The 137,407-nt window shown below is 52.3% G+C and overlaps 7 protein-coding genes and 1 long non-coding RNA gene across 11 annotated transcripts in view; 4 read left to right on the top strand and 4 right to left on the bottom strand.

The window, feature by feature from the left end:
* LOC111152771 (RHO family interacting cell polarization regulator 1) overlaps window positions 1–2,748 on the bottom strand; it is a 9,267-nt gene extending 6,519 nt beyond the window's left edge. The window contains exons 1-8 of one of the 3 annotated variants that reach the window (XM_022511399.1): window positions 2,730–2,748; window positions 1,780–1,906; window positions 1,511–1,663; window positions 1,265–1,343; window positions 555–578; window positions 414–467; window positions 117–269; window positions 1–14 (exon numbers count right to left, since the gene is read on the bottom strand). The exon at window positions 1–14 is cut by the window's left edge and continues 50 nt beyond it. In XM_022511399.1, the coding sequence (XP_022367107.1) occupies window positions 1–14; window positions 117–269; window positions 414–467; window positions 555–578; window positions 1,265–1,343; window positions 1,511–1,663; window positions 1,780–1,906; window positions 2,730–2,748 (623 nt within the window). Of the gene's footprint in view, window positions 15–116; window positions 270–413; window positions 468–554; window positions 579–1,264; window positions 1,344–1,510; window positions 1,676–1,779; window positions 2,245–2,729 lie in introns of those variants that run through there. The other 2 variants (XM_022511398.1, XM_022511397.1) reach the window with 2 other exon arrangements.
* A 19,590-nt stretch (window positions 2,749–22,338) lies between these two features.
* LOC111152868 lies at window positions 22,339–32,408 on the bottom strand. Of its 2 annotated transcripts, XR_002640964.1 has the most exons (4): window positions 31,773–31,880; window positions 25,814–25,888; window positions 23,092–23,210; window positions 22,339–22,887 (listed from the first exon to the last, which is right to left on the bottom strand). It is a non-coding gene; the product is annotated as an uncharacterized LOC111152868 (long non-coding RNA). The 2 variants fall into 2 exon arrangements; XR_002640965.1 differs by lacking the exons at window positions 25,814–25,888; window positions 31,773–31,880 and adding an exon at window positions 32,339–32,408.
* A 5,441-nt stretch (window positions 32,409–37,849) lies between these two features.
* Window positions 37,850–38,628, top strand: LOC111152867 (agouti related neuropeptide). The gene is made up of 3 exons (XM_022511562.1): window positions 37,850–37,979; window positions 38,146–38,231; window positions 38,446–38,628. The coding sequence occupies exons 1-3, from the start codon at window positions 37,850–37,852 to the stop codon at window positions 38,626–38,628; spliced, it is 399 nt and encodes a 132-aa protein (XP_022367270.1).
* Window positions 38,629–39,383: 755 nt separating this feature from the next.
* On the top strand, window positions 39,384–78,405 carry LOC111152837 (ATPase H+ transporting V0 subunit d1). Its single transcript, XM_022511510.1, has 8 exons — window positions 39,384–39,631; window positions 63,702–63,873; window positions 72,279–72,457; window positions 73,776–73,855; window positions 77,173–77,250; window positions 77,390–77,566; window positions 77,666–77,743; window positions 77,845–78,405. The coding sequence occupies exons 1-8, from the start codon at window positions 39,502–39,504 to the stop codon at window positions 78,004–78,006; spliced, it is 1,056 nt and encodes a 351-aa protein (XP_022367218.1). The 5' UTR covers window positions 39,384–39,501; the 3' UTR covers window positions 78,007–78,405.
* Window positions 78,406–78,888: 483 nt separating this feature from the next.
* On the bottom strand, window positions 78,889–84,420 carry LOC111152836 (hydroxysteroid 11-beta dehydrogenase 2). The gene is made up of 5 exons (XM_022511509.1): window positions 84,156–84,420; window positions 80,567–80,779; window positions 80,260–80,445; window positions 80,015–80,152; window positions 78,889–79,831 (listed from the first exon to the last, which is right to left on the bottom strand). Exons 1-5 carry the CDS (start codon window positions 84,418–84,420, stop codon window positions 79,410–79,412), a joined length of 1,224 nt encoding a protein of 407 aa, XP_022367217.1. The 3' UTR covers window positions 78,889–79,409.
* A 17,954-nt stretch (window positions 84,421–102,374) lies between these two features.
* Window positions 102,375–114,105, top strand: LOC111152936 (zinc finger DHHC-type containing 1). Its single transcript, XM_022511680.1, has 11 exons — window positions 102,375–102,383; window positions 103,756–103,998; window positions 107,010–107,185; window positions 108,747–108,848; window positions 109,206–109,330; window positions 109,429–109,587; window positions 109,897–110,009; window positions 112,897–112,979; window positions 113,224–113,317; window positions 113,457–113,535; window positions 113,628–114,105. The coding sequence occupies exons 1-11, from the start codon at window positions 102,375–102,377 to the stop codon at window positions 113,909–113,911; spliced, it is 1,467 nt and encodes a 488-aa protein (XP_022367388.1). The 3' UTR covers window positions 113,912–114,105.
* Window positions 114,106–114,950: 845 nt separating this feature from the next.
* Window positions 114,951–118,724, top strand: LOC111152926 (tubulin polymerization promoting protein family member 3). Its single transcript, XM_022511671.1, has 4 exons — window positions 114,951–115,211; window positions 117,632–117,825; window positions 117,941–118,094; window positions 118,196–118,724. The coding sequence occupies exons 2-4, from the start codon at window positions 117,638–117,640 to the stop codon at window positions 118,382–118,384; spliced, it is 531 nt and encodes a 176-aa protein (XP_022367379.1). The 5' UTR covers window positions 114,951–115,211; window positions 117,632–117,637; the 3' UTR covers window positions 118,385–118,724.
* Window positions 118,725–123,498: 4,774 nt separating this feature from the next.
* The window catches only part of LOC111152891 (leucine rich repeat containing 36), a 45,680-nt gene continuing 31,771 nt past the window's right edge, over window positions 123,499–137,407 (bottom strand). The window contains exons 7-14 of the mRNA XM_022511613.1: window positions 136,604–136,649; window positions 132,088–132,528; window positions 131,221–131,510; window positions 128,920–129,085; window positions 127,816–127,961; window positions 126,905–127,028; window positions 126,092–126,206; window positions 123,499–123,873 (exon numbers count right to left, since the gene is read on the bottom strand). Coding sequence (XP_022367321.1) covers window positions 123,648–123,873; window positions 126,092–126,206; window positions 126,905–127,028; window positions 127,816–127,961; window positions 128,920–129,085; window positions 131,221–131,510; window positions 132,088–132,528; window positions 136,604–136,649 — 1,554 coding nt within the window. The 3' untranslated portion in view covers window positions 123,499–123,647. The remainder of the gene's footprint in view (window positions 123,874–126,091; window positions 126,207–126,904; window positions 127,029–127,815; window positions 127,962–128,919; window positions 129,086–131,220; window positions 131,511–132,087; window positions 132,529–136,603; window positions 136,650–137,407) is intronic.

Below are 137,407 nucleotides of genomic sequence, written 5' to 3'. Positions count from 1 at the left end.
AGCAGACACATGCTCTGAGAGGGGTGGGCAGGGACAAGACCAGGGTCAAGAACCAGTTTCCTCTCACCAGCTCTGCTATACCCTGTGCCTCTGCCTTAAGGACACCTATCTCTCACCTCTGTGTACTCGCGATGCCCTCGAGTGGCTTCGGCCAGGCTGTCTCGGGCCTCGCGGCTCCCCGGGGACCCAGTGCTGTAGGCACGGACCATGTTGTAGGCACCATCCCGGAGACGCCGCTGGACACAGTATGCCTCATAGAGTTCATCAATCTGGGCAGATGAGTGGGGTGGTACTGGAGGACTTGAGACTCATTACGAGGCTTGCTCAGCCAGGGCCTAGCCCTCCCCCTGCCCATCCCCGTGATATCAGTCTCCAGCCCCACTTGTGCGCACATGGGTGTGCTGCCCGTATACCTTGCTGGCGTGGAACTCCAACCGTCGCAGGAAGCGTTCGATGGACTTGACTTGCTGAGGGAGAGGTACGTCAGGAGGGGCCAGGGCCCTTTACCCTCCCCATGAGCTAACCTCTTCCAACACCATTCTCTACACACTCACCTTGTCCAAGTCATACAGGAAGCCCTGCAGGGGAGGATGAGAGGAAGCACTTAGGCAGCACGGGAAGCATTCTAGCAGGGGCACCTACCCACCCAGAGCCAGCTAACTCCCCTCCTGCACAGCCTTTCCCCGCTCTTACCACAGTCCACAGCTGCTCCACTCAAAGCATGGACTGACTCACCTTCCCACATGCCTGGCCTTTGGTGGATGTTAGTGACATAGGGTCTGGTCCTCAAGACCCCTCCTGTATCCCTCCCCTGACCTCTTCCCCTGGGGTCCCTCCCCTGGCCCACTCCCTTTCCTGCACCCACTAGGAAGAGGTTCCCTCTACCAGGGAACTCTCATTCTTCAAGACCCAGCAGAGGTGTTCTCCTCTAGGAAGCTCCGAGTTGTTCCTGGGGAAGAACCAGGACTATCAGTACTGCAGTGTAGTTTCCCGCTGTCCGTGTCTGTGGCAGTCCGACCCACCCCACCGAAAGCTCCCATGGCAGATACTGGGTCCTGGGCAGAAACTGTACACAGCCTGGGTAAGGCGGGGCTAGAAACCTGCCCAGCCCCAGCCTTTCCTGGTATCCTGTTTTCTAGTCACAGTTGGGCTAGGTCACCCTAGCAAACAGCCCTGATGTCACCCGCGGCTGGTGCTACCCAGTCCCCCATACCACAGAGGCAAAGAGCAGTAGTCCAGGCATCCTTGTGAACCCTTTACTCACCAGGCGGGAATTCCTCTTGGACTCCCTAATCTGTCCCTGGAGTTTCTCCTGCTCCTGCTGGTGCACTTCCAAATAGGCCCTGGGGAAAGGGGCGACTACAAGAATTAGCTTACCTTTGCAGACCCAGCAGCCCAGGGTACGGGCAGTGGGAAGAAGATATAAGGCTCGGGAGGGTTCCTACTAGCAGTAAGGGGATGAGGGCTTCGGGAGGGGTCCTGGGATAAGGCAATGGGAGGAGTTCCTTACGTTAGGCCCCGCTTGAGCGCAGTGTACACCAGGTCCAGCCGCTCAGGCTGCGGGACCTTAGGGGCAGGGTGCGCCACGGCAAACATCCTGGATACTCGGGAGAGCGCTGGGGGCTTCCGTGGAGGCCCGGGGGGACTGAAGGCCGGGAAGCTCCTGAAGAAGAGGCTACACTCAGAAAGGTCCAAGAACGAGCCCCAAACCCTCACTGCATACCCAGCTCCAACCCCGTCACACTCTCTTGACCCCATCAGCTTCCCTCGGCTGCGTACCTGGGCCCCCGCTCGTGGCTGCCGAGGACGCCTGCGAAGGACTGGCTCCTATTGACCCGGGCGCTGAGCAGGCGGCGCTGCGGCCGCACCGACAGGGACATCATGGAATGAGTCCGCGCGGGGCTCCCTGGGGGGTGGCGAGGGCGGGTGTCCAGCGCCATTCAGACTTTTGAAGCCCCCTCCGGAGGCCCGGCCTCTGTATCTTAGTCCTGCCGGACACCGCCTGACGCCCGAAGTCCGACAACCCCGCCGGCCCCGTCACTAATGACAGGGCGGCCGGGCGACTCGGCCTCGGACTCAGCGTGGCCTCGGCTCGGCCCCCACTTCCTGCAGAGGTGCAGGCTCCGCCTGTCGCGGGGCAGGAAGGGGGGTCGCGCGGGGACCCTCCCCCGGCTGGGAAGGGGCAGGAAAGGGGCGGGGCGCGTGAAGAATGTGCGGAAGCGCCTGTTTACCCGGGGGGCGGGGCGGGCTCCCCAGCCCTGCCCCTGAACTCACCCCCCACTGCCCGCAACAGTGACCAGGAGCTCCCGCGCCCCCACCCCGCGAGCCCGTGGGAGGTCACCGGGTGGGGTGCACAGCGGAGCTGCCCGACAGGCCCGGCAGGCATGGGGTTGGCTCTAGCAACCCGCCCGCCTCGCGAAAACTGCTCCCCTCCAGCCCCCACCCGCTCGCCGGCGCCGAGACGCCAGAGCCCTCTCAGCGCACAGCGGCCGGGGGATTCCCAGAGTGGGGGGCAGTGCCAAGAAATGCCCTGCCTCCGCCACCTTCCTGTGACTCCGACCTAGAAACTGAGTCACAGATGGACGCCTTCGCCCGCACCCTTAGCGGGAAGGGATCCTCCGCAGACCCCCACCCTGCTCCAACGAAACACGTGCCCCTGGACCCCAGAGTCCGGCCCACACCCCCTGTGGCCAGCCCCAGAGCCTTCGCAGCCCCAGGCTGGGTCCTACCTCTCTTCTTGGCACTCATGGTAGGTCCAGGACAGCTCCCCACCCCCTGCGCTTGCCCTCCCACCCCTGTGTCCCCACAGGCCCCCGGCCACTAGGTGCTGGCCGAGCTGGGCTCCGCGCTCGCTCCCAGCGACTCCGGCTCGGGATTCAGCTCCTCCCGGCGCCGCCCCCCGCCCCCCGCCCAGTTCCTGCCGCCTGACTCAGCCCGCCGGGATGGGGCGGGACCGGCTGGACCAGGGGGGGCACTGGGCCCTGGGACTGGCGGGCCTCTGGGAGGGGTGCCTGGGGGTTCCCTTGGGGGAGGAGACTGAAGTGGGTCCTCTCGCCGGGGGTGGGGGGGTAGGAGTTCGGATAAAGGGAGTTGAGCAGGGAGTTGCGCGAGGTGGCGAACAAGGGGGATAAACGGGATGAAGACCCTGAGCTGGACTGGATGTAGTGAGACTAAGGGGCTCCCACAGCGGCTGCAGAGGCGTCCTGAGAGAGGACTAAGCACAGAGAGGGCTGCGAGTTGGGATTCTGAGTGTGTAAAGACTGGAAAGCCGTGCTGAGGTAGTGGAAGAAAGGACTGTGGGTGTGGAGTGGAGGGTCTATGCCAATGGAGGGCAGAGTCAGGGACTGAGCATGAGGGGTCTGGGAGGCGGAGAAGAGAGAGGGGCTAAAAGTGAGAGGTTAAAAGTATGGGCCTGGACCAAGCTTATATTATGTGTTGCTGCCCCAAGAAGGAAGCAGAGATGGAAGTGGGTACAGAGTGACACAGCCCCCATCCACCGAGGGGGTGATCAATCTAGGGACACTTCCCGGCACCCCCAGGCCCTAGGGAAGAGGATCAGGTCCCACTTCCCAGCCAGGGCCTCCTCTCAAATAGAAGATGCATTCTAGAATGAAGCCCCCTCCTTCCAGCCAACAGTTCACATAGCTGAATTTCCATGGTGTTGGCCCTTTCCCGCCCCCAGTATCTTTTCCTTGAGTTTTCTTCATCCACCTCCAGCCTAAATAGAGGCTACCATGCCCAGGGACTAGTGGGCATTGGAAGGGCTGGATGTTCCCCCATCCTGTAAATACTCCTACTTCTTGATGCTCCGTTCTGCTTACTTTCTCCCTGAGAGGCTGGGGTGGGCCCAGGGCTCAGCATTTCCAACAAGCCCACCACTCCCCTTATAGACTCAGATGCAAGGTGCCCAAGGACTCCAGTTTGAGAAGTGCTATCCTCCTCTCTCTCCTTGAAGACCAGGTGCTGTGTGCCCTATACTAGCAACTGCGTATTCCTGTGGATTGCCTGCCCAACACTGGCCCTTCTGCTCCCTTCAGCCACCTTCCATGGGAACACGCCTGGCTCTGGAATGCCCCTTTCCTAAATCGCAGCCACAGTGACTCGAACCTTGAGTTTCTCTCCATCACCTCCACCTTCCCCGTCTTCTGCCTAAGACCTCTTGAGCCCTCTGCTCATTTCTTCAACTATTCACTGAGTGACAACTCTGTGCCAAGCATGTGTCACCGGAGATACAGCCCAGAATTGCAGAGACACCATCCTGCACAGACCTCACCATTGGCCTCTGCTTCCCTTCTCTCTGCCAGCTCCCTCCTACCTTCTCTTCCCTGCACACCCTTCTCCCCAGCCTAGAGCCACAGCCCCCACTCCATCGCTCGCCTGCTAATATACCAGCACTCTGTGCTTCTCTCCTACCTGACAGAAGCCAACGCTGGGCGACCCACCTCCCTGCCTTCTCTGTGCCCCCACATGGGGCGGGAGCTAGCTGGTAGGGGGCCTCACACAGCGGCTGGGCTGGAACCACAGGGCCATTCTCTCAACCTCGGCCAGGCTCTCGTTTCCCACCTGGGAAATTCTCATGTGTGGCCCTACTCATCTTTCTTCCTTCTCATAGACGAGTATTTCGGACTTTCTCCACAAGCCTCCAATAAGCTCGAGTCACTCCCACATCAAAAATGAAAACAACCCTGGCAACTACCCAGATTCCCATCCACAGATAATGGAACCCCATACAGCAAAAAGAATAGACAACGTATAACCACACATAACACTGTGGGTGAATCCTACATAAAGAAGCAAGACCGCAACAGAGGACGTGTGTAGGGTTCCCTTGATATGAAGTTCAAAAACAGACAGAACTCATCTATGGTAACATTAGTCCGAATACTAGTTACCCTTTGGGAGTCGTAGCCAGAAGGGGACACAAGGGGGCTTCCAGGGTGCTGGCAGTGTTCTCTATTTTCTAACCTGGGTTCTATGTGCTGATCCTATGTGGGTGTGTTCCCTTGTAAAACATGGACACTTAGGACACTTAGGACATGCCTCCCCCTCTTTAGCTGTATTTTAATATAAAGTTGACTGTAATAACTCCACAATGAAATGACCCCTCTGTGGACCCCACGTCTCTTTCCAGCGACCCCACCCATCGCTCCATTTCACCTTTTCAGAGTCCAATTTCTTGAAGAGATGTTTACCTCAATTTCCTTTCTGCCACCAGCCAGTTCTCTTCCCACCCCCGTCCACCTTCCACACCCACCACTCCCTGACTGGTCAGTGACCTCCCTGTTGCTGAATCCAGTGTCCAAGGCTTAGTCCTTATCATGCTTGATCTCAGTAAAGCTTTCCACTCTGGAGCTCTCTTCCTCTCCTTTGAACCCTTCCTTCCCTTGAATTTCAAGAGGCAACAACATGCTTCTGGTTTTCCACCCACCCCCACCCCCCGGCTCTGCATCTTATTTTCCCACAGGAGATCCGTCTTTCTCATCATCCCGGAAGGGCCTCGTCCTCCTCACTCTTGGGCTGTGTACATCTCCCACACCTCAATGCCATCTAAATGTTGCCAGCTTCCTTATCTCTTCCTTGCCCCAACGGCTCTTCCGAGCACCAGGCCTCTATATCCAACTGCCTGCTTGTAGCCTCCCCGGAAGCTGAGTGACAATGCAGAGTGGGCTGTGGGCATGCGCTGAGTTTAAGTCCCCTTCTCAAACCTGACTGTCAACCTCCCTGTGACAGCCCCACCACCTCTTAACCCAGTTGTTCAACACAGAAACTAGGAGTCATCTGGGACGACTCTGTCTCCGCTATCCCCACATCCACTCAGCCGCCCACTTCTGCCATCTCTGGAATCTGCCCCCTCATCTCTACCCCCATGGTTAGAATTCGGGTCCAAGCTGTCACCAGCTCTCACCTAGAACCCTACTGCAACTTCCTAACGGGTTCCCTGTCTCCACAGTAATCCACAATGACTCATTCTTTTTTTTTTTTTTTTTCCTTAAGGGTATCCAGCTTTATTTTACGTGGTTGCCTACATTTTTTTTTAATACGCTCTGTGCCCAATGTGGGGCTTGAACTCAAGACCCCAAGATCAAGAGCTGCATGCTCTACTGAGCTAAAGGCACCCCCTGCATTATTTATTCAATAACAACATTGCTCTTCTTACAATTCCAGTCATCTGACAACGCCAAAAACCGTGCTTTGTCAAGTGCTTCCTATAGGCCAGGCCCTGCACTTAATTAACAAACATCATCTTATTTAATTCTAGTAACAGTCCTAACAGCGGTAATTCCTTTTAGTCCCATCTTGCAGATGAGAAACCTAACTGGCTGTGTGACCTTGAGCATGACATTTCTTAACCTTTTTGGGCTTCAGATACACCTCTGTTAAATGAGCATAACGACAATGACTGCCTCCCGGGGCTGCTGGGAGTCTGAAATGAGCTACTTCTCTCTCTAGGGAGTGTTTGGGGAAGAGAAAATTGAACGTGGGGTCGGGAAGTTGGGGTGGACACACTGCCACATTTTAAGCACGTGACAAATATTAACTACTGTTATTAATAATTGTTAATCTGGGGGCGCCTGGGTGGCTCAGTGGGTTAAGCCTCTGCCTTCAGCTCAGGTCATGATCCCAGGGTCCTGGGATCGAGCCCCGCATCGGGCTCTCTGCTCTGCAGGGAGCCTGCCTCCACCTCTCTCTCTCTGCCTGCCTCTCTGCCTACTTGTGATCTCTGTCTGTCAAATAAATAAATAAAATCTTAAAAAAAAAAAAAAAGAATGGAGAATCCTTTAAAAAAAAAAAAATTGTTAATCTGCCCAAGATTACACAGCTGGTAAGTGGTAGGGCCAGGATTCAAATCCAGCCAGTCGGACCCCAGGCCTCTAAGTCTTTAACATCCCTCTCTCTGACTCTTGTGAAACATCCATGGGTGACCCCCTACCCCAGGGATAAAGTCTAGATTCTCTGACATGACCCCCACCACCCTTCAGGCTCTGTGCCTCCCTTCATATACCTTCAACCTGTCCTCCACTCAGTCTCCTGTTCCTCTCACAGTCTCTGTTCCAGCTACCGTGGCCCTCCCAATACCGCAAGGCTCTTCAGCCTTTGAGCAGTGGCTGCCTTTGCTCCTGTACCCTCCTCCCATACTCTCCGCCTGAACAACTCCCTCTTTTTTTTCAAGTCTTACCCTATGACTTCTTCCTCCAGGAAGCCTGCCCTGGGTTGGTTCCCCCTTTCAGGCGCCTCATAGCTTCCTTCCTCTGATTCCTGAGACCACATACTTTAGTTGTCAGTTCTCCTTTAGCATCTATCTTCCAACCAGACTGTGAACTCTGGGGGCAGGTGCCTGCTTGTGGGGTTCACCGCTATGCCCTCCGGGCCGCACACCAGGGAGATGAGGGAGGGGGCTCAGTGAGCTACGCTGCCCGGACACAGGAGGAGAAGATCCTGGGCTGCTTAAGGGGCAGATTTCAAGTTCGTGCCCACCCCAACTCCCCTATCCTGCATAAGTTTTCCTCGTCCCTTCCCCGCTTTCTGATTCTATCAGCAAGTAGCGTCCTGCTCCCTGGGGTATAGGGCAGGGTGGGGACGCCTGGGATTCTGGAACTGGGTAGGCAGGCTAGAATCAGGGTAGGCTAACTGTCCCAACACTTTTCTTTCTCTGACCGGGACTCTGCTGCCTCCAACTCCCTACCTAGTCCCTGACAGGGACCAAGACTTGTAACTGTTGGTCTGCACTCTCACCAAAGGATCATCCGAATAGCCACCTGAGTGACCATTTCAGTAGGTGGAAAGGCAGGAGAGAGAAAGAGCCGAACCCCTTTGTGCTGAGGGAGAGGGCCCACCTTAACTGACAGGGGCTGAATGATGGGAGCCAGGGGACTCTCTGGACTCATGCTACTCCTGAAGTCTTCTCTGGACAGGGGAAAGATCCCAGGTCTTAAAGATTATGGGCCTTGTAGCACAGCCAGCTCCAGGCAGAAGGGAATGGAACCCCCGGCCCCAGATTCCTCCACTCCCAATACCCTCTATGCCAAAGTGGTGCATTTGTGTGGGATGTGGGACGGGAGGTCTCACCACCTGCACTGCACGGCTCAGCGGTGTGCCCGGCCAGGCCAGCAGCCTCGCCAGGACTCCCCTGTTCAGCCCCGCCCAGGCACGGGGCTGCCCCCGACTGAGGTAAACAGACGCTAAAAATAACCGGGGCAAGGGGCGGCTGCAAGGAGAATGGGGTCCCTAACCGAACCTGTTCCTGTGTCCATGGCAACTGACCCCCAACCTCGGCTGCTGACGTCATGCCACAGCTGCCTGAGCGGGAGGGGAGGGGGGGCACGCAACGCCTGGGACCCCCCACCCCGGAACCAGGCGGAGGCGGCCCTGTGGCTTCACTTCCTGCCGGCCCCCTCCCTGGTCAGCTGGTCACATTCCCCGGCTGGCGGCGCCCTGGGAGCCTGGTGGCCTCCCCTGGGCCGGGCCTGGCAGAGTCCGGAGTCCCCAGCCACAGTGGAGGGCCAGGGCTGACTGAGCCTTGCCCTCCTCACCTGCCTTTCCACTCAGGGTGGACCCAGCCTGGCTCCCTCCATGCTCCCCTCACCCCCACCCACATCAGGCCTCTATCTCTAGCTGCCTGCCCCACAGAACTCAGGAGGGGGAGGGGGAGGGTGGGTGGAAGTGGAAGCTAAGCCAGGCCTGATTGTCTCGCTGGAGTATTTTGTACCTCACTCTTCTTCAGTCCTCATTCCCCACACCCCCTCCATGCCGCAAAGGTGGTAGTGCAATGGCAAAAATTCAGACCTGGCTCTAGTTCCCACTTCTCCCTAAGCCAGATATGTGACCTTGAGAATATTACTTAACCTCTCTGGGCCTGCTTCTGCATCTGTCAGATTGCTATAATCCTCCTTGTTAGCCTGTTCTCGGGTGAATGCTGCAGGCCCAGGGTGAGGTCCCACAGATGGTGGCCGGGACACATTCACTGTTATATCTGTTATATGAGACTGCACACAGTAGGTACTCCACCAGCTAGTCTGGACCCGAATTAGGATCAGTCCAGGAGAACTGGCTGGGAAGGGTCAGTTCTGGAGACTGGACTCAGACTTCAACAGGGAGAGGCGGACAGAGGGTGCCCAGGGCAGACTGAGCCAGATCCCTAGCCGTGGTGAGCAGCTCCTTCCCCAAAACAGTTCTGCAGGGTGCCCAAGCCTGGCTGCTTGCAGAGACCCCTCATCTGCCTCTCATTCCCATTCCCCGGGATAGGGTCTGTTACCCCGCCAGGCCAGGGAGGTCATCACCAGATTCAGCCACCTGGGTGAAAAGCCCGGCCACAGGCCAGGATCGGCCACCTCGGGCCGAGCTCCAAAGCCGCTTAGGCCGGCCGGTAGGACCAGGAAGATTAGCTCATCTCCCTTATCGCCCCCTCCCCACTCCCAGCTCAGCCTCCCCTCCGCGACGAGGGCAGCGGGGGCTCCCGGAGAGCGCCCCTGCCAGCGCCCAGGATGGCGCCTTGGGCCCGCCGTCAGGCCCGGCCCACCCCAGATTCCGGGGCAAGGGCCGCCTGGGCCTTGCCTTGGGAGGGAAGAAAGCCCAGAGGCGGCGGCTTCCGCGCCCGGGGGGAGGGGAGGAAACACACCGCGCGGCTCTGGTCCCGGGGATGGGTCGATGTGGGACAGGGCCGCAGCGGGGGCAGCAGGGGATGGGGAAGCACCGGGAGCGCCGCACCCATCCTCGGCACGGCCGGCGGGGCCGGGAAACGGCGGTGACACTCACATGGCTGCGCTGGGTTGCGCGGACTTCGCGCTCTCCGTGCGGTCGTCCCTGCCTGGCCTGGTCGCGCCGCAGCTGCCGCTGTCGCCGCTGCCGGTGGCGTCCGCCCCTCCTGCCGCCCGCCGCCCGCCGCCCGCCGCCCAGCCACCCCGCTCCTCCCCGGCCCGCCGGGTCCCACCCACTGCGCTCCCGCGGCTCTCGCACCCGAGGAGGCGGCCACGGCTCGCTCCGCCCTCTCGGGTAACGGGGCAGGCCAGTGGCCCGCGGGGTCCGCCAGCCTGCGGGGAGGCGGGGCCCTGGAGGACGCTAGGGCGGTGGGAGTTCTCGGCGGTCGGTGGTCCGGATCCGCGGGAACTGGGCCGCTACTAGCAAAGCCAGTCCCATTCCTTCCCACACAGAGCCCAAAACAGTGTGCGCCGGGGAACCCCGCTTGCCTGACCCCTTCTCAGAATCTGTGGTCTCTAGAGCTCTTTCAGGCCCTCCTATCTGTGACCACCTGAAACAGGTTTGGAGCGGCCACTGCTGGGTTGGGTTGGTTGGAGGAAAGGATCGGGGCAGTTTCTGGGAGGGGAACAAGGGGGCCTGAAGCTTAAGCATTCGACACCTGGCCGTGCATTCACCACTCATTGGTTACTGGCTTCTGGGGAGCCTCAAGCCTTGCTCACAAAGCATGGCAGCGTCTGAGTCCCTGGGCTTGGGTATGTTGGCCAAGGGGACCAGAGCCCAGTCCTTCCCAATAAGGGGACCGGAATACTGCCTCTCCCCTTGAGTGAGTCAAGGTGGAGCTAAGAGCTCTGGGCCTTACCCTTCAGGTTTCACTCCGTAGTCCTTCACCTTTAGAGGTAGCACAGACCTACCAGGAGCAGGCTGAAGGACCTTCAGAGGTTTTTGGATATCTGCACCCCCAGGTTGGTCTTCACAGTCCGGAAGTTGTGATGGGTGGCAGAGGCCCTCAGGGGCACTGACATCCTCTCCATTGCCAACTCTTCCAAGAGACACACCTCACCCTCTCCAGTTCTCAGGGCTCCCAGCCCCTCCTCTTTGCCTTCCTTTGCAGCACACCTCTCTCTTTAGACTCTGAACCTGGGGATTGCTTTCAGGGACAGGGTTCTCTTTATTTCCCCACCCTACGGCATCACCCAGTCCCAAGGCTTCCATCCATCCACTGCTCAGCATCCCAAGCAGTCCTCCATGCTCGGAGCCCTCTCCTGTTCGAGCCTTTCGATGACCCACCAGATCTCATGACAGGCCCCTGAAGGACTCTTCTTCCTTTTTGCCTCATCTCCGCAAAGCACCCACCTCCACTCAGGTTCCCACCTGAGCCAGAGGCCTGGCCTCTCTGGAGCTCTCAAAACTGGCACAAGTTGGTCCCTGTCCACCTCTAAAGTTACCTCCTCTGCAAGGCATCCTGCGACCACCACCTCCGAAGACAGCCTCTCCTTGTTACTCTCTCCCCCCATGTCCTGCGGACTTCTGTCATGTCACTTATCAGCACCAGGGAGCATGTATTCCCATGTGCACTCATGTGCCTAAAGCTTCACTCTGGGTCTCTAAGTTCTCTGGGGGCAGGGAGCATGGAAGTCCTTGTCACCACCATCCCTGGCTCGTAGTAGGAGTTGGAGAAATATATGTTAGATGGTTGTGCACCTGGGTGGCTCAGGCGGTTATGTGTCCAAACTCTAGATCTCAGCTCAGGTCTTGATCTCAGGGTCGTGAGTTCAAGCCCTGCATTGGGCTCCACACTGGATGTGGAGCCTACTTAAAAAATAAAAAACATATATATATATATATAATTTTTTTTTTTCAGATGAGCCAGTGAATGAATGAAGTGAATGAATGAGAAAATACATGAACGGGGCATCTGGGTGGCTCAGTCGGTTGAGCGTCTGCCTTTTGCTCAGGTCATAATCCAGGGGTCCTGGGATCGAGCCCCACGTTGGGCTCCCTGCTCTGCGGGGAGCCTGCTTCTCCCTCTCCCACTCTCCCTGCTTGTGTTCCCTCTCTCGCTGTGTCTCTCTCTGTCAAATAAATAAAAAAACAAAATCTTAAAAAAAAAAGAAAAAGAAAAGAAAACATATGAACCATGACATCACCTCTCCCACCCCCACCTTCATTCAGCCTTCTAGCCCTGTTGATCCACCTCCAAGACGTGTTTCAAATTCATTTCCTCCCTGCACCTCACCTCCCACATCAAGTACTCTGACGATTAATTAATTCTACAAATGCCCACTGAGAACTCAGAGCTGGACAGCTTGCTGGCTCCTGGGGCGGCAGGGGCACAGGGCCATTGCTCGGAGCTTTGATGAGGCAGCACTGACTGCAGGAGCTCACCAGAGCACTGTTAGAGGAATTCTTTCTTATTCTGGAATCCTGAAATTCCACTTCCAGAAAAAAAAAATTTTTTTTTTTAAGTAAACTACCCCCAAGGTGACACTTGAACTTATAACCCCAAGATCAAGAGTTACATGCTCTACTGATTGAGCCAGCCAGGTGCCCTGAAAATCTCCACTTCTTTTTTTTAAGATTTTTTAAAAAAAATTATTTATTTGACAGACAGAGATCACAAGGAGGCAGAGAGGCAGGCAGAGAGGGAAGGGGAAGCAGGCTCCCTGCTGAGCAGAGAGCCTGATGCGGGGCTCGATCCCAGGACCCTGGGATCATGACCTGAGCCGAAAGCAGAGGCTTTAACCCACTGAGCCACCCAGGCGCCCCAAATCTCCACTTTTAATGGATGATTCCCTCGTCCTTCCTAGCCACTCTGTTCTGCATGTGGTTGTGTCTCTGCGTGGTCACAACTGGTACCTAGGCCTGGCCCACCATCTTTCCCGGCCTCCCTGCCTCCATCTTTATTCCCTACAGTTGTTCTCTGCCTAATAGCTCAGATGATCTTCTAAATCGTAAATCAGGTTGCGCTGCTTCATCATTGCCCTCAGGGTAAGTCCAGACCCCACAGTGGAGCCTCTAAGACCTGGGAGGTCTGGGCTCTGAAGACCTCACCTCTCATCTCCCAGGCACCCTGCCGCTCCTCGCTGCTCTGGTTCCACTGTGCCATTCTACCTGTGGCTCCCTGAGCGTGGTCCCCACACTCTGTCCTGTCTCTTCTCCCAGCTTCCCTTCTACTTGGGTTGCTCCTCCCTCTTATCTACTCGGAAAAGGATTCAATGGTCACCTCCTCCAAGAAACCTGCATCCTCCAGCTTCCCATTCAACCCTTCTGAGCACCCATTACTTCCAACAGTCCTTGTCTGTGACCAGGCTTGGCTCCCCGCCCTGTGACTCCCGGGGCCAAGCATGGATGGGACGGCAGTGACCAGATGGGACACCTGAGGCTTCGGCTGGCCCCCTCCCCTTGCCCAGGCACCTTGAAGGAGGGATGGTAGCTGAGGCCCGTGGGGTATTGGGAGGCCTCTCCAGCTTCTCCCCAACAACCGTGAACCAGGTGAGGAAGGACAGAGCTGAAACCCATTTCACAGAGGAGCAACCTGAGGCTCAGGGAAGGCAGAGCTTTTCCATGGTCCTGTGCTTAGGAAGGGGCAGAGTCTGAGCTCTGGCTCAGCTCACTGAGTCCTCATCAGTTGCGCTCTGAGTCCGCCACACTTCCCTGAGCACGTGCCCAGCCTGGGGCCGGGCTGGGAGCTGGGGTGGAGCACAGAACCATTGCCATTTCTAACCATGAGCACCATGAGTCCGCGTTCCTGAAGGGACAGGCTCTGGCCTGAGAAAAGTCCCTCTACTAAACGGCAGAGGGTGGTGACAACTACAGCGAACCCCAGGTCCTCGCGTAGGGTATAGCTCGTTCCACTTTGGGAAGTAAAGCAGTTCAAATCCCCAAACCCAGAAAAATGGAGGCTTCCCTCAGCCCGCCCCACAGCCTCCACGGCTACAGCTCTCTGGTACACAACTTCACTCCCCAGAAAGGGGGAGAGAGTCTGTGAGTGGTGGGGGCAGGTGATGGCTCAAGAGGGAGTACGTAGGGGCTTGTGGGTCTGTGTGTACCTGCTACTAGCCTCCACTCCCCTCCAGCCCCAGGCTGGGCTCTACTTCCCATTGCGTCGGTCAAAGGGCAGGGGCCAGGGTTGCTGCTCCACGTTCAAGTCTCGGCTTTACCACCCTCACCTCCTGATTCCCGGAGCCACTTCTCTCTTCCTATGCTTGTTTTAACTGAACCCATCCATTCAGCCAGCAAAATTGCAAGTTGAAGATGGGCTCCGTCTCATTCATAATCAATACAATGCACATATAAACAGCAACAGCCCCCCCCCTTCTTTTGCCTCTGAGATAGGTAGTGAGAGACGATGTGTGAGTGGACACTCTCGAGAGAGTGGGAATTGGTTTGAGGGTTTAAGAGTAGTTTTTTCAGTATGTTTCAGGATGTCAGATCCACTTCAAGAAATTCATCCCTAAGAAAGAGTTATACAGGCAAGAAAAGATCTGTGCCTGAGGACGCTGATGACTGGCTTGCTTGCCAGGGGTAAAGGGACAGTGCAGTCCTCGTGACCTTCAGTGGGCGACAGAATGCTGGAGGTGCACATAAGCCCGGACAAGCTCTGTGGCCACTGAAGATGGAAGTCAGGCACGGATCAAACACCTCTTAGGTACCTGGCGATGTTCTGGGTGCTGGGGACACAGTGGCAGGCCAGACAGGCAAGGTCTCTGCTCTCAAGTTTACATTCCAGCCAAAGAAGACCGATCATCATCAAGTTAGCGCCTAAGTACGATGACTTCAGAGAGAGGGGAAGGAACTGGAGAAAACAACCAGGGTTGATGTGACGTTGAGGGATGGGGCTGAGGGGCACCTTTAGTCAAGGTGCTCAGGGAAGGCCTCTTTGAGCCAAGAACTGAATGACAAGAAGGAAACAGTCATGGAATGATCCAGAGAAAGGATATTCCAGGCCAAGGGAACAGCAGGGCAACGGCTCGGAGGTGGCAGTGAGCTTGCTGTGTGTAAGTCACGTGGGCTACATCAGAGGGAGAGGAGGTCTGAGAGGTGGCAGGCTCCAGTCAGGGTAGGGTAGGGAGTGAGGGCTTTCTGTCTCTCCACAGGGAAAGGTGCTCCACACAATAGACACGGAGGAGTGAGGAGAGCACCAGAACAGCTGCCTGCTCTCCAGTCGAAAAAGTCTCCTCAGGACAAACCTGCCTCCACTGTCCCTGAGAGCTGACAGTGGCCATCACCTCTGGGCATTGTAAATTCACCTGGTCTTTTTTTTTTTTTTTTTTCTTCTTTCGGTTGGCAGTGAACGTGTCACGGTTCTCAAAGACAGCATGGCCCCCACTTCTTGAGGCAATTCCAGGCCAGCCGCTGCACCTAGTAGGCATCTTTCTAGCCCAGGGTTGCCAGGCTCCACAGGTGACTTCCCTGGGGACTCTGCCCCAGGCAGGCTGGGGTTTCTGCTATTGCTCCCAGTGATCCAGCTTCAGCCTCCAGGGGGGCCTGTAAGCCGAGCCGTGCTGGGGTGTGCGGTGATTGTGTCCCACAGGCTGGGCCAGGCGTCCTTCCTTCCTTCCTGACTCTGTTCTCCCAAAGGACAAGTAGGGAGGGACGTCCACGCCTCTCCCAGGTCATGGGATGAGCTGTTCCCTTGGGACCCTTTCAGGCCAGGCCCCTTGCCAAAGGCTACATCGAGTGATGTGTAGTCTATTTTGAGTACCTACCACTAGCAGAACTGTTCTGACAGATCTGGAGGGCACTGTAGTGGGGAAAGTTCTAGTCACCCTGTATGTGGTCACATCCCTCCACCCATCAGAAGAGGATCCTGGGGCGGAGGATGGGGAACTGACCCCACCTTGCCCCATTTGAGCCTAGGAAGTGCGGTATTGGTCTTTGGCGCCACCGTGTGGGAACCATCCACACTGCAGCTACGCATTCCACAAAATACTGCCCGGCTCTGGGAGGCAACCCCCCTTGCCCCAAGTTTCTGCCGATGGGTAGCCCCTGGAGTGTGCAGTGCATGACCTGTTCAGCCTTATGCAGCGGCAGCTCTCCTCACACTCAGACCTAGTGGCATATCACAGTCACTGGGAGCCCCACCACCACCATTAAAACATCCTCCACTCTCTGAAGCCTCTTTGCAAATGCTCCCTGACCCTCCACTTTCCAGTTCCTCTCCTTGGACGTGTTCCAAGTGTGCTGAATATACACAATCCTCCCTCTCTTCTGAAACTCCCTCTGGCTTGTGTGACTGCTCTTCTTGATTTTCTAGCTGCATCTCTGGCTGTTTCTCTTCATGTCGCTTGGTGTGGTGTTGTGCTCCCTTCTCTCACCCTTAGTATTTTTCTCCAAGCCATCCTGACAACTTCCAGGGCCTTCTTCCCATCCCCACAGTGATGACTTGGGCCTCAGCAACCCCCCAGTCTCTCATTCCATTTACCACCGAAGCTGACCCTTGGGCAACCCAAACTCACTGCGTCAAGTCCATTCCATGTCCTCTCCTCAGAACTGTTCCCCCTCTAGGGTTCTCAGGTTAGTCTGGGTAGCCTTTTCCCTGACCACCCCCAACAACCACGAGGTCTGTCCTGTCCCCCCCACCCCCTCAGCCAGAGCACCACCCACACCTCCTTCCCGGCCTCTTTAGTGTCCTCGGTTTCACCCAGCCTGGTCCATTCTCCACACCGCAGCTGATGGCCTCTGCATACTGGACCCTGTTCCTTCCCACTTCCCCACTGGTCCTTCTTCTCTGGCCAGTTCCTCCCCAGGAGGTCCTGGCTCCAGTTATCCTGAACTTTGCTCCCTGAATACAGCTTGCTTCCCATGCCTCCACAGCTGTCCTGTGCATCTTTTTCCTCTTTCCTTCATTGGGCTGACTCCTGCCTACCCTTGAAGCCTCAGCTCAGACATCAACTTCCTCTGGAACGCCTTCCCTGGACTCCAGGTGAGTTCAGGAGCCTCTTGGTCATGCTTACAATGGCCATGCTGCTCCCTCCACAGCCTTGTCTGCCTCCCCTTCTGAAAGGCACAACTGCTCCTGCATGGGCCGCACACACCAAGGCCAGACCCAGGTTCAGTCACTCTGCCTGATTCTCAGACTCAGAGGTCCTAGATCTCAAAAGTTATCAAGTACACCACAGTGAACCAGCTGCCAGGCTTGGATGGGACCCAAGGCTCTTACCTTCCCCTCTGGAGCTCCCGTGTTCCCCCGGATGCCATTGTGAGCCGAGTCAGGATCCTTCAGAGCCCATGGAGCTGGATAGGCAGAGAACTGGCAGGTTCGTGGCGTGGGGGGAAGCAGCCATCAGCCTGGGCCCTTGAGAGCCCAGGGTGCTGGTAGGGACTGTCACAGCAAGGGGACTGGTGTGCAGGTGACTCCAGGCCAGCACATCTGCTGAAAGGCATTAATGAGATTCCTTTCTCCCCCGGAGCTGTGCAGCGGGAGTGTGGCTTGGACGTCAAGCAGGGAGGGCCCGAATTCCTGAAGGGTGGTGGTGGCAGCTGTTAGGTTCCTGGGGTTAATTATCTCCAACGTCACATAGAAGAGAATGTGCTGAGGTGGGACCTCCTCCGCCCAGTCTTGGCTTCTCAGGGCATGGGTCTCTCCAGAACTCATGGTGCTCCCCATTCGACGAAGTCTGAAGACCAGCTCTGTCTGCCTGTGGACCTCAGCTACCTTACCGTACCCCAGACCCAAGGGACTGACTTTTCCCTGAGATGCTCTGTGGGGGTGGGGGGGGGGGTTCCCAGCTCTGGGCCTCTGCCTTTGCTGTGCCCTCTGCCTACTCCATGCCTAGGCCCAGCTATTTGGTCAGGGAGCTCAGTAAACACTGGTGAATTGAATTACCCTGTAAATAAACAGAAAGTGCCAAATAGGTTGCCTGGCTCTTAGGAGATGCAAGCCCCCCACCCCCAAACTTTGTAATCAAACAGATTACCCAAAATGGACAAAGAGAAGGGATCTGTCCAGTCTTTTCTTGTGGCTCTGCTCCCAAAACCAATCTTTCACTTCTTCCAAACAGCCCTGCTCTCTCTATCCCAGGCCCCCCATGGCAATTCAGCCTGTCCTTTTTGGTGTCTGGACAATCCTACCCGAGGTGTCAAGAACCCTTCTAGGAGGGGCGCCTGGTGGCTCAGTCGGTTAAGCGTCTGCCTTTGGCTCAGGTCATGATCCCAGGAATCCTGGGATTGAGCCTCCCCTCGGGCTCCCTGCTTGGTGGAGAGCTTGCTTTTCCCTTTCCTTCTGCCTGCCGCTCTGCCTACTTGTGCTTGCTGTCTCTCTGTCAAATAAATAAATAAAATCTTAAAAAAAAAAAAAAAGCAGCAGCAGCAGCAGCCTTTTAGGATCTCCACAGTGGCCTCGGGCCCCTGAGGCTTCTTAGTTGTGACTTGGCGTAAGTGCGTGCGATTACTTGCTAAGGGGCCGAAAGTGCTCACTTGTCCATGCCCAGCGCCCAGCGCCCAGCACAGGAACTGGATGGATGCTCTGTCAATATCTGTTGCGTTAGGAAAGACCGCAGGCCCCGGAACACTGGGGTGTCTTCTCCCTCTCTGAAGCCACCCGCATCATTTGCTCATCTGTGGTTATTCCAAGTGCCCAGAGGCACAGGCTCTCACACCCGAGCTCTGTCTGGTTCCTTGCTGTTTCTGTCATCACTCTCGCTCTTGTTTTTCCCTCCAGTTCCCCCAGGAGCAGAGAGGCTTGACAGTTTCACACTAAAGCTGAAAACTTCCCCAGGATCCCTCTTGCTTATTTCCTGGAATCTGCTTTCCACCTCTCTTGGCTTATACAGCCAGTGACTCACTGAGCCAGAAGTCTCTTCTCCACAGGGATTTCTTGCAGGAAACGTGAGAGGAGCTGGTGACACCGTCTTTCACCCCACCCCCTCTCAGTCCTGGCTTTTCCTATCTAGAAGGCCAGATTTGTTGTACCACGTGAGGCAGCAGAATTGCTATTTTTTCCCCCTGACACTGGCAGCCCTTATTAAATCAGGGCCCTGAATTTCAGGGGCTCACATCAGAGTGTTTGCAGAGCTTCCCACACCCCCCAAATCACCTCTGTTTCCTTGCTAAGCTTCCGCATAATGACAACCTCTGGCTTTCCCTGGAAATCTAGAATACAGCTAACGTGCTTTCGAGATGCCAAGCCTTCTCACCCTTCCTGGTCCCCAGAAATCACACATGCACATACTTTCTGATTTGCAATACTTTTAAAAAATCTCAAATGCAAATTATAGAGGCTGCTGCCCACACGAAAGCAGCCTTCACATCGGCTGTCCCCGGCAGGAGGTTTTGCACACGGAGCAGGAGGGGAACCGTGCCGATGGCACCCACGCGGTCAGATGAGCTGAGGGTGTGAGCGTGCATGTCCGTGTCAACTCTGAGAGAATCTGGGGCACCTGGGCTTGGGGAGGTGGGATTTTAGGGACTGTTGATGCAACTGGATGAATGGGGGTAGCATCTGGATATAGGCGTGCAACAGCAGCGGGTGTTTGAAAGGTAAGGTGTGTATTTGTGTGTGACAACCTGAGGGTTGTCAAAGCCGCTTGCTTAAATTAAAAAACACTTTGCAGATGAGTCCGTGAAACAAAGCAGAAGGATGGCTTGTAGGTAGTGAATTAACCAGACTTCCCTGAAGTTTGAAGAACAATTCTGGAGGAGCCCAGTAACACCACCACCAGCATCAATAACACATGGGAACAACAGCCATCAGTTTTGAATACTTAGCATGTATCACACACATGCACACGTGTCACACACGCACACACACACACACACAGGTAGCACAGCATACCCAAGTCAAGGCAGTCTGATGTTCTGTGGGTTCTCTGTTCTGTAACGGCCTTGGAACCTTTTGCTCAGGACCTATTCAGTGGGTTTCAGGGTAAAATAAAAATGCATCTTGTTCAAAACTATGACAGCGGGGCACCTGGGTGGTTCAGTGGGTTAAAGCCTCTGCCTTCAACTCGGGTCATGATCTCAGGGTCCTGGGATCGAGCCCCACATCGGGCTCTCTGCTCAGCAGGGAGCCTGCTTCCTCCTCTCTCTCTGCCTGCCTCTCTGCCTACTTGTGGTCTCTGTCTGTCAAATAAATAAAGAAGAAAAATCTTTTTATTTATTTTTAAAATTTTTAAAAGATTTTATTTATTTGACAGAGGGAGAGAGATCACAACTAGGCAGAGCAGCAGGCAGAGAGAGAGAGGGAAGCAGGCTCCCTGCTGAGCAGAGAGCCCAATGCGGGGCTCGATCCCAGGACCCTGAGATCATGACCTGAGCCAAAGAGCAGAGGCTTAGCCCACTGAGCCACCCAGGCGCCCCAAGAAGAAAAATCTTTAAAAAAACCCAAAAAAACCCCCAAAAAACGATGACAGCAAGACACACATGTTGGGCCCCGTTGAGCACAGGGCTCCATGTGAGGACACAGCTCTTAGGCCTGTGAAGCAGAGCCCCCTGCTCTCATCTCCGAATGACCACGCGCACTGCTCAAACTTCTGTCCAGTGGGAAGACGTCCCCCCAAGGCTGGGACTGTAGTGTGAGAGCAGTTCAATTTCAGTGTGTCTCTTTCACACCAACACAAAGCATCCTTCAGCAGAGACTGAGCTTTGTCCCTCCCCGTTAGCCACTTGCTGGGGACTGCACGTAATGCACGGGTGGGAGCTGAGTGACCGCCATCAGAATGACAGCATTAGGGGACGCTGAGGCTTGAGCCCGTTGATACAGACGACTTGTACTATTTGGGCCTGGCCAGGCTTGGTCTGGGATAAATAAGAGATCAAACGGCTGGATAAAGATATAGCAAGCTACCAGTGAGGGCTGGAAAGCTGCACACGCCAGAGCAATCACAGAAAACTGAACTTCCAGTGAATGGCTGTGACCCAAGCTAAGGAGGGAAATCCATCTGGATAAAAGGACCGTGCCCTGGGAAGTCATAATCATAATCATAGATGTATGCAGATCTAGCAAGAGACCTTCAAAAGAGTTGAGGAAAAAACTGACAGGAAAGGGAAAAACTTGACTCATCTATAATAATTGCCCAATATTTTCCCACCCCACTTCCATCAATGGAGAGAATAGCCAGACTACGTAATGAGAAAATGCATAGAAGAAAATGCAAGAAGAACGCTGTCGATGACCCTGCCCGTGGCTGACATTGACAGAACACGTAATCCAGGGCGCCTGGCTGGCTCAGTGGGTTAAGCCGCTGCCTTCAGCTCAGGTCATGATCCCAGGGTCCTGGGATCGAGTCCCGCATCGGGCTCTCTGCTCAGCAGGGAGCCTGCTTCCCTTCCTCTCTCTCTGCCTGCCTCTCTGCCTACTTGTGATCTCTGTCTGTCAAATAAATAAATAAAATCTTTAAAAAAAAAAAAAAAAAAGAACACGTAATCCAACAGCAGGGGCACCCCACATTCTTTTCTAGCAGGTGTGGCACCTTCACGACGAGAGACTATGTGCCTGCTCACCAAACGATAGTAATAAAATTTAAAGAATGTACAGAGTATGTTCTCTGACTATCACAGAAGGCAATTAAAAGAAATAGCAAAGAGATACACAGAAAAATCTCAGATATTTGGAAATTATACAACACACAGCTAAAGAATTGAGAAGTTAGAAAACATCCTGAATGGAATGATAAAACTAAATATATCAAAAGCTTGTGGGATACACTGAAGCAGTAGTTAAAGGGAAACTTAGAGTTTAAAACACTTACGTTATAGAAAAGAAAAGTGTGAAGTGGGGGGTTAGTTCGACCTTCTCAAGCCTTTGTGGTTACCAGAGTATGAACCTTGCAGGGTAAAGGCCTCCCCCTCCTGATCTCCCTGCCTACAGACTCTCCCATCCCTTCCAGACAGTAGCCCAGAATACTGTTGCAACACACACATCTAATTGTGTCACTCCCTGGGTCTGAACCCTCTTGTGGCCCCTCATTGCTTCAGGACAAAATTCAAAATGGACCTGGCCAGCTGGCCTTTTGTGACCTTTACTTCTGATGTCACACCCTGTTTGCCACTGTCCTACCACCAGCTTTCCGAATTGTCTCTTGAAACATGAGTTTTTCTCTCTTTTCTGCCTTAAAACTAGGGGTCAGATAAAATGCAGGACTCCCAGTTAACTTGAATTTCAGATAAGTAATGAATAACTTTTTTAGAAAAGATTTTATTTGCCAGAGAGAGAGGGAGCAGCTCAAGCAGGGGAGCAGCAGGAAGAGGGAGAAGCAGGCTGCCCGCTGAGCAGGGAGCCTGATGTGGGGCTCGATCCCAGGACCCCAGGATCATGACCGGAGCCGAAGGCAGACGCTTAACTGACTGAGCCACCCAGGTGTCTCATGAATGACTTATTAATATGAGCATGTCTCCAAAGCTGCATGGGGCATATGTATACACACACAAAAAATATTCATTACTCATCTAAAATTCAAGTTTAACTGGGTGTCAAATTTTTTTTTTTTTTAAATATTTTATTTATTTATCTGACAGACAGACAGAGATCACAAGTAGGCAGAGAGGCAGGCAGAGAGAGAGGAGGAAGCAGGCTCCCTGCTGAGCAGAGAGCCCGATGCGGGGCTCGATCCCAGGACCCTGGGATCATGACCTGAGCCGAAGGCAGAGGCTTTAACCCACTGAGCCACCCAGGCGCCCCCAATTTTTTTTTTTTTATTTGCCAAATCTGTTAACCTCATCCAGAACTAGCACACGGTGGTGCATCTGGCCTTTCTCTGCTTCTGTGCGTGGCTAACTCCTCTTCCTTAGACGGGTCTCAGCTTAGAAATAACCTCCCACAGGAAGACGATTCTCCCCACCACCCTTTCTTGGGGTCCGTCTCATTCAGTAGTAACTCCTCGGCCCTTGGAACAGTGTCTAGCACTTGGTGGTCACGCAACAAATACTTGTTGAAGGAACGATGCTGACCTAGGTTCCAGCTCCAGGGACAAAGAGCTGGCCCGTTTCCCGCCTCCTAAGCCGGTGGCTCCCAGTTTGGTGGGGGGACAGGGGATGCCTCCATTATCTATCTCTTCAAACAAACTACTCCAAAAATTAGTGACTTAAGACGGCAGCAATCAGGGACAGCTCACCTCTGCCCCACGTGGCTCTTCCAAGATGACTCACTCACCGGCTTCGAGTCACTGGATGCTGCTTCTCTCCATACCCGCCTCTCCACAGGGTGGCTTGGACTTCCTCACAGTGTGGTGGCTCGGTTCCAAGAGCAGGTATCTCAGAAGAGACAGGAAACAGCAGATGCTAGGCTTTTAAGGTCTGGGCCTGGAGACTAGTACCATATCATTTCCATTCTACCCTATTGCTTAAGCAGCTACAGTTCCTATTTAAGGAGACGGGACAGAGACCCTGCCTCTGCATGGAACTAGTGCTAGAGTTTTGTGATCATGTTTTAAAGTCACCACAGGGGAGAATACTCACCACAAAAGGCTCAACAGAGCCCATCTGCACTCTGTCTGGGTGGGTGGTGGTCCATCGGATGGGATGCTTTTCTCTCCACAGGTCGGTGGGTGCCACAGGGCCAGCATGTTCAAGGCAGCCTTGGAGTGGGATAGGGCAGGAGAGAAGAGAGAGACAAGATATAGAGACAGAGAGGAAGGGGGAGGAGAGATACGGAAGGAGTCTTCCCTTAAAGGAATGAGGACTGAGCCACTCAACCCATGGAGACAGTTCTCAGTCCGTCTGAAAGGAGGCCGCACAGTTGGCACCTAGCTGGGCCCCTGGGGATGTTGTAAACAGAAATTTTGAAACTGTATATTCTTTCGGTTTTGAACAATTTTAAATTTATAGAAAGTCGACAGAATAGTAAAATGAACAACCCAGACACCTGTCACCAAGTTTCACCAATGGTTAACATTTTGACACATTTGCTCTTTGAAAGTTACAAAAAAGACATTTCCCTCTTAAAACCTTCAGCCTGCATTCCGCAACCCCCACACACCCCAAGCGATGTGCTCTCCACACCAATGGTTCTCAGCAGGGGGGGCAATTTTTGTCCCTCAGGGGATAATGTGACAATGCCAAATGGAGGCATTTTTAATTAGTCTTTATTGAAAAAAAATTCACATCACATAAAATTCACCATTTTAACCATTTTCAAACGGACAGTCCAGTGTGTTTTCACATATTCATGACGTGATGCAACTGTCAATACTACCAAAATCCAAAACAGTTTCTCAGACATTTTGGCTCGTTGCAAGGGACAGGGTGCTGTGCTCCGGTCACCTAGTGAGCAGGGACCAGAAGTGCTACTGATCTCTCCAGAGTATTAACTGGCCCTAAATGTCAGGGCTCCTCCACACAATTACATTGCCATTATCACATCTGAGCATATCAACAGTAATTGAGTGCTGTCATTCCCACTGGTCTGAAGGATGCCTTTTTTTTTTTTTTTAAAGATTTTATTTATTTATTTGAGAGAAAGACAGAGCACGAGCAGGGGGAGAGGCAGAGGGTAAGGGAGAAGCAGATTCCCCCGCTGAGCTGGGAGGCCAACATGGGGCTCGATCCCAAGACTCTGGGATAATGACCCGAGCTGAGGGCAGATGCTTAACCGACTGAACCACCAGGCACCCCAAGAATGCCTTTTTTTTTTTTTTTTAATTTACCTTAGAGGTAGATGGAGAGGGAGACAGAGAGAGTGAGGGGAAGAGCAGAGGGAGAGAGACAGCGTCGGTGCCCAGCAAGGAGCCTGAAGCGGGGCTCTATCCCATGACCCTGAGATCATGACCTGAGCTGAAACCAGGAGTCAGACACTTAACCAACTGAGCCACCCAGGCACTCCTCAAGGATGTCTTTTTAGCATGTTTATTTTAGTTCAGAAGGCAAGGTTCACATACTGCCTTTGGTTGTTAGGTCTTTTTGGTCTCTATTAATATAGAAGAATATTATCTACCCCACACTCAGCCTTCTTATTTTTTTTTTTAAGAGTTCAGGCTGGTTTTATAGCATCAAATTCTGGATTTATCAGATTGTTTCCTCAAGGTTAGATTCACCACAAACATTTTTGGCAAGAATACGACATTAATGATCACTGCGTCACATCAGGAGGTCCAAAATATGGGGTTGCTACCCTATTTGTGATGTTGAAATTGGACAATAACACAATTGAGAAGACAGAAGGTGCTGTCTCCCATGCCCCATCCACTCAAGTGTGGCACCCAGACAGCCACTCTGCTTGGCTGACCCTTTCTGAAAAGTAGAGAGAGCCTGGGGAGGATTCTCTCACCCCTAGGGAGTACTCAGGCCCTTCTCTCTTCTCTTTGCTGTCCCACTTTTAAGGGTCAAGGGGAAGGCCCCAAGAGCTGGGGTTCCCTCTACCAACCCCAGGGAGCTAGCCTTAGCCTAGGTTGGCTGGGAGGACTCAGAAGGACTCCAGGTACTCCTTCAGCTGTTCCTTAGTTCTCAGGAAGAAACCGGATAGCGGAAGTGGGTTGAGTACCCCGAGCCTGGAACCAGGAAGCTAAGGGTGTGGGTCAGGTGGAGGTCAAGGGCTCATAAGGCTGGAAACTGCAGGCCTGTTAGCATTCCTGCAGTGAACAACTATGCAAAGCTGCATGGAAATCACTTCCAATCCTCCTCCTTTTGGGAAGCTTCTTCCACCCTTAGGAGCTCCACTAAACACAACCTTTTTCAGGAAACCTATCAGGACTGTGGGAAGAAGAAAATTGCCCCTGTTCTCAAAGCACTTCAGGCTAGAACCACAACAAGGGCAGAAGTTCTATCCCATTACAGTGGCAGTGGGAACATGACAACCTGTATAAAGCTTTGTGAGCCCAGCAAAGAAACAGCATATTAAAAAAATTCAGGGCACACCTGGGTGGCTCAGTCGGTTAAGTGTCTGCCTTCGGTTCAGGTCATGATCTCAGGGTCCAGGGATCACGTCCCTCGTTGGGCTCTTTGCTTGGTGGGGAGCCTGCTTCTCCCTCTGGCTCGGTGGGTGAAGCATGAAACTCTTGATCTCAGGGTTCTTAAGTTTGAGGCCCATGTTGGGTGTCAAGGATACTTAAAAGTACAATCTTTTAAAAAATTTCAGTTTTCTGGCTTTTCTTGGAAAATCTGATGCTCTGGCAACATTGGGCTCGCATCTGTGCCTAGGGTAAATGACTTCCCCTTCCTGACTGAGCACGCACTCCACACTTACCTAAACCTGAGTCCGAGTGTGACTTTCAGTGTTGCTCCTTCACCTTGCCAATGCTGTTTTTTTCTCTACCTGTGTCTTTGGAAAAAAGATGACAATAAAAGAGAGGTCTAAGGGCCCTGTGCTTCAGGGAAAATGGGAGAAGGCATATTTCTCTGTGGAACTGAAGAACATTCTATTGCCCTTGTAATGTGATTAAAGTGAATCTGTGTTAAAAACAATATTGACCCCCAAGTGCCATAGTGTCTTAGCATCGTGGCTGGGGGTCACTAGAATGTCAGACTCCTCTCGGCTCCACCACTTACAAGCTATGTGACCTCAGACAAGATTACAACAAAACTCAGACACCTCTGCAGTTTAAACCTCTCTCAACCCCTTGAATACTGCCCAGCTGCGATCCTACAAACAAAACACCTAAGCACGTGACTTTCAAGGGTGTGTTGAGGAAGAACAAGATTCCACATCAAAAGTCATTTTTTCTGGGGCGCCTGGGTGGCTCAGATGCTTAAGCATCTGCCTTCGGCTCAGGTCATGATCCCAGGGTCCTGGGATCGAGTCCCACATTGGGCTCCCTGTTCAGCAGGGAGTCTGCTTCTCACTCCCTCTCTGTTCCCCCTGCTTGTGCTCTCTCTCTCTCTCTCTCTGTCAAATAAATAAATAAAAATAAAATCTTTAAAAAAAAAAGTCATTTTTTTCTAAGTTGGGAATTTGCCCAAAGTCAACACATGACCTAACCAAAAGCCAGACTTGGCTCCTGAGGGGAGATTTTTGACCCTGACTTTGACAGAAGGTGCTGGCCCATGTGACCCACTCCACTCCATAGGCAAGGCCACTGGAGGTCAGAACTGCTGTGGGAGTTGCAAGCTGACCTTGAGGATAGCTCAGGGCTTGTAAGGATTCAGCTAAAGTCCAAGGAGGATCATCAGGGCTCACACAGATCAGAGGAACCCACCATGAGTGCTTCAGCCATAACCCTCAGGTGTGGATGCGAGCAGGATTTCCAGAACCAGGACCAGGAAATTGTGGGACAAAGCTGACTCTCTCCTGTAGGATATGAGTGAGGAAGTAAGAGGCCTCAGAGACTCCTGGAAGTCAATCTGGGTCCACAAGGGAAACAAACCTTAGAAGGAAGCATTTACTACAAAAGACACGGACAAGAGTTATGGGCCATCTGGGTGGTTTAGTCAGTTAAGCATCTGCCTTTGGCTCAGGTCATGATCCAGCTCAGGTCTTCTCCCTCTGCCCACCCCCTGCCCTGCTCATGCTCTCTCTCTCTCAAATGAATAAATAAAATCTTAAAAAAAAAAAAAAAAGAGAAAGAAATTGAAGATTTTCTCAGTTGAGCATGTGTTTGGGTGCAAGTAAGAGAAAACTTAAGAGTAGCTTGAATAAATATTTATTTCCTGCTTGTCTCACATGATAAAATATTAGGAGATGGGCAGGCCGACCACGGTTGGTGCAGCTGGTTTACACAGCCAGGAAGTCTTTTCTTGCCTGCCACCCTCGGTAGCTTCATCCATTCTCATAATCGTTGCCTCCATGGCCATGAGTTGGTCAAGCGGAAAGGAAAGGAAAAGAAGACGCAAAGGGAGACACTTGTGCCAGGAAAGCAAAACTTTCCCAGAAGTCCTTACCGTAAGTCTCATGGGTAACAATGTGTCCCTGGGACACCAGGAACTCTCAAGGGAACTGAGGAAGTCAGTCTGTTTAACTAGGCACTGCCCCAAACAAAACTGGGCTTCTTTTGGGAGGAAAGGGGAATAGGTATTAGGAAGGCAACCAGCTGTATCTATCACACCAAGTCCTTACACAACCACAAGGCCTGGGACCCAACCCCACAGGAAACCAGCCTTCTGGATTTTCCAACTATATGAGAAAATCAATTATTTTTATAGTTTAAGACAATTTGTGTGTGTGTGTTTAGTTCTTTAAAAAGATTTTATTTATTTATTTGCCAGAGAGAGAGAGCACAGCGCAGAGGGAATGGCAGGCAGAAGAAGAAGCAGGCTTCCCATTGAGCAAGGAGCGGATGTGGGACTCCATTCCAGGACCCTGGGATTATGACCCAAGCTAAAGGCAGATGCTTAACCCACTGGGCCACCCAGGCATCCCTGTGTGTATTTTTTTTTTTTTTAAGATTTTATTTATTTATTTGACAGAGAGATTACAAGTAGGCAGAGAGGCAGGCAGAGAGAGAGGAGGAAGCAGGCTCCCTGCCGAGCAGAGAGCCCGATGCGGGGCTCGATCCCAGGACTCTGAGATCATGACCTGAGCCGAAGGCAGCGGCTTAACCCACTGAGCCACCAGGCGCCCCATTTTTTTTTTTTTAAGATTTTATTTATTTATTTGACAGGGAGAGATCACAAGTAGGCAGAGAGGCAGGCAGAGAGAGAGGAAGGGAAGCAGGCTCCCTGCTGAGCAGAGAGCCCGATGCGGGACTCGATCCCAGGACCCTGAGATCATGACCTGAGCCGAAGGCAGCAGCTTAACCCACTGAGCCACCCAGGCGCCCCTCCCTGTGTGTATTTTTAAAGAGATTTTATTTATTTGTTTGACAGGGAGAGTGAGTGGGGTGGGGGCAAAAGCAGGGGGAGCAACAGAGAGACAGGGAGAAGCAGATCCCCCACTGAGCAAGAAGCTTGATGCGGGCCTCGATCCCAGGGTCCCGGGATCATGACCTGAGCCGAAGGCAGACGCCCAACCAACTGAGCCACCCAGGCGCCCCTGTGGCCGGCACTGTTCATCCAACATTATGTCTGGGAGACTCATCTCTGTGGTGTACAGAAGTTCATTCTGTTTTTGCTACCTGGTTTCCCAATGTATGCATATACTACGGTTTATCCAGCTTCCTGGTGTTGGGAGATTTAGATGGTTTCCAGTTTTTAGCTATTATGAATAAAGTTGCCAAGAACATTCTATACTTGCACTTTGGTAGAAATTACACTCAGTTCTCCTGGGTTTGTACCAAAGAGGGGACTGGCTGGGTCATAGGTCAGGTGAAGCAGTTACAGTGAATACTGAGGTTTTCCAGTTTACCTCTTACCAGTTCTAGTTACGTCGTATCCTCGCCAACACTGGGTTTTGTCAATCTCTTTAATTGTAGCCCATGTAATTATGTATAATAGTATCTTGTGGTGGTTTTATTTTTTAAATTTATTTATTTATTTTTGAATTTTATTTATGTATTGCACGTGCGCGTGCGTGCTCGCGAGGGGGAGAGAGAGAGAGAGAGAGAGAGATCGCACGAGCGCACACATGAGTGGAGGGAGAGACAGAGGGAGAAGGAGAATCTCAAGCAGACTCTGTGCTGAGCGTGGAGTCCAACCTGTGGCTTGATGTCACCACCCTGAGATCAAGACCTGAGCCGAAATCAAGAGTCAAATGCTTAGGGGCCCCTGGGTGGCTCAGTTGTTAAGCATCTGCCTCTGGCTGAGGTCATGATTCCAGGGTCCTGGGATCGAGCCCCACGTCAGGCTCCCTGCTCAGTGGGAAGCCTGCTTCTCCCTCTTCCCCTCCCCCTGCTTACGTTCTCCCTCTCACTGTGTCTCTCTGTCAAATAAATAAATGGAGATGTTTAACCAACTGAGCCATCCAATTAAGGCACCTCTTTATTTACTTTTATGTATTTATTTTTAAAGTAATCTGTACACCCAAAGGGGGGCTCAAACTCACAACCTCAAGATCAAGAGTTGGATGTTCTACCAACTGAGCCAACCAGGCACCCCTTGTTGTTTTAATTCACATTTCTATATGAATTAAACTTCTTTAGTGATATGGAGCATCTTTCCACATGCTTGTTGACCATTTGGAAATCCTCTCTTATGAAGGAACTGTTGTAGTCCTTTTTCTGTAATAACTACAGAATTCTTTATATACTCTGCAGGAGTCTTTTTTAAAATAACTGTATTGAAACATCTTTTTTCTAGTTTGTACCTTATCTTTTCATTTTCTTAAATATCTTTAATTATTGACCAGAAGTTCTTAATTTTCATGAAGTCTAAGTTATCAACCATTGATGCTTAGAGCTTTCTGAGTCAAGTTTTTTGGTTTTGTTTTTAAATATTTTATTTTATTTTTTCTGAAGTAGGGTCCACACCCACTGCGGGGCTTGAACTCATGACCCTGAGAGCAAGAGTTGCACATTTCACTGACTGAGCCAGCCAGAGGCCCCCTTTCTGTCTTTTGCTTAAGAAATCTTTGCCTAGGGGTACCTGGGTGGCTCAGTCATTAAGCGTCTGCCTTCGGCTCAACGATCCCAGGTCCCAGGGTCCTGGGAACGAGCCCCACAGAGGGCAGCCTGCTTCTCCCTCTCCCTCTGCTGCTCCCCCTGCTTGTGCTGTCAGACAAATAAATAAAATCATTAAAAAATAGAAATCTTTGGGGCGCATTTGTGGCTCAGTGGGTTAAAGCCTCTGCCTTCGGCTCAGGTCGTGGTCCCAGGGTCCTGGGATCGAGCCCCGCATCGGGCTCTCTGCTCAACGGGGAGCCTGCTTCCTCCTCTCTCTGTCTCTGCCTGCCTCTCTGCCTACTTGTCTGTCAAATAAGTAAATAAAATCTTAAAAAAAAAAAAAAAAAAAAAGAAAGAAATCTTTGCCCAGTCCAAGGCTATAAAGATATTCCATGTTTCTCTAGAAGTTTCACTGTTTTGCCTTCACAGTTCTGCTGATGCTCCATTTCAAATTAATTCTTGTGAAGGCTTCAACGTACAGGTAAAACAGTCACTTACTTACTCCAGCACCGTTCCACCACTTACATAAGTTTGCATAATTCATTTTCAGCCCTTCTTCTTTCCTAACATAGGCACTTACATATATGCATTACTTTAGCCGCATCCCATTAGTTTTAATATAGTGTATTTCATTATCATTCAATTTGAAACATTTTCTAGTTTTCCCTTGCGACTTCTTTGATTCATAGATTATTTAGAAACGTGTCCAAGAGCATAAGGACACTCAGCACAGCTCTGGTGCCCGACTGATCCCACAGCCTCGTGGGGGCCGAGTGGAACGCGGGTGGAGTGGCTGCTTGCTTTGGTCCGGGCACCTCTGGGGAGCTCTGCAGGTGGAAGAATGGTTTCTGCCGCCAAGACGTGTGTGTGTGTGGGGAGACACCGTAGGGAAGCATGTTTGACTCCCCCCGCCCTGCGCCCCAGCACGTGCATGCATGGGTGTGTGCACACCGCTACCACATGCACATGAGTGTGCACACACACCATTCCTCTCCAGCTCTAAAATATGCCCTGAACCATGCAAGGAAGAAAGGAAAGCAGGCCGGTGGCTTCTTAGGTGAGTGATCAAAACTAAGTCACTTAAACTATAAGCCTGTTTCCTGATCTATAAAATGGGGATGGTTTATTTCGATATTCGGCTGAGAATTAAATGTATAGGATGGGAGTCTTGCTATGGGTAAGGGCTGAGATAGGGAGGAAAACTTGCTTCTGTGCCAGATCCTAACACAAAATCTGGCTTTGGCCAGAGATGGGGAGGAGGACCCTTATCTAGGGCTTAATGGAGACAGTTTACACAGGGCCTACAGGGGCAAAACTGGGAAGTGGCCAGCAGGGTTGCTGGCGGAGTTTACCTGAAAGCTTTTCTTCCCATGCTGGACTGGGCCTTGGTGCCCGGGTGAGAGTGGTGTTCCAGAGGTTGAAGCTAGAACGTTATCCTTTTCAACCAAGGTCCCCAGATGACCACTTCCCATGGGACTCAATCCCCTCCCAGCTCTTACACGTCTACCTCCCTGGCTTTCTTCGCAGCTGGAGGCAAAAGGGATGGGAAGGGGTAACAGCAGAAAGGAGGAGGTCCAGAGAACCCCCGGGAGCTGCCGTAGCTCTCGCTGCTTTCTCTAGCTGACCCAGACTCATCTTGAGTCTGTCAAGTCAGGTACCAGCACACCCCTGTGCCCAGTGCATTAGGCAGTATCTCCACACCTATATCCAGAGTTCTGCAGCCTCTGTTCTTACCTGCACAGAACCCCAGTGGCAGGGATGAGCAAGCTGGAGAGCTCCTGGGGCTTTAGCAGAAATAGTAATTCATGGCGTGCCTGGGTGGCTTAGTCAGTTAAGTATCTGAATCTTGATCTCAGCATAGGTCTTGATCTCAGGGTTGTGAGTTTGAGCCCCAGTGTTGGGCTCCATGCTTGGTTGGAGCCTACAGAAAGAGGAAGAGAAAGAAAGTGAAAGAAGGAGAAAGAAAGAGAAAGAGGAAGAAAAGAGAAAGAGATGGAAGAAAAGAAAGAAAAGGAAGAAAGAAAGAGAGAGAGAGAGAAAAGAAAAGAAAGAAGAAAGGAAGGAAGAAGAAAAGGCTACTTTCTAGCATAAGAATCATTTCTAGGTAGCCTGATGGTTCGTATTGTGAAAACACCTTTGTTCCCAGGCTTCAGCTGAGCCACTGAACATCCCCAGGGGGTTAGGTTGCTCCCTTCTATGGGGATGGTTAGAAACAATGAAGGGGACATCCTGGGTACCCCCTTCCCAGCCCAACAGTGCCATGCCTCTGAGGGGTTGCTGGAGACTCACAGTGCCCTTACCTGGAGATCCTGTTAAATTCAGGGGTCCTGGGTGCCTGGGTGGCTCAGTCGGTTGGGCAGCTGCTTTTGGCTCTGTTTGGGTCATGGTCGCTGGGTCCTGGGATCCAGCCCTGCCCCACATCGGGCTCCCTGCATTGGGCTTCCTGCTCAGTGGGGAGCATGTTTCTTCTCCCTCTGCCACTTCCCCTGCTTGTGCTCTCTCTCTCTCTCTCTCTGTCAAATAAACAAATAAATAAAATCTTTTTAAAAAATAAATTCAGGGGTCCTCTTGGGGTGCCTTGGGGTGGCTCAGTAGGGTAAGCATCTGCTTTTGGCTTGGGCTGTGATCCCAGGGTTCTGGGATCTAGCCCCGCATCCCCCTGCTTGTGCACGCGTGTACTCTCTCTGCCAAATAAATAAATAAATGTTAAATTCCAGGGTCCTCTCATCACCTGGAATGGAACAAGCCCCCCACTTTGTGTGGGCTTCATGTGAGTGTGGAGGCTGATGTCTGCCTGTTTGGACATGCTGACAGCGAGAAATTCCCCTGAGACACAGGTAGGGGTGCAGCAGCCCCCCTAGAAACAGACTATTTCGCACTGAAAGGTAGGGCCTGGCACGTGGGAGGAAGAACCGGCTACTTCTGCGGGCATCTGGGAGTGGACACGGGGTTGTAGATGTCTTCAGAGGGGGCTGGGGTCGGCGTTTAGGATGGCCTCTGCCATACCAGCGGGGCCAAGCATCTAGATGGCAAGCCATATCCTCTGAACCAGACCAGCTGGCCTATTTGTCTCTGGCACCCCGGGCCTATGTGAATTTTCCTCTAAACACTCCAACCACAGCTCAGCTGTTCTGGGGACCCCTAATAAAGGGCCAACTTCCAGCACTGAAAGGGAGGACTGTAGGAGGAGGGGAACTGGGAGTTGGAGCAAGGCCTGAGGATAAACGGTGTCTCTGGGCCTCAGCCCCCTTGTAGTCTGCCCATCAGCAGTCTCTGTACCCTGTTCCACTCTCCCTTGGCTTGGCTCCAGCCTACACTTTCACTGCAACAGGAAAGCCCACAAACCCTGTCTGACCTCAGAATCAGGAGTTTCGGGTCACCACGGGCTCTGACCTACCCTCCAAGTCTGGAAGCCTTGGCGTAATGCTTTTCAGGTAGCATGCAGTCAATAAACCGCTCTTCCATGAATGGGAGAACGGTGAGCGCTGGCATTCGGCATTCATGCGGCAAACACGACTCTTCTAGGAGCACCTGATCATGGTGGGATCCCTCCCAGCTGAGGGCTCAAGATGCCAGCCTGAAATAAACCCCCATCCATCCTGATTCCTCACCCTGCATAATTGAGGGGACCACACCTCTCCAGGTAACCTCTGCCTTTTGGAAGTCCTACAGATGAGCCACAGGGGCAGGGGCAGTGTGCGGGGAGGGGGTCTGGTTTTCAGAACAAAGTTGGTTTGGGAGAGCCAGTGGGTGCTCTGCTGCCCCCTGCTGGACAAAGTAGGAACAGTACCTTGGTAGGTGAGGGTTACCTTGAGGAGGGAAAAGAGGAGAGGTAGAGGTCAAACCCCCCTCCTCCTCCTCATTCTTGGATCTCCGGCACAAGACAACCACATTCTCCTCTTCCTCTCTCCAAAATTAGGATCCCTCCCCAGCCTCACCAAGTAGGCTCTGGCTCCCCCCCAGTTCTCCCAAATCCACCACCCAGAACATTTCCGAAGGTCTTTTTGTCAACAAGCGTGATCCTGGGAACATCAGTTTCTGACCAATAAAATCACCCCCACAGTATTTAAACTCATTAACAGACAAAACGGGCTCCCAGCGGGCCTTCTATAGACTACTAGATGTAGGCAACTGTGTTCATCAGGAGGAAAGATCAATGTAAGGATCAACAAACCCAAGGGAAATAGAAAAGAGGAGGAAAGCAGAAACTTAATTGTAACAAAATCTGATAAATCAAGCCAAAGATTGGTTATTTGCAAAAACAAATAAAATTTGATAAGCCAACGGAAATTTCACTTTAGACAGAGGTACAAATATAGATATGGATATAGATATAGATATGACCAGAAACCCATGGGCAATGTTTTGGGCTAATTCGGTGGTGGTAGGAGGGGTCCTAGTCAACATTGTGCTGAAGGGCAGAAGGAAGGTGGGTGGGAAAGGACATAAACAAATGTTGATTTCCTCCTCCGAACTGCTGGGTGGCATGAGAGCTACTGGGCTCCTGTGGCTATGGTCTGGGCCGGTGCACTCTCGCTGCAGTGATACAGTGTGGAGGTGGCTATGATGTTTGCTGACTGACTCACTGACTGAATCAACTCTGGAGGTAGCCAACTCTCTAACCACGGGCGGGGAGAGGAGCGGGGAGAAAAGCGTCTATTGACTGCTCACCAGGCTGGGGCTCGTTGGGCAGGAACCAGGCTTGGAGCAGAACCTGTACTAGTGTTAAGCTGTAGAATTAGGCAGCTTGGTAAGCCATGTGCCAACTATGGGTCCAGGAAACTTACATTGTCCCTTGTCTGGCGCCACCCTTGACTCTTACTCAAGCTTCATGAATGAGTAAAAGCTTCCTCTCCCAGAAAGCCTTCTCAGCCAACTTCCGGCTCCTCCCTTAGCAGGGGTAGGTGCCTCTCCTAGTCTTAAACGCTCCTGGGGCACTCTTCTATCAAAGCATTTATCCCATTGCATTTTATTTTTATTTATTTATTTTTTAAGATTTTATTTATTTATTTGACAGACAGAGATCACAAGTAGGCAGAGAGGCAGGCAGAGAGAGGGAGAGGAGGAAGCAGGCTCCCTGCTGAGCAGAGAGCCCGATGTGGGGCTCGATCCCAGGACCCTGGGATCATGACCTGAGCCGAAGGCAGAGACTTTAACCCACGGAGCCACCCAGGCGCCCCTTATCCCATTGCATTTTAAATAATTCTCTTTGTTTTTAACTTTTATTATGAAGATTTTCAAACACAAACAAGGAGAGCAGTCATGGGATAATGGAGCCCACGTACTCATCACCCAATTTCAACAAATTACCAACTCATGAACAGTTTTATTTCATCCATATCATGTCCTGCTACTCCTTCTCCCTTGGATTATTTCATATCATTTTATCAGCAAATACTTCATTATATTTCTCTAAAAATAAGCCACTTGAAACCACAATACCATTATCACAACTTTAAAAATGAACAAGTAGTCCTTGATGCCATCAACTATCCAATGTTTATATTTCTCTCATTATCCTCCTGTGTTAATAGTTGGTTTTCTTGAATGTCTCACCCATCGGACCTGACGAGGGACCGGGGCTGCCCCTGGGAGAGCTTCAGCCCTTGCCCATCACTGCCCAGGTCCTCACCTGCACACACACAGGGGAAGACAGGCACTGCTCTGCGGATGAGCGGACACTGAGTGCCAGGGTGGGATGGCACCAGCACGGCCCCCGAACATGGACAACTGTTCTTAGCATGGATGCGGACCAGGCCCAGCCAAGTGCTCACATTCTCCACCTCAAATTACCTGAGGTGCTTTTCCAAAACCCACATGCACTCCCTGTTCCCCACCTCCAACTCCTCAGCCAGAATCTCCAAGGATGGGGCCGGGGGCCAGGGATTGGGGGAAAGTGTCTCAGGTACACTTGAACCCCAACTGGCCCCACCAAGATGGAAGGATATCTAGTGCCTGATACTTTCACCCTGCACCACTCTGAGAAGAGAAAGCCCTGGGGTGGACAACAGGGCCCAGCTCTAGCCTCTGGAAAAGAAGGGTCAATGTCAGTTGCCAGGGAGGCCCTGACAACAGGTCTACTTTGCGGCTATTTGTCACCAAAATAGCCAGAAGCATTGTCGGGGGAGAAATGGGGATAGCCCTTTGCTGGATTATCCTGGAGCCATCTCCTCAGGGAAGTAGTATGTGATCCTGGGAGTTCATAGGACTGTGACCCTGTGCCAGCCACAAGTGAGCCCAGTGCTAGCCTGCTACCAGAACAGACATCAGAGCCCATCTGTGAAAGCAGCTGCCACAGCCCCACCCTCTGCAGAGCAGCCCCTCCCCATGCAACTGAACCCCAAGACTGACTGTTGGTACTGAAGGCTAAAGGCTGTCAGACGACAACATACAGTTTCCACCCGTTGCTGGGAGGACTTCCTCATCCTGGGCAGAATAGCCTGTGTGGGGGCGCCTGGGTGGCTCAGTGGGTTAAAGCCTCTGCCTTCGGCTCAGGTCATGGTCCCAGTGTCCTGGGATTGAGCCCCACATCGGGCTCTCTGCTCAGCAGGGAACCTGCCTCCTCCTCTCTCTCTCTCTGCCTGCCTCTCTGTCTACTTGTGATCTCTATCTGTCAAATAAATAAATAAAATCTTTAAAAAAAAAAAAAAGAATAGCCTGTGTGAACCTAGACCAAAAACCCCAACAGCCTCTTCAAACTTCTATTGTCTCAGGCCAGCTCAGTTTGTACACTGAGGCCTTGAAGGTAATTCAGCCTGTACCCCTTTTCCTGATGGGCAAGTGTGTGTTAGCCCCCGAGAAGGGAGAGGGCAGGCAGGGGCAGGTGGAGTCCTGTGTGTCCTCCCACCTTCACAAAAGGGCAGTCTTCACCCTGGCCTCCTGCTGATGAGACCAGGCGTGGGCACAGGCCTGACAACACAGTGCGGATGGGAACAGCCATTAGCACTAATGAGACAGGCAGCCTGAAAGCTTTTTACTTTGAAGCTGCTCGCCCACCCAGGGAACAGTCCGTCCTGCCTCCTTGGCTTCCAGGAAGCCCAGGCGGAAAAGGGTTTGGGAGAAGGAGCAGGGGTGGGGGTCTTAGAGAAGTCTGGAGGGACAAAGGGGAGGGGAGGAAGGACTAGGGATGGAGGCAGGAGGGCTTGGTTTTGGCTAAGTGGACTTCTCCCCTCCCCTTTCCCTCCAAAAAAACCCCAGGGTCTAGGTCTGCACCCCACTCTGGCCATTGGCCCATCACCCTCTTCAGTGCCCCTGACTAAAGTTCCTGGAAGCAAAGGAAACAACATGCCACACAGGGTCTGAGTGAGCATCTCCGGGGCCACAAATTAAATTAAGATCTCAGGGCTGCCTGCCTTGTTATTGCTAATGGCTCTGGCCTGTACCACCTCCCCGCCCCTACCCAGGTCCCTGTCCTGTAGAAATTTGGGGGTTCTGGGCACCCTACCTTGCTCCCAAACTTTGATTGGCACCTGGGGACCTCACCCCAAATCGGAGTTGGGCACACCTCTTATAGAGCATCCAAAAACCCAGGTTGCAGGGCGAGAGGCCTGAGCTGGGCCCCCACCCTCTGGCGAGGGCCCCTTATGTCTTGGCTGCAGGCAGCAGTCACGTGTGGGGCGTTCATCAGACCCTGCCATATAAGCTGAGGGCACGGAGTGGCCAGAAACTCTCCAGGCAAGGATCCAGCAAGCAGAGGTAAGTCCTCAGGTTGGGCAGAGACCCCTGTTTTCTGGGAAGTCTCTGGGGCTGGGCACCTGGAGGGTGCAAGGATGAGGAAGGACTAAGGGGTGGGTCTTACTGCTGGCCAGGTCATGCTGCCTGCAGTGCTGCTGAGCTGTGCCCTGCTGCTGGCACTGCCCCCCATGCAGGGGGCCGACATGGGCCTGCCCCCGCTGGAAGGCATCAGAAGTCCTGACCAGGCCCTGTTCCCAGAGCTCCCAGGTCAGTATGGGCAGGGGTGAAGCTGGGTGGAGCCTGGATACCCTCTGGCCACAAAGTATCCTGCTTGGTATGAGCCCTCCTTGCCCCTTCCCAATCCCAGACCTTGGAGGTGGGCATTTAATGCATGGGGAGGGAGGGGGTTCTGCCCTCACATCACCTGTTCCAGGCCTGGGCCTGCAGTCCTCGCTGAAAAGGACAGCTGCAGAACAGTCAGGAGAGGCTCTGCTGCAGGAGGCTGAGGCCTTGGCAGAGGTAACCGCCCAGGAGAAGGGGGGATGGCCACAGGCCTTGGGAGGGGACATCAGGTGTCATCCCCTCTCTCCACCACATGACCCCTCACCTGGGGTGATGCTGCAGACTACTGTCTCCATACTCCACTGCCATCCTGTTCGGATTGAGGCAGGTGACATCCCTGGACCTGCCTTCAAAGGCCCATGCGGGCAATCCTGCTCCCTCACTCCTGTAGGTACTAGATCCAGAGGGCCGAGAGCCACGCTCCCCACGTCGCTGCGTAAGGTTGCATGAATCCTGTCTGGGACACCAGGTACCATGTTGCGACCCATGTGCCACGTGCTACTGCCGTTTCTTCAACGCCTTCTGCTACTGCCGGAAGCTGGGTACTGCCATGAACCCCTGCAGCCGTACCTAGTGGGCCAACGTCCGGGTCGGGGTCTACATGGGCTAGTGAATAAAGGCTGGGACCAACCCCAAGGCTGTGGCATTATTTCAAACGTGGCCGTCAAAGGTGGGAGGTCATGGAGGTCACAGTAGGGATGGGGTTGCCACCAAGCCAAGAAATCTCACACACACACACACACACACACACCTACCCAGGGTCTAGGCTACCCATCATCTGAATCACTTACATGCATGGTCTTACGGTGCCAGGCGCCGGTGGGGAGGCAGAAAGGCCGGACTCCAGCCCTCCAGAATCTCGTACAAGACATGCGGGTGCAGCGCGCAGTGCATACACGGCCTGGAACTCCTGGCAGGCCAGCAAGCGTTAGGCTCCAGGGCCTGCTTGCGGCTAACTTGACCTGTGACCTCAGCGAAGCCTGCCCCTCGATCCGTAGTTCCCTTCGAGGGAAGACTGCCTCAGCAGTCTGGAACATTTCCAAGCATAAGAAGCACCGCTTATTCCCAACTTTACTCGGCCTGCGCCTCAGGGTCGGCTACCCCAGACGGTGGTGTAAAGCTAGAGGGCCCAATCGAATCCGCGCGGCCACGTGCGCCACCACGCGGCCGGCCTCAGACACTCCACGCTGGTTAAGGCCGGTAGCGAGACGCACGCCTACCCAGCCGCGCAGGCGCCAGAGGGCCCACACCTGCGCAATGCTTTCGGACGAAACCACCCGGAAGCCGGGCGCTACTCACAGCCCCACCCCTTTGTGGTCACGTGAGGCGGTCGCGCGTCACCTGACCCGCTTGACAGCCCGCTGCTGGCGCAGAGTCAGCTGATCTTGGAATCAAGCTGTCCACCCGGCGATCGGGGTTCTCCGATCTCGCCTCCCCCGCCGCAGCCATGTCGTTCTTCCCGGAGCTTTATTTCAACGTGGACAATGGCTACTTGGAGGGACTGGTGCGCGGCCTGAAGGCCGGAGTGCTCAGCCAGGCGGACTACCTCAATCTGGTGCAGTGCGAGACGCTGGAGGGTGAGCTGCGGGGCCGGGAGCTTGGGCCTTGAAAGGCTGGCAAGGAGACTGGCCCGGGCCTGAGGGTTCCGAGATCTGGGCGGGGAAGCCGGAGGCGGGGGTTCTCGAAGGGCCTAAGAGGCCTTGCTGGGAATCCAGCGGCCGATGGCGGGCGCCCAGGAAGGGAATCTCCCTCCAGATGCGGCTCCGCACGGGCCCAGACGTAACCAAGGCTTTGGGAACCGCGGTGGTTGGCGTCTGCTGAGGCCTTCGCTTCCCCCTTAAGCCTGCCGTGTAGTTTGAAAAAGAGGGTTTCTCGAGAGTTGTTGATCGGTGGTGCGAGAAGTGCCCATACAAGACTCTTCACCCTGACGTAGTCCAAGAAAGGCCCCGTGGCAACGCTTAGAGAAGCTAAGCGGAAAAGCCCCCGCTTCCCACCTAACATAACCAAGGCTTTTGGGATCACTGTGTCTTATCCTTGGCCGGCGTGGTGAGCCTTCCTGGGGAATTGCTGAGCTAACCTAGTGAGAGTTTGCTCCCATCGCCGAACCCCTGGCTGAGCAGAGTCTCCTGAAGGCAGTAATTTGGAGAGCAAGAGGTGGCCCTCCAAGTTTGGAAGTTCCTACACTTGTATTTGGCTAATAAATCCCACCTTCTCAGCGAGAAGGTTGCCTGTTGGAACAGGATTTTTTTTTTTTTTTTTTTGGAAGCACAAGAATGATGAGAAGCTAAGTTCCTCTTTCTTCAGCTCCAAAGTGGGATTGACTCCCTAAGGCAGACCTGCAACAGATTTACTGAATTAGAGATGTCGCTAGCCCCCATTTCCCCTGGTAATAGTGAAGGGCATTGTGGTTGGGATGTAAGTTCCCATTTCTGACCCTCAAGAGATACCCTTGAGCAGAGGTACTGCTGGCTCCATGGTTGGCAGCTGGAGGGAAAGACGACTTGCCCTCTGGAGAAAATTTTCTCATCAAAAACTGATTGAGGTTAAAAGAGGATTCAAGGGACGCCTGGGTGGCTCAGTTGGTTAAGCAGCTGCCTTTGGCTCAGGTCATGATCCCAGCGTCCTGGGATCGAGTCCCACATCGGGCTCCTTGCTCGGCGGGGAGCTTGCTTCTCCCTCTGCCTCTGCTGCCACTCAGCCTGCCTGTGCTCGCTCTCTCTCTCTCTCTCTCTCTGGCAAATAAATAATTAAAATCTTTTTTAAAAAATAAAAGAGGATTTAATTTTTATTTATTTATTTTTAAAGATTATTTATTTATTTATTTATTTGACAGACAGAGATCACAACTAGGCAGAGAGGCAGGCAGAGAGAGAGAGGGGGAAGAAGGCTCCCTGCTGAGCAGAGAGCCTGATGTGGGGCTCGATCCCAGGACCCTGGAATCATGACCTGAGCTGAAGGCAGAGGCTTTAACCCACTGAGCCACCCAGGTGCCCCTATTTATTTATTTTTTTAAAAATATTTTGTTTATTTATTTGACAAACAGAGCTCACAAGTAGGCAGAGAGGCAGGCAGAGAGAGAGGAGGGAGTAGGCTCCCTGCTGAGCAGAGAGCCGGATGTGGGGCTTGATCCCAGGACCTGAGCTGAAGGCAGAGGCTTTAACCCACTGAGCCGCCCAGGTGCCCCAAGGATTCAATTTTTAAAAATCAGCTGTTTATCTTGTAAACTGAACCAGTAAAGGGAAAATAGATACTTTAAAATTTTAAAACTTACTGAAATTAAAATGCAATAATTCTGGATTTTAACATAAACATCTGAGAAAAGCTATTTGTCTGCCTTATAAGAGTGGAAATGGGAAGGAGAGGAGAGCACGTTAGGGTACCGGGTTGTAGGAGCCTGCCAGCAATCTGACTTTTGTCACTGGGAAAAGGAGGAGAAACAGAGGAAGGCTGCCTAGGGCAGGGCCTGGCACACAGTTGGCATTTAATATGAGTTTTGTGGACTGACTGGGACTGGAGATCTTTCTTTGCTTAAATCTGAAGGTGAACACAGTTGATGACCAACTGGCATTTGGTAAACTTGTTTCTTTTCTAGGTTTTCCTCACTCATGCTGCAGCCTGTCCTTCCTCTTCCTGTAGAGCTTTTGGGGTTCCCATCTTTCCAGCAACCCCTCCATCATTATCCTCCATAAATGTGTAAGGCCATTCCTCCTGCAGCCCTGCTCAGCACATGGCCTGCCTTGTGGCACCCCATCTAGACCTTTTGGGTCACATTCAAGGATTCCCTTGCTCTTCCACACATACTCCTTTCCCTCACACAAGCCATCCCCCTCAACTCTTGGTGCCCATAGTGTGGTGGACCCTGGGGTTGGAAAAATCTGAGTTTGAATCCCAGCCCTGCCAATTACCGGGTTACCTTAGACGAGCTAGTCAACACTTTTGGGCCTTGGGTTCTTCATCTGGTATAGTATCATCACCCATTTCATAAGGTTATGAGATGTCAGCAAGCTTTTAAACACTTAGCCCAGCAATAAACACAGAATATGTGCTAGATAAATGTTAGCTCTTGCTTTCACTACAGTGCACGTGCCATTCCTTCTGTATCCATCTCTTCCCCACGAAGCCCAGTGATTCCCACCCTTCAAGGCCCAGGCCCAGTAGCATCCCATCTTAGAGCCCCCATGGTGATCATGGTAGGCTAGAATGTTGTCCCCTCCACCAATTACAGCTCCTGTGGCTGTCTGTGTTATTTTCCTAGAAGTTTCTTGGCGTAGAGTTTGGATTTTGGGGGGACCCTATATGCTGGAGATAGTCAAGACTTTTCAGGGGCTGGGGATAACCAGAAGCAGGAGGAGTGACCAGAAACCCCATTATCCTCTACAGAAAGTCCTTCTCTGTTTCTGAGGGTGATACCAGAGGCCTTTGGTGCTGTTTTGTTGTTGTTGTTTTGCCTCTGTGTGTCCTGCAGTGACACGATTTCCAAAGAAGATGTTTCAGGTGTTGGACAGTTCCCAGAAGGCACAGGATACTGGGAAGAGAGGGTCATGTTCCTCAAGGAAGGGCAGATGCAGACCCTCCACCACACCCTGGGCTTTCTTCCCGGAATCCCAGTTGAGCAAGGCATCTGCTACTCACCTCTTCTTCTAGAACTCAGTCTTTGAGGACCTTCAGAGTTCATATATTCTCCGTAGTCCATCTTGCTTCATTGTCTAAACTCAGAGGTAGGAGAAAAAACCTGGAAAGGTTAATAGAGGGAACAGAGTTGGGTGGTCACAAGAGCACTGTTTAACTCTGAGCGTTTCTGGATATGTAGAGTACCTTCTGGGGGCTGAGTCTTATGCTGGAAATTGTGGGGAAGATGAGGTGGGTCAGAGATACACAAAGAGAAATCCTGCAGTATTACTTTGAATGTTTTTATTCATCCAGTATATACTTAGGAAGCACCTGTTTTCTGCCAGGCGCTGTGATAGGGGCTGAGATATTTTGTTGAATGATGTCCTCTTGACCCTCAATCCTGTGGTGGAGTTCAGTGTGGGCAGGGGGAAGACATTAAGAGATCAGTGTAGCATAGAAGTTACAAATGTGGGCTTACTACTTCTTGGCACTGCCATGTAACCTCTGTCCAGAGTTTTATTGTCTGTAAAGTGGTAATCATAATGGCATGTACTTCATGGGCTGGTTATGAAGGTTAAACAAGATAATTCATATAAAGCACTTAGTTCTTCCGACTGAGCCAGCCAAGGTTACTGTTATTTTTTTTAAGATTTTTATTTATTTATTTGACAGACAGAGATCAAAAGTAGGCAGAGAGGCAGGCAGAGAGAGAGGGTTGGGAAGCAGGTTCCCCGCTGAGTGGAGAGCCCAGTGCGGGGCTCAGTCCCAGGACCCTGAATCATGACCTGAGCTGAAGGCCGAGGCTTAACCCACTGAGCCACCCAGATGCCCCATTACTGTTATTTTAAAGTGGACTAAATATATAATTACAGACTGAGGAGTGATAGTGGAAAACGTGATGGTCTGGAGCACCGCCTTCCACAGAGGCTTGCCAGCCTTGGGGTTCTCTAATGTATTTCAGTCATTAGGAGCATATGTATGCTACTTTGATGTTCAGATGTTTGTTCGCTCATTAAAGAAACATTGTCTAAAGGCCTACTGTGTGCCAGCTCCTGGGCTTTATGGGTGAGCCAAGTAGCTATTTCAGGCATTACCATAGTTCTGAGCCTTAACTCTCAGCTTTGACCCAGGGTTCAGCCTAAGAACATGGCTAGTAATTTGTCTGACTGGATGTGAGGCATTCAGGCATGAGTGAGGCTCCAGCTCTGCCCTCCAGAATTTTTCCCTTCCTCTTTCCTCTTTAAAACTAATTTTTAAAGATTTTATTTGTTTATTTGACAGAGAGAGATCATAAGTAGGCAGAGAGGCAGGCAGAGAGAGAGAGAGAGGGAAGCAGGCCCCCCGCCAAGCAGAGAGCCCGACGTGGGATTCGATCCCAGGACCCCGAGACCATGACCGGAGCCGAAGGCAGAGGCCCAACCCACTGAGCCACCCAGGCATCCCTAAAACTATTTTAAACTGATGTTGTCAAATATATACAAATTAGAAGGAATAGTATCATGAGTCTCTAATAATCACTTAACTATAACAATGATCAATTCTTGTCATTACGACAATTATCACTAAATAGCTTTTAGTTTCACTAAATAGCTCCACTTACCCTCCCAACTCCTAAATTATTTTGAAGTAAATCCCAGACAATGCATCATTTCAGCTGTAAATATATCAATATCTCTGAAAAAGGTCATGACTAATTTTTAGAAAAAAATAACTGTGGGGCACCTGAGTGGCTCAGTGGATTAAAGCCTCTGCCTTTAAGATCTCTATCTGTCAAATAAAATAAATAAAGTCTTTTAAAAAAAGACTTTATTTATTTAATTTGACAGAGAGATAGAGAGCACAAGTAGGCAGAGCAGCAGGCAGAGAGAGAGGGGGAAGCAGGCTCCCCACCGAGCAGGGAGCCCGATGTGGGGCTCGATCCCAGGACCCTGGGATCTGACCTGAGGCGAAGGCAGCCACCTAACTGACTGAGCCACCCAGGCACCCCTCGGGTCTTTTAATACATAGGTTCTTTGTCTCTCTTATTTTTCCTTTCACTTACTGAAGAAACTGGGTCATTTGATTTATCAGTTTTTCCCACCATCTCAATTTTGCTGATACCCTTGCTGTATAGTTAAGACATATACCTCTGTCCTGTGTTTTTCCTGTAAATTGGTAGTTAGATGTAGGGGCTTGATTAGAGTCTAATTCAGCTTTTTTGGAAAAAATAATATTTAATAGGCGATTTTGTACTTCCATTGGGAAGCACGTAATATCTAGTTGTTTCTCTTTTTATGACATAAAAATCGACATTTATCGCCTAGAATCATGATTTCATTAGGTGTTGCAAAATGGTGATATGCTAATTCCTTGTTTCCTTCTTTGATTGCTAGCTTGAATATTTCTATATAAGGAGACTTCCACTAATCAACTGCTTTGTTACCCTGAAATATGGTCTGAGGTAGGATAAATGCTTGATTCTTTCCTGTATTTCTTAGTTTTCAAAATAATGAGTTGGTTCTCCAGCATCCTTCAGAGGACAAATGAGGCTTGTTCTTTTTCTTTTTCTTGGTATAGTATCATGAGGCACATATGGATTTTGATATATTTTTGTCTTTTAATCTTTTTATTGAAGTTCAAACTATCCCTTGGCCAGTGGGAGCTTATTCAATAGGCTGTTGAGTCTTTTTGACACAATCCCGTGGCCTTTGAGAGCTTTCCTTACTTCAGAGATAACGATATCTTCTAATCTTATCTTATACATTTCCTGACCCAGACCTAGAGTCCTCATTTCTCTTAGGAGACCTCGTTCTTTTTATTAGAAAAATGAAATTTAGAGATCATAATAAGTCTCATTGCTACTGGGTTGGTCATTGTTTCCAGGATTTTTCTATGGATTAGCTCTCTTCTTACTCAGAAACACAGAAAATGGAGAAAAGCATATGGCTAACTGGATAATTCAGCCACAATTCAGCTGATGCTCATTTCCTAATTTGGAATGGAGCCTCTATCTGACAACTAGGCCAGTCAGGACATCCCTTTCCTGTTATAAAGAAATATAATTAACATTCAGGACCAGGAGAGCCAGCAAATTAAATGCTTGGGGACCATGGTTGGAGGGCTCACATGTACGGTATGCTGGCTGTCTTCCAGAACTCTTTATCCTTCTCTGTTCTGAGTTGCTTGTGTTCTTTTCATTACAACATTTCCTTCTGCATTTCAACATTTTTTTCCATAAGAGACTGTCTCTTAAGGGAAGAAGAAAGCAAGACTTCAGGCTGGGCTCGGCCAGTCATCAGTCACATGAAACTGCGGGTGCAGAGGTGGATGGTGTCCTCCAGGAGTGGCAAGTCATTCATCACTAACTGTGGTGTGGCAAGGAGTGTGGCTGGAGTGTTACAGATCAGGTCTGGAGGGATTGTAAAAGCCATAGAGGAAGTGCTCTGTCCTGAGTGAGGGGATGGGTGAGGGAAACAATTGGACTTGTACTTCAGAGTGCACGTGCGGTGGCAAAAGGAGATCGGAAGTGGGGGCCGCACCAGAAGGGGGAAGAACAACTTGCAGGGTCTTATAAGGAATCTGGGTCAGAGGTGATGCCAGCTTGCCTTTGGCATGGGCAAGGATCATCGTGGGGGAATCTTAGGAAGAGGAAGTGACAGAACTTGAGGGGTTGCATAAAGCACTGAGGAAGCCCATGTCGTTACCGCTGGTATAGGCAACTGTGTCGGTGGCAGAGTGAAATGATAGTGGAATGCAGAAGAGAAGGTTGGAGAAAGAAGGAGAAAAATGGGATTGAGGGAGCTGTGAGCCATTTGAGTAGCAATGTAGAGGCGATTTTTGGTGCTCAAGTGAGTCTGAGCTTGGGAGACAACTTTGGGAATCAGGGTAGAAGTGCGGCTGCTGCCTCTAAGAGAGAGCTTCGAGTCAGGAAGAGCAGAGGCCCGAGATGAGCTCCTCCCCCAGGAAAGGCTCCAGTTAAGCAAGGGGTCCTGTCGGAAAGGTGAAAGACACCCCCAAAAGGTGGGCAGCCCCAGCAGAGAACCTGAAAAAGAAGGGGTGATGAATGCCAAATGTGGCCAAGAGATTGGAATAAAGTCAGACAGCTTTCCACTTGGATTTGCCATTCAGAGGTCACAGTGACCCTAATGAGAAGAGAAGAGAGTCGGGACTAAAAGGTGAGAGCAGGGCATGGAGTGTATGGGCACAGATGACATACAGATGGAACAGAGCTCACTGGGGAGCTAATCCCAGCTCAGCCACATACTGGCTTTGTGACCTTGAGCAAATTGTTTGTCCTCAGCTGTATAATCAGAAATGTTAATAGCATCTCTTCGAGATGTTTACGAAGTGTAAGGACAGGGCCCCGTGCCAAGTGCACAGTCAGGGCAGCCAGCTGCTGTCACCATGGTCAATCCTTCCTATCACTCCTGAAAGACAGGCGCCACACTGGGCCTTGAATGGGTAACGAAAACATGGCACATAGGTCTTGCCTAGGGGCAAGTGTGCCTAATGGGCAGACAACATCGAAGTATAGTAGGCACAAGATAAATTTCAGGGGGATGGGAGCCGGTGGGGCAAAAGTGTATAGGGTTTCTCTTTGGGGTTCTGAAATCGATGGTGATGCTGATCACACAATTTTGTGGCTATACTGAGACCCATTGAATTGTACACTTTAAATGGGAAAGTTGTATGACATATGAATTCCATCTCAGTAAAGCTCTTACCATAAGTCAGCCAGGCCGAGGAGGAATGGCGTTAGCATCTTGGAAACATGGAACTTCGCAGAATGTCTGAGGAGCTTCAGGAACTGGGAAGAGAGAATAGAACACGTGTCAATGCGTGCAGGGGCTGAGTGTGGGCAGGTACATCAGGCTGGTTCATGAAAGACTTTGAGTGCCTTGGACAAAGCTCAGGAGGGATGAATGTTATGATTAAAAAAAAAAAAAGATGGGAAGGGAGAGATTCTTAGTGTTAGGTTGTGGCCAGTGTGTGGGAAATGTCGAAGAGTTTCAGTATATAGTCTTGCCTGGAAATATTTCCTATATTGCATTTCGTTGGTCACAGGAGGCTCTGTTGAGTTGGTGAAGTTAGAGGACCGTGGCTTGGACAGAAAGACGAGCTTAGCTCAGTGCAGAATTCCTCAGAGTCGGCTGTATTCCAAAAGAAGAGATAACACTGAGAGTCCACTGGCCATAAGCAAGAGAGAGAGGAGCTTGGGGGCATTGGGAGAAGAGTGCGCAGAGGTGATAACCTGGAGAAGTGTGCATCGCGGATTGAAGAGAACCAAGGACCTTGATTCTGAGCTCTGAGAGCCTGGCCCCAGACACACCTGCAGTTTCCTCCTTGGTGTTTGAGGATCCATGTTGTCCTGGCTGCCCTGGGCAATGGTGTCACTGAGTGACGAAAACCCTGGTACCCAGTGATGGATGAGGGGGCAGGGGTCCTTGGTGGTGACCGTGGCCACCCGATACTTTGATTGTTCCTCTCCAACTTGCTGCTGCTCCCCAAGAGGCGGAGGCTCCAGAGTGGGGGTGGAGGCTTGAGAGGGGCAGGAGAGAGGTCTTGCTGTCTTGAGCCAGCTTGGACTTGGTCCCTTAGTAGATGGGGTGGGGAGGGGTTGTGAAGGGAATAGGGGCGGGAGGAGGACGCAGTCAGAAACTTGGTCTGAGGCTCTGGAGGCTGGATTTAGGCAGAGCCAGGGTGGAGGCGGACGGCTCTTCTGGCTCTCCCAGTGAGAAAACATGGCCGAACTGGGGCAGAAGTAGCATGAGGGGAGATGAAGGACTGAGATCAGGCACCAGCTGAGGGGGTGAGACCCACAAGGTTGGGTCAATTTTCATTCGGTGTGGGGATGAGAGGGGTTAGCAGTCAGGCTTCTGACTTCATGAATGAATGGGTGGGTGCTGGAAGTGCTTCTGAGATGAGGACCAGCGGAAGAGGAGATAGTTTGGGGTATGAATGGGGTGACAGAAGAGGTGTTCTGGCTCAGATGTGCTGAGTCGGGATGTCTGAAGGCGGCTGCTTTGTGGGCCCGGAGCTTAGGGGAAGTAGCACTGAAGATACCAGTCTGGAAGTCATCAACACGCTGACTGGTTGGCAGCGCGTCAGCCCACAGTCGGCCATCTGTAGGCTCGCAGCCAGGCCGAGTCTCCCTTAGAAGCCCAGTCCTGCCAAGAGGACAGGCCAAGACAGACCAAGACACAAGCGTGGTCTGACGAGGACACCTGGCACGGAGCCTGCTTTGGCAAGTGGTGCAGGGAGAGCAATAGCCAGGGACTCCCCACTGAGCCCTTCCTCGTGTTCTCCTGCATGGCTGGGTATGGGGGTGGTTTGGTTTCATTTTTGACTAAACATATATATAATTTTTAATTCCAAAAAGGAAAGTTGGTGGAAGGGTGACTCAGTGTGGACCTTTTGGGGGACACCTTGTTAAAACATGGCATGTGTATATACGCTGTGTCCTCGTAGCCCCACTTAGAGGACTGTGTCCTTCTAGATTAGCACAAGGTGGCTTGTATGGAGATGTTCCCAGCCTTGTTCATAACCGCAGCCTGTTAGAACCAATAGAATATTCATCAACAGGGGCAGGTTAAATAAACCATGGTCTGTCTTTACCGTGGAGTACTATGCAAGTGTTCAAAAGCATGAAGTTCTATAAGGACTGATTTAAAAGTATATTGTTGATATGTTCTCATTTTAGAAGAATACTCTTTGTACCTGAAAAGGTGTTTGGAAGCACAGACACCACTGGTCTAGAGTAGCAGCCTCTGGAGGAAGGAATTGAAGAGGCTAGGAGGGGAATATGTGCCTTTTTTATTTTATGTACTCTTTGGATTTATTGCAGTGAACAAATAGTTTATAATTTTTTTTTGGTGAAATAGTTTATAATTTAAGACATCTGATAAAGATATGTAAAATAAGGGAAATTAGAACATATAGATATGCAAAGAGAAGCTCTTTACACCCAACGGGCCATCCTGGATGAGACCTCTGCTGGTGACCCCGGATACGTGCCTTCCAGATGCTGGGGCCAATCTGATTCTTCAAGTCCCTTCTCTTTACACCTGAAGACTCAGAGCCCAGGGGGTACTTGAGGGCTCAGGCCAGGGCTGGACACCTCTGGCTGGTGACCAGGCCAGAACTTCAGGGCTCCTGTCCAGGTACAGCTCACCTGCTCACCTCTCACCTGGCCATCTTTCTCTTTTCTTCTTCACCTCCCCCCCAGCCCTTCTTGCTTTTCCTTTCCTGATTACATCTTGTGCTGGTATATACTTTAGCATAGGACGTGATAGCCCCTGTTTCACAAGCCCTGCCCCAGAGGTCATGTCAGAACTTGCTCTGCTGGGTGATAACACGCTTTTTCTTGGATTTTACTCAGTGATTTCTTGGGCTTGGTTCCTGCGGTGGAACCAGTGTCTGTACCCAAGCCTAGGTAGGGCCTTTTGTGGTGGCCTTGGCATAGGCAAATGGGAGCCACCCAGGACCCTTGAAGAGAGACTTTCTGGATGGCCGGGGTTTCTGGATGGTAGAGAAGGAAATGCCCCAACATCTTAACTTAAATATGTTGCAGGGAAGCCCTCTGGAATGTGTTAATCTCCCTTTCCTGCTTTCTTAGTGGCACACACTGAGCACGGGAGAGCTTGTTCCGCATCAGGGCTGGTTGACTTCGCATGGAAGGAACTATGAAGTTCCTGAGGGCCCAAGTCCGCTTGGGATGGTTTGGCTCCTGGCCCCCTGTCAGACTGCCCACTCGCGCACCCCCCACAACCACAGTGCCTGCTACAGCACCCCACACCCTTGTTCTAACTCGTAGTTGTTCTTGGGCTTTGGGCTCAGCAGTCAGACACACCGCAACTTGTTAGAGGGTCTGCTTCCAGAACAAATAGGTGTGAGGAAATGAAGCAGTGACCTCTCCTGTAAATTACCTGTGCCTGCTCAGAGTCAGGAGCCTCAGGGTCCTCCTAGCTCACCTCCTAGGGACCTTTGTTGAGCTCCGGTTGGGGGTGGGGGACATCAGGCAGACCCTGGCTTCCTTTCTGGCTAGCTGTGTGAGGCTAAGCATGTGATTTCATACCTCGGAGCTTGTTTGCCCTCCTGAGAAATGAAATCATTTGCAGGCTGTGAGGATTCAGCAACAGAGTGCCTAGCAAGAGTGAAGGCTCAGTAGATATTCATATGACTAGATGATAATGACTCAGTATTGGTCCTGGCAGACTGCTAGGCTTTGGTGTACAGGAGAGGAAAAGCTAAGGCCCTGATCCTGGAGGGCTGTGCCATGTCATAGATTATTCTGTTTCTGGGTTATTAAGCACCTGCTTTTTGAAAACTTATTTTCTTTTTAAGATTTTATTTATTTGAGAGAGAATGAGTGAGAGAGAGCATGAGAGAGGAGAAGGTCAGAGGGAGAAGCAGACTCCCCAAGGAGCCGGGAACCCGATGCGGGACTCAATCCTGCAAGTCCGGGATCATGACCTGAGCCGAAGGCAGTCGCTCAACCAACTGAGCCACCCAGGCGCCCTGAAAACGTTTTAAAAAGATTTAATTTTTTTTAAGTAGGCTCCATGCCCAGCATGGAACCCAACACAGGGCTTGAACTCATGACCCAGAGATCAAGACCTGGGCTGAGATCAAGCGTCAGATGCTTGGGCACCTGGGTGGCTCAGTGGGTTAAAGTCTCTCAGGTCATGATCTCAGGGTCCTTGGATCGAGTCGTTCGCCCCCCCCCACCCCCACCACCCCCACCCCCGCATTGGGCTCTCTGCTCAGCGGGGAGCCTGCTTCCCTTCCTCTCTCTCTGCCTTCCTCTCTGCCTACTTGTGATCTCTGTCTGTCAAATAAACAAACAAACAAAAAAATCTAAAAAAAAAAAAAAAAAAAGAGTCAGATGCTTAACAGACTGAGCCACCCAGCTGCCCCTAAAGATTTTTTTAAAAAAGATTTTATTTAGGGGTGACTGGGTAGCCTCAGTTGGTTAAGCAGCTGCCTTCGGTTCAGGTCCTGATCCCAGGGTCCTTGCACATGCTCGCTCTCTCCCTCTCTGTCAAATAAATAAGTAAAATCTTTTTAAAAAGCTTAAAGATTTTATTTGTAAGAGAGAATGTGTGTGTGCGCACAAGCATGCAGGGTGGGGGTGGGAGGAGGGGCAGAGGGAGAGGGAGACGCAGGCTCCCCGCGGAGCCGGGAGCCCATCTTGGGGCTTGCTCCCAGGACCGTGGAATCATGACCTGAGCCATAACCTCAGCCACCCAGGCATCTGTCCCTAAAGGTTTGATTTTTAAGTAATCACTGCACCTGGCATGGGACTCAAACTCACAACCTGGAGATCAGGAATCGAGTGTGCTACTGACTGAGCCAGCCGGTAAGGCAGCTCCTGCTTTTTTTAGATCAGGCATTAGGCAGTAGAGGTGGGTGGGGTTGGGGTGGAAAGCTGGATCAAGGGATTTGGAGACTTGGGAGAGTCTGGCTGGCTGAGCTGGGAAACAAGAGTGTAGGGGACTGAGGATCCCCAGGCTTCCTCTGCAGGCTCTCCAGTCTTGCTACTTAGAAGGTTCTGTCTTCAGTGATGCAAGACAGACCAGTCCCTTGTGACCGGAGTCGAGCCCACCTTGTCTCCATTCTGGCTTTCCCAGACTCATGTCTATCTCGGGCCTGTTCCTTGTTCTTTATGACACATTCCTGTGCGGCTTTGCCGGTGCCTGCAGCCCTCTTCCCCAGGGATCGCTGCCTGGGGGGGGGAGATAGGAACCAGAAGTCTGAAGCTGGGATTAGATTGGAGGGATGTGTTGAGAGGAAGAAGAGTGGATCCCCTCGCCCATTACAAAGCCATCCTCCCTGTGGCCACGAGGGGGTGTGCCATGACCGCTCGGCTGCCGGAGAGCAGGGGAGGGATGTGTGGCTGAGCTCCTGAGTCAGCCAGGCTGCCTCTCTTCTCCTTCTCTGCCCAGCATCTGCTTGTGGCCACTGTCTCTTGGGACTCTGTCTTGGGCCCTATCTCCCTCACCCAAGCCCCAGTTGGCCTTCTCAGATTAAGTAGGACTCCCGGCTCAGTGTCTCCTGTCTGTCCATCTCTTCCTGTCCTCACCTCCCTGTGCCCCAGCTTCCTGGGTTGGGAAGGAGAAGGCCGGGGCTATTCTCACCTTCGTGCTGAGTGCTCACTGCTCCTGCCTTACCCCTCAGGCTGTCCTCTTTTCCCCCTATCTGGGTCCTCATTTCCCCCTACCTGGGCCGTGCTGGTGGCTCTGTGTTGGAGCAGTGGCTGCAGCACAGTGTACGAGCCATGAATCTGGGGTCTGAGGGGCTCCAAGCAGGACGTTGAGGCTGCCGAGGGGTCAGGGCCATACTTCCCAGGTTCCCAGAGGTACCACTCTTCTCCACATGGCGCCCACTCTTGTTCTGCAACCCTGGTCCCTCCAGGAGAGGGAAAATTCATCCTCGGGCAGATTTCTTTTCTCCCAGTCTCCTTCAGTGCTCTAGGGGACACATACAGGTGCACGTGGGTAGGGTGACTCTGGCAAAGGTCCAAAGTAGGCACCCCAAACTCTGCAGGCACTGTAGGTCCACACAGTCATGCTGGAAAGGGGTTGCTAGCAGGTGACTGACAATCTTCTCTTCTACTCTGCACCCCAATTTGGGGGACCTTTCCGTTGACCTTCCCTCATCTAACACTTAAACTTAGCAGATTTTTTTTTTTTTTTTCTAATCTGTTCTGCACTGACCTTCCTCCTGTGTTAGAGGCCGGAAGATCAAGACTCTGAAGGGCCACTTAGTAGGTGTGGCTGCTCTTCTGTAGCCTGACGTGCGCTCTGCCTGTCTGCATCCAGCACCCTGTAGCTTGAGGGCCTGGACTGGGGCTGCCCCCCTAGGAACTTGAGTGGTCCTGAAGAGCAGCGGGCAGATGGTGGCAGGGAAAAAGGGTATGTGGAGGAACAGCCCTGACTGGGTGCTGGACACTGCTTTCCTGGCCAACTCTGGCCTGGCCCTGGGCACTTGCCCAGACCTTGTCTCTCCTTGGCTACTCAGGCAGTGGTTTTTTCAGGCCTTAACCTCAGCTGAGGCTTTGCAAGTGGCTGATGGATGGGGCTTTCCCCTCTGAGGAATTATCTTGGTGTCCTCACTGTTGCAACTCAGCCTTTCTTGCCTTCCCTTGATCTGCTGGCTGCTCAGAGGCTCCACAAGCCAGGGCCTCCCCTGCACCTGCTGTCAGTTCTGCTGAGGTTGCTCCATGGGTACCCAGGCCTCTAGACTCACCCTGAGCCCTGGAATGGCCCTTAGGGGCTGAGTTGTGGAGAGGTAGTGTGACTGAGGCCTGACCAGGGTAGAGAACGTCAGAGCCAGCCAGACTCCTGGAGGTAGCTTTATCCAACCCTCTTATTTTACCTGGGAGATTGGGTCCAGGTGAGGGTCAAGGGCTTGCTTACAATCTCCTGACACCTGTGTTGGCTCCTCCTATCCAGTCAGCTTACAGTCTTTGCTTGTTTCCTTCTTATCCCTGTATATGTTCACTGAAGGATGCCTGAACTATGCTTCTGTGTGCCTGGCCCCCGATTCAGGGAGTGGGGGTCAGATGAAAGAGACCTTGCTTTGGGGGCCCCTCACTGTTCCCCCAGGCCTTGCCACATGGTATCCGGCTTAGAGATTAAAGGGTTGGGAGTCGAGGAATACAGAAGAGCTGCACCACATGCACAGGACCTAGCACACAGAGTCCTAAGCAGCCAGGGCGTGGCTCGTAGCTCACCCATCCTCCCCACCCACTTAACCTCTTTAGGCTCCAAGGCAGATACCATGTGACAAGACCTGGGGGAAGTGAGGGTCCTGGGATATTACCCTTCAGGCCTGGCTCATGCTCCATGTCTCACTGTCACCCGTCTTCTCCATTGGCTTCCATCACTGGGATCTAGCCTCTGCTGTGAGGCTCCCTGAGTGGGTGACCACCTATCCCAGGGGCTGGCCCAAGTCCACAGAACTGATCATGCTCAGTCGGGCATGTTACGGCTTCCCCTGTAAGCGTCCTGCCAGGCCCTTGAGCAGGCTGCGTAAAGGGGTCTGAGGGTACTATACAGGATCAGCCTGGATGCTTACTGCTCCTCCCACTTCCTGCCTGGCCCGAGCATCTGGGCTCTGCTGGTTATGGGTATGGGATGCGTCAACTCTGCTTCTGGCCTGGGCTGTTCAGTCCAGTTTCTATATGCTGCAGTAAATGAGGCTTTGTGTTAAAAGCAGCATGGACATAACCCCAAATGAGACTTGATCCAGTGAGCCCAGCCATAGGGCCAATTCTAAGCAAAATGAGTATTTCCACAGCTTTGGCTCGAGGCCTTGTGGAGCTGGCAGTGTGCTCCAGCCAGGATCAGGCCCGACCTGGCTTAATCTCACCGTGAAAGGTAGCTGCTGGGGGTCCTAAAACTACCCTTTCCTCATCCAGGTGAGCTCCAGCTTTCCCTCTTGTCCTTCCTCCAGAGGTCTCTACTTGTAGAACAGAAGCCCAGCATCAAGGGCTGGAGGGCTGGCTCGGCCTTGCAGGCGGGTGGGCCCGAGAAGCAGACATGGGCGTGGGCCGGCATCTGAGCAGGCCCCCCGCCACAGCTGGCCCTGTCTGGGCTGCCTGGCACCCGCTGTGTCGCCCCCCTTTACCTCTCTCCCTCGCACCCAGGCAAACTTCACAGCTTCGGTGAAATGAAAAACTCTTTCTTGCAGCCCCACATCCACTCCCACCTCCAGGTTCTGCAACTGTGGTGACAAGAAAGACCTGGCTCAAGGTCAAAGTGCAGGGCAGCAGCTGAGGTGTGGCCCCCGCCTCCCAGGGTGAGGCTGGGCAGCTTGGTTCTCAGGCTGGGCTGTGGCAGGGAAACACAGGGAAGCTGCCTTCTAAGCCCCGTGTCTCCTGGGCCAGGCCATCCCATGGAGCCTTAGGGCCTGGGTGGGGATGTTCTGGTGAGGGGATATCCAGGCGGATCTCCGCTCAGTCAGAGGAGAGTTTCTTGGAACTTGCCCTGGGTGCAGCAGTAACCAGTTCTGCCCCTCCCTTTGGCACAGGGACTGTCGCCTGCCTGGCACCTTTCTGACTGTCGGATAGGTTGACTTCCTCATGGGATATGAGGGATGCTTTCATTCTCCTAGCTACAGGAACGAGGTGTTCCTGAGAGCATGAGGGCAATTAAATGTGTCTCTGTCACCACCTGTCACCTGTCTCAGAGCAGAGAGAAGGGGAGTAAACCTGGGTTGGACACCCTGCTGCCTCCAGGACGTGGAGAGTGACACTCCCATTTGATGCCTGTATCTGGTATGCTGGCAAGTAGTGCTCTGGGCCCCGGTGCCAGCCAGACCTCCTCTGTGGATCAGTCCCATCCCCCGCTGCAAATGCCTCACCTCACTGAAAGGCCTCCAGCATGAAACAAAATGCTGGTCCAGGGACCAAGGAAGGAGAACTCTCTGTCCTCTCCCTGCAGGCGCCCTGCCGCACGCCGGCTGAAACCCAGTAACTTGCATGTGGCCATGCCAGCAGCGGACTCCAGGTTCTTCCCGAGACTGCTGGCCCGCCAGCCTGGGGGCTTCCCACGGAGCAGGAGCTGCCCTTGGCCGCGCCACCTCCTGCCTGCTCCCTGGGCCCCCAGGACAGCAGCTCAGGGTGTGGTGGGTGGTGCCGGCTTGGGTCCTAGCCTCTGTCCATGTCGGCGGGGCTGCCCAAAGCTCTGTAGTATCTTGCCAGTAGGTGAAGCGGGACATAGGCTTGGCAACAGGAGGCCCAGATGTTGAGCCTAGGAGATAGCAGACTGTGTTTGCAAGCTCCTGCTGCACAAGGCCCCCCACGCCTTGTACAGTAAGGAGGAGGACATGCCAGATGGAAAGGGTCGGGACAGACCATGGGGGAGAAGGGTAGGGGCACCCTTCAGAGTACCGAGTAGGGCTGCCTGAGGACTAGGCTAGGGTCGAGAACGCATCCCACCTGACTGGCGCTGAGGGGCTTGGTTAAGAAGCTCCGGGTGGGATCCTCTCTGCCCAGAGAGATGGACTGTGGTGTACTATGCTCAGTTCTAGCACTGCCTCTGCTCAATGTCTGTCACCGGTGCCCTGGAAGGCTGGCACCGCACAGCCTTTCTCCCGGTGACCAGCCAGGAGCCTGGGTCTAGAGGGATCCACGGGCACGAGCTGCTCAGAGCCAAGCTGTGAGGTAGGATTTGGAGACTGCTCACTGTGGCTCCAAAGCTCAGGTCTCACTCCACTGCCCCACTCAGACACCTAAGGAACAATGTCCAAAATCAGTGATCTGGCAAAATTGGGCTGCAGAGTGGGGCAGGGGGAGGGGCTGAGGCACGCTCCAGCTGATGGATGATAGGTTGATCTGTGCTGGCCAGGGCAGGAGACCAGGGGCATCTCAGTTGGAGGGGTGGGCAGTGAGGAGGTTCTAGAAGGGGGCCGGCAGGCAGCACCTGAGGGAGCATTTGACAGGATGAGCTGGAACTCAGGGTTAGTTGGTTGGTGTCATGTGAGGTTCACAGGGGGCCTGTGTTGGGCCCTGACAGAGGTCTGGGGGTGAAAATGATGCTTAGCCTGTGCTGCAGGTACACCAGGGTTAACGGTTTCCAGGCTGTGGCTCCCACACTGGGAGTTCCAGATGCGGTGCTCTGACCCTGCAGAGCCAGCCAGTGCACACATCTGCTTTGGAGCTGATATGAATAGAGGTCCCAGCCACCCCCAGAGCCTGGGGAGGAGGTTCAGGCATAGCACATTTGCTGAGGCAGGGCTGTGGCTCCGTTGGGCCACCAGCCTGGCCATCTGTCCATATCTGTCCATCTGTCTGAGTTTGCCTGCTTGGAGCCCCTGGAAGTTGCAGCTTTAGAGAGCCTCTGGGGCAGAGCAAGCACTGGAGGCAGAAACCAGTTCAGTGTCTTCAGAGGAGACCCCTCACCTGGGCGCAGCGGCGTGGTGTGACAAGCTCCAAGGGGCCCCACCAGCCTTGAAGGGAGTGGCAGGGTGGGCATGCTGGGCTCCAGGGAGCAGATTTGCACATCTGGTTTTACTCAGTGGGCCTCAATTCCTGAAAACCCCTGAGCTCCCCAGGAGAGCATCGTTGAGTGACCTCTGGAAAAGCAGAAGTGAAGTCTGGGAACACACTGTCCTCTCACACTGTGCCGTGGCCAGCTGGCCAGCAGGACCCCTCCGTGGGCCATGAGGCCATGGGTGAGTCTAGAGCAGGGGGCCGCCCCGCCTAGTGTACTGTGCCAGGAACTGCCTCTGTGCCTGCTGGGCCCCTGGGGCAGTATGGGCCCAACCTCCTGGCACAGGCCAAGATCCTCCCTTCCTGTCTCCCTGGGGCCCTTGGGGAGGAGCTCCCGGGGCTCAGGGGCTGGAAGGGCCACGTGCTGCCTGCCCCTGGGAGTCCTGGAGGGGCTGAAAGATCACTTTCGGCGCTGGCAGGATCTGGGAAGGGTTTCAGGAAGTGGATGGGGAATAGGGCTGCCCAGCTGCCACCTCTCGAGGCCTGGCTGGGACTGGCTGCCAAGCCCACACTTTGTCCCACCCAGAGAGGAGAGTGCTGGTTGGGCCAGGCGTCCCCAAGCCCTCTTGCTAATCAGGGGCTGATTGGTAATCCGAGGTGCCGGCTGGGGCCAGGGCTCTGCTGCTGAGGGGTCCTGGCCTTGAAGGCGTGGGCTGAGGGGGAGGCGGTGGGGGGGCAGGTGGTGAAGAGGCAGGGGAAGCCGTGGAGCCAGCTCGATTCTGGTGTACCCGGTGAGCCTGGCAGGAGCGCCGTGCGGTGTGGGTGGGGGCTGCAGCCTGCGGGGGCCTTCAGAGAGCTTTACAGAAGCCTGTGGGAGCCAGTGATCTTTGCCATGGGCAAACTCAAGGCAGACAGTGGGGGCCCATGGAACAGGGAGGGCAGAGGCCTCTCTGGCTGAGGAAGCAGCCCCATTTCCTGCACTTCTGGGGCTTTTCCCCTGGGGCATCGGGTAGACTTCCCTGAAGCACTTGCTTGAGCCAGATTTCATAGGCAGGTCGCCCTAGAGAGAACATGGGACCAGCAGAGCAGAGAGTTGCCGACTAAGGCTGAGGTGGTGCTAGGGTGGAGGGCGTGGGACCTCACAGACTGTGGGGAGGAGGCAGGCCTCGAGCTCCGGGGCCACAGAGGCTGCTGGGTAAAGGTGACAACAACACCCTGGAGGTGGACGACTTTACTCTAGTGATGGTGTGAGACTAGACTTGGGAGCAGGGAGCCGAAACGTGGGGCAGGAGGCCAGCGAAAGGGCACTGTGGTGGCAAGGAGGCCTGAGTGGCACCGGAAGATGGGAGTTGTGGGGAGAGTCACTGTAATATTGGGACTAGTGACCCTAGGAAGCAGAGGAGGTAGGGAAGGTCCTGGGTTGGGGGAGGGGTGCTGGGAAGCAAGCCCAGAGCCCTCAGGGGGAGGCTGGAGGCACTGGGAAACTGAGTTGGTGGGCTTCCTCTGAGGAGGGGTTTACGTCAGATTGCAGAGAGAACTTCCTGATAGCAGCAGCATCCTCTTGGACATGAGAAATCCGCCTCTGAGGAAGTCTTTTGCTATGAGAGCTCCCAAGCTGGCCAGACATTCCTGGTGCTGGGCCACGGATGGGAGGATTTGGGGTAGACAGCTGGGCTTGTGGGTAGACCAGAGCGGTCCCCTGAGTGTGTGCTAACCAGAACACTGCTCATGCCTCAGCCCAGGCACGTCTGGGGCTCTCAGGGGCTGTCACCGAGGCTGTCAGGCTGCTGAGCTCAAAGCGCAGAGCAGAACTAGCCCCTGCCTTCCCAGAGCCCCTGGCGTCCTTGGCTGCCCTTGGGGGCTGGGCCAGGGCTGGGTGGCCGGGTCTCCCACGATGTTCTCAACAAGTTCCAGGCCTCTCCTCCTGCGTTTAGATCCCACCCCCAGTCACACCCCCCTCCTCTGCATCCCTCAGAGAGAGCAGGAAGCTGCTAGGGGGGCAGGGGAGGCGGGGGGGGGGGGGGCGGGTACCGGGGCTGTTCTAGCAGGCTTCCTCCCAGCCCTGAGGACAGTCTAAAGGGCTTGGGGCTGCCTATAACTGGTCCTAGGCACCAGTTTGCTCAAACAGGGTCAGAACTGGTTCAGAAGCCCTGTGTGGTCCAGGCAAAGGGATCAGCTAGCCTGCCTGCCTCCAAGTCTCCCTCATGGCTGGCAGGCTGTCCCCTCTCCCTGGGTCGCAGGGAGACACAGGGCTTGGCCAGGGAAAGTGGTCTGGAACGGCCCTTTGACATCATCCCTGGGGGCCTTTAAAAATGAGTTTCCTGGTAAGGAAGACTCCTTGGGCCTTGGGCAGGATTCTCAGTAGAGTCTCCCGGGCTTGCTCGGATCTGACAAAAGCCAGCAGAAACCACCCAGCCGTCTGTGCTCCAGCAGTGCTGGGAGCCGTGGCTTCCCCAGATGCAGCGTCAGCAGAACGCAGCGGCCAAGTCACAGGGGGGTTTGCTGTCAGGCCTGTGCTGAGCCCCACGGGTGGGAGCATGCAAAGAAGAGCCCACCCCTCAGCTTTGCCCCCCTCACACACGCACATGTTCCTGGCTTCTCTAGGAATACATGTAGTCACAGGTGAGACAAGAGAGGCTTGCTGAGGCATGATATCAGGTGGGCAGCGAGTGTTCAGGCTGCCTCCAAGGTCATGGACAGGGCATGCCCTGGCTACTCTCACTCCTCTGCCCCCTGCCAGCTCTTCTGGGACTAGAGTCTGTCTAGGTGGTTGGGTCCATAACTGAAAGGCCCACCCTGGGCTAATGGCCATGGGAGAATGTGCTCAAGGATGTACAGGGTGGGGAGGAAGGGGAGGCCAGAATTGGAGATGGCAGAATTCACCAGGTTTGGTCCATATCCCGGCCCCTCTACACCTGACTAGGACTCTGGATAAGTTTCATGTTCCCTCTGATTGATGTTTTCTAAGTCTGTGAAACAGGCATGGCTGGGAGGTCCAGCACACAGGTTGCCCTGGCACGGGGCTGAGTACACCGCAGGGACCCCTCTGTTTCCAGTTACGGTGGGCCTGGGTTTCCCCTGGTGTTGGGATGCTGACCCCCACTTGGCCAGTGTGATGGACAGAGAGTCCGTGGGAGCTGGAGGGCAGAGACGGTACTTGGCAGTGCGGAAGCTGTTGAGCATGCCTTCCCAGCGAAGAGATGCCCTGTTCAGAAAGGCAGAGGCAGGGCACACTGCGGGAGAGCCGAGGCCAGGGGGACAGCATTTAGGGAAGCCTCCAGCAGCCCAATCCACAGTGGTTTGGAGGGTAGGAGGCAGGAGGCTGGCCTGGGGCCTGGGCCTGGACTTGCTGTCGCCGAGAATAGTGGGGTCACTGGCATGAGGGGCCCTGCTAAGGGGACTGGGTTTTGCCCTGTACATCTGGCCTGGCCTCCACGCCCAGCTGTGAGCTGGAGGAGAAGGAATCTTACCGCCTGCGATGGGTTCTCTGCTGTCTGCAGTGGCCGAGTGGATCAACGAATAGGTTAGGTCTGGCAGCTACCGCAGTAGACAGTCTGACCCAGAACACTACATTCCAGCCCCGGCTTCCAGCTGCTGTCCACTCTGCAGCTTCCCCTGGTGGGGATTCGAGCACCCGCTGTGCCCTGGCCGGAACCCCCTGCTCACTCTGTCTTTCAAGCCTCACAATGTATGAGAGATACAAGTATATAGATTCAAGGCACAAATATGACTTGATAAATTAAGTGGAATTAACTTCAGTACTATAATAAGAGGGATCCGTTCATATTCTCACTGTTTCATACCCACAGAAACCACTTTGAGGACATTAATGATCTCTCAAAACTGATCAGTTGTGTGCAAGTAAACCAAGTTTCTTTTAAAAAGAATTGTGTGCTTTTTCCAGGGTCGAGTTGGTTAAAATCTGGCACATAAAGCCCATTACTAGTGGCAGGAAAACATGGTGATATGCTCTTCCAGCAGCCATCAGTTCTAACCATCAGTTCCGGTTAAGAATTTTCCTTTGACAGCCAAATGGGTAATAAAGCATTGCAACAATTTGAGTGCCACTAGGCAAAACACCTTCTGTCACCCATACCTTATTCTAAGCATAGGTGGGCCTTGGCCAGACCATGGTAGGGATGAGGAAGAATGGAACCCAGGGCAGGGACTCATGGCAGATGGCCTGGGGTGAGGACACCAGAGTGTGTGTACCTGCTGAGCCAAAGGCAGTAAAGTCTGTGGTGTAGAGCAGGGGGCTGGTTGTTCTTCCCGCCCTGCGTTGCGGTCGGTTCTGTCCCACTTTTGCGTGGCTGTGGAGAGAAGGAGGTGTGAGTGGCAGGGCGATGGCAAGAGGAGCAGATGGTGAAGGCCTCCTGTAGGCCTCACGAGGTCAAAGTGCACTCAGTGAGGTCTTGGGAGCCATAGGGGACATGAACACTGGTGGCCATCCCGGTGCCTTGCAGAGTTGCAGGGAGAAGGCATTTCACCCAGGGGCGTGCGCACCCCTCCCTCCCTCTCACCTCCCTCGCACGTATTCTTTCGTCTCTCCTTTAGCACACCTGACTCCAGGCTGGGAATGTTCTTCTCTAGATGGGGTGCAAGGTTAGGGCTTCATGGGGGATTAGGTGCCACAGTAAGCCTTCCTTCGAAGCAGCCCTGGCTAGCATGGCCCTCCAGGCCCACAGACTCAGGGAAGCTTGATCGGGGGGCTCGTGGAAATGTTCACGACTGTGACCCTTTCTGTCCTCCCCTGGGCAACCTCTCCAGGGGACAGAAAACATGGCATCCCTTACAGTAGAAGCCAGCCTTGGCTGGCTGTTGGGCCTTCATATATGCACGCATGCACGGGTACCTTCCCAGCCACTGTCCTTGGTACTGCTGTCACTGCTGCAGTGTCCCCCATCTCAAAATCCAGGATTAAACCCACCTGCTGTCCTCACCAACACTCCCCCCAGACTTTTGTCCATTCCCCAGTTACTTATTGAGCATGAAAATACACCAGAACATACTCTGTTCTAGGCCCTAGGACACTGCCATGACCTCAGATCCCTGCTATCACGGGTCCTGTGATGAGTGGAACAAGTGTTACAAAGAGGGGCAGCACAAGTGAAGGGACAGGGTGAGAGGTCTTTGAAGAGGGGATGTCTGAGGGGAGAGCATCACTTTCTAGGCAGAGGGTAGGGAAGGCCCTTATGTGAGGACATGCAGACGAGTGACGTGCTCTGCCTTGTGTCACGATCAGTCCGGCTGCTGGTGGAGAATAGACCGTGTGGGGAGGGGGTGGTGGGGACAAAGGCAAAAGCCAGACAATTGTTAGGTTGTTGCTATGATCCTACTGGTTCTCACCTGACCTTCCCAACTGGGGCCCTACTGCTTGTCCTCTCGTCCCTTTTTCCCTGGCCCCGTCCCTAATTGTTCAGAAGAGCTTGGAGTATTGGCCTGTCTGCCTCTAGCCACTCCTATAGCAAGGCCAGTCTTCCTCCCAGCATCATCCTCCCTACCCGCCATGGTACTCATTTGTCTTCCAGGTCACTTGTCACTCAGTCTATCCTGTTGGCTGTTGGCCTTTGTATGTTCCTGTCCCTGCCCTTTTCTGTGGCCTAGCCTGGCATGTTTTCTCATCCTCTCAGTCCTATCTCGCTGTCCACTCTACTGCTGCCTACTTTATTTTATAGGACTGTTTCTGCCCGGGGTGTGTTGACTTGCTCTTCTAGCCCTGAGGCTCTGGAAGGCAGGACCCGCATCTTTGCCTGCTCTAGATTAAGGCCATCCCAGAGCCCACCATACAGAAGGACCTCAAAGGCAATGGGTTTTGAATAGCATCTTGGGTTGTTGGGGTTTCCCAGGGCTTCTTGTCATTTGGAGGCACAGTTGTGCTGCTTGTGCTTGGACTCTGGGGCCCAAGGGTCTGGGATATCTCTGGAGCCGTGGCCTGACTGCCCCAGAATAGGCCCTGGGCCAACAGGGAGTTGAAGGTGGGGACGGGAGGTCAGGGTAGCAGCAGGTCACAACTCCAGGGGAGTGACTGGGGCCTAGAGTCTGGGTGGGGATGGGGTCTTGGCATCCTGGGGAGGCTCAGCCTGGCTAGCATTCACCCCTGCACCCCCTGCCTTGGCTTTCAGACCTAAAGCTGCACCTGCAGAGCACTGACTACGGCAACTTCCTGGCCAACGAGGCCTCACCGCTGACGGTGTCAGTTATTGATGACCGGCTTAAGGAGAAGATGGTGGTGGAGTTCCGCCACATGAGGAACCACGCTTATGAGCCACTCGCCAGCTTCCTGGACTTCATTACGTAAGTGTGCCCTACAGGGCCTTCCCCTCCCACTGGGCAGGATAGCTGCACCTGCCGCAGCTGGCCTAGCATGGGCTCAGGCCAGCTGCCTGCAGTCTTCCTGGGCTGTGTGACTGGGCTGGTCATTGGGCAGCCCCGGGCCTCTAGGCTGCCACCAGCCCCTTCACTGCTGCCTGGGAATCTGGAGGGCAGGCAATGGTGTTCCATACTGTAGTGTTCGGAAGCCCTTTTCCCTGTAACCCTGGCATTAAAGAGATTGAGGTGGGGAGACCAGGGATGATGGGAGCACTTTTCCTGCATCACCCTGTAGCATCCCCACTGAATACTCGCTAGGTCCCCACTTCCCATCCTGGGATCAGGAGTAAGGGGATGGGCAGAGCTCTGGAGAGCCAGGTCCTTGAAATGGACGATTCAGGCCCTCTGGCCCCGTCTGGGCTGAGGCCCATTCTCCATCTTCTCTGTCCATGGCCTTGGGTCTTAGGGAGAAGGGGAAGGCTGAACACCTGGCAGCCTTTCCCAGTTCCCCAGGTCCCCATGCTTATGACCCTTGACTGCCTGGCTTCTCCACTGTCTATCCCTTGGGTGTAGCCTTGCTTCCACTGAGTCCCTGGAGAAGCTGAGCAGAGGAAAGGCCACTGAGACCTGCAGGTGGGGGGTGGGGGCACTTGGTTGAGCCAGGTATGCCTGCTTGCTAGTGGAAACAGAGAGATAGAGGGGTGCGTGGGTGGCTCAGTGGGTTAAAGCCTCTGCCTTCGGCTCAGGTCATGATCTCAGAGTCCTGGGATCAAGCCCCACAGGCTCCCCCTCTCTTTCTCTGCCTGCCTCTCTGCCTACTTGTATTCTTTGTCTGTCAAATAAATAAATAAAATCTTTAAAAAAAAAAGAAAGAAAGAAACAGGGAGATAGAGATGCTCCTTCTGCCAGGATATCCCATGAGCCATGAGCCAGGGCCTGGTGAACAAAGAGATGGCCCCAGAGGTGAGATTTGTGGCTAGTTTAAATGAGTGTGCTCTGTGTTAGTGGAGCGAGTGCGTGTTGTGGGGAAGCATTTCCGTATACTGTTCTGGGTACTGTCGAGCTTTGACCATTCCCTGATTTTGGTGCTCCTACTCTCCTCCTTGGGACCTGGCACACCTGCCCACCTTGGTGCTTCCTGCCTGTCCTATTCCCCACCCCTGGCAAAGAGCAGCCACTTATTCAAGATCCACTTGCTCAAGGTGGGGTGGCAGCCAGAAGGGCTCCCTCCTTGGGTGAACACCACAGGCTGGGACCCCTGAAGGGCTCAGGGAACCTGCCGAGGCTGGGAAGCATCCTCTTTCCTGGCCACAGGCCTCCTTTCTGGGGGCCTCCTTGCTATCCTGGCTGGGCCTGTAATTACACCTCCCTGGCTCTGGTCAAGGTACAGGCTACATGGTCCTTCTGGGGCAGGAGGCCAGAGATGGGGCACGTCTTGTGTTGCTGAGTTGGGGGTCACGCTGGAGCATCCCATGTGCCAGTCAACCCCTCGCTTGGGCCTGCATATCCCTTGCTCCAAGGCCAGAGCTGGGGACATACCAGGAAGCAATGGATTTATTGCCAAAGTCCAGCCTTCACCTTGTTTGCACAAGGCTCTTTCAGCTTCCTGATGGTGTTCTGGCCTTGCCAGCTAGGCTGGCCGAAGGAGGCCTGACCCATGCCAGTGGTCAGAGGGCAGTTGTCATCCATCCCACTGCCCGCTTGGCCACCTGCCTGTGCAGCTAGCTCCTGGCCTTTCTTGGTACCCTTAGAGGCCTGGTTGCAGCCCGCCAGGCCATGAAACCGGAGAGGGCTCTGAGCGTGACTGAGCCCGCACAGCCGCCAGCTCTTTGCTGGAGGTTGGCTGCGAGCACCAAGCGTGCTTAAAGCAGCCAAGCGCTATTGTGTGGCGGGCCGTCACTTCCCCGCCCCTTCCATTCATGGGTGATCGTGGCTTAGGTCTTCCCGTCTCCTCACTCCAGCCCTTACTCAGGAAGAGCTCAGCAGCCACGTGTCAGCCTGTCTGAGCCTGTGGCTGCTCGTTCCATGACCTCGTCATCTCCAGTGACCCGCTCCTCTGCTCTCCACTTTAGCCGCCCCCACTGATGGCTACCCAAGGCTGTGTCACTGCTGGAACCATTCCACCCCAGAGTCGCTGAGTCAGGCCCCCCCCGCTACCCACAGTCTTCAGGCCCTCCAGCCCACTCTCAGTCCCTTGTGGGACGCGGGTTCCGGACTCAGCAGGACACTGGGCCTTGCTGCTTCCCCTGCTGCCCCTTCTGTCTTTATTTTCCTCCCTCCGCAGCTGAGGTTCCCTGGTCCATCATTTGAGCACTCTTCTGCCAGCATCCGCAGCTCTCTTGGCCGCCCGTCTTCTGGTCCCGCCCTGGCTGGCAGCCCCCCAGCCCTGGAGGAATCCCAGCAGCCTCCAGCCTGGAGGCGCCCTCCCCCACCTCCACAGCCTGGAGCAAAGCTGGGGAAGCCGGCCTTGGGCGGTGATCCCTGCTGCCCAGCAGACATGCTGCTCACCAGCACAGCTAGCCTTGGCTTGTCTTTGCCCGGCCAGCCGTATGCCTTCCCTACCCAGCACCCTGCAGCCCCCCACCAAGGTTGGGAGAGCACCTCACCATCTTTAACACACCCCGTCCTACCCCCAGCCTTCTCTCTGGGCAGATGGCCCACCTTCCTCCTCCATGGAGATGGTAGAAACCAGTCACCTCCCGGCACCACATCTGTGTCCCCAACCCTGATTCAAAGGCAGAGGCTCCCTCTTCTCTTGGATCCTTCTTCCAGAGTCCTGAGTGCCCTCACCCCACCCCCTGGCCCCTGAGTGGCCACTTACCTGTACTCACTTGTCTGTACAGCCACCTTCCCCTTCCAGAGTCTTCCCAGCAGCACCTGAAAAAGCACAGATCTCTCACTGCGTTAAAAACCCATCTCCTGGGGCCTCGGCTTTTACACTCACTATCTGTCCTCTCAGCCCTGCCCCCACGCCTGCCCATCCCATGTCTCCAGTCTGCTTCCAGCCCTCCCATCACTCACCACAGGGTCCTGACCAAGGTCACCGCTGACCTTTATGTGGCAGGGTTTCCGGGCCTCATCGGGAGCCGCGGCCCTCTCACCCTCCAGCAGTCTCTTCCCTCTCACGGCATCTCTGCCATTTCACTCCTGCCTCCCCGTCTGCTCTTGTCCTCCACTCCACCTCCTCCACTTCTTCCTTTCTGGGTCATTCCACCGTGTTGTGGCAAGAAGGGGTCCCTTCCTTTGGAGCCAGGGCCCGTCCAGCACAGCTCCTCCAGACTGGGAACTCACACCTGGCTTTTCTGAGGAGGTGGCTATGTGGCTGAGGGGAAGGTATTTAAAGGAATAATTGGAGGAAGGGGGCTTCTGGCCTGCGGGAACCGTGTATGTCCTGAGCAGCTGGAGCATGGAGTCTCAAATCCTAGGGCTATCCAGAGGAATGTAACCAGAGAGGACAGTGTGGCTCTCCCAGGGAGTGGAGGCATCTGTTAGTGGCTCTGTCCTGAGCATGAGTACTTGACGGAACAGTGCCATCGCTTCCCACAGACAGAGGTGGCCCAGCTGGGGTGGAGGTTGGGACCACCACGAGAGATCCACTCAGTTCTCCCTGGATGGCTGGACCAGGATTTCCCCAGGAGGTGATGGGTTCCTTGTCACTGAAGGTGTGCAAAAAGAAGGTGGTCAAGGCCTTTTCTGCCCTCCCATGGTGAAAGACAGCATCCAGTGGTTTTGTAGAGCCCAGCCAGCCTTCAGCCAGCACACATGACCGCTATCAGCTCTGGGCTAGGCCTGGCGCCAGGAGGGAGGGGGGCGGATGAATGCAGTGGGATGGGCGCCAGTGGTGGTGCAGACAGCTCCTGGACAGGCTTGTGGGCAGCTGCTACACATGGATCCGGGGTCACAGGAGGTTTCCCAGCACTAAGAGGACTCCAGGATCAGGTGGGGTTAGAGAGGCTGTTCAGAAGAATGGGTGGTGAGAGCAGCAGCAGCCTGGTGTGGGACAGACAGGCCTTGAGCTAGTGAGAATCTGTGAAGTAGGCTCTAGTCAGTCACCTGGTCTTGAAATGATTTAGCTCAGCTTCATGGCAATAAAGGTAATATGTCACTGTACCAAGGGTCCTTTCCAGGCCCAGAAATTAACTTGCTTTGTGACTTGGGATGGAGCCTCTTTCAGGGTTTTTTTGGCATGGGGTGGGGGGGAATCTTGATCTGGGCCATTCCATGATGGCTTCCCATAGGAGAATGGGCCCTGAAAGGATAGCTGGGGGATTTGCTTTTGGGAGGTAAGTCTGGTCTCTGGGGAGTCTCAGGTGGGCCTCAGAGGCTTTTGTCTTTAGATGAGTGAGCCTCCCTGGAGGGTGCCGTCCCCCGTGAGGAGCAGCCAGGTACCCATTGGCAGAGCCTGGGCATGGTAAGCTGCACCATTGGGGGAGAGGTGAGATCCAATCTTTCTTATGTACTAGGGACTTCAGTGCCACCAGCACTGGTGGCCGCACTGGATAGCTGGATGGAGGCTTTGTCCCAGGACAGTGGCCTCAAGTTCCCAGTGGGCCTTTCAGCATACCTGCCATTCTCCCCAGAACATTTTGCACCATGGGCCACAGAGGTATCAGGTTACCTTAGGCCTCCCTATCCTGGCCCTCTAACCCTCTCTTTCCACAACCACTGTTTTTGGGTCCCAGCAGGGTCTGTACAGGCTGGGGCTCTAGACCTACCATGGTTTCTGGGTCCTGCAATTGATCTGGCTCCTGCCTTTAGGGAGAGCCAGCAGTGACACTCTTTTCTGGAGACGGAGGGAGAGCCCGCAGGAGCACTTCCAGGCCCAGAAGGCTTAGGTCAAGCGGGAAGACCCAGCTGCACCTCTGGGGAGGGGCAGGATTTTAATGATAAGGTGGGGGCCTTACCAGTTCTGCTGTGGGCTGCACTTCACTTATCCTGATGGCAGAGGGGAAACTGTGGCTTGACTGGTAGTTTACTGAGGCCAGAACTTGATATCTCTGTTCACTTTCTGCCCTGGGCAGGGCTCTGCAGGACTCTGATGTGATTGAGCACAGATACTATTTATGAGCAACCTCTTCTGGGAGCCCTAGGGTGGACAGACTGGCCCAGGTACCTTGTCATCGGGGCGTGCCCCCCCAGGGCCAAGATGACAACAGGGAAGCAAGCCACGCTTCTCCAGCAGGTGGCGCCAAAGGGCACAGCAGAGGGACTGCTCTTGGCTAGGGGCTCTGAAGACTTCTTGGAAGAAGGGGCTTCCTAAACCCCAACTTGAGACTTCTGTGGGCCCAAGCTGAGTCCTAAAGGCTCAGGGGGAGGGAGGGCCTCTGGGAAGAGGAATACAGACTCCCCACTCCCACTCTGCAAGGGCCTCTTTGGCCTGGCGGGCAGCCGCCTGTCCACTCCCCAGCTGTCTTCCTCTGGAGGGAGACGCTGACCAGCTGGAACCTCATTCTCTCTTTTTGAGGCCAAATGAGGGGAGGACTGGTGGAGTGGCTTTCTGGGGGCAGGGAGGCAGCTGCTGAAGCCAGGCGAGGAGGAGGAGGATTTCCCTGCTTGCTGAAGTCCTTGTCCTTGGGGGAGAAGCAAACAACCTAGCCAGCACCATCTCTACCAGGCCTCCTCTGCCTCTTTTCTCCCAGGAAAGACAATTCTGGCTCTCACTGGGCTAGGGAGAAACGCAGGGGCTGCTTCTGCAGGAACCTTGTCGTTGAGTCAGGGAGAGGGAAGAGCGGGGCCTGGCATGGGATTATCCAAGGCTGGCCTTGCCTGGGTTAGAATGGGGCCCTGGAGGGGGCTGGGGATATGTGATCATAAATGACCCTTAATTGGCTCAGCATTTTCCTTGGTCCCCGCCAGGACTTCTAGCGAGAGAAGCTGGGGGTAGCTAGGGGCTGCTACCACTGGCCCCCACATCTGCTGTTAGGGCTGAAACGTGAATCATAGCTGGCCTGTTCCACATCGTTGGAGGGGTAACGGCAAAGCTGGACGGTAGAGTCCTCCCACAGGACTCTCCTCTGAGTCCCAGCCAGGACTCTGAGGAGTACCAGCTCCTCCCTTGGGCCCTGACCCTGGCCCATCCCCGACAAAAACAGATATCCTGAGTTGTGGACACAAGGAGTGGGGAGGTTTAGAAAAAGAAAACTGGCTTGTGGGGATCCCTCTGAAAAGACAAGACTAGATAGTGAGTGTTGTGCCAGGGCACGGGAAATGGGGACATAGAGCTCATCTGCCCAGTGGTGTGACAGGCCGAGTGCCTGTACTTTCTCTTACTTCTTTGGCCAGTGGCGTTGCTGATGCTGGTGGTTGTGGGATCGATAGGATAATGTAGGCCTAAGAAGTATGTTCTTTTTCTTGTCCCTGTCCAAAGGGTTGTGAGAATGTAGAAAAGCATCTTCTGGGTGGGGGCAGGGGTCTTTTTGGCTGTCTCGGGGAACAGGATGGCTGGAGTGGGGCTGGATGGAGTGCAGGCAGAGGGCTGCGGGCAGTGACAGGTAGCCCTGTGGTACCATGCTACATGAAATGCTGGAGGCACTGGGAACGAGGGATGCTGTCCAGGGTGGAGGGGATGCAGGCTCAGGCTGGAGGCCAAGGCACAGAGCTCTAGTGAGCTTTCTCTGTGGTCCCTCTGCTCTGCCAGCTCTGTCAGGTCCGGGGCAGAAGGCTGGCCACTTGGGCTTCTTGGCTTGTAGCTACACATGGGCCCGGCCTGAAGCCCTCAGTTGGAGAAGGGGGAGGGGGTTGCTGTCTCTTCTCAGTACACATCCTGTCGCTGACCCAGCCGGTTTGGGGGCGGAGAGAGGGCAGCTGCCTGGCGCCAAGCCCAGGAGAGCAGAGGTCGCAGCAGGGCGCTGGGCTGGGTGGTTGTTGGGGGAGGGTGCGGCAAGCCGGGGCCGTGGGGGTCAGGCCAGGACAGGAATAGTGACTTTTTCCTCCTGCCGCCTTCCCGGAGGGCCTTGTGGGAGCTCCCCGCATGGCTGGCCCTCTGAGCTGAGGCCTGGGCTACCCCTTTCCCTTTATTCTCTCTGTATTTAGGGTCACTGCCCACCTCTGTGGACAGCTTCAGCCTTAAGTGCTCAAAATACTGTCCCAGGACAGGGGCCTACCCGTGGGCCACCCAAATGCTGGGGCCAGGCCTGGGCTTAGTGCCCATTGAGGGCAGCAGCCTCCACCTCGTCTCTGACCCTTCAGTGGTGCCCCTCCCCCCAGGCCTCATCCACTCCCCCGTACCCTGAGTTCTTCACTGGTGACAGGCTGGAGGAATGTTGTGGTTATTGCCATCTGACTGTGCCTGGGGCCTTCCCCCATCTTCACCCTGTCCCCACATGGGTGACTGCGCGGAGCTCTACCACTGCTCCTTTATGGCACTGTCTTACAGGTCAGTGGCAGAGCTCCACCCCCTACTTCCCCACCCCGCCACCAAGTCTGAAGCGGGCCGCCCGCCCTCTCCAGCTCCACAGCCCCCTCTGCTGCCCATGCGCTCAGAGCAGAGAGCCAAGAGCCAGGGGAGCCTCGGCCTGGGATGACCTGAGCCCCACCTCCAGGCCTTCTGGCTGGATACCTGCCGTAGGCCTCGGCCCTCAGGAGGAGGCCATGCTCTGCCTTTGGAGTGGGGCTGCAGGGGCAGCTATCCACCTGTTCCATCTCTGCCCAACCTGGGGCCCTCCTCCAGAGGGGCCCCCCACTGGCTCCTTCTGGCCTTTCCTCCTTCTCTGGCCTCTTCCCACCCTACCCTTTAGCCTTTCCTCTCCTTGCTAACCACCCCTAGCCTTCCCCACCTAGAAGCCAGATTGACCCTAATGGGACTGGGTACTCCCTGCCTACATCCTGCTCATGGGTCCCTAGCACTTAAAATTCAGTCAGGACCCTTAGGCTGGCCTGGACTACCAGTGTCCAGGCCCCAGCCCGCTAGCAGCACTGCCCAGCTTCCCTCCTTCTGCCAACCCTGATCTGTGCTCAGTTCCTCGAATGCAGCGGGCACTTGGTGAATGCCTCCAGGCCTTTGCACATGCTGTTCCCTCTTCCCAGAACATGCTTTCATCTCCTACTTCTTTCATCCCCCAGGCTGGCCTTGTACCCCACCCCCCTTGTGCCCTGCTGGAACTATTCATACCGTGGGGTAGTTACCTGTTCCCAACCACTGAAGGGGCGTGAATCCGTGCCACATCCCCCAAGGGAGGGGCTGTATGTGTCCCATACTCCTGGCGCTGGAGTATAGGGGTGCACCTGGGCAGCAAGGTGAGCCAGTGGTGGTGGCCTACAGCATCCTCAAGGTGGCATCACCGCAGAGGAGCCAGGGACCTGTGTGGGATGCGGGCAGGGCACAGTGCTGGACTAGGACCAGCAGACCCTCCTCCCTGACGGGCTTCCATGCCGTTGTGTGCCCCCTGCAGTTACAGCTACATGATTGACAATGTCATCCTGCTCATCACGGGCACGCTGCACCAGCGCTCTATTGCCGAACTTGTGCCCAAGTGCCACCCGCTAGGCAGCTTTGAGCAGATGGAAGCTGTGAACATCGCGCAGACACCTGCTGAGCTCTACAATGCCATTCTGGTGGACACGCCCCTGGGTGAGCCACTGGGGCTGAGCGGGGAGCAGGGGGGCAGTGCCTCCACGTGGGGTTCATGTGGACCCCTTGCAGGGGGTTGATGCTGGGCCCAAAAGGGAGGCCTGCCCCCTGCTGCTTATCTTTATCTTCCCCTCTGCTTCCCTCTCATTCTCTCACTCTGCTTTCTGCTCCTTCCCTGTTGCTTTTCTGGGCCAGGCAGGCTACCCCCCAGGGCCTGCCTCGGAGCATGTAACTTTGTGAAACTGGCCAATTTCTCAGGATGCAGAGGAGGGCTGACCTCATGGAGAGGGGAGAGGCCCAGGTCCCTCAAACTGTGCTCGTCTGTGGCCCCAAGTGGGACCAGAGTGGCTGGCTGCCTGTGAGGCAGAGGAGGGAAGCAAATAGCTTCACTGGCCTCCACAGAGCAGGTCCCAGGGGCCAAGTCAGGCAGTGTCCGGCAGGATGCAGGGTTCGTGTCAGAGGCCAAGAAAGGAAGGGGAACTGGGAGCTTCCTGCAGGGCCCCACCTAGGCAGTGCTGGCTCCTGCCTGTCTTGGAGGCTGGGGAGAAGGCACTAAGGCTGTCAGCAGCAAGTGCCCTCATAGCCACAATCCTTGTCCTGAGGGCACCACCTCCAAGAAGTCTCCAGGTTAAAACACTGGTTCTAAGCTGTACTTGTTTCTGTACTAAGAGGCCTGAGCCCTACCTGCTGGGCATATCTGCTGTAGGCTCTCTCAGTAACTCTGAGCTAGTTCATCTTTAAAGAAGAGACATACCGGTGAGTCTGAGGGCCCATCAGGGAAGGGGGCTCTGTCCTGCTCTGGCCTCCCACTTTCAGCCCAGCAGTGGCCCTCTGGGTCACTGGTCCCTGCCCACCCAGCTCATTCTTTGTCTAGAAGAGAAAGAGGCTGGTTTTCCAAATGTGGGCCCCAGGCCCTCCCAGGGCTTGCAGATCTGTGGGCATCAGGCCCCAAATCCACAGCTGCCCCTTAAGGAAGGAGGATGTCATGGCCTCTTATGCAAGTCTGTCTCTGGCATGGTCTGAGCTTGGGTCTGCCCCAGAGGCGATTAGATCATGTTATGGCTGGCCGCCTCTTTATAAATCAGTTTTAGGAGCAAGGATGCAGGAGAAGCTCAGGTTAGTGCACATGGCCCTGAGGATTGCTTCTGCCACTTCCAAGGCAATCGCCCAGGCTGGGTTGGGAGGCCCCCAACCCCTGGGCAGTCAGGCCTGTGACAGGAACCCCCTGTGCCCTGCAGGGGTGGCTGAAACAGCAGCTGGATTCTTGCCTTGGCTGAATCCAGTCGCCCACCCTCACCCCCACATCTTTCTTCCCCAGCGGCCTTTTTCCAGGACTGCATTTCAGAGCAGGACCTGGATGAGATGAACATTGAGATCATCCGCAACACGCTCTACAAGGTAGGGCCCTGGCCGGTGGCAGAGACTGGCCTCTAGGCGGGGGCCCCTGCCGTGGTGGGCTGGTGGTTTGGGGGGTTGCTGGGACAGGACGCAGCTGTACCAGGCTCCTATCCCGGGGGCTTATCTGCTTCCTTGCTGGCTCCCGCGATGGGCGCAGGCTGCATGGAACAGGTTCTCCGTCTCGGCGCCTGCAGCGGGCCCTGATAAAATCAGCAGGAGTGGCTGGTGCCCCATAGCTTGGCCTGTTGGAGCTGGCCTCTGGATGGTCGCTCCTCCTGCAGCCAGGAGGGTCACAGGCTGCCATCCAGGCCATAGCTTTTAGGTTTACCCTGCCTGGACTGTTGCCAGCAAGGACAGGCTTTGAGCAGAGGCAACAGGACACTCAGGGTGGAGGGAGGGACCCAGCCAGGTGTAGCCGGGTCACCACGTCCTTCTCGGGTTCCTAGGTCTAGAATCAGAGTCACATCCCAACATCCGCTCCCACTGTCTGCTTCCTCCCCAAGGCTGTGGCATAGGTTGGTGACCCCTGGAGACAGAGTGAGCACAGGATTCGTGGGTCTGCACTGCCCTGGCCCAGAGAGGCTAGGAGCAGGGCTGTGAGCCAAGGCGGGGGGCTGGCTAGGGACCAGTGAAGGACATTTGGGACAGACTGGGCTCTGGCTATAGTGAGGCACTGAGCTGTGGTGCCAGGACCCCTGATGGGCTGCAGCTAGGAACATGGATCAGGCTCTGAAGTGGGGGCCAAAGAGACCCCAGGCCAAGGGCCCTGCTGACCTAACCCTGAGAACATCTGTTGGTCGGGTCTTTCCAGGGAAGGGCTTCTCCTACCTGGGTTAGAGCTAGGGGCCCAACACTCGGCTGCCGCCTGAGCTAAGGCCCTCCAGTCTCCCTCCAGGAGGCCGGGCTCGAGTGCAAGGGAGGCTGTGGGGGTCGACGAGGAGCCAGCTTGTGAGCTGCAGGGGTGTAGGCGGGGAGCAGCACATGCAGAAGCAAGCAGGGAGCATGGGCCAAGTGGCACGCAGTTTGCTGTGGAAGCGCAGGTTTCAGACGGACAGCAGGACATAGGTCTGCAAAAAGAGAGGCACAGGATCAAGTCACCCAGGGCCTGGAGTGCCAGGCTGGAGTTTGAACTATTTTCTGGGGATGGGGTTGGCCCGTGAAGGTTTGCAACAGGACAGAGTATCATCAGAAAGTCCCGTCTGGCTGCAGTGTGGAGAGGACAGAGCGGAGAGGTGAGGTTCAGATAGGATGATTGCCGACTTCTTTAGTCGTCAGGACTGCCCTAGGCGCTAGGAGGGCATCAGTGTCCACACAGGTAAGAGGAGGAAACGGAGGGCTCTAAGAAGCAGAGTCAGTTGCTGGAAGCCACTTGCTAGACCCCAGCAGCCCCGGATCACAACCTCGCTCAGCCTGTTCACACAGCACGTGCTCTGCTCTGCCCCGCTAACAGGGAGGCAGGCCAGGCCGTCAGCTCAGGCTGTGCACACACCATCTGAGTGCTCCTGCCCGCCCCCAGCTGGCCCACTGCCGGGATCCCTGCCCTGAGACTGGGTGAGGGGTGCGGCTGTCCCCCCAGCCTCACCCACACCGGGCCTGACTGGTTCTAGCTGGAGTCACTGGTGAGGGCTGCTCGGGCACTAGCTCATAAACACCGATCCAAGGCTGAGGGCACCCTGCCAGGACCGCCAGCTCGTCAGGCAATGTCCCAGCCCAGTGGCCACAGATGGGAGATTAGACGGACCCTCAACCACCTGGCGGGTGGGAACTGTAGGCAGCTGGTGCAGCAGTCATGGGCTGGCAGGCTCCAGGGGACAGGGTGGGGGTGGGGAGATAACCTCAGTACCTGGGCCTTTGGGGTCTTGCCAGTTTCTTCAGCTGCCCTTGCTTCCAGAAGAGAGTTTGGGCCTATCCCACCATCTCCCCTGACACTGGGCTCAGCCTCTGAAGGGACTGGTATGGCTGGGGAAGGCTGGTGGCTTCCCCATAGACTGGAGCTGCAGGCCCTCCACTGGGACAAGCCTGGAGATTTGAGTACAACCACCTTGGCTGGCCGCGAGGAGAAGAGTGGCTGGGGACAGTCATAGAGGGACTAAATTATCACTAAGCCATGGTAGGATTGGCAGAGGTTTCTGCCCCCCAAGCCCTCTGATTCCTGGGGATCTGCTGTGCTGGGGTCCATTCTCTCCTTCCAGGATTCTGGCTCTCTGACCTATCCTAGACTTCTGTTTCCTCTGACCCCAGTGGTCACCACAGGCCTCCTCCTGAGCCCAGCTTGCCCAGTGCAGCTGGCCAGGTTTTGTCTTTGCTTGTGGACTCCTAGGTCTCATTTTACCCCTTTGGGGCAGCAGACCCTATGGCTTAAGTCAGCTGGTAGTGGGTGGAAAAGTCTCCGAACCTTGGAGGGAAGACCTCAGTGCTGAAAGCTTTCTAGGCTTCCCAGCTCTCACCCTCAACCCTGAAGAATCATCTCTAGCCTGTGGAGCCACAGTCGCTGTGACCATGCCACCAGAAAGGACCCAGGAGGATCTGAGTGAAGGGAGCTCCCCGGGGTCCCGAAGACCATCCCCCTGCCCCCAACCTTGACATGTGCCTGGTTGGTTTTATGAGTGAGTGCTGGCCCGGAACTAGGGCCTGAAATGACCTGTCCTTTCCTTGTGCCCAGCAGGTCCAGTTTGCCTGGGCAAGAAGTACTCATTCCCACCACAGCCCATGTGTCCAGCCATTGCACTGTAGGGCTGACGTCTGTGAGGGCAGTAACCATCCCTCAGCAGGAGTAGGGCTGGCAGTTTGCTTCCTGCTTAACAGTGCCTGGGAGCTACCTGAGGGATAGAAGGAGTTCTGTGAGGTGGGGGGCCAAGAGGGGCCAGGGTGCCCAGTCCAGGTGACCTTGGTGAACTCTCAGGAGTAACCTTCCCTCACTAAGCCCAGCAACATGTGGTTTGGTGAGGCTGAGGAGGGAGTTTTGGGGGAATGGCAGGCAGAACAGCTGGGGGCGGACCGAGCCCCTCTCTGAGCCTGGCCTCCTGTGGGATGATGGTGGAGGGGCGTGGAAGGGCATGGAAGGGGCAGCACACCCCGAGGCTGACGCTCCTCGGCCAGAAATTGCTCTGTCACTCCTGGGTGCAGAGAGGCAGCAGGCCAGTTGATGAACAGTTGGGATTTGTGGATATTCTGGGGCTCCGACATGGGGGCTGCCCCGGCCCACATGTGATGTTTGGATTCACGGTGCAAGGGTCTGGGGAGGGTCTGGGGAAGAGGCGGCCTGGCACGTGCCCCACTTCCCTGCCTGGGTTGAGCAAGCCCCCTGCTTTGCACAGGCCTACCTGGAGTCCTTCTACAAGTTCTGCACCCTGCTGGGCGGGACCACGGCCGATGCCATGTGCCCCATCCTGGAGGTGAGTGCCTCCCTCTCCTCCCCCCAAACTGCCAGTCCCTGGGAGCCTGGGCTTGGGGGAAGCCCTGCTGGCTGACTGGCAACTGCCTCCCTTCCTCCATCCCCTTCCCTCTCGCCTTGCTTGTACACCGGCCCCACAGTTTGAAGCCGACCGACGAGCCTTCATCATCACCATCAACTCGTTCGACACAGAGCTGTCCAAGGAGGACCGAGCCAAGCTCTTTCCGCACTGTGGGAGGCTCTACCCGGAGGGCCTGGCCCAGCTGGCTCGGGCTGATGACTATGAGCAGGTGAAGAGCGTAGCTGACTACTACCCGGTGAGTGCCCTGGCTACAGGGGGACGGGCAGGTCTGCATGCCCAACCCACGGCTGACAGCACGCTCCCACTCACGCTGTCCTTCCCTCCCCTGGGCCAGGAGTACAAGCTGCTCTTCGAGGGCGCAGGCAGCAACCCTGGAGACAAGACCCTGGAGGACCGATTCTTCGAGCATGAGGTGAGGGGTTGCTTCCCTGCCCCTCGTAGGGAGAGGTTGGTGGCTCGGGCCTGACGCTGCTGTCATGGCCACCTGTACACCACGCCTGCCTCTGTCTATAGGTGAAACTGAACAAGCTGGCCTTCCTGAACCAGTTCCACTTTGGTATCTTCTACGCCTTTGTGAAGCTCAAGGAGCAAGAGTGTCGCAACATTGTATGGATCGCCGAGTGCATTGCCCAGCGCCACCGCGCCAAGATCGACAACTATATCCCCATCTTCTAGTGCCCTGGCCCGAGGCTCCCCACAAGTGTGTGTCTCCGTGTGCTGGCATAAAGCCCGTGGTTCACATGCCTTCCCTTGGGGGTAGCACATTGTCCTAGTGACTTTTGGTTTCCCCAAACCTCTCTGAGATGGCTCTTGGGCCTAAGAAGGGGCTGGGCACCTGCTCCCCCTGTCAAGGATGGACACCCCTACCCTGGAAGGAGGCCCCCTCAGCCCTCTGTTTACAGCCACTGACATGTCTGAGAAGCATGTGGTCATTCCTGAGAACCCCTGGGGCAGTGGGAGCCTCCTCTTACCCCTGTGGTTGGCCCCAGGGAAGGATAGTTTGTCCTTGAGGCATAACTCTGCAAGCCTGTCCCTCAGCCCTGCCCTCTGAGACAATAAACCGCCCTGAGCCTAGCTGTCTGCTGTCTCCTTCGGGCCCCAGTACCTCTCCCAGACCCCAACTTCCCTCAGGTGCCACCTTGTCGAGCCTGCCCCTACCAAAGCTTCCAACCTCCTTTGCTGGCCCTCTCCCTGTGCAGCCAGGTTCTGCAAGGTCGGGGAAGTCACTGGAGGCCCCGATAGGCCTATGCAGTTGGGTCCTGGCCCTGAATGGTCCCAGGCGTATTTTCCTTATTGAGCCCCACTATGCCCTAGGCCAGGGGCATGACCCCCATTTCACTATGAGGAAGCCCAAATCTGTGGATAAATGATCTTCCCCGAGTCAGTGAAGGGGGAACTCCGTGTGAACCACAGACCCTGTGCCCAGAGCCTCAGCCCATGCTAACCAGCAGGGGTTGCCCAGGCTGTCCCCGTCTGTCACCAAACCACAACCTGTCATCCAGGTAGTCACCCCATCCCCACACAGCAATTTTCCATTCTAGGAGAAATAAAAATTTGTATTTAAAAGGTGGCAGTCAGGCAAGTGGGGGCAGCAGCCTGCCTGTGGCTGGGGGGATTGGGGTGGGTGATCAGGGCCCTAATTCTTGAGCCAGTCAAGAACCAGGATTCACCCTTTGAATTGCAGCACTGAGACACTGGTGCCTCGAAAAAATCCTGAGGGGGGTCCCCACCCCACCCAGTCACTCCTTGGTTTGCAGAGACACTGTCTGCGGGATCCTGTCGAAGTCTACAGCTAAGTCTAGCACAGAGCTCCCCATCCAGCTGGGTTCTCCCAGCTCCATGGTGGAACCTTGCGCCCAGGAGGGTCTGTGTGGGCTCATGAAGCAGTAGAGAGGCCTGGAGGCTTATTGGGAAGCCTCAGCTTCACCAGGCCTGGCCTGGGGCACTGATCAAGTGGGTAGGGCTAGGGTCCTTAAGGCCAGGCTCTAGGGCAGGCTCGGGGGTCACAATGCCCGGGGAGGGCCAAGGGCTCCTGGGACCTCCTCTGCCGAAGCAGCTAGGCCATCTGTGGGCACTGCTCACTGGGCTGCCTCGGGGGAAGGGCCTGGGTCTGGGTCCAGGCCCAGGTCCTGGGCTGCATCCTGAGCTGGGGTGGAGCCCGGCTGGCCAGGCCGCAGTGCTCTTGGCAGACAGTGATTGATGAAGAAGGTCTGCAGGAAGCGGCGCCGCAGGCCCTCAGGCAGGTAGTAGTGGATGAAGTACATGAGCCCCAGGCCATGGCCCGGGTAGTAGCGGCGGCGTGGCTGAACCGCCAGCAGTGCATCAGTGATGGCATCTACCACCGGGCTGAGGTCTGGCAGTGCCAGACGCAGTGAGTGCAGGAACTGCCCGTGTAAGTGCTCGATGTAGTCCTCACCGTAGGCCTGGAGCAACTCTTGGGGCAGGCTGGCCAGTAGCAGCTCCTTGCGCTGCTCCCACTGGCCCACATTGCGCACCGACTCTGGGGGGAGGGAGCGAGCAGCAAGGTCGGGGTGAGGTCAGTTAGGGAAGCCAAAGCCAGACTCAGGTCCATCTACCCCCAAACTGATCCCTGCCTCCAGCCAGAGCCTTGCCCATTCCTCAGCCCTGATCCCACCCCAGACAGGACCACACCCACATGCCCCATCCCAAACCCAACCCCCACCTGTTTTAAAGCAGCCAGGCTGGATGACGCTGACCTTGACCCCCCAGGGCAGAAGTTCACAGCTGAATGTGTCCATGAGCAGCACCATGGCCGCTTTGGAAGCCCCATAGGCCGCCAAGCACGGGTATGGCATGTCTCCTGGAGAGGGATTGGGAGTGAAGCAGCTCAGCCCGGGCCAGAGGCTCTGGCATCCCTCCCTACTCTGCAGCAGTACCTTTTCTACTCTAGTGGGGAAGGGCACTCACCTGCTGGGCTGCCCACAGTCACGATGCGGCCCCTAGAATGGCGCAACAGTGGCAAGAGACCCTTGGTCAGCTCAAGTGCACCGAAGAAATTCACCTCCATGCAGCTGCGGAAAGTGGCCACTGGAGACAGCTCCACATCAGCCACCACATCGTTGTAGCCTGCGTTGTTGACCAGGCCCCACAAGCCTGAGGTCAGAGAATAGGTGAAAGAAGAGCCCAAAGATCCGGGTCAGCGGCAAACCTCTAACTCCCGCCCATTCGCTCCCACCCAAGCTCACCCTCTCCTGGGGGAGCCACAGCCACTGACCTGTGCTGGAAGTGTGGGCCTTTGTGAACTCCAGTGCTCGGCTGATGTCTGCTGGCTTAGTTAGGTCCATTTGCAGCAGCCTTAGGCGAGGGGAACAGCAGGTGCGCAGCTCTAGGGCACCGGGGCTGTCCAAGTCCAACACGGTGGCCAGCACCGTAAAGCCCATGGCGTCTAGCTTCTTGGCCGTCTCCTTGCCAAAACCAGAGTCACAGCCTGGCCAGGGCAGAGCAGCCAGTCAACTCCTACTGTGGCCCAGTCCGGCCCAAGACAACTCTAGGGTTCACCAGGGTCCAGACAGGATCCAGGCCCCTGGATATCCAGTCTTCAGCAGTCAGCAGCCCTCCCTCCCTCCCAGATTTGCCTCTGCAGGCTTCGCCCCTCTGGCTGAGCACCTAGGCCCCAGCTCTCTCATAGCTGCCAACTCCCTGACTCCCCGTAGCTACCCCAAACATGGCTTACAAGTCCCACTTTACAGATGAGGACACAAAGACGGAGGAATTCAAAGTTGCTTCCCGAAGTCACTTAGCCAGCAAAGAGGAAGGTCAGGATTCTGGAGGTCAGTGGGAGACCCTGTCTCAGCCCCCCTGTCCTGTCTGCTTTGCTTTCAGGCCTCAGCTTGCGTGTACAGTAGCACAGCCTCTCCCTTTCTCGCTGCCCTTGCCTGGGCTTCTTCCTCTTACCTGGCCTAGGAAGCAGCCCCTCTTTGGTCCTGTCCCATCTTGCCCCCTTGAATCCATTCTCTACCTAAGCAGCCAGAGGGATCTTTCCAAAAATGGCAGTATCACTCTGCGGCTGAAAACCTTTCCAAGCCCCCCCCCCCCGCCCCCCACCACCCAGCCCTCAGGACTAAGCCCAAGCTCTCCGTGCATGTCATCACAACCTGAGCCCCACCTCCCTTCCCGGCCAACACCCCTACTATTGTTCCAGGCTGCAGGCAAGCGGGAGGCCAATCCCCACCTCACCCCTGACCCCTAGTCTTGGAATTCCAATCAGTGGCAACAGTGGGGCATTCTCTGAGCCTCAGACCACTTGCCCCCAGGACAGGCAAGATGATGGATGGAGAAGAGAACAGACCTGCATTTGAATCCCTTCCCACACCCAACAAGTGTGACCTGAGGTCAGTTACCACTTTAGAGACTTAATTTCCTGTCTTTGGTATGTGGAGAGAGGAACTGCCAGGCAGAGCCAGAGTGAAGGTCTGATAAGCAATGCCCCGTTCCTTGATTGTTCCCATTCTGATCCCAATTCCTGGGCAGCCAGCAAGGGGAGGGAGAGGCTCTTGAGGGTTGAGGCTCTCTGAAGCCTGTCTCCCTGGAGGTCCTGCTGAACAGAAGCTTCATAGGAGCCCTGCTTCCCCAGTTCTGGACAATTCTGGACACTCTGGGATGGGAAGCCCTCTTCACCTCAGCCCCGCCCCCTCTGCTGAGGCAGAGAACAAAGCTGAGCAGGGGGCTGTGAGCTGGGCTTTGCGTGGGTGGCTAGGGGACTGCAGACAGCCCTGGGCTGATGGGTCTTTCCAGGGCCAGTGTGGCTCCAGGAGGCAAGGGAGCACATGTGTGCCCACTCGAATAAGCTCCCTCCCGGAGCAGACAAGCCATTCACAGGGAGAGGGAAGCCTTCCAGAGCCTCAGCTCTGTGGCCCCAACAGTCACCCATGCCTTGCACACCCTCTTGTTCACCTGTACACACACAGACACCTGTACATACCTCCAACCTGCCTGCATATTCACACGGGGGTTCATGCCCAGGAAACCCCCTGCCACCATCGGTACACAGATGTACACACAAGGCACTCAGCCACTCAGCCCAAACTCTGACCCCATGGCTGAGCTCTTGGAGTGGCCTTGGGCAGCGGTTTTCAGGGGAATTCTCAGGCAGCTCTGGCAGGCTCAAGACACTGTTCCTGGCAGGTGAGGCAGGGCCTGGTCACCTCTTTGTCTTGCAGTCAGGTGGTGAGAGAGGAACCTGCAGAGAAGCTGGACTGGGCTGGGCAGCGCTCCCATCCCAGGGCTTTACAGCCAGAGTTGCGGGAGCCCAAGCCTCAGCTGGCATCCCACCTCTCCCCTCACTCTCAGGCTCAAGGCAAGGAGAAGTAACAGCAGCAGCATGAAGGCCTGAGGGGAGATCTCAGCAAAGACTGCCCACTGGGTCACCAGTACCAGCAGATAGCCCGGGTCCTGTTGAGGCAGCTCACACATTAGAAGGCAGAGCTCACAACCTAGTTCCTACTTCATACCAGGAGGGTCTGTATCTTTCCTTCCCCAATCCCCTGAAATTTCATACTGTACCCTGAACTCAGGTCCCACTCATCCAGCCTGAACCCTGCTTTAACTCCACCCTCTTGCTGAAGCCCAAAAGCCCTCATGCCATCCTTACTCCCACCCCACCTCAGCAATCTGGCTTCTTACCTGGCATTCAGGGCCTCTTCTGAGGAAACAACCTCATATCCCACCACATCCCAGCAGCCGGGCTAGTTATGGACTGTCCCCTATCCAGGCCACGCTCATTCCTGTCTCAAACCTTTGTCCCACATCCACGCTTTGTCTGATCCAAAACACCTTCCATCTATCTTCACTCATCCTCCCAGGCCCAGCACAAGGATGGCCTCTGGGAAGTTCTCCCAGGTCCATCTGATCATGCAAGGGCCGCTACTGGACAGAGCCTCTAAGAAGCTGGTCTAGAGGCAGCCCTCAGAGGCAGGGCCCAATGTAAGGGCAGAGCTCTGAGAACCTGTCCAAAGCCATGGGGGTTGGGGGAGAACTAGGCTGCCCCTCCCCCCATACAACAGAGCCAGTGCCCCCTGGCCTTTCTCCCCCTCCCCACTTCCGGCTAAGCCTTAGTCACCCCCCCCGCCCCCCCACTACCGTCCTTCTGGTGACAGATTTATTCCCTGCTCTAGACAAAGGGAACTCTGCCAGGAGGCAAGAGGCACCTGAGTACAGCCCTCCAAGACCTCCTTCCTGGGCACTGGAGGAGGAATTGTGGGGTGGGGTGCTGGTTGCAAGACTCTGGACGGCTACCTCAGCAGTTTGGGGATGGGTGGCAGGTTCTGAGAGGCAGCTGAATGCCCGGATGCCTCTCATGGTGACCTCAACCTTTTCTGGAGTCTAAGGATCCCAGTCAACTGGGGGGGGGGGTGCCTCAACTCCCCATGTAAGCGCCTTCCTCTGACCTCAGGGAAGAGAAGATAGGGCATCCCATGTGGGGATGTTAGGCAGAGGTCAAGGGGTAACCATCCTCTGAAGTCCTCTGGAGCACGCCCCTGTCCAGAGACTGCTGTCTTGAGGAGGGGCATAGCATAAACCCCAAACTCCAGGAGGTTCCGTCTTTCTCATCCAGCAGTTGTCCCTGCGCACCTGCCCACTCCCGGCCTCATTCTCCCTCCAACGCTCTACACAGCGGCAGGTAGTTAACCCGGACTTAGGGAGGTGCCTTGCGCTTCCTACTTGGCTCACTCCCGGCACCCAAGGGAAGGCGACACTCCCACTCCTGCGCTAGGGTCCCGCCTTGCCTTGGCGTGCTCAAGGGGAGCCCTCTGGGGGTCTGGTCCCGCCCTCGAGCCTGGAGTCCCCGCGCTTCGCGCACTCACCGGTGATGAGCACCGCGCGAGTGGCCACCGGCAGGCGCGGCGAGCGCGCCAGGCGGGACAACGCGATCCAGCCGGCGGCGGCCAGCACCGCGAGTGCGGCGGGCGGGGGCAGCAGGCGCTGGCACAGCCAGTCGAGCGCAGCCAGCAGCGCCAGCGCCGCCAGCAGCGGGCGGCCCAGACGCAGGTCTGCGCGCAGCAGCTGCAGCAGAGCGCGGGCCGCCACAAGCAGCCAGGCGCCGCCCGACGGCCAAGGCCAGCGCTCCATGGCGGCTGGGCCGGGCTGGGCCGGGGCGGGGGCCGGGCTGGGCCGGGGCGGGGGCCGGGCTGGGGAGCAGGGAGAGGGACTTGGGGGCCGGGGCGAGGGGCGCGGGGTGCAGCAGAACACCGGCCAAAGACGGGAGGGACACTCGCTTTCTCTGTTCGCCCTCGGGCCGAGCTTATAAAGAGCCCCGGGGGGGCGGAGGAGAGGGCGGAGCTGAGGCGGGGAAGGGGGCGGGGCTTTCCTCCACTTCTCACCCGCACCCTCCTCCGGGCAGGTGCCCCCCCTCCGCTCCGCCCCTGCGGCCAGATCTGCTTTCTAAGAAGCCGGAACAAAGTCCCAAAGTTGCTGCTAGAGGAGGAGCCGCGTAGCCGCGGACCGTGCCGGGAACAGGGCCGGTCGGTGTAGCCCTCGTCCCTTGCATCTGCTCACCCCTTCGCCCACAGCCCCCACGCTCCCAAGGCCGCTGACCCGCCGCTCCCAGGTGAGCACACCCACCTCACACTTGCTTGGGACACCTAAGGACACTTAGAACCACCATCAGCTTCCCATACCGACAGCACCCGTACGGCTTCCTGGCCTGCCGAACAGCTTGGAGAAGCAGCCAGCCCTCACCCAGCCGGCCGCCGCAGCCGCAGCGGGCACACGCGCCGCACTCCCACGCTATGCACGGCCGCAGGTCCCTCGCGCGCGCGCGCACACACACACACACACACACACACACGCCCGCCCTGACGTGCGCTCACACCTAAGCTGCCCGCGGCCACAAAACCGGCTTGTGGCGGGTGCTGGGGGGAGCAAGATGACTGCCCAGGTTCTTGGGAGTCTCTTGCCCCGCCTTCCACCTTCCCTCCAGGGCCCAGTCCTGGGGATGCACCAACCCCACCTCCTTCTGCCAAACAAGTGTACGTGTGTGGGAGTGCAGGTGTGTGTGTGTGGCGGAGGCGGGGGCTCACAGAAAGTGTCTAGGCCTCCCATTACTTCCAGCCCACCCTCCAACCCATACTCCAGGCCAATGGGGACACCTGGAGAGTCAGTGAGGGCAGCCTCTAGGATGAAGTGATCCCTGTCCTACTCCCATGATCCAGCAAGGCATAAAATAAGTGATGTGAGTGTGGGTGCATTTCCCTGCCTGTATATATGAAGATCTGTGTTTGTGTGTGGCCCAGCGGCCCCCCATCCTGCCCACCCCCGTGTCTGGCACCCTGTATTTGGCATCCATGTTAGGGCTCTGCCAGGCACTAGGAATTGGTGCCAGCATTTGGCTGCCAGGCCTGATTTTGAGGGCAGTAGGTGCACCCCATGGCAGAAGGAGTCCCTGCTTCCTGTGGGCCTCTGGATCTTGCCCACTGCCTCATCTATGCCCAAACTAGGTCCTGGGAGGTCATGGACCCCTCCTAGCCCTGTGACCAATCTCTATCTTAGGTGCTCAGGCTCTGTGCCATGGCTTAGAGGCAATGTCTCCTTCAAAGCCTTCTCTGCCACCCAGGCATAGCTCCCTGTTGGGCCAGGGGAGTCTCAGAGAGGGGGCTGGGAGCCATTTAGGAAGGGACCTCTGGGTTGAGGGCCCATCTCCTGTTCAGAGCCACTTCTGTGCCTTTAAGTATTCCTCCTCCTCTCAGCACAGACGGCAGGCTAGCCCTGGCCTGGGAGGAAATGTGTGACTACCTTGAGCACATGACCTTGTGTACCTGTTTGTGCCAATATTTGTAAACACTTGTGTCCATGTCCTGTGCCATGGCCTGCAAGTGCCTGCGGGTGCACTTGTGTATGTTGTGTGTGCTTCTGGTGACTCTTCCTTTGTCTGGGCCATCCTTTGGAAACTCAGGGAAACATTCCTTTTCTAAAACCTGCTAACTCCTGTTGCTCTGAATCTATGGCCCAAGCTCACAGGTAGACACAGAAGCCTTGGCCTAGCTTCCTGACCTGAGCTGTAGACCCTGGATTTGTGGGAACCCCCACCCCACTTTGTCACCCTATTGAAAGTCTGGCCTTGGCGTATAAAGGGCTTCTTTGGGAGCTGGACAGGCGTTTAGAGGAGGAAGTGGGGTGGGGGTCCCAGCAGTTTTCAAGGTCAAGGCCACACAAGTAGTCCTTAGCACTTGCTGAACTAGAACCCAAACTATGGGAAGTGGAAGTGGGACAGCAAAGTGAGAACACAGAATGAGAAGCAGAATCCTACACTGTCCTGAGAAGGAACCATGAAGAATCCTGACTTATTGGGAAGCCTATGGTGGGGAGAAAGACTTGCTGAGAGGGGGTATAGAGAATTGCCTTTGGTTGCAGAGTATAGGATGGCTAGGATGGGGAGGGGGTATTTCCAGCTCATCTTTTGGGATTTTCTGCCACCTTGGACAGAACCATTAGTCTTGTGTGATTTGGGTCTTGTGGGACTGGGTGACCTGCCACATTTTTATATGTGCCCACCCAGCTCACCCAAATTCACCCTACTTCCAAGGCCAAGAGACCAGGCCTCCTTCCTAGGATCTATGCGGCAGTCTTCTGTGGCCTCCTTGGCAGCTGAACCCTTAGCCCTCATCAGGTGGAGAAGTTCTGGAAGTAGAAAGAAGGTGGTTCAGGCAGTCATGGTTGGGAGGGGCTGGCCCAACCCTGTCTGAGGCCTGCTGCCAGCTTGTGCCTGCCCAGGGGCAGAGAACCAGCCTCTGCCAGAACCAGGAGTCCGGGCTGGCCGGGGCCTCCAAGGAAGAGAAGGGAAGGGAGGCAGAGGGCAGTAGCCCCAACTGATAAGGCAGGGCCTGACAGGGTCAATGGAATGAAGAGCAACCAGAAGGATCAGAGCCCCCTAGTCACCCCACCCCTAAGCCCTCAGCCCATTGTCTCCCTGAGTCCTCAGTCTGACATCCCCCTCACTGCCCACCACCACCCATGATCTCTCCTCCCCCTTGGTCAGAAACCTGGTGAGGCAAACCCTTAGCTTACCCCAGGCTCTAGAGGGTCACTGGTTGGTGGGGGGCTGGCAGGCTGGCTCCAGGCTGCTCCAGGTGAGTCTCGCAGCTCACTGGCACCATCTGCTGGCCTCGCTGGAAGGGCGCGGCTCTGAGGGGATAGAGTGAAGCTGAAGGCGGGATTTGAGGATCAGGGAACAGAAACACGCGTGGGGTGCCGTCACAGTCTCCAAGAGTTCACCCTCTGTTCCCTGGCCACACTGGGGCTCCTGGAGCCAAGACTCCTTCATCATGTCTTCCTCCCTTGGTGGTGCAGCTCAGGGGCAGCAAAGTCCCAAGGAGGCCCTGCCTTGCTCTCTGGTCCCTCCCAGCACCCCACCACCCCTCCCTCCAGCACATGGCAGAGGGGCCCATCTTTCTGGCAATGGCCAGTACCCCCACTGAGGTTCCAGACCCCATCGCCCCTATCCTCAGAGATAGCAAACTTTTGTTCAGTTTCTACTGGATGCCAGCCCCTGTGGTGGGTGTCCTGGGTTCATAACAAGAACCGGCCTCTTCTACTGGTGGCCGCAACAGAGAAAGTCTTTCACCTCAATCCCATACAACTCCCCTCCAGCACTGTTCTTGCGCTCCCCTCTCCTCAGCCACATTTCTTTAAATTTACTACTCTCTCCCCACCCCCACTCTAGCTCTGCATGGCTCCCCCTCCTGACCTCATCAAAGGCCACCAGAGGACTACATCCCATTTCCCAAATACCACAGACACATCTCTGCTCAGGTGTACGTGAGCTCTCGCTTCAGTTTCAGGGGTACTTGAGCCCAAAGTCTGGGATCTTGAGAACTGTGTTAATGCAGGACCACGTTTGCCACATGCGGCCTCATAAAATTTCATTCTGTGGGTCAAAGGAGAGCTGGGAATGGTCTTGAGCAAATGAGATACCTGTCCCAATTGCCAGGAAATGGATTTAGGGATGAGGGGAGAGTGGAGGCTGGGAGTCTTGTTGTGGCATCCAGACAAGGGACAGAAGCAGAGGTCTGCTTTGGGCTAAGCGAGTCCAAGATGCTCGTGGATATGCAAGAGCTGAGCCCAGAGGCACCTGGATGCCAGCCGTCTCCGACACATAACACGGCTCCGTGGCACAGGAACCCAGGAGATCACCGACCCACCTTTATGTGCCCTAGGCACGAAGTGAAATCCCTGTTTTCAGAGGTACGCTGTCTAGGCTGTGCATCTGGAAATCCGGCCCTTTGTTTAGTGGGGAAGGGTGAGGCAGGGGAAGCCTGGGATATCACTTGCATTTTCAAACCGTCTTGCACCCTCCTCAGAACTTTTCTTTTGCCTCCAGGATTGAAGGCAGATATTTGGGGATTAGGGCCCTCGAGTTTGGGAAACACTAAGAGAATGTGCCCAGAAGCGTTTTCTAGACCAGCCCTGGGGGGGAAAGGCAAGCCCAATTGAGAACACCTGCCAGGAGTGCTTGGCTGACTCCAGGTGAAAGCTATCTCGGATCCCACAGTGTGGTTTTTGAGTCATTTGTAACCCTCTGCCACATTTCCTGTGTGTTTGTCATATGCCAGTCCTGTGTGTGGTTTCCTTGTCCCTTATTTTATTTACTATGCTCATATAGTCCCTGTGAAGCAGGTACTATACATGAGAAAACAAACCCAGGGGCACCTGGTGGCTAAGTAGGTTAATCAGCCGACTCCTGGTTTCTGCTGGGGTCATGATCCCAGGGTCCTGGGATCCAGCCCCAGGGTGGGTGTCCTCCGAGCAGAGTCTACTTGTCCCTCTCCCTCTGCTCCCCCCTCCCATCCTGCTCTCTCTCTCAAATAATAAATAAATAAAATCTTTTGAAAAAAAGAAAGAAAGGAAACCCAGAGAGGTTATGGGGTGCCGTAGGTCACACAGCTATCCAGAGGCTAGGCTCCCAACCATCTGGTCACACTGCCTCCTGGCCTTCAGCCTAGGGGGCTGGCAATACTTGGGTGAAAGACTACCAACCTTTTTTTAAAAATTGCTTCTAGACTAGAAACATGTCACCCAATGGTAGAATTAAGGCAAGTTGTTAAAACAAATTCCAAGACTTGCTTCTTTATAATTCCATCATGGCTGATTTAGGCCTTTTTTTTTTTTTTTTTTTTTTTTTTTTTGGCAGAACAACTGCAAAAGATACAAAAATTAGTTGCTGTTGGCTAGCTGATTTACTTTATTTGCATATATAAAATTCACCCCACCCTTGGTGGCTAATACCCCCCTGGGGAAGCTGTGGCTGTTTTCTGATTGCTGGTGGGGAGGTCTGTGTGCGTTGTTTTTTTAAATAAACTGAAACCAGATGGACGGGGGTTTTGTTCACAGCCTTGCCTACAATTTTCTCCAGCAAATTCCTTGAAAAGCCAACCACCTATGAGTGGTGCCTGTTCTCCTAGGAGGTCTCTCACCGCTGGTATGCAAATGGTGAGCAGGATGGGGATTTCTGAAAGTGAAACAAAATCAGGGGCAAAGGAAGCTTCTTGGGTCAGGGGCTTTCTGGAATGCGGGGTCATCTCCTCATGGAGCCCCGATTTTAGGTCTGCACTTAGAGTTTGTGTCCTCTTTCCCCCCTTCTCCCTGGAGTTGGGGGTTGGTCTGGGGAGATGGAGTCTTGGGCTGGGCTTGAGTCAGAATCACCTGGACCCATCACCTGGTGAAAATAAGAATTCCAGACTCCCCGTATATATCCCATTTGTACTGCTAACTGCTGGTGTGAGACGCCACCTCTTCAAATGGGTTGATTTTTGAGTTGGTGGGGGAGTATATTCCCCAAAGGGGCCCAAGCCATTTTGGCTTCCATCCTGGGAAGACCACTTGCTCATGGTGGTTATCGAAATATTTTTAATCACTGGCCAGGTCTAGGGCTTTTGTAATGTCCCTCGAGCACCTCGTTAAGTGATTCCTTGCTTGGAGAGATGAAGCAAAGCCTCCCCCTGGTCACAGTGTCAGAGGGTTAGCATTTTTCTTTGGAATGTGAATTGGGTATTGTCGCGGTGAAGTATGACCCAGTCCCCGGGCAGGGGGAGGACACGTCTTTCCCAGCTCCAACCTTCATTCCTAGCTCAGAACACTGTTCTTTTGGATTCCGAGCCTTTTCAGATAATTGTGTCAGGTTACATAAGGTTTCGAGATATGAGCACTCAAAGGAAATTCTGCTGGGAACAGGCCTGAGAGGTTCCGGCGCATAATTTGCTTTCAAGTATTCCAGGAAAAATTCAGGTGTTTCAGGCCTGCACATTTCTGAAATCAAGTAACCACAGTCAGCAGCTTTGCAAGCATGTACCATTGCCCATAGAAGTGAGCAAGCAAAGAGAGCAATTTCATGCAGGATGAAAATACCCCTCCCTGGGGAGCATGTGCAGGCCCCAGGGAGAGGAGGTCATTTGCAAAGAGGACTGCTTTGACCAGGCGGCCATAGATATTTTCACCAGCACAAAACACCCTTTACTACCCCCCACTCTCCCCTGCGTCTTAGGTAACACATGTGGTAGACACAAGCCTTCAGTTTTCCAAGAAACATAAAATAAAAACTGAATTACTGGCAGAGAAGCTTTAAAATCTTTAGTTCCTCGGACTCTGTGGGCACATTTTTCACACATCATGATTTTTATTACATTTGCCTCCAAGGGACTGCCCTGCAGCAGCTCTGTTGCATAAGGCGCTGTTTCCAAACACCTTGTCCCCAACGAGACACACAGAATAAGTTTTATCTAGGTCTGAGAGAGTTCTGGAGGGGTGACATCGTGTTCCAAGCTGCACTGGTTATAGTCAACAGTGGGAAAGCTTCCAGAATCTTCTCACCAAGGAAGCTGAGAGAATATTCTGAATACCGAGCAGTATTTCTTTCTTAAAGCACAAAGTGGTCATAAAAACCATTTAACATGGAAAAACTAATGGGAGGAAAATGTCCTTAGTGTAGCAAATTAAAAAAATCTTTACAAGGCATAGAGAAAAAAAAAAGATGTACTACGTTGAAGGGATAATAACATAGGAAAGACAATTTTTGCACCAAAAATAATTCAACAAGTATCATTTACTTTATAAAAGGCTTCACAAAAGAACTCCTATAAGAAGAACTATCTTTTCATTTATTCCATCTTCCTGCCCTCCCTTCCTTTCTTCAGCAAACATTTATTGAGCGCTTGCTGTGTTCCAAGCTCTGTACTAAGGAGTTAGATAAGCATCATTCCTCCCCTTGGGGTCTCTCTGGCTGTCTGGAGGGACAGCCCCTAATCAGATCAGTACATAATCAGGAGCCACTGAGAATGGAAACCAGAGTCCCATGGTGCTATGGGAGTAACAGTGTCTTCTGAGGGTCGGGGAAAGCTAGCCCAGAGGAAGTGATGCTCCAGGTAGCAAACAGCATCAGTGCAAAAGGCCTCAGTATGACCGAGAGCCTGGTCCCTTGAGGAAAGGGAGGCCCATGAGGCTGTAGGAATTACCCGGAGCCAGGGGGCACGGGAGGTCTTGGAGGCTACTGTGAGGAGAAGGGTTTGATTCTAATTTCATGGTATATTGAACTATTGCTCCCTGGGGAGCAGGGAGGGTCATGATGGTTGTAAGTAGGAAGTAAAATAATCAGTTTGGCTTAAAAAAAAAAACCTTTTTTTGACAGCCACAAGTTGTGAGGAGAATGGACTGAGGGGGATGGGAGCCCACAATGGAAGCACTAAGACCAGTGTGGAGGCTACTGAGCTTGCCCGGGCAAGAAATTCTGGTGGCCATGGGCACAAGCCAAGTGGAGGGGCCGGTTCATCCAGGGTTCATTGGAAAGGGTACTGTGACCCAGACAAAGTGGACCCAGAGAATGAGAGCTATGGCTGGCCACATCCCACCCGGGCTAATTTGACAATTAAAATTTAATTTTACTAGTTGATGAAATGGATAGCATAATCTTCCTGATGGAAAGACAAGCAAGGTCTAGATGATACGTATGGATGTCTACTATCAGCTGAACACTCCATGTGCTTTAGTAGTACAAGCACAATTTCAGTCCTCATCACACTTGTGTTGTAGCTAGTTACCTTCATTTCACCAAAGGAGCAAATTGAGACTCACAAAGGTGAACAAGTTTGCCCAGCTGGCGATGGCAGAGCTGGGATTGAAACTGGTAAACTATGGACCTGCCCTGGGATGAGTGACAGGTCTTGGGGGGGCCCAGGTGCACAATGGCTCTAATGAGGGATGGGCTGGTTTGGCACAGGGCATGGGGATTTTTTAATCTTTAAGGGTGTGCAAGCCCTTAAAACCACAATTAGGCCTTTTCTCCCTGTAGCCTGGGCTCTTCCACCCTGGGCGGACAGACCTTGTGGGGAAGCCATTGTGGACAGGAACAAGTTCTGCCCCAGGGGCTGACTTCTGTTCCAGAAAAGTGGGCCTCACATTTTCATGGAAATTGGCCAAAGGGGCAGGAGGAGCTAAGACAACACTCCAAGTAAAGGGAACCCTGTGGGGAAAGGCCTGGGGGTGGCAGCAAGTGCTGTAGGTTCCAGGAGCTGCGTAATCCTCAGAGAGGACAGGCTTGGGGAGGTGGACAGGAACTTGTTTTTCAAGTCCTTGGTAGCCATGCTGTGGTCTTTTAATTCATCCTAAATGCAAAAGGGACCCCCGGAAGTATCTTACACAGAAGACCTATCAGATGTTATTTTCATATTGAGAAGGTTTCTCTGCTACGGGAGCGGGCAATGTGTTGCTTTCTTTAGTAGGTGATGCCCTGGGTGGTGTCAGGTTCTGGACTGGGGACCTCACTATGTTGACAGACTCTGGAAGAATATGATCAAACTGCCTGTGCTTTTAAAGAGCAAGTTTGACCAAGGGTACATGACTGGTTCAGTTGGTAGACATGGACCCTTGATCTTGAGGTCCTGAGTTTGAGCCCCATATTGGGTGTAGAGCTTAATAAAATTAAATAAATAAATTAAAAAAAAAAGCAATTTGGCCAGAGGGAGTCCTTTTCTCAGAGAGCCTGGCTTGGAATCACGCAGACAGGCATGGAGGGAATCTGAGCTGCCCCTTGGACTTTTGTTTCAAATGAGACCTGTTTTAATTCATTGTATGTGTATTTAACCCTATTTGAAACCCATTGTATTAATTTCCTATTGCTACAATAAGCTGTTGCCACAACACATATTTAAAACTAATACACATTTTTTACCTTACAGTTCTGGACGTCAGAAGTTTGAAGTGGGTCTTACTGGGCTAAAGTCAAGGTGTCAGCAGGCTTGTTCCTTCTGGAGGCTCTTGGGAACAATCTGTTTCCTTGCCCTTTCCAGCTTCCAGGCCGTCTGCATTCCTCAGGTCCTGGCTTCTTCCTCCACCTTCAAAGCCAGTAGCACAGTGTTGTCATATCTCTTTGACCTTTGCTTTCATTATCACATCACCTTCTCCCATTCTGACCCTTGGGCCTCCCTCTCATAAGGGCCCTATGACCAACAGTGAGCTGACCTGGAAAATCCTGGATAATCTCCCCCATTTCAATCTCCTTAATTTAATCAAAGTCCCTTCTGCCTTGTAAAGTGACATATTCATAGCTTTCAGAGATTAGGATGTGGACATCTTTGGGAGGCCATTATTCAGACTACAACCCACTTTAACAAATAAAGAGAAAGGGGGAACCTGGCTGGCTCAGTCAATAGAGCGTGTGACTCTTGATCTTGGGGTTGTAAGTTAGAGCCCCATGTTGGGTGTAGAGATTACTTAAAAATAAATTTTTTTATAAGATTTTATTTATTTGACAGAAACAGCGAGAGAGGGAATACAAGCAGGGGGAGTGGGAGAAGGAGAAGCAGGCTTCCCGCCAAGCAGGGAGCCCGACGCGGAGCTCTATCCCAGGACCCTTGGATCATGACCTGAGCCAAAGGCAGGTGCTTAACAACTGAGCCACCCAGGCACCCCCAAAATAAAATCTTTAAAAAAATATGGAGAGAATGATAAGCCCAGCAGCTGGGAGAAGAATGGTCTGGATGTAGGCAGGGAGTTGTTAGGAAGCTAGGGCAGAATCGGCGAGTAAGATGCTGGTGGTCTGGACTGGAGTGGAGTGGGAGGAATGGACACTGGACATGCTGCCTAGTCTTGGGAACTATCTGGTTTAGATGGGCAAGGACCAGGAGGAGACTGGGTAGTTAGTGGTGCCCTTTGGAGGGCGTGAGCGAAGGAACAACTTTGTGGCAAAGACAGAAAGGGTATATAGGGATATGTTGCATTTAGATGCCCATGGGACATCCAGGAGACATGCCTGGGAGGCAGGTGGACCCAGGGCCTAGATGGCTGTGACTCTCAGATTCCCTCCCTTCTCTGTGGGCATAAATGGGCTCATCCTCTACATTGATTTCTGGGTCACCATCTCTGTTGGACCCTAAAATCCTTCAATTCCAGGTAAGAGTCATCTTGATTGACATCTTAACAAGAGAAATCATCTTGTATTTCTGAGGCCAGAGTAGCAGTGATATTTATTCCACACCGAGTTTGAGTTTATCATGCCTGGAAACAAGAATTTATATGGTAGAGAGATTAAATCACTTGCACAATGACTCACAACTGACTTTTGACAAAGCAGGAGTTGTTATGTTGCTTTTACTGTACACATGTGGCTCATACATTTTAGGCATAGGGATGCTTTCTGTCCAACCTGTTATGAGCAGGTAGCCAGCTAGCTGCTCACCATTTTAGGGCCTTGGAGATATGCATAGGACTGCTGGCAGAAGACAAAGTTTCTTCATTGTTTTTTGGGGGGCAGGGGAAAGCCTGAGCTCATGGGAGAGTCCATTTCCAGTGCTCCCTGGCTTTCAGGGAAGTCAGGTCCAGGAAAGAGAGTCTTCAGGCCCTGGGACCCAGGAAGCAGGCACCTGTCCCTGGCAATCTTTTTTTTTTTTTTTTTTAAAATTTTTTAATTTTTTTTTTTTTTTTTAAGAGAGTGAGAGGAGAGGCGGAGAGAATCTCCAGGAGAATTCCTGCTGAGTGCAGAGCCCAATGTGGGCCTTGATTCTAAGACCCTGAGATCATGACCTGAGCTCAAATCAAGAGGCAGAGGCTTACCTGACTGAGCCACTCAGATGCCCCTGTCAATCTTGGGGCAGCAGGCATGGCCCCTCAGAGCCCCACCCTGGAAGTCCTGTGATTGGGACAATGGCTGTGGCCTCAGCACCAGAGAGAGCTCGTGACTTCTCAGACTGCTGCTGCAGGAGATCCTGAGTCCTTGGAATAACCTGGCTAAGAAGAGCCCAGTGGAGACCAAGACTGCATTTTCTACCAGCCTGGAGGATGGGGGCTTTCAGTAGGATATATACTTGATTAAAAGAAATACAAAAAGGAGATATTTTGTGCTATATATTTTGCTCTTACACTTCACACTTTATATTGTGGGGAAACCTGCATATTGGCTGTACCTGTCTTTCCCTTACCTAATAATCTCCCTGAAGGGCAGGGATCTCATGAGTGTTCCCCATGGAATGTCCAGTGCTCAGTACATGCTCATAAAGTGTGCAGGCTGACTGGGGGAGAGGGGGGAGTTCTCCCTGAGAGTGGTGGTCTAACTGAAGGGTGTCGTTTTGGGGACAAGTTAGGATTTCGAGAAGACATCTGTGGAACGGGGTGGGGTGGGGGCGGGGATGGGTTTTTGAGGAGCAAAGTTGAAAGGGAATGGGGAAAGGGGTCAGCTGGGGTTCTGGGGGTCCCTGATGGGCCCCTCCCCAGGCTCGATGCCCGTGCGAAGCAACGCAGCGCGGTTTGGCCGCTGTGGGGCGCCGTAGCCTGCGCGGTTGCCAGGGGAACGGGCCCAGCGCCTGAAGAGTTCCAGCCTGCCGCGGCCTGGCCCGGCCGCACCACCAGCCCGCTCCAGCAGGATCCCGGGGACTTGCTGGCCCAGGCACCGTCGCGCGGCCCAGAATGGGGCTCTGCTCCGGGCTGCGCCGCCGTCTGGTCCCGGGGATCATATCCGCTGCGAGGGTGTGAAGTGCTGCCGCCCTGGAGGGTGGACGTCCAGGCGCGGGGGCTGAACCACTGGGTGACCTTGGCAGGGCCAATCTGGCTCGGTCTCCAAGACGCGCAGGTGAGGAGCCCCCATCGCCGCCCTCACCTGGAGGTCTGGCCTGAGCCACAGGGTTGTGGCTGTCCCCCCGCCCCTCCGTGCTCTGCGCTCACCTCGGCCTGGAGCCGGTGGCTTGGACTCCAGGGACCGGGCAGAGCGTGGGGCTTCCTTCCAGCATTCATCAGGTTCACGTAACTGAGTTGAGCGCCTACTGTGTGGAGTCCACGTAGGACTCCAAGAAACGGCTATCTCCAGAACCCACAGAGTATTTGTGGGGGGGGGGGGGGGGTGCTGGCGCCAGATAGAAGACAAAAGTGATTTTAGGTCGAGATAAGTGCTCTGGTGATGTAATGGAGGGGGCGGGGGTGGTGGTCAGGCAGGGTCTGCTGTAAAACGTGACTTTGAAGCAAAGACCTGAAGGTTGAAAAGAAACCGGCATTGTAAGTAGGGTAAGGGTGTTTGTGGAAGAGGGAAAAGCAAATGCGAAGGTCCAGGGACAGCAAAGTACCATTAAGGAATAGAAAGGGGGAGGGGAGCATTGCAGGGTGTAATGGGGGTTTCAATTTTATCCCAGCAGCAGGAGGAAACCGTTGAAAAGTTTGGAGGAGTCTGAAATTTTGAAAAGCTCACCTTCCTCTGGCTGCTGTAGGCAGCGCCTTATGACCACACACTAAGTCAGTTGAGGGCCATCCTATTTCTGCCAGGCTAGCTGTGTCTCCTAGAAGTTAGTCCCTCTGAGACCCAGTGTCTTCATCTGTGAAAGGGAGATGTTGTTCTGCATGTTGTTTATGAGAGACAAAGTGATGGATCAGCCCATGGAGACCAGTGATGGAGGAGGTCTTTGAGATCTCTGAGTTGTGAGGGTTTACAAGTGAATTCTGTCAAAGCAGTTAAAGCAGTGCCCCCACACCGAAAAAGGACCCTCTAAATGCTAGTATTATCACTGAAACGATAGGGGAGTAATGATGGAGGCTTGGATTAGGGTGATGGCTGCACAGATGGTAAGAAATGCTGTAATTCTTATTGAAGGAGAGTTGGATTTAGAGATAGGTGAAGGGTGGTCTCTGCTTTTGTGGAACTGGTGGTTCGCTGTGGGAGATGGGTTTGTAAACAGATAATCGCATGAGCTGCAGTAAAGGCAACATTGGTGCTTAATTAGCCAGGTTTGTTTTTTTTTTTTCCTTCTGTTTTTCTTACTTTGTTTTGACACAACTTTGTTCTTAACGACTGTTTCTTGGTGGGTGTTCCTTAGGGCTTGCTCCCACAATCATGTGAGTTGATTTCCTGGTTAAAATCAACAACCCTTGGCTCCTCAGTGGCCTTGTTTTCACTCCACGTTACTCCACCCTTCTTGTCCCCTTTCCCTGGCTGCTCTTGAACCCCAAACAGTTTGCAGTGGTTGCTTCAGGAGGAGAACGGTACAGACAATGTTTTTGGACCATGTCAATTCAGGAATGATTGAGGTTTCAGGCTTTTCTTGCTCTAGCATCAAACTTCTGCATGTTGTTTCTTTGAGGAGCCCAGCTAGATCTAAGATCAGTGATCGGCGAGGACTAGGAGAACAGCTTGAAGTTCCAGTTTATTTTCTGGGCCTTGTTATGATGTGCATCTTTTAGTCAAACTGGTGCCACTTCCCAGAATTTTAAGGCAAGAGACTTCTCTGGCACCTGTGAGGAATTTTTGTAAACAAAGTATTTGCCCCAAAACTTCTTTTATAAATGACTTTTCACATCGTAAAACAGTGTGCACCATGCCACATTTTTCTCCAGCTCCTGTTTGGGTTGAAATTGGGCATCTGTTAAATCTTAGTGAAAATTATTTTAAAGGCAGATCCGGGGGGAAAAAAGATGAAAATATGGTAAGAAGTATCCATGGAAAATCATTCCGGTGGCAACCATAAATCCTCTAGCTTTTCTTAGCAAAAAGCAAAGATGGCTGTGAGCAAAACCATCCCGTGGTGTGTACCTTCCCTTTGGGTTCTGGAGTCATGGGAAACTAAGCTGGCCTTTGGCTGAGGACTGGACCAAGGTCCTGCCCAGCAGCTCCTCTGTTGTGCTGCCTGGTGATCCGGTTCCAGCTTTGACAAGACCCTTCCTCACAGCTTTGTAGATGAACCATTCGGAATTGCTTTGGAGAGTGAGAAAGCATTGAACTAAAACCGGGCACTCTTTTTGCATGGTCGTTAGGTGGGATTTCCTTGCTTGTCAGGCGTGGTACAGGGCTCTGGAGCCCACATTTGGTTCGCATGGCAGCACAATGGGGCCTGGAGGGTAAGAGGTGACACTCCTCAATTATTTGACATATTTTTTTTTTCAAAAGCATTAAATGCACGTGCTAGAAAAAAAATTTCAAACGGTGCACAAAGCCAATCTCTCTCACCCCAGCCACTAACTCTTCTGCCCAGAGGCTGGCTGCCCCTGTGTCTGTCTTCTTGCATTTCTTTCCAGAGAGAATCTGTGCAAGCAGAAACTTAAACATCTCTCCATCCTGCTTTGTTTTTGTTTTTGTTTTTTTTTTTAAAGATTTTATTTATTTATTTGACAGAGAGAAATCACAAGCAGGCAGAGAGGCAGGCAGAGAGAGAGGAGGAAGCAGGCCCCGCTGAGCAGAGAGCCCAATGCGGGGCTCGATCCCAGGACCCTGAGATCATGACCCGAGCCGAAGGCAGCGGCCTAACCCACTGAGCCACCCAGGCGCCCCCATCCTGCTTTGTTTTTACTCACTTGGTAGCACACTCTACAACTAGCTGTCCCACATCTTGCTTTTCCCCTTCACTGTGTATTGAAGGTCATTTCATTCCTCCCTGTTCTGATGTTGTACAGCATTTCACTGTGTGGATGTCCCACAGTCAGTTTACATTGTTTTTTTGTCCTTTATTATTACAAACAAGACTGCAGTGACTCTTTGTGTACTTTGTGACCATATGTATAAGATAAATATCTAGAAATGGAATGACTGGGCCCAAGGGTATGTGTTCTTAAGTTTGGTAGACATTGCCAAATTGCCTTCCAGCTAATTTTTTTTTCTTTGTAAGTGAGCCCAACACGGGGCTTGAATTCACAAACCTGAGATCAAGAGTTGCATGCTCTATTGAAGCCAGGTGCCCTCCCCCCAACCCAAGCTAACTTTTTTTAAAAGCTGAGTAAAGGAGACACCCAAAGAGGTGTGTCTGAAATTTGCCTCCAGGTTGCCCGATCTGAGAGAGGTAGGGCAGGAACCAGAACCTGGCTCTGTCTCCAGGCCTAGTCCTCTTGCCTAGCTCCAACCTGCCTTTCTCCGTTGGTGGCTCAGGCTCCCAGGCCCTCAGTACCCCCCAGCAGCCCAGTTTCTTCTCCTCTGACCCCATCACTTTACCCTCCCAGTTCAGTGGCCTCCTCCTACAGATCCTCTTTAGTAATTAAGTTGATTCTTTTCTGAAATTCTAAGGCATCTTGCAGGAATGCAGGGTTGCCCACTGCCTCTCCAGGGCTGGGACTTTTCACCTCAGTCTGGTTGTTTTGAGGGTGCCATTCATGAATCTCAGAACAGCATTTCCAAAAAAAATTTTTTTTGGGGGGGGGTGAGAGCAGAGGTGGGCAAGAGGGAGGTGGATCAATCACATAACTCTTCTTCAGTTCATAGTGAGGACTTGAAATGTTAAGAGTTCCCTTATTTATTTATTTATTTATTTATTTATTTTTAAGAGTTCCCTCATTTAAATCAGGCATATAAATTAAGGTCACCTAACTTTCTTTTGAAAATGCTATTTTAGGGTTTTAGCAAGTGAGTGTTAACGGGAAGAGACTGTTGTCATCCGGACAACAATGACCTTCACCTTACTGGGAGAACTGGGAGGGGCCTGTACAGCCCCCTCCAAGCCACCTAAGAAGCCAGGTGGGTTCTTGACTTACCCAGGCGGTGGGGACTTTTGCCCATAACACTCCATGGGGCCTCTTCGCTCTTGTCGTTCCTCCATCTCCACCAGTTTAACTTCTGTGACTGCAGAAGGTACATGAAAAATCTTTTACTAAGGCTCATATATACCTCTCAGCCCACCAGAGATGCAGCTGGGGTCATTGGGTAGTCTAAGGGACCTTGTGGCTTGACCTCCATCTCCTGACCAATTCCTCCCAAAGCATAAGCCTGCTGCCTTCCCTGGCCCACCCTATTGTGGTGTCACCTTTCCCCTCTTGCTCATGCCCTCTTCCCCACTAGGACTAGACATTTTGTAAAACACCCACCACCTTTATGTGATTCCCCTGCTTTAAAGTTCCTTTGACTCCTGGTGGCTCTTTAGTAGTACCCAAGCTTCCTTGCCTGGCCTCCTAGGCCCCATGGAATCTGACCCTGCAGCTTCTCAGGACTCAACTCTCTCTCTGGCTCCATCCCCTGCACACCCCCCGCCCTTCCCCCATCCACCCTGTGTTCAGTTACACTGAATGGCTGGCCCTTGCAGGACCCGTTCACCCACTGCCCTGTCTGGGCCCCCAGAAAGCAGGAGCCTGGTCTCATCTGTGTTTACATCTTCAGCGCACTCAGGGGGCTGGGCCCCCAAAGTGCTGACTGGGCCAGTGTGTGAGTGCAGAGGCTGGCCAAGTTGTCCGGGAGCAGAGCCATGCATCGTTCAGTCTGGTCTCCTAGAGAAGTGCCGAGAGGGAAGGGACAGAGAAGTTCCTGGGTCTGGTGACAGTACTCGATTCCATCCCTGCTTGAGGCCCCATCTTGGATTCTCTCCTGCCTCTCAGCCCTTTTAACCAAAGTCCTTTGGGCCCAAAGAATTTCCCCACAAGGGCCCAGGTTTTTGGGGCAGGTGGTGTGCCAGCTTGGGTGTCTGCTCTGGAGTGCTGCCACTAGAGCAAGGGCTTTAGGCCCAGTAGCAGCATCCCCGTGCCCACAGTCTCATATGAGCAGCACCCTCCCTGGGCCAAGGGTCCCTTGGTTTGGAGTCAGAGCCACCCTCAAGGCCTCAGGTGGTGACTCCTCCCACTTCAGGTAATCAGGGAGGCAGCAGCACTGGGGGATGCCTATGGCCACTGCCTGCCCACTCTGGGCAGTGGGGACATGTCAGCCATGTGTCTCTGCTTTTTTCTTTAGAAACTTCCTTAAGGAGTAGGGCTGCAGAGATTTGAGGAGGGCTCCCAATTCATGGGTTCTCTTTGAAGTAGTTACCCTGGTGATGATGTCACTGGAGAACTGAGGTGCAAGCCCTTTGAGGACATCGAAAATGAAGTGGTGCCAGTTTTTTGTTTTTTTTTTTTAATCACCTTTGTCCCTTTGATCAAAGGTGAGATGGTTAGAATGACCATGCAGGGGCCTAGAACTCATGGTAACATGTTCCTTAGGACCACTGGTTTAAGAAAGCAGCTTCAAGCAACCCCATCACTTTGAAAATTAACCTCACAGAGTATCAGATGCAGCTGCTTCCCTTTGGAGAAATGGGGACAAGCCAGAGGGCTATTTTAAGGGTAATTACAATATCTGTCATTTAGGGAGCATTTATGTGTTAGGGCTTTTCTTACAGGGTCACTGATCTACACACAGTCCTGGGTAGCCATCCCTACCCTCCCCCCGTTTTCCAGATGAAGAAACTCAAGCCACTCAGCCAGGACTTGAACCTAAATCTGTTTCCTCCAAAGCTGGGGCTCTTTATTCACCTTTTTTTTCACTGTTTCTTATTGAAGACAAAGCAGATGACCCAGGGATTCCACTTGAGTCCCTGAGAGAAAACTAAGGCCACTCCATTTAGCTTAGAGATGAACAGGCCACACTTGACTTGCAGGAGGCTCTAAGCCTCAGGCACGATGAAGGGCAGTGGCTAAGTGCGAATGTCCAGCATTCAGGGTAAGAGCCAGTGGTGGGGGCGCTGGGGCAGGAGGGGTGTCTGTATGGTGGCTGTGCAGACTGAGGGCAGAGTGAGCCATGGTCTTGCGTGGGCTAGGATTCCACATCATTTTCTGCACCCACATCTCCCTTTATTTCAGATGTTTTCAAGTCAGCAAACATTTACTGAGCACCTACTATGTACAAGGTATGTTGTAGATGCTTGAGGGAAGGCGTGTGGGGAATAGGGGTGAATGAATCACAGTATTGTTGCTACCCTTAGGAGAAACTGGCAGAACAGGGGGATGACACAGTGTTCCGAGTGGCAGAGTGACTTGCCCAATAAAGACTAAGCATGAGAGCCCCGTGACTCTGCTTGGAGCATCAGGTAAAGCTTCCTGGATGCTTAGGCTGGGCTCTGAGGGTCAAGTCACATTTTGTTGGGCTGAGAAGTGAGGAAGATGTTCTTGGCAGATGTGCTGAGGGGTGTTTGCTGTACTTTCTGGCATAGTCAGACTTCTTGACCCACGGGCATGGCCTTCTAAAAGTAGAGTCCAGCCGCCTGGGTTTTGTCCCCTGCTCCTGGCCTTCCCACCACGAGTTCTCCCAGTTGTGGCACTGCTTGCCCAGGCTCTAGTCCCGCTTCAGTCCCAGAAGATAGTGGGGGTGGGACTCTTCCTTCTGGAATGACTGCACACCCTGCCTGCCTTGCTTGTAATTTTGGCCACGAGGCCACCTCTTAGATGGAAGGATGGTGACTTGGAGGCTGGGGGAGTGCTGCCACCTGGTGGTCGGCCTCTGAAGGAGGCTCTGCCTTCCGTGATATCTCAAGTGAGTCAAAGAGCGTCAGCTCACCTTCCTGTTCCCAGTGCACCAGGCCCCAATTTACCTGGAGAAACATGGTCATCTTCTGGGAGTGAAGCAAGGAGGGATCCTCCCTTCTCGGTTGCATGCTGGCTCCTCCCCAGCTAAGAAGTCTCAGGCAGCCCTTCTGAGGCATAGGAGAGATCGTTTAGGGTCTCCCACTGGCCCCTGTCCTAAAGGGAGTATGTGCTGGCCCCGGGACAGAGGCCAGACCCCCTTCTGAGCAACCCTACTCCCTGTTTGCCCTTGCAAAGAGTAAGGGGGCCCTCTCTGACACTTGCATTTGGGCCTCAGGACGGAGATGACTAACAGAATCAGCATGTGTTCTCACAGCTCTGGCCTCAGCCTGATACTGTTAACAGATGACAACATGTCTTACTGGGTTTAACTTTGATGACTGTGGAGACGGAGCGCTTCGAGTAATAGGCGGCCCACTGTGTCCTGAATAAACCCTGGACCCTCCTACCTTGTCTTGTTGGGGACCAGGGCCAGAGCTTGCTCTGGGGCTTTGAGAAGAGCGCTACACTACCACCCTCCCCCACCAACTGTTGTCCTCATCCTAGGGCGCTAGTCCCACCCCCCCCCACCCCCCAGCTGGGAGATGGCTTCACGTCCCAGCCTGCTCTCCCCTGCTGAAACCTGGCTGTAGGCATGGGGTTCTGGGCTCCATCCCGGGCCTCAGGTTAATGCTCTCTCTACTTTTTTTTCCTCTGGAGATGAACATCTGCAACAAGCCCTCCAACAAGACAGCTCCCGAGAAGAGTGTGTGGACGGCGCCCGCACAGGCCAGCAGACCCTCGCCGGAGCTGCAGGGCCAGCGGTCCCGTCGGAATGGGTGGAGCTGGCCCCCTCACCCGCTCCAGATTGTGGCTTGGCTGCTCTACCTCTTCTTCGCTGTCATTGGCTTTGGGGTCCTTGTTCCCCTCTTGCCTCACCACTGGGTGCCCGCTGGCTATGCTGTATCCTTGGGAAAGTGTAGTAACTGGAAGTACTGGGGCAGCGGACAGGGCATGGCAGGGGCCAGAGGCTGTGCTCTGGAGCCTCCGAGAGTGTAGGCAGGCCCCTTCACTGCCCGGGAGGACCAGCTGCCTGCCAGCCTGGCTCCCAACCCCTGTTTGACCTCTCGGCCTGATGGGGTGAGCACATAGACCTAATGTGCCTTGGAGCATTTAAAGCCCACACAGCTGGGAACCTCATCAACTGAGGTACCACAAGAGTGATCACAGAAAAAAGCCTTAAAGCTAATTAAGTCAGAGCTTGACAGGGGATAAATTAGGGAGTAATTATTCCATTTACAAAAGACTTTTTGACTTTTCAAAAAGAGTCATGGTAGAATTCTTTTACATACTAAGTTTCCTGGTATATTTAAAATGTGGTTTTATATAGGGTCAAATAATTTTGCCGTACCCGGGGCTGTTTAGGAGCTCCTTGGTTCTGTAAATCGCACTCTTAGGGTGAGGTTGTATTGACAAGAGTAGGGATAAAGATGCCCTGGAGGCTCCTGGGAACAGTAACAAGCACAAACTTGCCTGAGCCTGCTGGTATGACAGCCCCATTTGTGGCCACAACTCACAACTGGGAGCAGGGGACATGGCTACAAGGCTGGGAGATCGGGGTGCAGCAGGTGGCCATGTGCCCCTCATCGTCCTCATCCTAGGGTGCTAGTTCCCCCCGGCTGGGAGATGGCCCCTGAAGGCCCCAGAAGGGGGTCTGGCCCCTGGGTCCCCAGGAGAGTGTGCCCTGGTGTGTGTGTGCTTCACGAAAATGATTTCTTGGCTTCTTGGGGGAGGAGGACTAGAATGAGCTAAAGGAGGCTCGCAGGGATGAACTTGAAAACTTTGAGCATAGAGTCAGCAGCTCCTTTCTCGGCTGTACCAGGCTGAGCAGCTTCTGCCAGCTCACCGGTTCTCGGCCTCGTCCTCTGTCTGACAGGAAGAGTCCTGCCAGTGTCCCAGAGGACAAGGAACGTGCAGGAGTGTGCGTGTGAGCACTGGAATGTGTGAGCTAGAAGTGTAAGTGTGCTTTGTTAGGAAACTGCAGAGCCCTTGGCTGATGAGTGACAAGGACAGGTACGTGGAGAAGGACTCTAGAGAAGGTTGTTGTCCTCAGACACCAGCAATGTCACCGGGGGGCTTCCTGGTTCACTAGGGCCCAGGGCCATCAGCTCTGTGAAAACTGGCCTTTCCCTGAGGTGACTAATAGGCTTTAGTCAGTGCTCTTAAGTAGAATGCTTCATGAAACATTCCTCCTATGATCTGCAATGGGCACACCCAGCACCCAGGATTACCTGGGTTTTGGCCACCAGGGTACCTGGGAAGCCAGGATAATAACCACATGGTGGGAGTAAGTACAGTTGCTCCCAGTACCCAGCCAAGCCCCGCCTTTCCTTTCGTTACCTACCAGGTGCCTGCCTCTTGTCTCTTCCTCTCCAGGTCTCAGCTGAGGTGATATGTCCTCAGGGCAGCCTTCTGGATCCCATCAGACTAAATGAGGCCACAGTTACTTAGTCCTATGAACTTCCTTTGTTGTAATCAACCTATTATGTGATTAACATTATGTCCCACCTGACTGTAGACTCCTTTGGGTGAGGGACTAAGTCTGTCTTGCTCTTCCTATTGCCCTTAGGGCTGGGGGTAGAGAAAGACCTCAGTGAACAGTTGAATGAATGAACCAAGGGGTGGGGAGGGGAAAGAGTGTTGGAGCAGGCAGGAAGCTAAATGTTTGCTAAATATTCCGTGCGTCTGAAGAGAGGTTGGAATGGTGAGGAGTAGAGGTTGGTGATATGAATAGTAAACTTTAGCTTAAGAGCCACTGTAGAAATTGAAGCAGGCAAGGTTTTAGGTTTAAGCTATTCAAAGCTCACTTCTGGACCAAGTGAAGGGCCGGCTCAAGGGCACACAGACAGGAGGAACAGTCAAGAAACTATGGAATAACCCAGGGAAGGGGTGAAGGCCTGACCTACAGCAAGGGCCACAGGGACAGAGAGGTTGTGATAGTCTGTGGGACTCGAATTCAGTTGTGGTACAGCACCTTAGGGCAGAGCCTTGCTCATGCAGACATGTAGGGAAGTTTAACCACTGGGAGGAGGAGGAAGAAAGAAAAAGGAGGTTGGGCTGCGGATGGATGGAGGATAAATGGTGGAAGGAAGGTGTCTGCCTGGTTAGCAAGAGAATGGATGGATGGGTGGATAGATGGATGGATAACTGGATGTATGATAGATGGTGAATGGGTGCCTGGGTAAAGTCTCTTGGCGAATTTTTACTAATTTAGACTTTGAAGCAAGTTGTCAGCATACTTGTCCCCAGAATTTGGTCTAGTCATTGAGCAGATAGGCCCTAGAAGATCTGTTTTTTTTAGCTCCAGAATTAGCCATGCTGCCCCTGGTCAGGCCCTGAATATGTCAGGTCACCTTAGCACCCTCAGCCCTAGTCTCCAAGTAGCTGGTCTCCAGTAGGGGAGGTGCTGGGTATATGGGACACTGTTTACAAGTGATTCTCCATCTGGCCCAGTTGCTGAGAAAGGATGGCTGCTTCCCTCTCAGAGTTGACTTCCTATGAAAGCAAGAGCAACAAAATTAGAATTTATATTTTGGGTCCCTCGGCCTTAGAGGATAATTTCCTTCAGTCTCACGTCATCATTTAGAATCTGAAACTAGATCATTTGGATTTTGAGATCAGATCAGCCAGCCCCTGTGCCTGTCCTGGAGGAGTGAGGCCAGAGCCCTGTGGTTGGGCCCCTCAGCAGCAGTAGGCAGTGGCTTGTGAGCTTTGATACCAGATGGCTCCTCTCTTCCATCTAGGGCATGGGTATGCTGAAGAGGTCTGACAAGAAAGCTCTTGTGGGGCTGGAGGTAGGAGGTGGCACAGGCAGAGAGAGTCACATGAGCCAGCTGTTGTCTAGCTCCAGAAAGCTGGGGAGGGGCCTTCCAGCCAGCAGAGTGCGGAGTTGAGTCTTTAACCTGCTGGGCCAGTGCATGGGCGCCATCTTTGCCGGCCACCTCGTGGTTCACCTGACTGCTGTCTCCATCGATCCAGCAGATGCCAATGTGCGGGACAAGAGCTATGCAGGGCCACTGCCCGTCTTCAACCGCAGCCAACACGCACATGTCATTGAAGATCTGCATTGCAACTTGTGCGACGTAGATGTGTGAGTGAGTGTGGGCTGAGGGTGTGTGGGTGGTGAGTGTGCCCTGGGAAACTGCCAGTGGGCACTCAATGCAGAGAGGGGCAGGCCCAAGGCTTTAGAGTTATCCTGATGCCTCAGAACCCTTGTGTTTTACCTAGTCAAGAATCTTGATAAAGTGACAGAGAACTGGGTGGAGAAAGAAATTGGAAACAGAAGATGAGGAATGGCATTTCCAACAGTTAAAGTAGGAAACATTTGGCACTGCCACAGACTTTCCTAATGACTAACTCTGCCAGCAACCCCAAACCTCACCCCCCAATTCTCACAAGCATTTTCAGAGAGGGGCAGGAGGGGAATTAATGCTTCAGTACTTACCATGTGCTAAGTGCTTCTGAACAACCCTGCAGGGTGGGCAGCGTCTTCATCAGCTCACAGAAGAGGAAGAGCCCAATGCTGCAAAAGGCTGAGAGGCCTGCCTGAGGTCATATTGCTGTTGGATAGCAGAATCAGATTCACAACCCAGCCTGCTTGGCCCCCAAGCCTGTACTGTTATCCTCAGTTACGCATGAGGAATCTGAGACCCAGAGATGCCAAGTAACTTCTTCCAGATCACACTGCTAGTGGGAAGGGCAGTCAGAACGTGCAGAGCCCATACCCCCTTGGCTGTCCCGGACTGCCTCCCTAGGCCCCTCCCTAGCTGGAAGCTGAAGCTTCCAGCCTCAGGCAGGGGTTTGGGGATGGGGGTATGGTCCAAGGCTAGCTCCACAGTTCTAATCTTGAGATCTAGCAGCCTGTTGAAGGGGGTGTGTCCACAGGACAGAGTAAGAGCTGATGGCATTAAGGCACCGGAGAGTTTGGTGTTCAATCGTCTTTTCCTTCACTAGGCACTAGTCAGTGCATTGTTCTTTAGTGTATGCTATGGCAGTGGTGACCCACTCCGTATTGTTCTGAGGGAAAGGGTTGCAGCTCACTCCTTCACATCCCTTTGGGCTTGCATCCCCTGCGGTGAAATGCTCACCTAGATGTCAGCTTGCTCCTCTTCTTTTGGCTCTCTCTGGGTAGCCCAGACAGACTGAGGTTTTCTGGAAGAATGCCAGTAAAATTCCCGTAGACTGGCAGGGAAACAGGGACTCAAAAAATGGAGAATTCAGAAAAACCAGTGCACGCCCTGGACCTAGCAGCGTTGCCTGGTCCCAGACCTGCACCGTCTCCTGGCAGGGCTCATGGGTCCTTGCTTGGAAAGGAACCCCCATTTCCATTTCATACCACCGTCATGCGGGTATGCAGTCCCAGAGTGTGAAAGTGTAAAGCCTCTCAACCACTCCTTCCTGCCTTGGAGTCCCCTGGCCTTTCAGAAGCGAGGCTTCCTGTGGGTGCTCTGCTTCGCAGTGCCGCCAAAGGGCATGCACGCTACCTGTCGCCACGCTCCGTGGTGGAGCGGAAGGCCAGGTGGATAACCTGCTCCAGGTCTGGTGTCTGGGTCCCTGGTCCCTCTGCCGCGCGCTCCACTGCCCAGCGGTCTGCGGGAAAGTGCGGAAAAAGCTAGCCAACTGCGTTGTGCCCCTTCCACCCCTTCCCGCAGGAGCGCTCGCTCCAAGCACTGCAGCGCCTGCAACAAGTGTGTATGCGGTTTTGACCACCACTGCAAGTGGCTCAACAACTGCGTGGGCGAGAGGAACTACCGGTGAGAGTGAGACACAGGCCGCACCTTTGCCTGGGGATGCATGGGTCTGAGTGTGAGCCAGGGACCCTGAGTCTGCATATGCAGCGGGGTAGGGGTGGTGTGCATTAGCGTGTGCTGGTCTGAGGGTGATGCTCCTGATGGCTGCCTCCTGGGACTGCTGAGGGTGGGTTTGGGGTCTTCTTCCTGCTGGGGCAGCCGCTCAAATTAATCTTTGCCCTAAGCCTTTGACTGCATGAGGAGTTGGGGCTGTGGGGTTACAGGCCTGGGTCCCCCTCCCATCCATGGGCCCTTCTGAGTTCTGGGCCCTTACCCAGCTGGAGCACCTGGGTGCTGACAGCTGCCCACGGCTGGGCCCAGGCTCTTTCTACACAGTGTGGCATCTGCCTTACTGGGTGTCCTGCTCCTCGTGCTGGTGGCCACTTACGTCTTTGTGGAGTTCTTTGTCAACCCCATGCAGCTGCGCACCAATCACCACTTTGAAGGTCAGTTCCAGCTCCTGGCCCACTCTCACCCTCCAACCCTGGGTCTGTTCCGGTCACTGGTCATAGCCCCAGATGAGCAGTCTGCCTGTGCCTTGCAGTCCTGAAGAATCACACAGATGTATGGTTTGTGTTCCTGCCCGCTGCCCCTGTGGAGACGCAGGCTCCTGCCATCCTGGCCCTGGCGGCCCTACTCATCCTTCTGGGCCTGCTTTCCACAGCCCTGCTGGGCCACCTGTTCTGCTTCCACATTTATCTCAGTAAGTTACCCCCTCCCCTGCCCTCACACACACACACACACACACACACACACACACACACACACAGACACCCCTAAACCTACACCTGCCTTACAGGGGATAGGGGTCCCTAGGCCACAAGGAGGTACCAGCTGTGCTGTAGAACCCTGAAGCCTTCTCAGTACTGCCTTTCTGTGGTGCCTTGGTCTCACTTCATGGGTTAGTGTATTTGGGGACAGTGGTTTTAGGCTGGGGCTGGGTACCCTCCCTTACCTTCTGAACTCTAGGATCCCCTTTCCACTGCATTGAGCCCTCTCCTCACCCCCTCAGTGTGGCACAAGCTCACCACCTATGAGTACATCGTGCAGCATCGCCTGCCACAGGAGGCAAAGGGGGCCCACAGGGAGCTCGAGTCATGTCCCCCCAAGATGCGGCCCATTCAGGTATAGAAGTGGCTCAGAGGGCTAAGGGGGTGGGTGTTGGGGCCTGGGTATGGGAGGGGTTGTGGGCTGTGTAGCAAGCAGCAGTGATGAGACAGGGCAAAGGGAAGTAGGCCTGGAACCGCAGCTGGATTAGGGGATGCTGGAGGCAATAGGAGCAAGGCCAAGCCTATACTAAGCATGTGTCTGCTTGCTCAAGAGTGGACACAGCCAGAGGGAGCTCTGTGTTTCCCTGACCCCATGTGCACTCTTGCGCAGGCTCCAAGCATGTATTGGAGGTAATGGAATGTGGGAGCCTGAAAGTGAGCATCTTGGGGTTGTAGAAAGGAGAGGGATGGACTAGCAAATAGGTAACTAGGATGGAGCCATCAGTTCTCTATACCCTCCCACCCCCATGCCCCTGAGCCCTTGTACCCACTACCCTATTTAATCTTTAAAAGAGCCCACGAGGCAGGTAATGTAACTGTACCCATGTTGCAGATGAATCTGTTGAGGCCAAGAAGGGTTAAACAAGCTGGGTTTGGGCAGAGTTAAGGTCTTTGCACTCTGAAGCTGGAACCCTCCAGCCTAGCTCCTGACCAGTCTATCCCCATTCCCACGCCCCATGGCTTCCTGAGGTTAGTAGCTGGGAGAGAGGGTGGTCCAGTTCTTGGAGCCCCCAGGGACTGGGAAGGCAGGGGGCCCAGGCAGGCCTTGCTGGGAAGGCTGAACTCTGGATCCCAAGTCCTCATGGCAACTAGACACAAACACAGGCTGGTGGGCGGGTTGGGAGAAGGCTTGGGACCCCGCCTCTCCTGTTGTCATTGCCAACAGGGGTGGGCCAGGCTCCCAGGCGTGGGAGGCCTGGGGGAGTGCTGACTTTTGGTGGGAGCCCCCCTGCCACACCACCGTGTACATAAATTGGTGCCTGGCACTGAACCCATCTAAGTGCAGTGGCAGCCATCCTGGGAGTGGGCATCTTCTCCATACCCACTTCACAGAGGAGACAGGCTCAGAAACATAGGCCAGGGACTTTCTCAAGCTTCATAATCAGTACCCTTGAGGCAGGACTTGCCCTAGGATGCTTAGACTGGAGGGCTCTAGACCCCTGCCCTGTAGTCACTGCCTGCCTAGGCTTGGAGTCAGGTGTGGCAGCAAAAGCAACAAGGGCGTTTAATATCCTCTGCACGTGACCTGAGAGAGGCCTCCCCAGGGGGAGGAGGGATATGCTTGTCCCATTGCAGAGAGGACAGTGCCGAGGTAAGAGGTACCATTCTGAATGCGCACATTTTGAGGGGCTCTGTGAGAGGATCCTAGGAACAGCTGTGATGAGGGGAAGGGGGTTTGAGTGGGCACACCCTGGTATACCCTCAAACTTCCCCAGCTGGCTAGGGCCTGCCTCTTGTCTCATCCTGGCCCCTCAGGTTTTTGGGACCATCCTCTGCTGCTGCTTCTCCCACCCTTCCTGCCCCACCCACTTCTGGAGCCCAGGGGCACTAGGGTAGGCTTTACCCCTTTCTGCCAGGCCCTGGAGGGGTGCTGAGTCCACACTGGGGAAGAGGAAAGATGTGACTTGAGTATTACCTGAAGGTCCTAGTCATTGCCTTGAGGCCCCAGTCTCACAGCTGGCCTCTGACCCCTTTTCTAGTGTCCTCTGATGAGGCTGTCACCCCCCCACACACACACACTACTTTTCAAAGGGCTAGCCTGGACATTGATTGGGGATGAGGCTTACCCTGGGCCTCAATCTCTGTATCTGTGCAGCCGGCATGGGACCAGCTGGGCTCTGTCCCCCAGATCTGCCAGGGCCCTGAAGGCAGCCTCCCCACCCCAACCCTGAGCAGGAATGCGGGAGGGGCCCCACTCTGGAGCCGTTGCCCCCAAACATAGGCTTGTTTTAGAGACAGTGTTGCTGTTACAGTGTCATCTCTGCATTAGTCAGGACGCCTGGGTCTCCATGGAAACGACTTCAGAGCAGGCGACAGCTGTCCCGTTGCCCTCCCCCACCCAGTGGGGGTGGGGCATCATTGTCCTGGCTCTGCCCTACACCCTCCATACCCAGGTTGGCTTTTTCCTAGCTTTCGTCTCCTCATCTGCATCCTCGTGGGCGTCCTGTTTGTTGGATGGTAGCCCAGCCCATTTCTGTAACCTCCTGGCCCCAGGTCCCTGTACTTTCAGGGGTTGGGTCTGCCACTCCCAGTGTGGCTGTGAGGATCAGTGATTAAAGAAGACACAGAACTTGCCTATAAGCCTGATCCCGGATGGGGCTGTGGTGCCGTTTTTTCTCCACATCTTAATGCCTCCTCTTTTGAGGTGGGGGAGACCTCCCATTGTCCCACCAGTCCCATCACTGCCCCCTTGCACCCCCTCCCACCCTCCCAGGTAGCCAGGATTGTGGCTGGTACCTTGAGGACTTAGCTCCAGTCCATCATGCACACAGCCTTGGGTCCACACTCTGGCATATGAACGGCTAGCCAGTCTCCCAGCCAGGGAAAAAATCAGTTCAGAGACTGGAGCCCTGGGAGGAGAGAGGAACAGGAGAGGGTTACTCTGAGAGCCTCTTCCCCACCACCCACTTTGGCCAGAGCAGACTGGGTGCATTGAACCTATGAGGCTGGGGGCTTCCTGGAGGAGGAGTTTGACTAGATGAAGTAAAGAAGATGGTAGGGAGGGGTAAGGTCCAGAAATGGGTGTTTTAAGCCTTGGCCTACAAGAGGGATTTGCCCAGTATAGCTGGAAAGCTTGGAGGATTGTCATAGATCTCTGCACGCAGACTTACCAGAGAGACCAGTGAGAAGGGGGTGTTCTGTATAGGATGGGGTATTGTATACAGGATGGGATGGGCTCAGGACCCAGAAGGCCTTGGATCCATACCTGGCCCCCCAGCCTCCCTGACCCACACCTTCCCCAGGAGATGGAGTTCTACATGAGGACCTTCAGCCATGTGCGCCCAGAACCCCCTGGCCAGGCCAGGCCTGCCACAGTGAATGCCAAGTGAGTGCGACCTGGGCATGTGCCAACTGGACATCTCTCATTGGCATGGCAGGGACATCTGAGGTGGGGGAAAGGGGATAGACCAAGGCCAAAGTATAGGTCTGGGTCCAGACTGGCATGCCCTTAGACAAATCAGTGCCCCTTTCTGTGTGTTAGGAAGAGAAGCTTATTTGAGGACCTCCTGTGGGGCGGGATTTGAGGGAACAGTGGCCATCCAGCGATCATCCTTCCTCTTCCCCCTCAGTCTTTCCCAGTTCTTTGCCACCCAAGGCCAAGTGGAAGCCCCGCCACCCTCTTCCCCAGAGACTCGGGCTCTGTCCCCCCGGATCCGACCCCAGGTAAGGGGGACTGTGCTGGCCTCCTTACCCAGGAGGAAGGGGATGGAAAAGAACCCTCTAATCTGCCCCACTCCTCTGCTTCTTTGGGGGATGTGCAAGTCTAGGGAAGGGGGACTCAGGTTCTCCCCTCTCTCTGCAGAAAAAGAGGAAGCGGCGAGCGTATAAGGTGCCAACCTCTGGGACCTTGGACCCCGAATCGCAGCTGCCTAGGCTGCCAGGTGAGTGTCTCTTCCTGAGCTCTGAGGGAAGGAAAGGTAGGGTCCCGAGAGTGTCACAGTCCCCAGTTTCACATTTTCCTCCATCCCTGCAGGGCCCCGGGCCCCAGGCCACAGCTCCAGCTCCTTGTCAGATTCCGCCGGCGCCAGCCCAGTGCACGCCGCTGGGCCTGCAAGCGCCTACCACTCGGCATCAGCCGAGTCCATGGACGAGATTCCAGTGGCACAGACCCGCCTGGGCAGCGCCGCTCTGGCCGCCCCAGGGGGCAGGGGCCGAGAGCCTGGGCTGACGCTGCAGGTGCGTGCGCCCGCGGTTTTCGTGAGCCCGAGCAGCGGCAAGCCCGGGGCTCGGGGCAGCCCGGAGGCCGGCCTGGATTAGTCGGAGGAGAGGCAGGAGGGCCAAGGAGTAGCGGCCAGCCGGGATTCTCTATGCAAACACCCCCACCCTCGCCGCACCGAGTGCACTTTAGGAGCCCCTGCTGTCGGCGGGATGGGACCACTTACCCCACGACTCAGCAATACCCGCCCCACCGGCCATCATGCTCCAATAAAAAATTTTTTTTTTTAATGCTTTTGTGGACTTACTGCATACTTTCTTAATGGCAAGGTCCACAGGCCATCCTGGAGCTGGACCATTGTCAGTAGGCCTAGGGGTGGGGTGGGAGGGGCTCGTACATTGAGTCAGCACCCAGATTGTCATATGGAAAGGTACACGTGGACTGAAGTCGCTCTATTACAAGGCTCCTGGTTGTGGAAAGTACTCGGAAGGCTGCTTGGAGGTTATTTTTCTTGAAGATTAGGGTTTATACTTGAAGAGGGAAAGCAGGCTTTTGGATCCGGAGGCAGGAGCAGAGACTGCGAGGCTGATACCGGGGTAGGATGGGAATAAAGGAGTACGCAGACGCCAGAAGTCCTGGAGCTTTTTCCTGCATTTGGGATGGCAGTCGGTGTACCAGGATTCTGGGACTGGCCACTCGATTCGCTTATTGTTTCCTCTTGCTCCCAGTGCTCCCGAGTTGTGGCCTGGGGATGCTGCACGTTAATTGGAAAGCTGTGGTCTTGAACCAGCTCTAGACCCCCCTGCCATTGAGGCAGGGGCCTTCTCGTTCCTCTCCCCAGCCTAACTCTCCCCGCCCTGACCTTCTGTACCCTTCCACCAACCCCCGCCCACTCCAGCTCCCAAATGGCCTTGGGTTGTGGCTCTGAGAAGCTTCATCTCCCCCGTGGAGGTGGGGGCCTGCTTTGAACTTTGGGCGAAGCCCCGGATGAGGCTGTTTTCACATTAGGGGGTCATCCGAGGATGTCCAGAGCTGCAGGGTGCGGGTCTCTCCCAGCGTGAAAGCCCTGGAGCTGCCCTGGAGCTACTGGATGAGGCTTAAGCAGTAGCTCCGCCCCCCCCCCCCGCCCCGTGGAGCGCGGAGGGGGCGGGGTCTGGTGGGTGGGGCCAGCGTGACCTTGGTCATTCTCCCGCCGAGACAGCCCTCGGGGTGGGACTCGCTGTCTCTATGGAGACCGAGAAACAGGGGATAATACGGCGGAACCGCCCGGGCTGCAGTCCCGCCCTGGAGCCGGCAGGGAGCAGAGCTTTGAAGCCGCCTGGTCTCGCGTCCGTCGGTCCATTCTTGCGTCTTTCTGTCTACTGAACACGCACTGCAGGAACAGCCACCAGGTGGAAGCAGGTAAGAGACCCGGGCGCCGACCACCCTAATCCGTATCCTGTATGATAAGGAAGGAGGTGGGGTGGGAGCGCTCTGGAAGGGGTTCCAATCCCAAAGGGTACCAAGCCAGTTGAGCGGCCCAGCCCTGGGCCCCAGGCGTTCCTCCCCCACCTCCGCGCCTGGCTGATTGATGACTCCAGCTGTCCCAGTGGGGGCCAGCGGGTGGCCTCCGTTCTTGGGCGTGGCTGCTGCATCCTTGGCCTGCTAGACTCCTGGGACTACGGCCTGCGACGGGACTCCACCTGATTAGTACCAAGAATCCTTCCCACAGACAAGAGTGAGCACTGGATGCAGGATCCTGCCAGTCACCTGGGACAAGCATCTGTGGCCTGCAAGCTCCTCCAGACTTTACCCTTGGTCTGGGTCTCTGGATCCCTGGTGGGAGGCTGCAGTGTAGAAGGAGGGAAGGGGAGTGCTGTGTGTCCTGGGATTGTGGGCCCACAGAGTCATTACAATGTAGGGGCTGTAGGACCAGTCCCAGAAATTGCAGCTTAGGGATGGGTGAGGGTGGTTACTGGGAGAGGGTTTTCAGTGTTAAGGCCAGCGGTAAATATAAAGGGGGTGTAGTTCCTTAGGGGCCCAGGCTGTGGTCATTGGAGGCCTTAGGATAAAAGGCAGAAGTAGATGTTTGCTGAGGACATGACAGGGTGTGGTCAGGGGCCTGCAGTGGAGATGGGGGAGTCGACATGGGGGCTCTCAGTCGACATGGGGAGTCGACATGGGGGCTCTCAGTGCAGTACCTAGGAGTCTGGAAATGCAAGTCTGTGGGTGTGGACACTTGGGGAGCTTCAGGGCGGGGTTGAGCATGAGGCCAGAAAACTGTGGGTTGTGGACAATGGTGGGTATGAGGATGAGGTCAGAGGCTACAGGTTTATGGAGAGGGGGTGAGTTGTGAAGCTCTGGTTAGGGGGCTCAGTAAGAGCTGTGGGTATGTTGGGGGGGGTCCTAATCCCAAGACTGGGGTGTGTGTGGATGGAGGCAGCTGTAGTGGAGGGCTGAAGGTATGATCAAGGAGGCCTCAGTATTGGGCTGTGATACATGAAGGGAGTTTCAGTGCAGGGCTGTAGGTATGTTCAGGGGACTGCAGGGGGACTGTGAAGGTATAGTAGGGACACTTTAGTGCACGGCTGAGGGTATTATTGGTGGGTTTCTGTACTGAGCTGTTAGTGGATGTGTGGGGGTGGGTGCTTCGGTAAAGGTCCAGGCCCTCAGTCCCAGGGCTGGTTAAGGGTGCGGTCAGGGGAATAAGGCCGAGAATGTTGAGTGCCAGGGTTGAGTGCCTTCAGCTATGGCAGTGTGGACTGGTGTGACGGTGCTCAGGGTGTGGCCAGGGGCTTCCATGGAAGATTGAAGGTGTAGACACTAGGGAAGTATGCTTCAGCATAGGGTGTAGGTGTGAGGATTATAGGACCAAGGCCATAGTTCCAGTCACCAACATGCCTCTGGGGGCTCATAATTCTACAACCTGTACCCATGCTAGTCCCCAAATCACCTGCTCCTCCTAAGCTCTACACACTGGGAGGTTACAGCACCAGTGGATGGCAAGGGGCCAGGCGGCCATGGTTGTGCTCCAGGCGCTGGGAGTGCTGGTGTGCCGCACCCGTGGGCCCCAGTTCCCTAGCCCAGCCCAGCCCAGCAGCACTGGGAGCTTCTCTCTGAACCACTCTGACACCATCCTGCCCTTAGCAACATTCTCCCAGTAGCACTACCCTCCCTTAGCAACTGTCTCCAGGCTTCACAAACTGTGGCCAGGCCAGCCCCAAACTCCTGCTCCCCTCATGTTTTTGTTTAACAGCAAATAGTAACAAGGTCCTGGCTGGGCCAGCTGCACCCCTGCCTAAGGCACATAACCCCTGCTTATGCTTTGGCTCCCTTCTCAGCCTGGGCTGTGTCTTGCTGGGTCCTGATGACCCTGACAGAGACCCTGTCCTAAATACCTGCCCAACTAGCAGCCAGGCACGGAACTCCCAGGGAGGGGGGCCAGCCCTGCCAGCCTCACTTCCACCAGAGCAGGCCTCGTGCCAGGGCCAGACAAAGCCATGGCCCCAGCTGCTGCCCTCACAGTCTTTCTGGACAGTGCCACTCTGTTCCTAGCCTAGTGTGGGCATCATGATTTCATCTTTTGAACTCTAAGCCAGGGCTGGCATTAAGTGACAGTACCTTTCCTTTTGGGGCTCTGAGGCCCAGGGACATACTGAATGCTAGCCCCTTTCCCCAGGCAGCTCCATCTACGATTCTGAGGGTTTATGGCATAAGTGCCCATAACTCAGACCTTGGTAGATTCTGAGGTAGAGGCAGTGATGTTCTGTGCCCTGGGGAGAGGAGGGGTAGCTTGGCTGAGAGGTGACTGAAGTGGGTCATGTCTCCCCCCACCACCACAGGGTGGCATGGCAACGAGCACCGACGTGGCTGGGTTGGAGGAAAGCTTCCGCAAATTTGCCATCCATGGTGACCCCAAGGCCAGTGGGCAAGAGATGAATGGCAAGAACTGGGCCAAGCTGTGTAAGGACTGCAAGGTGGCTGACGGAAAGGCGGTGACAGGGACGGATGTCGACATCGTCTTCTCCAAAGTCAAGTGAGCCCCAGGCAGTCCTTGCTTCTGATGTTCCCAGAAGGTGGGGAACTGGGGGGCTGGAACCAGGGAAGACATGGAGAAGGGGGAAAACTAATGGTGCCCACATACCTGGCAGGGGAAAGTCTGCTCGGGTTATCAACTATGAGGAGTTCAAGAAGGCCCTAGAAGAGCTGGCAATGAAGCGATTCAAAGGGAAGAGTAAGGAGGAAGCCTTTGATGCTATCTGCCAGCTGGTGGCAGGCAAGGAGCCAGCCAATGTGGGAGTCACCGTAAGTACCTTGGCTGACGGGGATATGGGGAATCATGGCTGGGTGTGGAGGGCTGGGCTCCCTAACCAGGCATCCCTGGGGGAACAACTCTATCCAAACAGAAAGCAAAGACAGGAGGTGCTGTGGAACGGCTGACCGACACCAGCAAGTACACAGGCTCCCATAAGGAGCGCTTCGATGAGAGCGGCAAGGGCAAGGGCATTGCTGGGCGTCAGGACATCCTGGATGACAGCGGCTATGTGAGTGCCTACAAGAATGCGGGCACCTATGATGCCAAGGTCAAGAAGTGAGGCCTTAGAAGACCCCCAGTGCGGCTGCCCCCAACAGATGCTCAGGCCTGGGCCTAAAGGGCATGTGGAGCAAGAGAGCCCTGTCCCCTCCCCGCTGGACCTACCACCCAGCGCTTTCTGCCCAGCCCCACCAGGACTCTGACCCAGACTGCTCTGCATCCCTTTCCCCCTTCCTCTTTCCTTCCTGACTTCAGCTATCTGGGGAGAGTCTGTGCCTATTGCCTCACTGCCCCAACCTAGCCCCAGGCATGGCTAACCCCTGCGTGCTTGCCTCATATTTAAGCTGCTGCTCTGGCCAAGTGCCTAATTTTTAGCCAGACCTCAATAAAGACACCTTTTGTACCAATATGGCCTGGTCCAGTTTATAATAATAGGGTTATTGACATTCACACCTTGATGACCTCTGTTGCCACTCACTTGCATGTCACACTCTGCCCAGAAAAAGACATACATCAGGCCCCTTCCATTAGCACAGAGCCAGACTGCCTGAGGATGCTCCTTAGGAAATTCTATGGCCTCTCACCTCAGTCTTTACCCAAAATCTTAAGATCACAGCTTGCTGTCCTATTAGGGTTCAGTCTTGGCCTCTCCAGGAAAGAGGAATGAGACAGCAGACTAGGCCTGGGCCAGGTGTTGGGGAGGGCCCAGTGCCAGGCCTCAGGTGTATGTCTGCTGACACGTCCCTACCTCAATGGGGCCACCAAGGTTAGTCATTTTGGGGTCTAACTCAGAAGGTCAGAGAATGCAAGACCAGTAGGAATGTTAGAGAGTAGATAGTCCAACTCCCTAATTTTAGAGCTGAGGCCCAGAGAGTGAGGGGGCTTCTGCAGAACAGAGCCCAGAACCATGTTTCTTGCCCCAGGCCAGGCTTTTTCTAACAGCAAGCCCTAACACTGATTTCCAAAAATGGTGCTGGATGGCCAGTGATAGAGCCTGGCACCCAACACCAGCCTTTGGCAGGTGAGCAGGATGTCCAACAGTGAAGGGGCTGCTTACTGATTCCCTCGCATTTGTTCAACATCCCAGGTTGGGAGAGGAGAGGGGAAATCTCTGGTGCTTGAGATCAACCTTTTTTCTTCTCTGAGGCTCTGGGTATTAGGCCATAGCTATTTCCAAGCCCAGGGCTTTGGGGCCAACTCTCCTTCCTTCCCGCTGAGAAGCAGACTAGATGGAACTTAGGGCCTGCCCAGGAGAGGGCAACTCCCAAGGATGCTAGAAAAGGCTTAACAGATACACACCCACAAATGCCTTTTTTTTTTTTTTCTTCTTCTGACGTGGATAAGGCAGCAAAGTTTATAGCTCTTTATTCCCTCATCCCATAGACTGTTCTGGGATGTTCCTTCCCCAGGTAAGCCTAGAGTCCCTGAGTCCAACTCTATTTGGAGTGGGGTTGGAGAAGAATAGTATGGGCAGGAACACTAGGAAGATGAGATGGGAATTACAGTGGGGAGGTCAGCACCTGGCCACAGCAGAGCCTTGCCTAACAGCTGGTAGCTATGGGCTCCTCCTGACTCAGCTGACCACATCACTGCCCAAGGAGGAGTTTCAGAGAGCTTTATCTCTCCCACCATCAGACAGTAAAAGGAATGATTTCTTCAGTCTTAGGGAATTTGTTGAATTGCAAACTTAAGTGAGCAAAATAAGACTGAAACCCAAATCCTTCTGGCTTGCATTTACTAAAATAATTCCCATGGTGAAAAGAATTTAACTGTATTGCAAATTGGTCCAGGCTATTAAGCAGGTGAGTACCATCCAATGTATAGGGGAGCAGCAGCTCAGCTCCTCCTATGACTAGCAACATGGCTTAGAGGAGTCCAGAGAGAGAAAAGGCTGAGCCACAAAACTCTACTTTATAGGAGTAAAGCACCTCTTCTTGAAAAGTAGTTACAGAACCTGAGAGAAATAAAGGCCCTCCAGGAGCCAGTAAACTCCTTAAGGACTGATGGATCTAGCAGAATCTGGTATGTGGCACCGACCACCCAAATAATGCCACTTTAGCCCTTCAGTTATCACTGTTCCATCCTCCACAGTCTCCTCATGGTGGAAAGCTTTGGGTACCCTGGCTAGCAAAGCCAGATAGGCAAGGAAGAGAGGTTAGGTTCTGTGAGAGCCATTAAAACTCTATGTATGGGGGCGCCTGGGTGGCTCAGTGGGTTGAAGCCTCTGCCTTTGGCTCGGGTCATGATCTCAGGGTCCTGGGATCGAGCCCCACGTAGGGCTCTCTGCTCAGCACGGAGCCTGCTTCCTCCTCTCTCTCTCTCTGCCTGCATCTCTGCCTACTTGTGATCTCTATCTGTCAAGTAAATAAATAGAATCTTAAAAAAAAAAAAAAAAAAAACTCTATGTATGGCTGGCAAGAAGGCTACACTTGTCAGATTGGCCCTGCTCCTCCTTTTGGACGTAGAACTTCCCTGAGAATCCAGTTTCCATCCCAGCCCTGTTTCCTTTTTCCACCCAACAGTGCCAGGCCTATGGTGAGAAATCCCTCTCCACTGACTTTCTACTTGCTTCAGGAACCTTCCCCACTCCATGTTGAGCGCACTTAGCCCCACAGGGCAACAACTCTTTGGCCCTCTCTTTGACACCCCCATCCCTGTCTCTGCCCTCTGGACCAAGGGAAATTAGGAAACACAGTTGACTCCCCCAGACATGGCCAGCAACCCTAGAGAGGTGCCTGGCTTGGGGCAGGACCAGTCACTTTCAGTGCCAATAGAAAATAGGGTGAAAGGTGATTGACTCAGTCTGCTCCTCCTTAGAGGTACCCTAAATGTGTTTTGGGTCTAGCATTATTAGATTATTAGGGCAAGGAAGGGAGAGCTGGGGTTGAGAAGTTCATTATTTTTCCCTCAATGGTCTACCCATTAAGTTGGCCTGTGAACTGATCCAGGACACTGAAATACGACTACTCAGGGCTATAAGGCTATTGGCTGAGGCTACCCTACCTGGGCAAGGTTTATACTCTTTGGGGTCCTCTTAATGGGGCCAAGGCAGGCCTAGGAAATTCAGGAGGGGAGCTGTTCTCACTACTTCCACAGAGTACAAGCTCACTTGAGTTCCTGCAGGGCCATGCTCCTCAAAGAAACTTATGGCTCCTTTGTACATGCTTCTTTTGAGAACCCACATAAAATTCAGAGGTCTGTGGATTTTATTTATAACTTAGAGGTGTGCGATCTTGGTTGTGATCTTCATGTCTCATTATTTTGGCTATAGCTCTCCTTTCCTGCAGAGTACCTGGGTCAGGGGAGCAAATAAGTATATAATCTTTCCACCTGTCTCTCTCTCTCTCTGACACGACCCTGGAGATGGAGAGAAGCACAACATGGAGTTAGGCTGACAGTCCTTTGCCTTCTACGTGCTCCCTGGCAACATTAGCTGCCTAACTACCGTGAAGCAGAAACACACTTAAAGCCACTTTCATTATCTTTCCCATCGATTTTTAAATGCCCAACCAATCAGGATTTGGAAAAATAATGCCTCGGGGCTAAAATACAGGGTACTCGTGTAAAGTGAGCCCAAAGCTAATATTTGGAAGCTTCATCTCTGGTCTGGACCACACCAGTCTTCGCTCACATCTCTGCCTCCTCTTTGGTTTCCCCTACTCCACATGGCCCTCAACACATTCCTCTTACACAGAAAGCTTCTCAAACACAAGTGTCACTCCTTTGTCTTCCCATCTAAAATCTTCAAGGACCAGTGTGACCTAGTTCCTACTCATCTCTTCTCAGCACCTCAGTTCCCTGAATGGACCATGTTCCTTCCCATTGCCTCTGTCCTTGGCCCTATGCTTTGCTTGGTGACTTCTTATTCATTCTTCAGGTCTCAGTTAAAAGATCCTTTCTTGGGGCGCCTGGGTGGCTCAGTGGGTTAAAGCCTCTGCCTTTGGCTCAGGACATGATCCCAGGGTCCTGGGATTGAGCTCCCATTAGGCTCTCCACCTGGCAGAGAGCCTGCTTCCTCCTCTCTCTCTGCCTGCCTCTCTGCCTACTTGTGATCTTTCTCTGTCAAATAAATAAAATCTTAAAAAAAAAGATCCTTTCTTTAGGGGCGCCTGGCTGGCTCAGTGGGCGGAGCATGTGACTATTGATCTTGGGGTCAAAAGTTTGAGCCCCACATTGGGCATAGAGATTCCTTAACATAACTACAATAAAATTAAAAAAAAAAAAAGAAAGAAAAAGAAAGATCATTTCTTTAGCAGACATTTCCTGACACCATATCTCCCAGGCTAGGACAGGTCCTATATATATATACATATATATGTATACATATATATGTATACATGTATACATATATATGTATATATATACATATATGTGTGTATATATGTGTACACACACATATATGTATATATACATATATATGTATACATATATGTATACATACATATATATACATATATATACATATATACACATATATATACATATACATACATATATACATATATATATACATACATATATATACTTTTTCTCCCAGGAGAACATATATATTCTCCCAGGATCATGACCCACATCTTTCCTGCCCTGCAATCCCTCTAGGGGCTTCAGACTCTTCTTGCATTCTTGGCCTGGGAGACTCCGCATGCCCCCTCTATCTGTTACCACTATAATTCTGCAAACTTCCACTCATATGACAGGTCCTCAGTGATGCCTTCTCCAACTCCCCAGAGTGGGAATTCCTTCCTCTGCCTCTCTCTCTCCCTCTCTGTTTCTCTCTCCAGGGCATCTTTGGGCTTGTATTTAGAACTGTTTGATACCAATACCAAATACCATCACATGAGTTTTGCTTTTCTCAACTAAACTGTTGGTTTCTCCTGAGCTGACCCCAGACAGTGTCACCTTTTCACTATCATAGGAGGAAACTCAAAACATGTTTGATGGACCAATCAATATAGAATCTCTGAAATTCGTTCTAACACAAAACATACCTGGCCGTTGATGTTCTTTTTTAACCTTCGACTACATAGTTTCAAGTGACACTCAAAAAAATGTCTGATGTTTTTTTCCTTTCAACATTTTCAGCCAAATGTTTCTATGTGATATGATGCATAGGATTAAGTGCCAACTATTTCTGTGGGCAGGGAGAAAGAATGACCCAATGGGAGGAGATTAAAAAAAAAAAAAAGGAAATAAAAAGGACCAATACAATGTAATCGGAATAAGATTTTTTCTTAATCTTGTGGGTAAATACCACCATACTAGTGGCAATGACACCGAGAGCCCCCCTGGGGCTGAGAGGGAAGCTGCAGAGAAGGTGCTCAGCACTAGCTCCATAAACTAGGCTCTGGAACAGAGTCTGAGACACTCTGTATTAGATACTGACCCGTGTCATGTGCCACTGGTGAGGAGGAAGACAGCGTGCTTTTCCCAAAGGGTGACGATCTCCCCAAATGATGACTCTTCTCAGGAGGCAGGAGTGCTTTCCCAGAATAACCTTTTTGCTCTTTATTCAGCTGCTGCAGCAGATACTCATTAGTTACCACCAGGGATCTGAGGCACAGGCGAAAAAGACAGTCATGAAATCATAAAAGCAAAGCAGATGCTATTCAGACCTGAAATGTTTACTAAAGACAAATGTAAAATGAAGTAACATCTTTAAATAGAAAGAACTGACCGATTTATGAGTGGGTTATTTTAAAAGCAGGCTGACAGTTTCTTTCTTCATTACAGTTCTGTTTGATTATGTTCCAGACTGACTGCAGCAATAACATAAGTTCACATTTTATATAATGATTGTTCTATTCTTTCCAAAGCACTTTCATGATGAGGTAAGTGGAAGTACTGGAAGACTGGCACCTGACCAGGCCTCCAATTTCTACCCCCAAATCTTAACTTCTACTTCATCTAATTGATCCTAATTAACTAATGGTGCTAGTCATGACTGTATTCTTGGACTCTGTATTACCATGTAATATTAAAAGCTATCAGAGGCTAACAAAAAAAAAAAAAGCATGCACAATATTGTTCATTGTAATACTATTTGTAACAGCAAAAATACTTTCTACCTAGATGTCCATCAATAGAAGACTAATCACAGTTGGAGTCCTATGCAGTTATAAAAAGGAAGGAAAATTAACTCTATATACTGCTGTGAAGTGATTTCTAAGAAAAAAACGTTAAAACAACATTATGCTTTTTATATTTGTCTGAATAAGATAACATTTTGTAGATTTGACTTTGAGACCATGTAAATAAATGTTTTACATAATTACAAAAGAAGAGTAAATAAAAACAACTAAATTCCTTATGAATCAAAGGCAAAATGAAACAAGTTGAGGCTGTATATTGAATTGATGGTTTAACAACACACACAAGAATTATTTCAAGTTACTTTAAAATATAGCAATTTGAGGGGCGCCCGGGTGGATCAGTGGGTTAAAGCCTCTGCCTTCTGCTCAGGTCATGATCCCAGGGTCCTGGGATCGAGCTCCGAATCAGGCTCTCTGCTCAGCAAGGAGCCTGCTCCCTCTCTCTCTGCCTGCTCCCTCTCTCTCCGCCTGCTCCCTCTCTCTCTGCCTGCCTCTCTGCCTACTTATGATCTCTGTCTGTCAAATAAACAAATAAAATCTTTTAAATATATAGCAATTTGACTATACATCACTTAAAGAGATATACCCTAATGTTTTCAAAATGCGGTCCCCAAATCAGCAACAGCCATCACCTGGAAACCTATTAGAAATGTAAATTCTCTGTACCCATCAGAACTGCTGAGTCAGAAACTCAGGCTGGGGACCCAGCAATCTACATTTCATTAAGTTTTTCAGGTGATTCTGATACCCTGTTTGAGAAGGATGATTTTATGCTGCTCCCTCTACTTTTGTGTTTGAAATAATTATAATGAATAGTTTAAAAAAAAGCCATCTAGAATGGGTCTGGGTCTAATTCTCTGAATATGAAGCTATCCTAATTCACAAGGTATTCATGAAGTAAAGTGTGAGGATGCAAGTATGGGGATGGGGTTCTTATGTTTAAACTTCAATTAAAGTCATAGCAAAGGTGTTTTGCAAATCAAAATGTCAAGAGCTTCTGTAAATGTACTAATAGTCTTAAAGCTTCTGATTTGTCTGGCTGGCATTCTGAGGGTACCATTTTTTGAAGAGGCGGATACTGTCGAGCTCCTCTGAAGAGAACAAATACATTGGACTTCGTCACTCTCCCTAAGTGCTTGATGTCTCTCCTGAGATCGTTAGGAGGCAGGCATTTCCCAGAAGAGCCAGATGGCTGATTTTAGGGGCATGCAGTGACCAAGGAAAGCTAGCTGACTCAAACAAGGATCCTGTTGGATCTAGCGAGAAACTACTTATTTTTTTTTTAATTTTATTTATTTATTTGTTAGAGAGAGAGAGAGCACAGGCAGACAGAGAGGCAGGCAGAGAGAGAAGCAGGCTCCCTGCTGAGCAAGGAGCCTGATGTGGGACTCGATCCCAGAACACTGGGATCATGACCTGAGCTGAAGGCAGCTGCCCAACCAACTGAGCCACCCAGGCGTCCCGAGAAACTACTTATTTTTAAGGTGTTGCAACCCACCTTAAGCCCTCATGTGTCCTGGAACACAGAAGGTTTACACACAGATACACCTACATACGTGAGGTTTACACACAGAATGGAGTTATTTTGAAAAGGATATAGACATTATCAAATAATACAAAGCTGATAAAGGAAAGTAAGTATCTGCCTCCAGAAGCTAGCTAGATAGGCCTTCTCCTACCTCTGACTTTCGTGGAGAAGGGCCACTGTCTCCTCCAGCTTTTTCAGCTGGGCAAGCTCCTGGTTCAGGCAAGCCACCTGCATGTTCAGCTGTTGGTTTTTGCGCAGAAGATCATCTACAAAGGGTACAGTAGCCAGGCATGAACAGGATTCCAAGCCACTATCTTTGAGCAGAGCTTAAGTAGTCAGGTAGCCATCTAAAGAATTAAGGGCCCCACTGCCTCCATCTCTGCACTCCATTCACCATTCCCTCAGAGACAGCAGATATGGGGCTTAGGAACAGAGATATCAGAATTAAAATTCAATCATTTAATACTGCACATTAGTTTATTTTTCAGAATTTCACTAAGGTTAATAACCCTGCCCCACCATGGTTATGAGGATTCAATCCTCATTTAGCAGAGTCAACACATTAGGCGTCTCTATATTCTCCATTTTAGTTTGTGAATGTAGGTGCTTCAGTGCTTACGGAATCTGTGAAAACATCTGGAACTGTGTTAGGCACATAGTAATAACTCAATGAGTATGCACAGAAACTGAATTTGTAGTTGAGGCACTCATACCTAGTTCCCCCAAAATGTTACCGTTGCCTGCAATAATGAACACGGGAACTCTGGTCCTAAGGAAGTCAGTCTCATAGAACAGTACTTCTTAAACTTTAATACGCTTACAAATCACCTGGGGATTTTGTTAAAAACAGATTCTAATTCAGTAGGTCTGAGGTGAAGCCTCAGTTGATGAAGCTTATTAAATGGGTCATCTATAAACAAACAGTAGTCTTGGGACACACCACATGTTGCTTTCCTGAACTCACCATAAGTGTGTGACTGGTGCCCACTCACAATCAAGGTAGCAGCACCTTCCTCCAACTGCTTGATTTTTTCTGACAAAACGAGGTTTTCTTCTAGCACTCTGACCAGTTTTTGCTTCAAACTTTCCTTTAGATGAGAAAACACAATACAAATACATTAAGAATCTGAAAATCTGTGGAGGGCTTTTAGAAAACTGAAAAACATTTTCCTCTTTTAGTGATAAACTAAATAGAGCTCAGCATCTCTCTGACTCTCTCATTAGAATTTTAATTTTGGTAAAAATAGCTCAAGTGCAGCAAACAAATAGCACAAGAAGATGCAGTCTTTCCTGTGAGTTATTCACTACTCTTGCAGGACAAGTGCTTCTCTGACAGTGGCCAGCAATTCTGAGTCACCTCTCTAAAGTTCTAGAAACATAAGTTGGTGTGTGAAAATCCTCTTATGCTAAGAAAAGAGGGGAAAAGCCTACAGATATGGGTCCCTTCTTCCTTTCCCAAAGTCAGCAGCCTGATCCTCTAGGAATGGCTCCTGTTTCAGGGCTCTCTGTTCCATCAGAAGGGAGGAAAGACACAATCCCAGACACACTAGCCTTCCCTCATTGGAATTAAACCATAAACTTCCAAAATGCGAACCTAAGTATTTTCATTCTAAAGTCATTTTTTTCTTTCTCCAAGTCTTTAGAATTTTTGGAATAGGGCTAAGATTAGGGAGTCATCCTTGCAGAACCTCCAAGTTGTTCCTGCTGGCAAGTTTTGTGTTCCTGATTTGCCTTGACTGACTTCTCTGGATTTTGGTTCTCCAATACCTAGGTTCATGGTGATGATGATGTTTATGGCACAAAGCTGTTCTAGTTTTGCTGCTCTGTCCTTTTCTGGTAAAGAAAGAGTAGGAAAGGAAGACGAGAGAGACATACCATGTCATTAGGGACCACATGCCCAGCTTCCTTCAGTTCCATCTCTCTCCTGCAGAAGGTTTTTGATGTATCTTCAGGATGTGAGTGACACCACTGCTGGGAAGGAGCAGGGACTACCAAAGTCAGAAGTAAATCTCGGGCAGGACCTGCCAAAAATTCAGGTTGGGCACACGGGCCAATCTTAAAAGCTAAAGCACAGAATTCCTAGTCAACAACTACCAGCTCGGTAGGACAAATATGATCTACTATTTCCTTTTTACAAGAATTTGCTAAGTATAAGAGGTGTTTCATAATGGATAAGAAATTCCATCCCATGCCTTCTATGGAGAAACAACAGTAGACCTTCATGAATACACCCTCAATAGCCCTGTGCTATTATTCTCTAGTCACTGATGAGTGGCTCCTGAGGATAATTTCCTAAAAAATGAGAGCAAAGAGTCAATGTGGGAAGGAAAGTAACTATACTAAGATTTTTTCTCTTATGTGTCCCTTTAGAAATAAAAAAAAAAATTAAGCCCAAGCAACTTTAAAGTTTCTAGTTCCTAAACGTTTACCACCACCAAAATCTCCTTGAACTCTTTCCATTTAACAACAAATAAACACGTGGGGGCAACATTTGCAGTACTATTTTTCCTCCAACTTCCTAAAAAAGAAGCCCTAAGAAAGTCCAAGTCATTTATTCATTCATGTTTTTCAAATCATAACATTTTAACAGGCATTTTAGAATTCTGATGATCAAGCCCAAATTTTTATTGTATTTATTATTGGCACTGTCCCAAGGATCATAAAATCCTTTCATAATCATTAACACCACAATGCTCTGTTTTACATATGTCATCACTCTACATATTACCCAAAGACTAGCAAAAAAAAAGTCATAAAAGGTATAAAACAATTGGTACATGAGGGAAGAATATTGATAAACAGGGAAGACGACTATGAGAAAAATGCAGATTTGTCAATTACTGTGCCACTGACAAATTTTGGTGATCATGCAAACAATTTTTTCCTTGCGAGTTAAGGGGGCTGAGTGGCTTTTATAGGAACACAGAGCAGAAGCAAGGTTCTGACACTTCTTCAGGAGCTGAGAATGCATTCACTTACTGAGAAACTTCTTGTTAAGAAGAAGAGAGCCAGAGCCATTCCAGTGCTTATCCACAAGCTCCAAGAGCTGTCTGAGGACAGTGGCCACATGGGAGGTTCTGGCAGAGATCGGCGGACTGTGGTTTCCTGGCAAACCATGCAAACTGCCCAGGTCACTGGAGAGAGGCTCAAGAAAGAAAAAAGAAAACACCACCAACCATTTGTCATTCTTATACAATATGGGAAGTAAGATTCTGGACATTTAAAGTGTTAACATTAAAAAAAAAAAGGTGGTTTCATCTCTCAGTTTGGATTTGAAAAGAATGTTATTTATGTCCAAGCAAATATAGTAGTATATTCAAGGATAATTTCAGAGATAACAGTACACTCTATCATAATCAGTAGAGATTTTTAGAAGAAAACATTAAGTTTTGACACCTAGAACTATGGCTCAGTATATTAAGTTATGTAGTATAAAAAGGTTAAACTTGCAGAACATTTTAAAAACATTTTACAGGGGCACCTAGGTGGCTCAGTGGGTTAAGCCTCTGCCTTCAGCTCAGGTCATGATCTCGGGGTCCTGGGATCGAGCCCCGCATCGGGCTTTCTACTCGGCAGGGAGCCTGCTTCCCTCTCTCTACCTGCCTTCTGTTTTGCCTACTTGTGATCTCTCTCCGTCAAATAAATAAATAAAATCTTTAAAAAAACATTTTACGGATCACAAAATGGGGAGCATTTAAAAAATTTTTTAGTTTACTTAAGTAATCTCTATATCCAATATGATGCTCGAACTCATGACCCTGAGATCAGTAGTCACATGCTCTACTGACTGAGCCAAAGAGACCTCCCAAAAATGCGGGTTATTGTATTTTAAGACATTTATTTATTTTAGAAAGAGAGAGCATGAGGGGAAGGGCAGAGGGAGAGAGAATCTCAAGCATACTCCATGCTCAGCATGCATCCCGATGTAGGGCTCAATCCCATGACACCGAGATCATGACCCGAGATGAAATCAAGAGTCAGATGCTTAACCAACATTGCCACCTAGGCACCCTGGGGAGTATTTTAAAAATTGTAACTCATAAGTTTATATTTAGTATGTTAACATATAGTAAACATAAATGTTCTATAACATTTGAAAGATTTTATTGATTTATTAGAGAGAGAGAGAGAGAGAGAGAAAGAGAGAGAGAAAGAGAGACAACATGGCCACAGGGGAAAGGAAGAGGAAGAGGAAAAAGCAAACTCCCCACCGAGCAGGGAGCTAGACACAGGGATTCCAGGACCCTTGGATCACAACCTGAGCCAAAGGCAGATGCTTAACTGAGCCACCCAGATGCCTCTGTAATATATATTTTTTAAAGATTTTATTTATTTATTTGACAGAGATTACAAGTAGGCAGAGAGGCAGGCGGCGGAGGGGGGGCAGAAGCAGGCTTCCTGCTGAGCAGGGAGCCCGATGTGTGACTCGATCCCAGGACTCTGGGATCATGACCTGAGCCGAAGGCAGCGGCTTAACCGACTGAGCCACCCAGGTGCCCCGCCCCTGTAATATTTTAAATGTTATATGTTAAATGTTAGTGTTGGACCTACTACTAAAGACACTTTTTATTTAGTAAGAATCTTATATAGAAATATGTATAGGTAGATCTGCCCAGTAAAATTCACAATTATTTTGTATTTATTTAGATATGATATATATGTATATATATACATATATATATGTTTATTCATTTATGACTAAATGAATAAAAAGCAACTGTGAATAATTTTAAAATTTAAGATTTCGGCTCAGGTCATGATCTCGGGGTCCTGGGATTGAGCCCCGCATCAGGCTCTCTGCTCCGCAGGGAGCCTGCTTCCTCCTCTTTCTGCCTGCCTTTCTGCCTACTTGTGATCTCTGTCAAATAAATAAATAAAATCTTTTTTAAAAAGTTAAAAAAAATTAAGATTTTAAGATTATAAACATTAGTGCTACAGAGTTCACTCTTCAGCCAACTCAGAGCCCCTGGCAACTTCTGCATTCCCTGCTGTGGTAAACTCTGTCTGCTACTTCTTATTATCAGAGTATGTCCCCACAAAATTTATACTCTGGAAGTAGATTAGGGAATGTTCTCATTGTAACAGAAATGAGAAAATGCAGCAGAAGGGGAATGCCTTTCCTAAGGACGATAGAGCACAGGCTTTGGCCTGGTAGTATTAACCACTGGCCTCTGAAAATCCCTTTGAATTTGTAGTACCCTTGGTCAGAATCACTATCACCCTCAACAGGTCTTGGATGTGATGTGTTTGATGAACAAGCACAAACAAACCAATACTTGCCTCGCTTCCCGTAGCATCTCTGAAACCAGTCTTTGGATTCAGGGTGGCAAGGATATTGTCCTTCCATTTGAATCCTCTCCTCGATGGGCTTAATGACCTCTTGGTCAGATTCTCTCTGTGTTCGGAGGTCCCAGTAGGCAACAGTAGTGTCCGTAGAGAGTCTCCCAGGGCGGAGTTGTTTGGGAAAGAACCATGCGCTGGTGTTATATCACTGAGACTGGTAGATAATTGTTGCTCTACATTAACAAGCAGAGCAGGGTCACTGTTGAAATGTGTTGTGGCATACAGATCTGTGAAGGAAAGAGGCTGGGAGATGACCCTGCCTTTCAGCTCCTTCATGTCTCACTTTCAACCTTACCCCACCAGGAGTCCAATGGTCATAATAACCTCTCCCTACTATACTATACACCTTCAACTCTATGGATCTTCCCCCCCTCCATCTGAAAAAACCCTACTCTGGATAAATCCTACTGTCCACATACTCCAAGCCCACATGAGAGCAGTAGGCAGGGGGTGGAGAATAACATGCATCTCTTCTGTCTTCACTACTATGAAGTAGTATGTGAAGTGTATTGCTCCGACTGGCCAGAGAAGGCTAGACGTTACTAGAAATATGTCCTGGCATGATATTTAGCTATAAGAGTACATAGTTATGAAGCTTACATTTCTGCATATTTTCTTTAACAATATATCTATATGTTAAACTCATATCCTGCAGATTTCTGGAAGTTTCATTGGCTACTGACAATCCAAAATCAAATTTAAAAAATGCTAATGCAATTTAAGAAATGTTAACTCCAAGATCTTCAGTTATACCTCTATCTCATGACTAGGAAAAAGGCCTATATACTCACAGGAAGCTATTACCTGAACTAAGCTTTAAAAGCCTTCCAGTGCTAGAGTCAGGGTTTGACAGAGAAGTCAGTAAGTCTCCACAGGAATGGGATGTGGTGGCCTTCATGTCATTTGAAGGCTTTATGCTATATTCACGGTAGTTCTTGCTTCTCTGAGGCCTTTTTCCAAGACTTCCATGCAGGGTCAGATTGTGAGAATAATGACAATCATAATTTTCTAGACCAGCATCTGAAGGTAACTGATAGGGATGGATCTGGCTAGAATCACCCACATCCAGACGTTTACCCAATGAGACATCATGGGTAAGCTGGTGATTATCAGGTTTTAGTATCAAATCTTTTTCTGGAGAAGAACCTGAAGACTTATTGTCCAAAAAAGATAGTCGGTACCCTTCTCTAGCCATCTTCTCTGGGGATCGGACCGTAGACTGACGAGGAGAGTAGCGTCTAAATTCTAACCACCACCAAGGAGAAAAGAAAAGACAAAATACAATGAGAATTCTTCTTGGCTCAGTTAGGGTACCTCTGTTCACTAGGGTACCTATGTTCATACCTCGGTGTACCAGAAAAAGTTCTTAGGAAGCGATGGTTTATAATTTTGATAAATAGTAGCATAAAATGATAAAAGGATTTTTACATGGAACAACAACAAAATGTGTTGGATGCTGTGTGAACAGTAAAGAATCTTTAGCATTCTGGAGATAAACTTCATGTCAACCTAATCCCCTAGGAATTTCCTCCTAAAACTATAGTATCAGAGTTTTCTAGATGCTGTTTTCATGCAAAAATTTTGGTGTACCCCATATGACAATAGTTGTGATCTTATGTCTTCACTCTATACACAATAATTGGTAGGTCTATGATTTCACAGACTCCTCACAATAAAGCTAAGCCCAACCCCACCCTGAAACTCCAGCCAGAGGTCCTATATTCATACACTGGGAACCAGTATCCTAAGCCAATCAAAAGGCAGGGAATCAAAAACCTATGAAAATCCCTAACCAGCTATAAAGCATTTCTTTCAGACAGCTGTATGTCATTGTTAAAGAGTGTCAGAGTGCGGCAAGTAGAAGTCTTTGTGCTCTTTGGAGTTTTCAGAGTTTCATGTGCTTAAAGGGCTTCCTTAGGAAGCATACCTGAATTAGTCACATTAACTTAAAAAAAGTAGAACCAAGCATTTTTTATCTTTATAGCACCTATAGAATATCAATGTTTGACCCAGGGCCAGCCTACACAGTGAGGGAAAGGAACAGTATTTTTATGCAACAAGAAGAATCTAACAACAAGTGATATGATTAGATAATTCAGACTGTGCCTCTTATTGAAGACATTAAAAAAGTGGGATGATACATGTTCTTTAAAGCATCAAAGAGCTTCTTAGCTGGTAAGGATTTTCTAGACGAAAGTCTAGGAAACAGCAAGAACACACATAGGTAAGTCTAGCACTGAAAGTCACATTTACCCTCAGAAGTTTTAGGATAACAGGGACAGAAGTTCAACATCTATCCAAAATGAGGAGTATGACAAACCATCCTTACCTCCCATCCCACCCCCACCTACACATTAAGATGGAACCCCAAGCAGAATGCAACCTTCAGAGTAAAAGTAAACTGGAAATAAGCCAGCCCTTGTACTGACTAATCCAGGTTTGTATCATCTGAGTGGGTCCAGTGAACCTTGAGCTTTGAGCCTGGATTTAAGTGATCCCAGAATGATAGTGCTGGTAGAAGCAAATGAAAATCTGATCTGGAAAAGATACCTTTATGTAAGACTTTAAATAATTCCTTTAAATAGTTTTTCAAATACATAGCAAATAACCAAAGCAAAGAAACAAAAAGGGAAACAAGACAACATAAGTATGAATAGAAAAAAAAAAGACAATAAACTTCAGGTATCGGAATTTACAGATATAGCCTATGCAACAGCTATGTTTACTATGCATCAGGAAATATAAAACAGGGGCACCTGGGTGGCTCAGTCGTTAGGTGTCTGCCTTCAGCTCAGGTCATGATCCCTAGGATTCTGGGATCGAGCCCCACATCAGGTTCCCTGCTCTGCAGGGGAGCCTGCTTCTCTCTCTCCCACTCCCCTAGCTTGTGTTCCTACTCTTATTGTCTCTCTCTCTCTCTGTCAAATAAATAAATAAAATCTTAAGAAAAAAATAAAAAGCAGGAAATTTTCTGTTTATAAAAACTGAGCCAGCAGACTTGAAAAAGAACAAAATAAAACTTAGAGACCTGTGGGGCACCTGGGTGGCTCAGTTGGTTAAACATCTGCCTTCAGCTCAGGTCATGATCCTGGGGTCCTGGATCAAGTCCTGCATTGGGCTCTCTGCTCAGCAGGGAGCCTGCTTCTCCCCACCCCCCTGCTCATGCTCTCTCTCTCTCTCTCTGTCTCGTTATTTCTCTCTCTCCTTCAAAAAAATAAATAAAATCTTTAAAAAAAATTTAGAGAACTGAGAAATAAAAGTTATGAAATTAAGAACTTAGCAGACAAGATTAACAGCAGATTGGGTGCCTGGGTGGCTCAGTGGGTTAAGCCTCTGCCTTCGGCCCAGGTCATGATCTCAGGGTCCTGGGATCGAGTCCTACATTGGGCTCTCTTCTGGACAGGGAACCCTCTTCCTCCTCTCTCTCTCTCTGCCTGCCTCTCTACTTGTGATCTCTGTCAAATAAGTAAAAAAATTTTTTTAAAAGAAAAAGATTAATAACAGATTAGACACAGCTGAAGAAAATGTTAGTGAGGGGCACCTGGGTGGCTCAGTGGGTTAAAGCCTCTGCCTTTGGCTCAGGTCATGATCCCAGGGTTCTGGGATCGAGCCCGCATCGGGCTCTCTGCTCAGCAGGGAGCCTGCTTCCTCCTCTCTCTCTGCCTACTTGTGATCTCTGTCTGTCAACTAAATAAATAAAATCTTAAAAAAAAAAAGAAAAAGAAAATGTTAGTGAGCTGAAAGATGGGTCAGAAGGAATTATCCAGGATGCAGATCAGAAACCCCCCAAAATGAAAAATATAAAAGAATAAAAGAAAAAGAGGACAAAATAAAAATCTCTACTATATATTTATTTAATCAAGAGTCCCAGAAGGACAGAGAGAAAGAATGAGACACAAACAATATTTGAAGCACTTTCCAGAATTAATAAGACACAATTCACAGATTCAAGTGTAATAAATACTGAACAAGATAAATAAAAAGAAAACCACATGTCATACCAAAATTGAAGAAAACCAAAGACAATTGGAAAATCTTAAATGGAGCTAGAGAAAAAAAGACAAATTATCCCCGCAGGACTGAAAGACCTCCAGCTGATTTTTCAAAAGCAAAAAACAAAACAATACAGTGGAATACCTTCAATATTCTGGAAGAAATAACTACCAATCTAGAAATTTATACCTGGCCAAAATACTCCTTAAGAGTGATGGTGGATGGGGCGCCTGGGTGGCTCAGTCATTAAGCACCTGCCTTTGGCTCAAGTCATGATCGCAGAGTCCTGGGATTGAGCCCCGCATTGGGCTTCCTGCTCAGCGGGGAGCCTGCTTCTCCCTTTCCCACTCCCCCTGCTTATGATCTCTCTCACTGTCTCTCTATCAAATAAATGAGTAAAATCTTAAAAAAAATGGTGGAATATAGGCATTTTCACACAAACAAAAACTGAAAGTGTTCGACAGAATAAACCCACACTAAAGGAAATTCTAAAAGACATACTATAAGTTGGAGAAAATTGATCTCAGAAGGGAAATCTAGAATGAAAAAAAGAAATGAAGAACAAAGTGGTAAATACAAAGATAAATTTAGATGAACATTGACTGTATAACAATTTCATGTGACTTTAAAAATATAGTGAGGATAGGGCGCCTGGGTGGCTCAGTGGGTTAAAGCTTCTGCCTTTGGCTCAGGTCATGATCCCAGGGTCCTAGGATCAAGCCCCACATAGGGCTCTCTGCTCATCAGGGAGCCTTCTTCCCCCCCCTTCTCTCTGCCTGCCTCTCTGCCTCCTTGTGATCTCTGTCAAATAAATAAAATCTTTAAAAAAATATATAGTGAGGATTAAAATCTGTAATAATAATATTTAAATCAGGAAAGACTAAAAGGAGTAAAGTATTTTAAGGTCTTTAAATTATCCAAGAGAAGAGTTAAGGTATTGATTAATTTTTTTTAATTATATAAGTTAAGGGCATATATTATAGTTTGGGGAATAATAATAAAGGTATTGAAACAGTATATAACTTATAAATAAACCAATAGAGAGAACAAATGGATGAATAAAGACATAGTAAATCCAAAAGAGGGCAAGAAAGGTAAGAAAAAAGAAACAAGGAACAGCCAGCCAGCACAAAAGTCAAAAAGGAAGTCAGAATATCCATTCTTCAACCAGAAAGGCCTCACGGGTCACTAAGCATCCAGGGGAGCCCCAACAAAAGCAGAAAGAGTTAGTTGACCATATAGGGCTGCAGGGCTGAGATATCTCCATCTTCTCATCTAGATTTCTCTGATTAGTTGGACAAAAATACTTCCTGAACAAAATATTTACCATCTTCCTGGTGATTGTCACTTGGGATCTCCCTTCTTGCCACTTCCTGCAACAAAAAAAAGTTTGAATGTTTAGGAAAACAGAGTTGATGGGCATCGAGACATGAGCTTACAAGACATTTCCTTTAAAACAAATACTAAGGGGCGCCTGGGTGGCTCAGTTGTTAAACGTCTGACTTCGGCTTAGGTCATGATCCCAGGGTCCTGGGATCTAGCCCTGCTTTGGGCTTCTTATTCAATGGGGTGCCTGTTTCTCCCTCCCCCACTCCCCATGCTAGTGTTCCCTCTCTTGCTGTGTCTGTCAAACAAATAAATAAAATCTTTAAGAAAAAATAAATACTAAGATATTTTAAAATAGTAATTGAGATAGTTTCTAAGTTACCTAAAGAGAATCTCCAAAAACAAAGGAATCAACTAAATACAAATCTGTCTTTTTTTTTTAAATATGTCTTTTTATAAGATGAAAGTATGGTAAATTCAAACTGAAAAAAAAAATCTTACTAACATTTTACTAGTACAGTGTTGACTATCCAAATGTGGATTAATCAGAGCCCTTGCTTCTTTTCTTTCTCCTTCTGGCTATTTTCAGCAATTTCATTGCTTAAAATTTATCACAGAAAATGCAGACAAAAGGAGAAGTAGAATATAAAGTAGTTAATTCTGCTTCCTGCATAATACTTATACACATGAGTCTTTTTTTTTTTTTAATGGAATGCTTCACAAATTTGCATGTCATCCTTGTGCAGGGACCATGCTAATCTTTTCTGTATCGTTCCAATTTTAGTATATGTGCTGCCAAAGTGAG

Source organism: Enhydra lutris, unplaced genomic scaffold, assembly GCF_002288905.1.
Source record: "Enhydra lutris kenyoni isolate GAN:26980312 unplaced genomic scaffold, ASM228890v2 scaffoldscaffold30, whole genome shotgun sequence".
Classification (NCBI taxonomy): Eukaryota; Metazoa; Chordata; class Mammalia; order Carnivora; family Mustelidae; genus Enhydra; species Enhydra lutris.
This window is presented reverse-complemented; position numbering and strand designations above follow the sequence as displayed.

Bases quoted from the DNA above. Each gene is read 5' to 3' on its own strand.
- LOC111152867 (XM_022511562.1), top strand. From the start codon at position 37,850: ATGCTGCCTGCAGTGCTGCTGAGCTGTGCCCTGCTGCTGGCACTGCCC. The intron at 37,980-38,145 runs GTCAGTATGGGC...CACCTGTTCCAG, and splicing joins CCTGTTCCCAGAGCTCCCAG to GCCTGGGCCTGCAGTCCTCG. The intron at 38,232-38,445 runs GTAACCGCCCAG...TCACTCCTGTAG, and splicing joins AGGCTGAGGCCTTGGCAGAG to GTACTAGATCCAGAGGGCCG.
- LOC111152837 (XM_022511510.1), top strand. From the start codon at position 39,502: ATGTCGTTCTTCCCGGAGCTTTATTTCAACGTGGACAATGGCTACTTG. The intron at 39,632-63,701 runs GTGAGCTGCGGG...CTTGGCTTTCAG, and splicing joins GCAGTGCGAGACGCTGGAGG to ACCTAAAGCTGCACCTGCAG. The intron at 73,856-77,172 runs GTAGGGCCCTGG...TGCTTTGCACAG, and splicing joins TCCGCAACACGCTCTACAAG to GCCTACCTGGAGTCCTTCTA.
- LOC111152836 (XM_022511509.1), bottom strand. From the start codon at position 84,420: ATGGAGCGCTGGCCTTGGCCGTCGGGCGGCGCCTGGCTGCTTGTGGCG. The intron at 80,780-84,155 runs GTGAGTGCGCGA...TGCCCTGGCCAG, and splicing joins TCGCGCGGTGCTCATCACCG to GCTGTGACTCTGGTTTTGGC. The intron at 79,832-80,014 runs GTGGGGGTTGGG...CCCTCCCCCCAG, and splicing joins GCCTGGCTGCTTTAAAACAG to AGTCGGTGCGCAATGTGGGC.
- LOC111152936 (XM_022511680.1), top strand. The intron at 110,010-112,896 runs GTATAGAAGTGG...CACCTTCCCCAG, and splicing joins CCAAGATGCGGCCCATTCAG to GAGATGGAGTTCTACATGAG. The intron at 113,318-113,456 runs GTAAGGGGGACT...CTCTCTCTGCAG, and splicing joins CCCCCCGGATCCGACCCCAG to AAAAAGAGGAAGCGGCGAGC.
- LOC111152926 (XM_022511671.1), top strand. From the start codon at position 117,638: ATGGCAACGAGCACCGACGTGGCTGGGTTGGAGGAAAGCTTCCGCAAA. The intron at 117,826-117,940 runs GTGAGCCCCAGG...CATACCTGGCAG, and splicing joins ATCGTCTTCTCCAAAGTCAA to GGGAAAGTCTGCTCGGGTTA. The intron at 118,095-118,195 runs GTAAGTACCTTG...CTATCCAAACAG, and splicing joins CAGCCAATGTGGGAGTCACC to AAAGCAAAGACAGGAGGTGC.